Source organism: Narcine bancroftii, unplaced genomic scaffold (genome assembly GCF_036971445.1).
Source record: "Narcine bancroftii isolate sNarBan1 unplaced genomic scaffold, sNarBan1.hap1 Scaffold_168, whole genome shotgun sequence".
NCBI classification, from domain to species: domain Eukaryota; kingdom Metazoa; phylum Chordata; class Chondrichthyes; order Torpediniformes; family Narcinidae; genus Narcine; species Narcine bancroftii.
In genome coordinates this window covers 1,224,122-1,368,300 of record NW_027211903.1, presented here as the reverse complement: position 1 = coordinate 1,368,300, position 144,179 = coordinate 1,224,122, and the positions used below count along the sequence as shown (strand labels likewise).

The window sequence follows — 144,179 nt, the reverse complement described above, 5'->3', positions numbered from 1 at the left end:
GCCTGAGAATACAGCAATGGTACATGGAAATGAATAAATGTATTCCATTGGAAAAATAACATATAATTTAAGAAATAACATCACAGTATTCGAACAAATTTGGGAACCGTACATGGAAAACAACAGAGAGGTCCTACCGCGGACCACCACCCCTTAAAATGACAGAATGAGAAGTAGACAAAATGAACTGACCCAGTGTATAAAAGTAGATGACACAATTTTCTTGTCTATTTCATTGTGTGATGACATTGTTTAATGGGTTTATTGCATTGTATATGTTGAATGTTTAGTGGGTGGGGAGGGGGGTGGGAAGGAGGGAGGGAAGGGAGGGGGGAAAAGGGGAAAAAAATGACACTATATATTCAAGAGGGAAACGTTTGTAGGTATTTTGGTGAATATGACTCAAAGTGTGAAGAAAAAAAACTTTAAAAAAAGAATAAAGGGACCTGTGTTCCCACCACCAGCCACAGAAGGAAGGAAAGAGGAGTAAAAAGGAACAGAACAGAAAACTACAATAATGAAACTTTTCCGCTTACTATTTCAATTTGACTTATAGATATCATAACTTTGCGTGATGAACCTAAAAATTATTTTATCTCTCTATGTACTAACTATGCTAAGAACCAAAATCAAGCAGATTGTTGGGTTTCTGCGAAAATACCACACCATGGCAAGTCAGGAGTCCCCTTAGTAGCAATCCCTCTCTCCCTACACAAATTATTTGATATATAGACCTTGCCCAGCAACAGTGATCCAACCACTGAAGATAAATACAAAGGGTAGTCGATACGACCAAAACCAACAAAGTCACCAACTCCTCAGTCTGGAGAGTTGCTTCCTTTTGAGAAACCAACTAGGAGTTTACAATTTCATGAAGAATTGGACCGTCACATGACTGTGAATCCCGCACCCGGTAAATGGCACATATTGGGTGTGTGGACGTAAAATTTATTCATGGTTACCCGGGGAAAAGGAATGTTGGAATCAGACAAAAGGATTTATATTGACCTGTACACCTAAAGGTTGGAGTGGATGTTGTTACCTGGCTTACTTAATTCCCCATGTCCGTGAACTTAACCAGCTACCTGTACTAGGCTTGTCCCATGGGAAAAGCAAAAGGGTGACTGAAGGAGATCGTCTCATGTGGAGGTTTTTCCCAACATATGGAGCTGCACAAAGTGCGGTTGAGATTCAAGAATAGCAGCCACCCTAGATGAACTAGTAAATAATACGAACCTGGTACTTGGGGAAGTCCAATCCCAAGTCCGGGCAATAAATACAGAAATGGCCACCATGCAACTTACAGTCCTCCAAAAATGCATGGTCCTTGATTTTATTTTGACAGAGAAAGGGAGGACTTGTCCTTTAATTGGTTCTGAATGTTACACATACATCCCGGATGAATCAGCTAATATCTCGGATTTGGAGGTCCATATTAAAAAGTGTAGAGAGAAGATCCAGGAGACTAGAGATAAATATGAAAAAGGAGGTGATTGGACATGGGGAGATTTGAAATTCGGAGGTTGGCGGCCATAGTTAATGAACTTTGCTATATCTGGTTGAATGATTCTAGTGGGCTTATAGATAGGATCAGCCATCCTACGATGTTTTATCACGAGATCCATTTGCTCAGTTATTGGAGCGAAGCAGGTGGTATTAAAAAATCCCATGGCAGATGAACAACGACAAATTCAACTCGTACAATTTGAGGAAACAAAAGGTGAACAATAATGCAGTTTAATCAGAAATACATGATAACGAGAAAAAAGGAGGAATTGTGAAAAACAGTTGAATGTGATTAAACTCGCACCATTCTGTGAAAAATGATGGAATGCAAAGTATGTAGATAAGAGCTTGAGAGTAGACAGTACTAGCCAGTGGGCCCCTTCTTATCTCAAGCCCCAAGGATGCAAGGAACTGGTTCAGGTTGGTACAGTGACCAAAGGTAGTCTATAGCTCGTACTGCGATTGCCTCATAGAGACATGAACAGGCAATGTATGAAGAGGGAAGAACTGAGTGATACCTGGATTGATGGAAGGGAGAAGGAGAATGTTGTAATGTATTGGGATTCTGATTGGAAGAAGGTAAATGAAGGTGGGGTGATGTTGAGCGCGGGACTGTAGAAAAGAGTGATGATTCTGAACTTCCGGTATGTCCACAGACCAGGGACACCCGACTCCACAGACTCGAAATAAAGATGAACCTGTTCTTCAAAACTTTGTCTCCAGAGTAAGGATTGTGAACACTTTATATTTCATGGTGGGGAATGGATGGTGAACAGTGGAATACTGTGGGAAACAGTGTGGAAAAGTGGGGCACAGTTGGAAAACAGATGAGCTTCTGCTGGTCAACAATGAGGAACCATGGGGTACGTTGGGGAACAGTGCAGAACATTGTTCCCCACTGTTCTCCTTTCCTCATTGATCCCCCCCCACGCTCCCCACTATTCCCCTCCGATCCCCATTGTTCTACAGTGTTACCCACGGTTTCACACTGGTCTCCAGCTGTCCCCCCGGTTCCATTCTGTTCCCTACTTTTCCCCACTGTTCTGCATTATTCCCACTGTTCCGCACTTTTGCCCTCTGTTCCCCATTTAACCCACTGTTCCCCATCAACTGTTCCGCACTGTTGCCCATTTTCCCAATGTTCTCCACTGTTCCCCATCTGTTCCCCATATATACCTCTGTTCCCCAGTGGTTCACACCTGTTCCTGACTATTCCCCACAGTTCCCCACTTTTCCCCTCTGTTCTCCACTCTGCCTCTCTGTTCCCCAGCTGTTTCTCAACAGGGGGAAGAATGAGGAGCAGTGGGAAACAGAGGGGCATAGTGGGGCACAGTGGAGAACAGGTGTCGAACAGTGGAGAACAAGCGAGTAACAGTGGACAAATGTTGGTAACAGATGGGGAACAGCTGGGAACAGAAGGGAAAAGTCGGGATTAGTGGAGAATAGTTGGGGAACAGTGGGATAAATGTGGAATGGGGACAGCTGGAGAACAGTGGGGAGCAGGGTGGAACAGATGCAGAATAGTGGGGAAAAATAGGGAACAGTGTGGAGCAGGGGGTTCAAATGGAGAACTGGGGAACTGTGGGGAACAGTGGGAAGCAGATTAGGAAATGATGGGGAACACTATGGACCCATGGGGAACAATGGGGAACAATGTCAACACTATGGAACAGTGGGGAACAGTGAAGAACTATGGGGAAGAGGGGAAGAATGAGGAACAGAGAGGCACAGTGGGGAGCAGTGTAGAACTGGGGGGGGGGAAGATTGGGGAAAATGGGCAACAGGGCAGAAACAGAAACATAGAAGATCGGAGCAGGAGTAGGTCATTAGGCCCTTCGAGCCATCTCCGCCATTCAATGAGATCATGGCTGATTTTAAAGTTCAGTACCCCGTCACTGCCTTCTCTCCGTAACCCCGAATTCCCTTATACTGAAGAAAAATATCCAATTCCTCTTAAATATATTCAATGAACCTGCCTCTACTGCCCTCTGTGGCAATGAATTCCATAGATTCACCACCCTCTGGGTAAAGAAATTCCTCCTCATCTCGGTTCTAAATGGTTTGCCTATTATCCTCGAACCATGGCCCCGGGTTCTGGACTCCCCCACCATTGGAAATATCCCTTCCCATCCATTCTGTCCAGTCCTGCCAGAATTTTATATGTCTCTATGAGATCCCCTCTCAATCTTCTAAACTCCAGAGAGTACAATCCCAAATTGTGCAATCTTTCCTCAGAAGTTATTCCTGTCATTCCAGGTATCAGCCTGGTGAATCGCCTTTGCACTCCCTCCATTGCAAAAACATCCTTCCTTAGATAAGGCGACCAAACCTGCACACAATACTCAAGGAGTGGTCTCACCAGGGATCTGTACAACTGCAGTAAGGTATCCTTATTCCTATACTCAAATCCTCTTGATATGAAGGCCAACATACCATTTGCCTTTTTAACTGCCTGCTGTACCTGCATGCTAGCCTTCAGTGACTGGTGCACAAGAACCCCTAGGTCTCTCTGCACTTCCCCATCTCCCAATCTATTGCCATTCAAAAGTAATCTGCCCTCTGGTTTGTATTACCAAAGTGGATAACCTCACATTTATCCACATTGTAGTACATTTGCCATGTATCTACCCAGTCCCCCAATTTATCCAAATCACACTGGAGCTTCCTGACCCCCTCTTCCGTGCACTCAACCACTCCTAGCTTAGTGTCGTCTGCAAATTTGGAGATATTACATCCAATCCTCTCATCCAGATCATTAATGTAAATTGTGAACAGCTGGGGTCCCAGTACAGATCCCTGTGGCACCCCACTGGTCACCGCCTGCCACTCAGAAAATGTGCCGTTTATCCCAACTCTCTGTCTTCTATCTGCCAGCCAGTTCTCAATCCACATCAATACTTTGCCCCCAATCCCATGAGCCTTGATTTTGCATGCCAGTCATTTATGTGGAACCTTATCAAGGCCTTTTGGAAATCCAGGTACACCACATCCACTGGCTCTCCTCCATCTATTTTACCTGTCACCATCTCAAAGAATTCCAATAGATTTGTCAAGCACGATTTACCTTTTGTAAATCCATGTTGACTCTGTCCGATTCCTTCTCTGCTAGTCATATGCTCCGCTATTACATCCTTAATAATGGATTCCATCATTTTGCCCACTATTGATGTAAGGCTCACTGGCCTATAATTCCCCACTTTTTCTCTACCCCACTTTATAAATAGTGGGGTAACATTAGCTACCCTCCAATCCATGATCTTGAGTCTATCGAGTTCTGGAAAATAATTTTAAAGCATCTACTATCTGAACGTCCACTTCTTTAAGTACCCTAGAATGTAGATTATCAGGCCCTTGGGATTTATTGGCCTTCAATCCCTTCAATTTTCCCAAGACCATGTCCTTCGAAATACTGATTTATTTCAGCTCCTCCCTTGTATGTTTCCTAACATCCTTCAGAGGTTATTGTATCCTCTCTTGTTAAAGCAGAACTAAAGTAAGAATTTAATTGGTTTGCCATTTCCTTATTCCCCATTATATATACCCCTGATTCTGACTGCAAGGGACCTACTCTGGATTTCACCAATCTTTTCCTCTTGACATATCTATAAAAGCTTTTGCAGTTGGTTTTTATGTTTGCCGCAAGCTTACTTTCATAATTTATTTTTGCCCTCTTGATTAATCCCTTTCTCCTCCTTTGCTGCATCTTGAACTGTTCCCAGTCTTCGGATTTGGTACTTTTTTTGGCCAATTGATATGTTCTCCCTTTGGACCTAATGCTGTCTCTAATTTCCCTTGTTATCAACGGTTGAGTCACCTTTCTTGGTTTACTTTTATGTCAAATTGGTATAAATGATTTCTGCAATTCTTCCATTAGATCTTTGAATGCTTTCCAATGTCTATCCACCGTCAACCCCCCCCACCCCACCCCATAAACCACCCAATCAATCTTACTCAACTCCCGTCTCATACCATCATAATTTACTTTATTTAAATTCAGGACTTGAGTCTCGGTGATAATTTCTTCACTCTCCATGTCGAGTGAGAATTCGATCATGGTGTGATCGCTCCTACCCAAAGGGCCGCGTACAACAAGATTGCAGATTAGCCCCTTTTCATTGCATAATACCCAGTCTAAAATGGCCTGCTCCCGAGTTGGTTCCTCGACATATTGGTCTAGATAACCATCCCGTAAACATTCAAGGAAATCTTCCTCCTCAGTATTTTTACTAATTTGACTAGTCCAATCGATATGTAAAGTCTCCCATGATGACAGTTGTTCCCTTATTGCACGTTTCTCTAATTTCCCTTATTATGCCTTCCCTCACCTCTACATTATTATTTGGAGGCCTATGTACCACACCCACTAACATTTTCCGCCCCTTGCTATTCCTCAGTTCTACCCATATAGATTCCGTATCTTCCGAGTTAATATCCTTCATGTCAATTGAGTCGGTTCCTTCTCTCACCATCAAAGCTACCCCATCCCCTTTTCTTTCTTGTCTACCCCTCCTAAATATTGTATACCCCGGGATGTTAAGTTCCCAGGCTTTCCCACCTTGCAGCCATGCTTTGTAATCCCAATCAAATCGTATTTGTTTGTCTCAATTTCCACAGCTAATTCATCTTCCTTGTTCCTAATGCTTCTTGCATTAACATATAAAGCCTTCAGATTTGCTTTTTTCACCCTCCTTGCTCTTTCTGATTTTTACTTTCACTGCCTAACCCAACTTTTCCTATTTTATCTTTCCTGTCCTTTGCTTATCATACAGGTTCCCTTCCCAGTGCCAAATTAGTTTAAACCGCATCCGACGGCTGCACCAAACCTAGCTGCCAATATAGTGACACCTTTTGGGTTTAGGTGTAACCCATCCTTTTTGTAAAAGTAAAGCCTTCCCCAAAAGAGACCCCAATGGTCCAAGAAGCCAAAACCCTGTTTTTTACACCACCCCCTCAGCCACACATTAATTTCTTAACCTTCCATTTTTGTCCTCACTTGCACTTGGCAGAACAGATGCAGAACAGTGGGGAAATGTAGGGAAGAGTGTGGAACAGGGGGGACAGCTGGGGAACAGAGTGGACCCATGGGGAACAGTGGGTAATTCTAGGGAGCAGTGGGGAACAGATGGTGAACAGTGGAGAACTGTGAGAAACAATGTGGAAAAATGGGGCATAGATTGGAAACAGAGGAGCATCTGATGGGCAACAATGGGGAACCATGGGGTACAGTTGGTAACAGTTTGGATCTGTGGGGAACAGTGAGGAAGAGATGTGGAACAGTAGGGAAAAGTGGGAGAAATGGAGAACAATAGGGAACAGAGGGTAACAGTGGGGAACAGTTCAGGAACAGCTGGAGAAAAGTGGGGAACAGTGAAGAACTGTGGGGAACAGAGGGGAACACAGGGTAACAGGGGAGAGCAATGGGGAACAAAAGGCAAACATTGGAGAAAGTGTGGAACATTGGTTAAAAGTGTGTGACAGGTGGGGAACAGTGAGGAACAGAGGGGAACTGTTGGGGAACAATGGTGTATTGAGGGCAACAGTGGGAAAAAATTATGAATGGATGGAAGAGATGGGGAAAAGTGGGGATCACTGAGGAACAGTGGAGAACAGAGGTGAATAGTAGGGAGCAGTGGTGAACAGATAGCGAACTGTGGAGAATGGGGGAACAGTAGGGAACAGATTGGGAAATGAGTGGAACAGTGGGCAGCCATGGGGAAAAGTGGGGAACTCGTGGGAAACAGTGGGGAACCGTTGGAGACAGCTTTAACGTGATGTATGGCGCACTGAGACAGAAACTGTGACACCGGATTCAGATCAATGAGAAGGTTTATCAGTGATGAATGATAAACTGTGTCAGATACTGTGAAAACCAGGTTCACAGTGGGGAGAAGATTTATCAGTGATACAAAATAAACTCTGGCATATACTGTTATGCCGGGTTCACAGTGGGTAGAAGGTTTAACGGTGATGTATGGTAGATTGAGACGGATACTGTGAAACTGGGTTTACATTAGTGAGATGGTTTAACGTTGAGGTTCAATGAACTGTGACAGGTACTGTAACACCAGTTTCACAGTGCGGAGGAGGTTTAAAGGTGTCACGAGATACATTGTTGCAGATACAGTGACACAGAGTTAACAGTGGGGAGAAATTCTCATGGTGATTTTCGGGAGACTTAGGGAGATATTATTTCACCAGGTTCACAGTATGAAGAAGGTTTAACAGTGATGTATGTTTGACTGAGGTAGATACTGTGACACCATTTTCATAGCGGGGAGAAGGCTTAATGCTGATATTTGGTAGACTGAGGCTTATACTGTGACACCGGGTACACAGTGGAGAAAAGATTTCATGGTGTTTTACGGCAGTCTGAGGTAGATACTGTTACACCAGATTCATAGTGGGGAGGTTCATCAGTGACGCATGATAAACTGTCAGATACTGTGACACCAGGTTCACAGTGGGAAGGAGGTTTAATGGTTTTATATGATACACTGTTGCAGATACAGTGATACCGGTTTTACAGTAGTGAGAAGGTTTAACAGTGACGTACGATAAACTGTACCAGGTTCTGTGACACCAGGTGCACAGTGGGGATAAGGTTTAACATTGATTTAATGTAGACTGAGACCGATACTGTGACACCGGGTTCACAGCAGTGAGAAAGGTAATGTACGATAAACTGTGTCGGATAATGTGAAACCAGGTTCACAATGGGGTGAAGGTTTATCAGTGCTGTAAAATAAACTGTGGAAGATACTGTGACCCCAGATTCACAGTGGGGAGAAGCTTTAACGGTGATGTATGGCTCACTGAGACAGAAACTGTGACCCCGGATTCAGATCAATGAGAAGGTTTATCAGTGATGAATGATAAACTGTCTTAGATACTGTGAAAACCTGGTTCACAGTGGGAAGAAGGTTTATCACTGATACAAAATAAACTCTGGCATACACTGTTGTACCGGGTTCACAGTGGGTAGAAGGTTTAACAGTGATGTACAGTGACGGAGCCGAATACTGTGAAACTGGGTTCACATTAGTGAGATGGTTTAACGTTGAGGTTCGACGAACTGTGGTAGGTACTGTGACACCGGGTTCACAGCAGTGAGAAAGCTAATGTACGATAAACTGTGTCAGATACTGTGAAACCGGGTTCACAATGGGGTGAAGGTTTATCAGTGCTGTCCAATAAACTGTGGAAGATACTGTGACCCCAGATTCACAGTGGGGAGAAGCTTTAACGGTGATGTATGGCGCACTGAGACAGAAACTGTGACCCCGGATTCAGATCAATGAGAAGGTTTATCAGTGATGAACGATAAACTGTGTCAGATACTGTGAAAACCAGGTTCACAGTGGGGAGAAGGTTTATCACTGATACAAAATAAACTCTGGCATACACTGTTATACCGGGTTCACAGTGGGTAGAAGGTTTAACAGTGATGTATGGTAGATTGAGACGGATACTGTGAAACTGGGTTTACATTAGTGAGATGGTTTAACATTGAGGTTCGACGAACTGTGGTAGGTACTGTGACACCATGTTCACAGTGTGGACGAGGTTTAAACGTGAAATGCGATACATTGTTGCAGATACCGTGACACAGATTTAACAGTGGGGAGACATTTTAATTGTGATGTTCGGTAGACTGAGGCATATACTGAGACTCTGGGTACACAGTGAGTAGAAGGTTCAACGGTGATTTAGGGGAGTCTGAAACAGATACCGTGACACCGGGTTTACAATGGGAAAAAGAATATAGGGTGATGAAAAATAAGCTGTGGCAGATAAACTGACACCAGGTTCACAGTGGTGAGTGGTTTAATGGTGATGACAGAAGACAGAGGCAGATACTGTGACACCGGATTCACAATGAGGAGAAGGTTTTTCAGTGATGTACAATCAAGTATGGAAGAGACTGTGACCCCAGGGTCACGGTTGGAAGAAGATTTAACAATGGTATATGGTAGACTGAGGCAGATACTGTGACACTGGGTACACAGGGGGTTGAGGATAAACAATGATGTACGGTAAACTGTGGCAGATAAAGTGACACTGGTTTCACTGTTGGGAGAATGTTTAATGGTGGGATACAATAGACAGAGGCAGATACTCTGACACCAGCTTCACAGTGGGGAGATTGTTCAACGGAGATGTACGATAGACTGAGATAGATACTAAGACAATGGATTCACATTAGGAAAAAGGTTTAACAATAATGTACGATAACCTGTGTCAGATACTGTGACAGCAGGTTCACACTGGGGAGAATGTTTAACGTGGTATATGGTAGACTTTGGCAGATTTTGTGACACTGAGGTCACAGTAGTGAGAAGGTATTTTATCGGTGATGTACGCTAGACTAGGGCAGTACTGTGACACCAGGTTTACAGGGGGAAAAGCTTAAACGATGATGAATGGTAGACTGAGTCTAATACTATGACACAACGTTCACAGCATGAAAAGGTTTAACCATAATGTACAAGAAACTGTGTCAGGTACTGTGACATCAGGTTCACAGTCTGAAGAAGGCTTACTGGTGATGAATGTTAATTTGAGATAGATACCGTGACACTAGGTCCACAGTGAGGAGAAGCTTAAACGATGATAAATGGTAGACTGAGTTTGATACTGTGACACAAGATTCACAGGATGAAAAGGTTAAACAGTAATGTATGATAAAGTGTCAGATACTGTGACACCAGGTTCACAGTCTGAAGAAGGTTTAGTGGTAATGTATGGTCATTTGAGATAGATACTGTGACACTAGGTCCACATTGGGGATAAGGTTTAACGGTGATGTATGGCGAACTGAGGCAGATACTGTGACACCGTGTTCATAGTGGCGAGAATGTTTAATGGGTGTACGATAAACTGTGGCAGATGCTGTAACACCAGGCTCACAGTGGGTAGAAGGTTTACTGGTGATGTAAGTTAGACTTTGGCAGATACTGTGACACCAAGTTCACAGTAGTGGAAAGCTTTAACAGTGATGTACTATAAACTGTGGAAGATACATTGACACCAGTTTCACAGTGGGTAGATTGTTTAACGGTGGTGTACGGTAGAGTGAGATCGATACTAAGACAATGGGTTCACATCAGTGAAAACGTTTAACAATAATGTGCAAAAAACTATATTAGATACTGTGACACCTGGTTCACAATGGGAAGAATGTTTAAAGGTGATGTACGGTAGATTGAGGCAGATACTGTGACACCAGTTTCACAGGGGAGAAGGTTTAACAAGGATGTATGGTACAATGAGACATATTCTGTGACACTGAGTTCACAGTGGTGAGAAAGTGTAACAGTAATGTAAACTATAAAACAGTAATAAACGTTGTCAGATACTGTGACACCAGCTTCACAGTGGGGAGATTTAGCGGTGATGTATGGTGCACTGAGACAGAAACTGTGACACCGGGTTCAGAGCAATGAGGAGGTTTAACAGTGATGTACGATTAACTGTGTCAGATACTGTGACACCAGATTCACAGTGGGAAGAAGGTTTAGTGGTGATGTGCATTAGAGTGAGGCAGATACTGTGACACCAGGCTCTTTGTATTGTTCATTTCTCTTATTTATAACATCTAATTTATATGCTCCATTTTTTTGTGGCAACTTCAAAACATTCCATAAACTTCTATTCTAATCAGATTTTGTTCATTTAAATAGGTCTCTTAAGTATGCCGCACAAAATTAAATTCTTTACTTGGATTTGGTTCAATGGCACTTCAGTCTGCTTCATTATTTTGTTAGACCCTCGCTTTGTGCTTTCTGCTTTGCCCAGCAGATTCACCAAATGGGCATCCAACTCTGTCTTCTCAGCTTGACCCAACATCTCCTCTGTAATCTTAAGCAAACCAAGGAGACCAAAGTTAAAATTTTCACATTTGCATTTTCAAAAACAAAAATGGCGCTGTGACTTGCAGTTTCACATCATCATCCCTCTTGCTAAACTTGCAAGCAACTGCACCTCATCCTACAGCTGGAAAATTGCAATAGAACTGGTTTGTTAAAGCAAAGATTCCTCCCAGTCACCCCATTAAAGGCCTCCAAGTTAACAACAGGTTGCAACCCGTCAGTTCAATACAAAGATCTGTATCAGGAAGATTAACGGGCTTTAATAAAAAATCATTTCCACTATTGAAAGAAAACTCATCAGGGAACACCAGGCTCTTGTTGAACAATTCCTGTTGTTTTTCTCAAAATGGTTTGAATCTTGATTTCAAGCAGAGTCATTTGGTGAGATTGTTGGTCCAGAACAAACCCTGCCCACACACACCCTTAAATACCTGCAAAGTCCTGGCTCAGCTCTTCTCCACGCTAAAGCTATCAGAGCTTTCTGAAGAGATAACGGACTTCAGATGCTGGTACATTGAGTCAAAAACACCCTAATACTTCCCTGAAAAACACACCTCTCTCTGAAAACCAACATAAACCTTCCTGAATGGTAAACATTTACCTTTCGAGCATCATAGCCTGGTGAACTTTATATATGTTAAATTCTGGGCACAGTGTAAGAATGGCCTGCAACCAGTGAATTTGGAGGAATGAGACTGTGAACCAAAGAACTTTTCTGAACTTACACACACATTACACACATGTGCACTTAGAATTAGAAGGGGGTTAAGTTAGATAAAGTAAGTTCAAGTAGTAAAATAGTGATAAGTTAAAGTGTAATTCCATGTTCATGTTTAAAGATAATTAAAATCAACTTTTGTTTAAGTAACCATTTTTCTGGTGAATATCTATTGCTGCTGGGTTTTGAGATCCGCTGGTCTTGTCACACTGCACCAAGCTTCTGAACAACCCTAATTTTTTTAGGTTATGATAATAGTCCATTAAACGGTCCTGGCATCTTTTGAAAGTTCTTAATTTACTCTTCAATATTTTTTTTGTAAATATCATTTAACTGTTGTGTATGTGTCGTTGGAGAATTCCTTTCCATTCAATCAGAATTAGAGTTTTGGATGCCTTATTTGAGAAAAGATGTGCTCGTGTTGGGGAAGGTTCAGAGATGATTTACTTGAATATCAGGAATGAAAGGGTTAGTGTATGAGGAACAATTGTTGACTCTTCGACTGTACTAGTTGGAGTACAGAAGGATAAGGGAGACCTAAGAGGCATTTCAAATGCTGGAAGATATGGCAAAGATGCTTCCCATGGTAGGTGATTCTACGACAAGAGAGCATAATTTCAGGATAAAAAGGTGATAAAACAGATGTGTAAAAATTGATTTTGTCAATGGGTTGTGAATCTGTGAAACTGAGGTCATTGGGTGTATTTAAGGCAGAGATTGACAGGTATTTGATTAATCAAGTGTTATGGGGAGAAAGTTGGGCAGTGGGGCTGAGTGGAAGAATGGTGGAACAGACTCGATGGGCCTACTTCTGCTCCTATATCTTGTGATCTAAATCCTGTGGAAGACCTAGACAACCCTCCTCTTGTATTCTATTCGTAGAAAACAGTCTGCATAGTGGTTTTATGTCATGTGAACACATTTCCGATTGAATCCCATGTTACAAGTGACCCAATGCAAATTCTGCATTGACAGGACTACAGCTTCCTCATTTTAAAAATTGTTATCGAGCAGCTCAAATGAGATTTCCTGCTTCCTTTTTTGAAAGGGAAACATTGCCATCAAATAAAATAGGAGAGAGAAAAGCAGAAGATGTGATGTACAAGTGGGATTTGATATTAATGGTTGGTGATAAAGATACACTATTTTGAAACATTTGATTAATATCTGGAATAAAATAAATGATTAAATTGGTGTAAGTGAATGTTCATCACCGAGAATGGCTTTGATTCAAAATCATCGTATCTTTTTCAAAAGATCATCAATTTCTGGATAGCTGGTTTCGTAAGGGGATTATAAATGTGAAAGATTGTTATGAAAGGGGTCAATTAATGTCATCAGAGCAACTGAGAAATAAATATCATATAACTCATAGCAATCTTTTTTGCTATTTCCAACTAAGAACATATTTGAAGGATATGTTCGGACCAACCATGTTGTACTGAAATAAAAATTCCTCCTAGAGGAAATGTTAAAAAATTTACTTCGATGATGGCCTCTTCATTAAAAGTAGGAACTTTTAAATGAGGAGTTCTTAAGTCGAGACAAAGGTGGGAAATGGATCTGAATATTGTAATTGATTGGCAAATATGGGTAGATCCATATAAGGATCTCAATGTAAATTAGTTCAGTTTAATTCTTTTTACATCAGCAATGTAGCAGATGTCAGCAAGGATTTTATCTGAAGCTGCACTTGGATTCAGGTGACTCAGGCAGTTGGATATGAAAAACTCTACAGGAAGATAATTTGGCCACAGAGATCACGTGATCAAAGGGAGTTGTATTAATTCACTTCAACTCAGCATTTTGGATCTATTGACCAGAGTTCCACACCGCAGCAGTGATGAAGGAATTCACAACTAGTTTTTTTTCTTCTACAGTTACTTCTTACACCAGAGAAATTGAATAGAATAAAATCAGAATTATCAGATCAATGTTTTAGGTGTGGTGAAGATGTAGCAACTTCCTTGCATTCAACCTAGCTTTGTCCTTATGCAAGATCTTTTTGGGGAGAATTACAATTTTTTTGGAACAAGTTTTAGGAGTTGTTTTTCTGCAAAATCCAACCTTACCCTTATTAGGAAATATTGAAGGAACAAGGCCCAAATTAAAACTATTAAAGTATCAATTGAAATTTGTTAAATTAATGTTAGCGGTGATGAGGAAATGTATTGCACTTACTCGGAAATCAGATATTTTTAGGGATGCCAAGATGACATGCAAAATTTCAAAGTTTTATGCCTTTGGAAAAAATTACATTAGTTTGAGAAATATTTACTCTATGTTTTTTGCAAATTTGGCACCTGAATATTCAAATATTAGGCTTCAATTTATAATAACGTCCTTTCCATCCTTCTAGACATACGAGATTCTCCTCAAAGTTGTAAATTTTTTTATTTAGATGTGTTGGTTTTCGTCGCCACCGCGAACTCTGGGGAAGCGGAAAACTAACACAGGGCACCAGAAAACAGGAAGACCACACACCATCAACATCTGAGAAGCAGAGGATTGAATCCACAGGTCAGTGACTATGGAAGCAGGCCAGTGAGGGGTTCTGCTGCTGAACGACCCACATAGGTGATAGGCTATTTAAATTTGAGGAGAGGAACCCAAGCAGGCTGTGGGCATCTGGAGAAAGCAGTCAAGGAACTCACACCAGGCTGTGGATTGCTAGAGACTGGTTCAAAACTGGCTAAAAGAGTATCAGGTATCAGACTTGTGATATGAGTAGGTGGTAATTGGTTCCTAATTGTGTCAGAGGTTCAAAACAGGAGGTCACATTGCCAATGACTTGGATTGGTCTGTGAGCATTGAAAGAGAATCCACAGACCCTCAGTGACTTGGCCCAGAGTTCGGGATGGTGGGTGGAGAGCATGACTGTCTTTTTCTTCTTTCTCTGACAGGCTCCTTCAGCAGCAGAATCCCTCACTGGTCTGCTTCCATGGTCACTGACCTGTGGATTGAATCCTCTGCTTCTCAGATGTTGATGGTGTGTGGTCTTCCTGTTTTCTGGTGCCCTGTGTTAGTTCTCCGCTTCCCCAGAGTTCGCGGTGGCGATGAAAACCAACACATCTAAATAAAAAAATTTACAACTTTGAGGAGAATCTCGTATGTCTAGAAGGATGGAAAGGGCATTATTATAAATTGAAGCCTAATATTTGAATATTCAGGTGCCAAATTTGCATTTCAGGCAATTTCTGCCAATGGCAAATCTATCTGCCTCACAGCAGGAAAAAAATAATTTTGTCTGATATGACATTTTTTAATTACCTGACAGTAAATTGTCTCCTGAAATAGAGAGAGACGTTCAAGTTTCAAACTATTACAAACTCAACTCGCCAGAGCTACCTGGATTATATCTCTCCCCCCTTTTTCTTTGCAAGGACACCATTGATTTTATCACAACTCCTATGCTCCATCTGACCTGTGACAGATTATATATTTAAATATTGTATATTGACATGTTTTTGAAAGAGATGGATTGTAGGAGTTGTGTAGGTCACAAACACAAACACTTCACAAAACAGCTCATACTTAAAATGCAAGTTTTAATGGTTCTTGAGATACTGAGAACAATGGCGTGTTTGCTTTATGAAAAGCTGAAGAATTTGTGTAGTCAGGAAAGACTGCTGGTCAAACCGAGAGACCATCTGTTGATTATCTGTGTTCTTAAAATTGAAATTGAAACTGAGTCAATAGAGTGCTGAGAGATGGCAGCGGTTCGAATAAGCAAGTTCTTGATTCAAGTTCCTGCACAGACAGTCTGGAGTCTGTTGACTCACGATTCATCCTTTTGAAGAGACATAGTGGACTTCAAAGGCAGAAATGGTGGCACGTGTCATGTGATGAGACATTTTGGAGAAACATTACAAACGAAAGGCAGAAGTTGTCCATCCTGTAGGGAAGAGAGGGTTGGAGATACAGTTGTCAGAGAAGGTACAGTTACATAGTCTTCTCCTTTGACCAGGAGTAACAAGTGGATTTTAAGGAGGAAGACCACTTCTAACTGTCTCTTTGAGATCAAGAGGGCAGCTTCGTTGTGTCCATGGAAATGGCCACTTTTGATGAATAAAGTAAAAGTAATCTTGTATTTGCAACATTACCATTTTCAAATGGTGACTGAGTTCAGCCCTTGACTGGGTTTATGAAATCATTGAAGAAGAAAATAGCCACTCCACTGTCTCTTTGAAAAGAGAACAGATTCATCATGTGGAACAGATTCGGAAACCTCCCTGCAAGAGAGGAAAATAAATCCTCGCAGAGTAAGCTTCAGAGCAATGTTTCTTCAACCAAGAAATTCAGACGAGTTTGAAAGAGGACTGATGACGATGTTTCCAAATACTTCAGTTGCTTTTGAGCCACAATTTAAGAAATCGACGGGTGTCAAACGACTCAAATCCAGATACAAACCTTCACAAAGCTCAAGTCAACCAGGAGATACAAACTCCTGACTGCAATGTTGCTGTGCACATTTGCTACATTATTGAAGTCTCACATTGCTTACAACAGATATTCAAAGTTAAGCAATAACCGAAATAACAGAATATTACAGGACGGTACAAGCCCTTTGGCCCAAAATGTTGTGCTGATCTAGATATTTCTAACAAAAAAAATAATACCCTGTAGCGGCTACTGCGGTAGATGTTACTAAATAAAGGCAAACACACACAAAGGTAGTCAACTCAAGACTGGTTTATTGAAGACATACACAGATCTTTTATTCCTGCCTGTTAATGAGCTCGTTAGTGAATACCTTCTGGTCCACAGGACCAACAGGTTAAAGTTACGAGCCATTAGTGCCCCGCACCTTTAGGCAGGGGCTTCAACTGATCCACTTGCTGTACTTTGGCACCCAGCTCTGTTAGCCCGCGATGTGTCAATTAAGTCTATGAATTGACAGTGGCGGTTCACAATACCGCGCTGTGCACTCGCTATATCACACCCCCCAAAATCGTCACTATAACTTAAGATGCCAGATACGCTTGATTTAGGCAGACGTCCATGTCGCCTGGGTTGATGGCACTGAACTGGTGAAGTAGGGTCCGTATGGCGGGTTTAAGTCTGTCCACGCTCAATAGCTGCGGATGCCCTCCGATGTCCAATGTATATACCACTCCATATCTCTTAATCAAACAAAATGGTCCTTCATGTGGTTTTAGTAACAGTGCCCCTGGAACCTGTCTTCATACAAATACAAATTCAGTGTTTAGTAGTGATTGGGGCACTTGTTGCCGAGGTTTGCCATGCCAGTTGGTGGAGGATGGTTTGCTGTTAGCAATACCCTTACGGAGTTGCTGAAGGAATTCCATGTCTGAATTGCTTCTGAAGTGAATATCTCCTCGAACTGTAAGGGCCAGACAAAACAACAATTCTGCAGATGATGTAGACAGATTTTCTTTTGGAGCTGTTCATACTCCTAATAGAACCCAAGGTAGTTCATCGACCCAGTTGGGGCCAGTGCTTCAGGCCTTCAGTGAAGATTTAAGTTGATGATGGAAACGTTCCACCAGGCCATTGGACTGCGGATGGTACGCAGTAGTGTGGTGCAACTGTGTACCACAAAAATGAGCCAAGGAAGCCCATAATGCCAAAGTGAACTGTGCTCCACGGTTATGTATGTCGGCACTCCAAATCTAGCAATCCAATTTAAGATGAATGCTCTCGCATATGCCTCAGTATTACTGACTGGTAATGGAATGGCCTCTGGCCAGCGTGTGAAGTGGTCAACTACCATGAGAATATACCTCATGACCTGTGATACTGGTAATGGTCCAACCAGATCCACGTGCACATGCACTAATCTTCTGCGTGTTGTCGGGAATGACTGCAGGGGTGCCTTGGTGTGGTGCGGAATTTTCACAGATTGGCAGGATATACACGTTCGGGCCCATTGAGTGACGTCTTTTTTCAGCCCATGTCACATGTACTTGTTTGACATTACTTTGACTGAAGTCCAGATGGATGAGTGTGATAGATTGTAAATGTCATGTTATGGTGCCACCTGTTGAATGTCGAGTCCAGTGATAGCTATACTGTGTGCCTGTATATCCGAATCCGCAGATTGTGCTGCAGCCAGTTCAGTAATGTTGACTCCACCTTGAATATGGCACACACTTGATCTAGAGAGCAATTCTGCGACCAGATTGTCCCTTCCTGAAATATGACGTAAGTCCGTAGTAAACTCCGAAATGTAGGACAAATGTAGTTGTTGTCTTGCCAACCAAAGATCTGTGAATTTGCTCAAGGCGAAAATGAGCGGTTTATGGTCTGTGAATATGGTGAAATGTTGACCTTACAAGATATAACGAAAGTGCCTTATAGACAGATAAAGTGCTAATAGCTCTCGATCAAAGGCGCTGTATTTCATTTCCGCTGCTCTTAGATGACGACTCAAGATGGCAAGGGGCTGATAATGGCCATTGACGTATGTTCCAGAACTGCACACAGCTGTTCCTGAGGCATAAAAGCAGTTTCAGGATTTGGATGCGCAAGCATTGCTGCTTTGGCTAATACCTCTTTGGCGGATATAAATGCAGCCTCTGCTTCTGAGGTCTAGGTAATGTTTTTGTTTGGAGCAGAGATGATGCCAAACAGGGGTTGCAGGATGTCAGCAATCCCGGGAATAAATCTGTGATAAAAAAATTATCATTCCCAAAAACTTCTCCAGCCCTTTGACAGTGATAGGTCTGGAGATTTTATGGATGTCGTCTACCTTGCCTGATAACGGAGATATGCCATCTGCCTTAATTTGATGCCCTAAGAATTCTATGGTTCACCTGCCAAATTGACACTTCTCAAGGTTAATTGTCAGTCCAAAGTCTTGGAGCCATTGGAAAAGGCAGTGCAAATGGAGGTGGTGACCTTGCTCATTTTGACTGCTACAAGGAAGTTGTCCAAATAAATAAACGCAAAGTCTAAATCTCTGCCTACAGCGTCCATAAGCAACTGAAAAGTTTGCGCAGCATTCATACCAAATGGCATTCTGAGGAATTCATAAAGACCAAACGGCATAATAATTGCTGTCTTGGTAATATCATTCTCATGAATCGGTATCTGATGATATACCTTAACCAAATCAATCTTTGAAAGTATGCGGCAATGATTGCAGATGAGCGGCGAAATGCTGTATGTGTGGAATTGGGTATCTGTCAGGTGTTGTGACATCATTAAGCCTACAGTAGTCGCTGCAGTGTCTCCATCCGCCTGTCTCCTTGGCTACCATATGCAAAGGTGAGGCCCAAGGGCTCATTGAGCATCGGATGATACCCAATTCTTCCATTGCTTTAAATTCTGTCGCAATTTATCAGGCACCAGACACCAAGCCCTGGCATGGGCCAGTGGATCTGATGTGTCTATGTAATGAAACCCACTATGGACTATTCTTGAAGCATTGGAGTTCAGATGAGAATATGGGGAAATTCAGTGAGTAGAGCAATACATGCGTCGTTGTGTAACGTATGTACTCCGAGCTGTGAAACTCTCCCCTTGATGCACGCCAGTGGATATGTCTGAAAGATGGTGACGTAAACGAATTTTCTACGTTTTATGTCTACCAATAAGTTGTGGGAACATAAAAAATCCCCACCCAAAATAGGTTGAGCGACAGAAGCGAGGACACAATTCCAATGGAACGTGGTTCCACCTATTCCGACTCATCTAGTGCCAAAACTTGGAATGGCAGTTTCATTCGCCGCTCTCAGGGTCAAGTGCTGTTTTTTGAGTCCTTTCAAAATACGTCGGCAAACTAAGTTCAGCACCTGTGTCTACAAGAAATTTGTGCTTACCCGCATCATCCTGAAGATACAATAGGCCTGTATATATGCCAGCTTACGGCTCTCTCGTTTCCTGACTTCTTTTTGGAGTAGGTACATGGCTGGATGCACTTATGGGCATAGTTTCCCCAGCGGCGATGTTAAAAATACCATTCTCGATGTACATCAGCATGTTCCTCTTTCTTGGTTTGGACTGCAGATACTGGAGTTTGGTAGGATGCGGGAGATGTTTCTGCAACAGAAACAGGATGTATTGGGGCAGACTCTTGTGTAGGAGTACGATAGAGCCTGTCAGCCTCTTGAGCCACATCATGAAGATGGCGAAAATCCATGTTACCAATGTGTATCGCCATGTGAGCGGGACGTTTTGACAGAAATAAGGCTTCAAAAAGCAGACAATGGGAAGGACCATCTGACAATGCCAAATTCTCATTCATAAGGTCTGATGGATTCTTGTCAGTTTGGCCTCCCATGTTCAAATCCACATTCATCAAGTAAGTTCCAATGTGTCAAGAAGAAACTGCCGGAACCTGGTGCCCTGGTTTTCTACTGGAGGATGAGCAATAAACTTGCTTACTCACAATGCAGTGGCCACGCCCAATGTAATCACGACATGCCAAAATTTTGTGTCTCCCGCCGTTTTAAACCAAAAATGAAACTGGGTTTCAGCTTGAAGAAACCAAATATGTGGCTGATGTGTCCAGAAAGGAGGCAAATGAAGCCCAACTGCATTAACTGTCATGGCAGCGGCAGTTGTTGCTGTGTTGAAATGTCCTCCTTTTCCATAATGATTCAAATTTGTTAAATCTTAACTTCGGGATCACCAATCTATAGCGGCAAACACACACAAAGGAATAAGAGGAATGGAACTCTGTGGTAGCTTAAAGAAAGAAGTTACCATCTGGAAAACCCTGACGGGGCAAGTTTCATCAGCGAGACATTGAGGTGACTAATGGTGGTACCTCAGTTGTGGAAATCCTGGAACAACAAATCACTCTCTGCAAACCCTACAAGAACCTTCCTGAGCGGTAAACATTTACCTTTCAAGCACCAAAACCTGGTGAAATGTATACATGTTCCATTCTGTGCACAGCCGAAGAATTGCCTGTATCCAGAGAACTTGGAAGAAGGAGAAGTGAGATTGAACTGTGAACCAAAGAACTTTTCATGAAATTTAAAAACATTACAAATATGTGCGCTTAGAATTTGAAGGGGGTTAATTTGGGTTAGTTAAGTATAGAGTTAAGTTAAAGTTTCATTCTATTTCCATGTTTAAAGTTGATTAAAAATAACTTCTGTTTTAAAAACCACCTGTCTTGGTGAATGTCTATTGCTGCTGGGTTTTGGGGTCCTTTGGGCTCGAAACAATATTTGCTTAGATAATCACATTGGGCCTGTTCAAAGCAGGAAATGGCTTCTACCAGCAGGAGTTTCTATTTGAGAAAAAATATTGATAGGTGGCTGGCCACATATGTTTCCTAAAAATTAATACCTTCTCTCTCCCTAAACCACATTCAGCCCTGTGACATCATTCTCCATTGCATTACTGGGACCACCAAGGACCTGACCCATTTCCCATTTCTCCTTGCAATGCCAATATGGCAGCTGCCAATAAGAACAGACAAATCACATTTTAATTCAGCAAGCAAGATGAAAATCATCTGGACATCCTGCTTAAAAAGAAGGGGAAACAAACCTTTCTAAGTTTGTCACTTCATCTTTATTTCAATTCCCATGGGGCATTAGCAAAAAAGTATCCCATCCATTTCGTCACCAAATTATGAGTAGAATCATGATTGCTGTTCATGAAAACCCATAACCTTCAATGTTACACAGATAATCTAGGAAGAATTCTGTAACAAATGTAAATGAAATACTGAAAGAATTCCCCCGTTATAAACACTGAGATTGTAGCACGCCAAGCAATGGGGTGAGCAAAAAAAAGCGAAATCGCAGCAACACACAGACAGTCCAAGATGGCACGGACTCCACTTCATTGCCAAGAAGAAACCCGCGCCAAGCACCATGTGCGGACTGAGGAGCCCTTCACTCCGCGCAGCGGCCAGCCGGCTGGAGAGTGACATCACGATGCAATTACGTCATTGCTGGATGTCAAGGAGTACGTCACCAGAAGTGGGCGGGCCAGGGAGCACACATGGGGAATTTAAACCAGTAAAGTCAGTCTTTGTTTTACACTATCTTTTGTGGACGTCTCTTTATTTGGTAGCGCTGCCGCCGCGAATGCTACTACGCGATAACTTCTTACTTGCTGCAACCAAACAGGTCTGCAAGATACACCAACCTAAATAGAAAACACAACCAGAAATCCCAGAGATCATACATTCAAAAGGATTGGTGAAATCTTTACTCTGTATTGTTAACACCAAAGTCCCTTGGTCTCAGCCCCTCAATGTGACTAAGGCATTCGAACAAGTAACTGAGAAACATTACATTTTAAACACGTCAGGATCAGAAGGGTTGGAGCATTATTGTTCAAGTGACACAACTTTTAAAAAATCATCTAACTTTATGAAGAATGTGATTCTACAACAGGAAAAACGGATGGAATCAGACACATTCTATGAGCATTTGGAAGCAAAGAAAATGGAATGGTTTTCCGTCCCTTGCGAAGCGACCCAATGACCCGACATGCCCTCCCCGACTTGCGACCGTAATGGAGCCCAAAGGATCAGACAGATCCCACAATGGTCGCAAGTCGGAGTTTTTCCCCCGTGTGAGGAGCCCTGAAGTCTAAGCGCCTATTTTTAAAATCAAATGATTTGACAAACGAGAACAGAGACACAGGGCACGTAAGACCCAAAATGTGCGAATTAACTTTGTGACTCAGTGTCCATCGGCTGGGGGCAGCCATCTTAATTTCCGTGCGCATGCGCGACTACTCAAATGGCGCTTGCGCAACAGGTTCACTTTGTGCCGTCAGTTCGCACATGCGCGAACCGAACGCCAAGTCGCGAACCCACCGCGCATGCTCCAATCAAACACGTGCAAACCTCCTTCTTGCCCCTCCCCCTCCCGCTGCCAGTTACCCCGCGGCTTCCGGCCTCGCCCTGTTGGCGCCACCAGGCCTTGCACCGACGCCTCGGCTCCACCAAATACCCCGCTGGTACCGGCCGATCCCAGATGTGGCCCAGCGGGCTGCGGGTCGCCCGCTTTCCTGGACCGCGCGGCTGAGGAAGGTCCCGGCGCTGCCGCCAACTTCTTCCCGTTCGACGCGACGGACCCCGAGCAGACGACGCCGAAACCAAAGTCCCGCCTCCTCACAGCAAGAGCCAATCAGCCCGCGAACCCGCCCATCAATCTAACCCGACTTCAGCTTCCAATCCAATAGCAGTCTCACCGAATCAGCCCATTGGCTCGCGCAACTGAAGCAACCAATCAGCGAGCGAGGGAACACACAGCCGCACCCAATCAGCATCGCAGGACAGAAAAGAGAGGCAGTCGAAGGAGCAGAAGACCCTTCGGCCCATCCACTTTCTAATACCCCAACTATCAAATCATTGGGAAACACAGGATCACTTTGTGCTGGCTCCTGGATTCCTCTGATCTCAAGAAATACATTGTACCCCAACTACAAGGGAGACCATTTATTATCAATCACTCCTACATATTTATAACTGCTTCCAATTTAATGGAGGACACAAGTGGTTGTGTCAGCCAGCTGGACCGCCTCGGGGAACCTCATGGAGCAGGCAATCATGGTGAGAAGATAACGCCCCGTGGGAGGCCAGTAATGACCCTACAATGTCAATGTAGACGTGGCTGAACCTACGTGGTGCTGAGTTGAATGTCTGGGGGTGATGCCTTCACGTATGTATGAGTTGAATGTCTGGGGGTGATGCCTTCACGTATGTCTGCATTTTGGTCATTTGGCAGAGTGTTCAGGACTTGGCCCAGTGACAACCTGTTTCCGGAGGCTCTGCAAGACGAAACTACTGACAGCCATTTTGACAGGACTGATCGCTGGGTGCATTAGGTTTTGCATCTCATCAAAAAACTGTCATCTCCATGCTGCCGGCATGATGAGGCGGGGTTTGCCATTGAAATGTCGCAGAGGAACGTCTATTTATCAGGTTCGATGGTAACATCCTCCAGCCTGAGCCTTGAAACTGCTGTCCTGCATGCAAGGATCTCAGGGTCTTCCTGCCATCACATTCCTAGGGTGAAATAGTCTATTTCCTGGGACAGGGCCTGGACAGACTTGATTGAAAGGTGAGGCAGTTAATCACCCACGATGTGTTGCATATCTGTAGTGAACTCAGACTCATATGAGAGGAGTAGCTGCTGCCTGGCCGACCATGGGTCCAACACTTTATGGAAGGCAAAAGTTAATGGCTTTTGGTCCATGAAGACTCTGAATTGTCTACCTTCCAAAAAATACCTGAAGTGCCTGACTGCCAGGAACAGCACATATTGCTCTCAACCAAAGGTGGTGTAGTTGAGTTTGGGTGGCCAGAGGTGTCTGCTAAAGAAGGCCAGGGGCTGCCATTGCCCATCGATGAATTGTTCCAGTGTGCCTCGTACTGTTGTGCTGGAAGCATCTACTGTGAGAATTTGGGTGTTTCTGGCCTGGCGTGTACCTGAAGTGTGGCGTTGGCCAGTGCGTCCTTGGCCTTCTGGAACCCCTCCAAATCCTCATTGTCCCAGGTAATGTCTTTACCTTTCTCCACAAGATGCGGGCCACTACCGGTATGAATCGGTGATAAAAATTAATCGTAGCGGTGAATTCCTACAGCCCCCTTCACTGTGGAGGGAGGTTTGTAGAAGCACTGAACGGCCTCTACCTTTTTAAGGAGGGGTTTAGTTATGTGCCTGTTGATTTGACGCCGAACGTTTCCAGCCTGAACTGGCACTAAGCAAGGTTTATAGTTAGTCCAAATTCCTGCAGACGGGCGCACAGTCACCTTAGATGGTCTATGTTTAGCTTCATTGCCACCACTTTGACATCTTGTGGTTACTGCCTCCCTCTGCTGTTGGAGAATATCCTCCTTGGTCTCAGCCCCTCAATGTGACTAAGAACCCCTTAAAAGCCCCTAATGTTTTGGCCTTCATCACCACTCCTGGCAAGGCATTCCTGGCACCCACAACTCTGGGTAGATACCCCTGATATCTCCCCTAAACCTTCCTCCCTTTGCTTTGGGCAGATGTCATCGTGTTTGCTACTCCCATCTGGATTTCAGGCAGACCAAAGGGCATCTTTCACTGAGTTTCTGGTCTTCCAGCAGCTCTGGATTTCTGTCTCTGGATGCTCTGCTCAGGGAACCACCCCTATGTATCCCATTGAGTCCTAGAGTCACTGTGTCAGCAAATCTCTGCTGACCACTGCCTGATGGCCTTGTGGTCAAAATTGTTTGTCGATGAAACCATTCCCAGGAAGGAGATGTGGCAAAGTCCTGCTGACTGGGACATTGTGTGTCACCAGGGCCAGACAAATCTTTTGCAAAACCTGAGCCAGGTAGAACCTCAGCACATAGCTGCTTTTGGTGCCCTTGCTCTTTGGTTCCACGCACAGCCACACACAATCATGGCCATGCTGGTTACACCCTTGCACCCATTGATTGATGACGAACATGGTCCTTTTCCAGATTCTACCCATTTTGGACCCCCACATGAATGGGAAGACTGTTTTCGGAATTGCCAGGGTGAAGGTGTGGGGATGGGCCACACCTATCCCACATGCAGCAGTACTGAGAGTTCCTTGCATCTTGCACCTTGCACCTGGTTATCAGGTTTTCGCCGATTGATAAGAGTTGGGCATCTCTGTGGTTCTCGCTGTCTCCTGGATCTGGGGGTCTCTGTACTGCTCCTTGTCTCCTGGAGCTGGGGGTCTCCAAAGTGCTCACCATCTCCTTGAGTTGGTGTATTTTTCTCCACCAGCCCCACATGACAACCAAGACCCCTGGATGGAGGGCAGAGGCACAGAGAGATCAGAGAGAACACGGGTAGTTTCAACAGGTTGGGGTCCATCCAGGTGCCTGATAACGGGAGGAAACAAAGGGGGAAGGAGTATGCAGGTCATTCGATAGCAGAACATTGCGAGAGAGTGGATTCCTTGGACTCTTGAGGAGAGAAGGTGCTGGTTGATCCATCGGTTTAGGTGGGGAAGGGTATAGACATGGCAGCTGACTGGAATTGTCAGCGGGGTACTGAGACCTGGTGAAGGAGGGGAAGGAGGATGCAGTTGTGTTCTGACAAGAGAGTGCTGAGGGAGAGGCAACATGGGTGGAACCTCAAGACAAGGGTCCCCTGATTGTTTGCAGGAATGGGATCTGTAAAGAGACTCATAGATATCCAGCACAGAGCATCTTTGACCCCCTGCCATCAGGAAGGAGATGTGGAGGAATAAAAGCAGAGCAGCCAGGCAGGGAAATAGCTTCTTCTCACAAGCCGTGAGATTGACAAGGCAACATGAGCTGGATGGGAGCAAAGAATGAAAAAGGGGAGAGGAATATGGACTGATTACAACAGCCTGGCCAGCAGGAGAGAGGGGCCGAAGGGCTTGTTTGTATGTTGTCTATCTGGACCAGCCTTTTGCGTTCAAGCTTTAAAAAGCCAACCCATTTTTTAATTTAATAACAATGGTACAGAATGAATCAAGAGACAAGACATCTGTCTTCAAGGTCTCCTGACAGTCTGCAACTAGCAAAATACAACTGCATCTCTGGGCCTCATGGTGGAATTTAGATTATGTCTTCTGATTCGCATGTATACATTCTTGCATAATCTGGTCGAATTCTTCCATTACAGTTCCATAGAATGAACTTGTGATTTATAACCACTCTCTAACCTTGTCATGTGAGTGAGTCCAACATTCTGAACTTGTTATATCAGTGAGTTCGACATTGAAAATGTTATGAGAGTGATTTCCACAGTATAATCTTGTTTTCTTAGTGAATCCCACATTGTTAACATTATGTTAGTGAGCCCCACAGTGTAAACTTGTAATGTGAGTTATTTTCGCAGTGTGACCTGGTGATGTGAGTGTGTCCCACAGTTTGACATTGTTGTGTCAGTGAGTTCGATATTGAAAATGTAATGTTAGTGAGTTCCAGAGTGTAACCTGGTTATTACACTAACCTTGCTATGTGAGTCAGTTTAAAGTGTTATATTGTTATGGAAGTGAATTCCTCAGTGTCATCCTTGTTTAGTTAATGAGTCTCAGAGTGTAACATTGGTATGTGAGTGAGTTTCACAGTATGACCTTGTTATGTGAGGGATTCCTACAGGATAAACTTGTTATGTGAATGAATTCCACAATATAACCATGTTATGTGTTAGTCAAAAAATGTAAACTTGTTATGTCAATGAGTCCCACAGTGTAATCTTGTTATGTGAATAATTTTCACTGTGTGACCAGTATATGTGAGTATTTCAAAGTGTGACATTGTTATGGAAGTGAATTCCACAGTGTCAACCTGTCAAGTTAGTGAGTCTCAGAATGTAAAATTGCTATGTTATTGAGTTTGACAGTGTGGCCTTGGTATGTGAGTGAGTCCCACAGTTTGGCCTTGTTATGTCAACGGATTCGACGTTGAAAATGTAATGTGAGTGGTTTTCACAGTGTGACCTTGTGATATGAATGATTTTTGCAGTGTCGACTTGTTATGTAAGTGAGTTCCACATTCCAGCCATGTTATGTTAATGAGTCCCACAGTGTTTGTTAAGTAAATGTGTACCACAGTGTGAGATTGTTATGTTGGTGACTTCTACAGTGTGACCTTGTTATGTTGGTGACTTCTACAGTGTGACCTTATTAGTTCCACAGTGTGATATTGCTGTGCTAGTGAGTTCCACATTGTAAACTTATTATGTGATAAATTCCCATATTTTAACATTGAAGGAGTTTCCACAATGTAACTATGTCATTTGAATGAGTTCCACAGAATGAACAGGTGATGTGATTTTTTACCCGCCGTCTAACCTTGTTATGTGAGTGAGTCCCACATTCTGAACTGATTGGATTTCGACATTGAAAATGTTTTGTTAGTGAGTTCCACAGTGTAAAATTGTTATGTGAGTGAATTTCAAAGTGTGACCTGGTGATGTCAGTGCATTTCAAAGTGTGACATTGTTATGTAAGTTAATTCCACAGTGTCAACCTATCAAATTAGTGAGTCTCAAAGTGTAAAATTGGTATGTTATTGAGTTCGACAGTGTGACCTTGTTATGTAAGGTATTCCCACAGTGTAAACTTGTTATGTGAGCGATTTCCTCAGTTGGACCTTGTTCTGTTAAGCGAGTTTGATGTTGAAAATTTTATGTGTAATTTTCACAGTGTGACCTGGTGATATGAATGATTTTCACAGTGTAACCTTGTTATGTGAGTGAGTTCCACATTCCAGTCAGTGAGTCCCACAGTGTAACCTTGTGAAGTAAATGTGTAGCTTAGTGTGAGATGGTTCTGTTCGTGACTTCCACAGTGTGACCTTTTTATGTGAGTCGATTCTGTAGTGAGATATTGCTGTGCGAGTGAGGTAAATTTATTATGTGAGATATTCCTTCAGTTTAACTTCATTTTTTTTTTTCACACTATGAACCAACCAAAATACACACAAACATTTCCCTCTTAAATATACACAGTGTAATTTTTCCCATTTTCCCCCCTCCCTTCCCTCCTTCCTTCCCACCCCCCTCCAAACCCAATAAACATTCAACATATACAATAAACCCATTGAACAATGTCATCACCAATGAAAATAAACAAGAAAATTTTGTCATCTTCTTCTATTTCCATCATTTTAGGGGGTGGAGGTCCGCAGTAGGTCCTCTCTGTTGTGTTCCATGTACCATGAGATATGTTCCATGCACCATGAGTCGCGGATCAGCCTGCGGCAGGGAGGGGGAATGGGCAACGGTCCTGGCGAGGTCAGGCCCCCCCCCCGAGTTTCTGCCGGACCCCCTTTGACCTGCTGAGTTTCTCCCGGACCTCCCTTGACCTGCTGAGTTTCTCCCGGATCCCCCTTTGACCTACTGAGTTTCTCCCGGACCTCCCTTGACCTGCTGAGCTTCTCCCAGACCTCCCTTGACCTGCTGAGTTTCTCCCAGACCCCCCTTGACCTGCTGAGTTTCTCCCAGACCCCCTCCCCTTGACCTTCTGAGTTTCTCTTGGACCCCTCCCCCTTGACCTGCTGAGTTTCTCTTGGACCCCACTTTGACCTGCTGAATTTCTCCCGGATCCCCCTTTGACTGCTGAGTTTCTCCCGGACACCCCTTGACCTGCTAAGTTTCTCCCGGACCTCCCTTGACCTACTGAGTTTCACCCGGACACCCTTGACCTGCTGAGTTTCTCCCGGACCACCTTTCCTTTCCGTGCCGGTGTCCCAGGACCTTTCCAGGGCAGTCTCTGTACTCAGGACCGTGCTGGGATCCCGGTCAGCGGTAGAGGAGCAGGTGAGCGCGGCTAATCCCGATCCAGCCCACGCCACTCCTGAGATTGGCGGGGGGGTTCCACCCTACCTGCCCGACCAGCCTCGCTCTCCACGTGTACTCCTGGCACCCGCCGCTGGTCCGGTGGGAAGGCGCACGGCGGCCGGCGCCCCCATCGCCCGGCGGGGAGCCCCACTCTTCCCTCCGGTGTCCCGACTCCATCTGCAGCTCCAAGAAACGCTGTGCCACTGGGTATCCGGATGCTGGGAAGCGGCCTTGGCTTCCCCTGACACCGGCCAGGCCGCGCTGCGGTGGGGTGGTGGGCGGGGGGACATGACAGCGTGTTTATAAAACCACCCACCATTACTTTTCAAGAACCAGGATTTTTCTCTCTCTCTCTCACCCTGGGACACAGCGGTTACTGTGCATTCGCTATACTGGCGCGGCGGCCAGCTGGCCACCTCTAATACATTTTTGATATGATCTTGCAGGCCAAATATTATTATATCTTGGCCCGCGGGCCAGAGTTTGACATGTGTGCTTTAGTGGATAGAAGTAGTCATGACCACAGGAAGCTCATGTTTAGATCCACAGAGCACAGGTATTTAGCAAAATGTATTTGGTCTTGGTGATATCAAGGTCAACTGAGTCTACCAAATGTAGGAGGTCAGGTTGGATGGGGTGCATGTGAAACTCTGCCTCAACTGGAAGGTCTGATTGTGACCTTGGATGTAAGTGAGTGGAGATGAATGGAAGTTTGGAAATTTCTGCGGTTCCAATGGGGAGTGTGTCAGGTAGTGGTGAGTGGAGAGGGAAGTGCCATTGAGGGAGTCACAGAAAGACGTGCCCATGTGAAAAGAGGATATTAGTGGAGTGGGTTAGATGTAGCAGTTTAGAGGATGGTGCTGAAGTTGGAAGTGTCCAAGGATAATGTGTCAGATGTGGCAGATGATGGGTGGTAACTGAGAAACCTGAGAGATTCTGTCCTTGTTCTGCTGGAGGGGAGGTGGAGTAAGGGCAGAAAGAGAATTGGAGATATGGGTGCAGACTTTATCAATTACAGTATGGGGGAATCTGCATTTGTTGAAGACATTTTGGCTGTTCTGGAGTAGAAAACCTCCTTGGGACTTTTACAGGCCCAGAGGATCCCAAAACTAAGCAGCAATAGAAAATCACCAAGACAAAGGATACTTAAACAAACATCATTTTTAATTTTCTTTAAACAAAAACAGGATCAAACATCACTATTAATGTAACAGCCTAACAGCAGGTGTATTTAAAGTGTATAAAGATCTTTGACACTCCTACAAGTTCACCGGTGTCTATCACCAAGCTCTGGTGCTTAAAAGTAAATGGTTGCCCCTCAGGAAGTCTCTTGTTGGTTTCAGAGAGGGATTTCTTGCTCATTGGACACACAAAAACTGATTCCCTCTGATCAGCCACTTTGGTATCTTGCCAAAGAAACTTGCCCCATCAGGGTTTTCCAAATGATAACCTCTTCTGCAGATCACCATTGAGTTCCTTTTATTTCCCTTATATCAGGTGAAACACAATTTCTAGCCAGCCATTTCCTCTTGAATGGACAACAAGGTTTTTCAACAGGCTGAACTGAGAACTCACAACCCGTTTTCAAAATGGGGTTTCAACAAGATGCCAGCTTGCCATCTCTCTCTCTCTCTCTGTCTCTCTCTCTCTCTCTCTCTCAAGCCTATTTGGTCTCTCCCCTCTGATTGCAAGACCACATGGCCTTCTTAGAACAGCAAACTGGAACCAGCCAGATTACTGCACCGCACACAAACTTCTGAGTCCATTCATCTGTTGCTTTAAAAACAATAATTTCAAAAAACATCTGCTTTTGAAATTCTTTAGCAAAGCAGTCTCCTTGTTTTGTCTTTGCAAAAGCTCTTGGCATCTGAATGACTCACTATCAGCAAAGCTCTTGCATTTTAAATAAGAGCTGTTTTGTGAAGTGTTTGTGTTTGTTTGTGGCCTACACGACTCCTACAATCCATCTCTTTCAAAAACATATCAAAATACAATGTAAAATATAGAGTCTGTCACAGGACAGATCGAGCAGAGGAGTTGTGATAAAATCAGTGGCGTCCTTGCAAAAATAAAGTGGGAAGAGATAAAATCCAGGTAGGTCTGGTGAGTGGAGTTTGTAATAGTTTGAAACTTGAACCTCTCTCTCTATTTCAGGAGACAATTTACTGTCAGGTCATGAAAAAGTGTCATATCACACAAAATTGCTTTTTTCCTGCTGTGAGGCAGACAGATTCGCCATTGTAAGAAATTGCCTGAAATGCCTCTTGCACTCAGAGAAAGAAGCAAAAGAGAGTCGTGCTCTTCCCCCACCCACCCCCACCACCCTGGACCCTGGGCCAAGTCACTGAGGGTCTGTGGATTCTCTTTCAATGCTCACAGACCAATCCAAGTTATTGGCAATGCGAGCTCCAGTTTTGAACTTCTGACACAATTAGGAACTCTTTCGCACCCACTCGTATCCCAGGGCTGAAACCTGACACTCTTTTAGCCAGTTCAACCAATCTCTTGCAATCAACGGCCTGGTGTGAGTTCCTTGACTGCTTTCCCCAGAACCCCACAGCCTGCGTGTGTTACTCTCCTCAAGTCACGAACAGCTTGCCACCTATGTGGGTCCTTCAGCTGCAGAACGCCTCGCTGGTCTGCTTCCATGGTCACCGACCTGTGGATTGAATCCTCTGCTTCTCAGATGTTGGTGGGGTGTGGTCTTTTTTTCTGGTGCCCTGTGCCAGTCCTCCGCTTTCCCAGAGTTTGCGGTGGCGAGGAAATCTAACACATCTAAATAAAAATTTTACAACTTAGAGGAGAATCTCACATGACTAGAGGGATGGAAAAGACCTTATTACAAATTGAAGCCTAATATTTGAATATTCAGGTGACAAATTTGCAAAAGCATAGAGTATACATTTCTGAAGCTATATGTAATTTTTTTATAAAGGAACAGAACTTTGAATTTTTGAATGTCATCTTGGCATCCCTAAAAATATATCTGATCTCCAAGTAAGTGCAATACGTCTCCTCATCACTACTAATATTAATTTAACAAATTTCAATTGATATATGAATAGTTTTAATTTGGGCCTTGTTCCTTCAATATTTCCTAATGAATAGAAAGTTGGATTTTTGCGGAAAAACAACTCCTGTAATTTGTTCTGTAATCTGTAATTCTCCTCAAAAAGATCTTGCATTAGGACAAAGCTAAGTTGAATGCAAGAAAGTTGCTACACCTTTACCACACCTAAAACATTGGTCTGATAATTCTGATTTTATTCTATTCATTTTCTCTTGTGTAAGAAGTAGCTGTAGAAGAAAAACTAGTTGTGAATTCCTTCCTCACTGCTGCAGTGTGGAACTCTGGTCAATAGTTCCAGACTTCTGAGTTGAAGTGAATGAATAAACTCCCCTGGATCACATGATCTCTATTGCCAAATCAGCTTCCTGTAGAGCTTTTCAAATCCAACTGCCTGAGTCACCTGACTCCAGGTGCTGCTTTCAGATAAAATCCTTGCTGACATCTGATATATGACTGATGTATAAAGAATTATACTGAACTAATTTATATCTTACATTGAGATCCTTATATGGATCTGCCCATATTAGCCAATCATATACAATATTCAGATCCATTTCCCACCTTTGTCTTGACTCATGAACTCCTCATTTAAAAGTTCCTAATTGTAATAAACAGGACATCATAGAAGTAATTTTTTTAACAATTCCTCAAGAAGGAATTTCTATTTCAGTACAACATGGTTGGTCCTAACTTATCCTTCAAATATGCTCTTTGTTGGAAATAGAAAAAAAGATTGCTATGAGTTATACAATATTTATTTCTCAGTTGCTCAAATGACATTAATTGACCCCTTTCATAACAATCTTCCACATTTCTAATCCCCTTACGAAACCATCTATCCAGAAATTGATGATCCTTTGAAAAAGATACGATGATTTTGAATCAAAGCTATTCTGAGTGATGTACATCCATTTACACCAATTTCATCATTTATTTTATTCCATATATTAATTAAATGTTTCAACAATGGTGTATCTTTATCACCAACCATTAATTTCGATTCCCACTTGTATATAAATTCTTCTGCTTTTCACTCTCCTATTTTATTTGATTCTATTTTAACCCTTTCAAAAAAGAACCAAGAAATATCATTTGAGCTGCTCGATACTAATTTTTACAATGAGGTAGCTGTAGTCCTGTCAATGTAGAATTTGCATTGAGAGAAACGCAGCAGTCTTTAGCGATCTTATTGAATTGGCTAAAATGGCATAACATGAGAGCAAACATTCCGGAGGAGTGTGGGCCACTTGTAACATGGGATTCAATTGGAAATGGGTTCACATAACATAAAACCATGATGCAGAAGAGGTTGTCTTTGTCTTCCGCAGGATATAGATCGCAAGATATAGGAGCAGAAGTAGGCCCATTTAGTCTGTTCCACCATTCTTCCACTCAGCCCCACTGCCCAGCTTTCTCCCCTTAACCCTTGATTACTTGATTAATCAAATACCTGTCAATTTCTGCCTTAAATAAACCCAATGACCTCAGTTCCACAGATTCACAACCCACTGACAAAATTTGTTTTAAATCAACACCCTTTTATCCTGAAATTATGCTCTCTTGTTCTAGAATCCCCTACCATGGGAAACATCGTTGCCATATGTACTCTGCCCAGGCCATCCAGCATTTGAAATGCCTCTGAGGTCCCCCTTATCCTTCTGTACTCCAACCAGTACAGTCAAAGAGTAGACAAATGTTCCTCATACACTAACCCTTTCATTCCTGATATCATTCCAGTAAATCATCTCTGAACCTTCCCCAACAGGAGCACATCTTTTCTCAAATACGGCACTCAAAACTCTAAATCTGATTGAATGGAAAGGTAATTTTCCAACGACACATAAACAACAGTTAAATGATATTATGTCTGTTGAAATTTACAAAAAATTATTAAAGAGTCAAATAATAACTTTGCTTGAAGCAAGCAGTTCTATTGCAATTTTCCAGCTGTAGGATGAGGTGCAGTTGCTTGCAAGTTTAGCAAGTGGGGTTATGATGTGAAACTGCAAGTCACAGTGCCATTTTTGTTTTTGAAAATGCAAATATGAAAATTTTAACTTTGGTCTCCTTGGTTTGCTTAAGTTTACAGAGGAGACGTTGGGTCAAGCTGAGAAGAGAGAGTTGGATGCCCATTTGGTGAAGCTGAACAGGCAAAAAAGAAAACACAAAACGAGGGACTGAAAAAATAATGAAGCAAACTGAAGAGCTGTTGCAACCAAACCCAAGTACAGAATTTAATTTTGTGAGGCGTACTTTAGAGACCAAATGATTTGGGCTTTTAATGGTGACCTATTTAAATGAACAAAATCTGATTGGAATTGAAGTTTATGGAATGTTTAGAAGTTGCCACAAAAAGAAATGAGCATATAAATTAGATATTGTAATTAAGATAAATGAACAATACAATGAGCATGGTGTCACAGTATCTTCCTCACTCTACCATACATTACCGTTAAAAGTACTCCCCAATATGAACCGATGTCAAAGTATATACCAGAATTTATCGTACATCACTGTTAAACCTTCTCCCCATTGTGAATCTGGTGCCACAGTATCTGCCTCAGTCTTCCGTACATCACCATTAAACCTCTCCCCAATGTGAACCTGGTGTCACTTTATCTCCCACAGTTTATTTTACATCACCATTAAAACTTCTTCTTACTGTGAACCATGTGTCACAGTATCTCCCACAGCTTATCGTACATCACTGATAAACCTTCTCCCCATTGTGAACCCGGTGTCACAATATCTTCCTCAGTCTTCCATACATCAGCATTAAACCTCTACCCACTGTGAATCTAGTGTCACTTTATCTGCCAAAGTTCATTTTTTTAATCACCATTAAACCATATTCCCACAGTAAACCTGGTTTCACAGTGTCTGCCGCAGTTTATTGTATATCATTTTTAAACCATCTCATTACTGAAAATGCGGAGTAACAGATTCTGACTCAGTCTACCGTACATCAATGTTAAACCTTATACCCACTGTGCACCTAGTGTCACAGTATCTGACACAGTTTATAGTATATCACTGTTAAACCTTCTCACTACTGTAAACTCGGTGTCACAGTATCTGCCAAAGTCTAATGTACATGACCAATAAATTTTCTCCCCACTGTGAAACTGGTGTCACAGTTTCTGACACAGTTTATCGGACATTACTGTTCAACGTTCTCACTGCTGTGAACCCAGTGTCACAATAAGTGTCTCACTCTCCCGTACATCATCGTTGCACCTTCTCCAACTGTGAACATGGTGTCACTGTATCTGCCTCAGTCTTCCGTACATGACCATTAAATTTTCTCCCAACTGTGAACCTGGTGTCACTGTATCTGCCTCAGCCCTACCTTACATCACTGTTAAACCTTCTACCTACTGTACACCTGGTGTCACATTATCTACCTCAACACCATACATCACCGGTAAACCTTCTCCCCACTGTACACCTGGTGTCACATTATCTACCTCAACATACCATACATCACCGTTAAACCTTCTCCCCACTGTACTCCTGGTGTCACATTATCTACCTCAACATACCATACATCACCGTTAAACCTTCTCCCCACTGTACTCCTGGTGTCACATTATCTACCTCAACATACCATACATCACCGTTAAACCTTCTCCCCACTGTACACCTGGTGTCACATTATCTACCTCAACATACCATAGATCACCATTAAACATTCTCCCCACTGTACTCCTGGTGTCACATTATCTACCTCAACATACCATACATCACCGTTAAACCTTATTCCCATGTGAACCTGGTGTTACAGTATCTGACACATTTCATAGTATATCACTGTTAAACCTTCCCACGAATGTGAATCCTATTATAAAATAATGCTCCCCTTCTAAATCTCACAGTATTCTAATCCCCACCTAATTAAAAGATTCCAAAAAAAAGAGAAAAATCAATCCCCAAACGAGCTACTCAAAAGTAGTAGCTCCTTAAAAATTTGGGTGTGGTAAAGTCCACAAGAGGCAGGTGACTAAAGGACTCAGTGTCACCCACTCCCCCAGTCAGACTTTCACAAAGTATTGAAACAAAAACATTCAACCCAGTGATTCCAGTCCCAATGATTGTTCCGGATCTTCAATATCGAGAAGACTTTGCGTCAATTCAACTTTTTTCCCATTCTTTCCATATTTTCCAATAGATCATTTTTAAACCTTCTCACTACTGTAAACCCGGAGTCACAGAATCTGCCTTATTCTACTGTACATCTCTGTTAAACCTTCTCAGTACTGTGAACACGGTGTCACACTATCTACCAAAGTCTACCGTATATCACTGTTAAATATTCTCCCCATTGTGAACCTGGTGTCACAGAATCTGATACAGTTTATTGTACATTACTGTTAAACCCGCCGGATAAGCTCCAGATAGCGAAAGAGTAGTTCTCGCATCTGCAGGAACTGGGGATCATTCGACGCTCCGACAGTCCTTGGGCTTCACTGCTCCACCTGGTCATGAAAGCCTCCTGTGGCTGGCATCTCTGTAGAGATTATCAATGGCTTAATGACATGACAGTACCTGACCGTTACCCCATCCCTCACATTCAGGACTTTACAGCCAATCTGCATGACGCGAGGGTATTCATCAAGGTCGACCTGGTGCGCGTGTATCATCAAATCCCATTGCACCCAAGGACATCCCCAAAACGACCATCATCACCCCCTTCAGCTTGTTCAAATTCTATGCATCCCATTTGGGCTCAAGAAAACTGCCCAGAGCTTCCAGCACCTCATGGATATGGTGCGCAGGGATTTTAATTTTGTGTTCATTTATCTGGATGACATTCTTGTCGCCAGCGGAGACTGGGCACAACACAAGTCTCACCTGCACACCCTCTTCTCCCAACTGCCAAATTCGGCCTAATGATCAACCCAGCCAAATGCCAGTTCGGAAAAGAGTCCATGCAGTTCCCGGGCCATACCATCACGACCGAAAGAGCTACACCAGCTGCTATGGTCACTGTAATCAGAGAGTTTCCACGCCCAAACAACCTCAAGGAGCTACAAGAGTTTGCAGGTATGGTCAACTTCTATAACCGATTCATTCCAGCCGCTGCACACATCATGCAGCCACTCTTCGCCCTTATCGCGGCCAAGAACAAGATACGCCTGGACTCCAGAGGCCACGAAAGTTGCCCTCGTGAAGGCTACCCTACTCGTCCCCCCACACACCGACCTTCCTATGTTGCTCTCCGTCGATGCCTCTGCCACCTCCGTTGGTGCCATCCTGCAGCAGCAGGTTAATGGACAGTGAAAACCACTGGAATTCTTTAGCCAACTTCATCGTCCGCCAGAACACGTATAGTGCTTTCAACCATGAGTTGCTGGGCATGTACCTTGCTGTGCCTCATTTGCACTATTTCTTGGAGAGGAGGCCTTTCACCATTTATACCCACCCCAAACCCCTCACTCAGGCTCTCGCTATGGCTAGAGATCCCTGGTCGGCCTGCCAACAGCATCACCTGTCCTTTGTGTTGGAGTTCACCATCAACATTTGGCACAAGGCGGAGAAAGACAATGTGGTCGCTGACACGCTGCCTAGACTATGACCAGCTTGCCCCGGATCAGTAGTCCGATGATGAGATGCAAGCCTTCAGGACGGCCATCACGGGCCAGCAGTTCCAGGTCCTCCCGATTCTTCTCGGTGATTATACTATCCTGTGCGATGTCTTCATGAGCACCCCATGACCAGTGGTTCCCCAGCAGTGGTGCAGGCATGTCTTCCACCATATCCACGACCTTTCCCACCGTTCTATCAGGTCCAAGGTTCATATGGTGGCAGAATGCTTCATTTGGCACGGGCTTCGAAAGCAGATTGCAGACTGGGCCAGAACCTGCATCCATTGCCAGCTTTCCAAGGTACACAGGAACACCAGAGTGCCCGTGCAGGATTTTGAACACGTCTGAGAATGGTTCAGCCACATACATGTGGACATTGTCAGCCCTTTACCCGTTTCCCGAAGTAACCGTTAACTTTTCACGGTGGTAGACTGCACCACTCATTGGCCTGAGGTTATCGAGAAGCCTCCACAGACTCCTGCTCCCGAGCACTTTTGACCGATTGTATTGCCTGGTTCGGCATGCTGACCCACCTCACCAGCAAACGTGGCACGCAGTTCACCTCTTCACTCTGGGCACAGCTCACCAACAGACTGGGACTGGTCGAGCGATTGCATTGCCACCTGAAGTCGGCACTTATGGCCCGCCTCACCGGCCCCAACTGGGTGCATGACCTGCCTTGGGTACTCCTGGGCATCTACTCGACACCCAAAAAGGTCTGCAGGCGTTATCGGCTGAGCTGGTCTATGGTGCACCACTAGCCCTGCCTGGTGAGTTTATCAATGCACCTCACAACTTGCAACAGGCACCGCATGGTTTACTTCCCATCTCCGGGCCCAGTTGGAGTCATTCACACCCCCACCACCGCCCAGACATGGCACACGCGCCTCTTACCAGCCCAGTGAGCTGTATTCCGCAGAGTATGTTTTTATCAGATGAGACCCTTCACAGCACCCCTTCAAAGACTGTATGAAGGGCTGTACAGAGTCATCCAGCATTCAGGATCCACCTTCACACCAGACATTAATGTAAGAGGGAACTGTTTACTGTGGACAGATTAAAGCCAGCACACCTCAACCCCAATGAGCCAGCGGTCGCGGCTCAACCCAAGAAGCGAGGCTGCCTGACAAAAAAGGCCATTGGCACCGGTTCTGGGGGGGGCTGTGTGGCGCATGCCATTAGGCATGTGATCCAGCCCTTCATGTCATGCATGCGGTGGGGCAGCCGTCCAAAATGGCACCGTCGCGGGTTTCTCCCCTACCTCGGCACCAGGCTCAGAAGCCCGTGAACTGCGGCCCACGTGACTCCCCGGTACCCTTCTCAGCCAAGTCTGGGCTGGGAGCATAAGACCAGCCATGCAAACCTGAATAAAGGAATTTTTGCTCACTGAACTCAACCTGTCTGGTTGTAGCTGCCGCTACAGTAGTATCTTAGTTTCTTTTCCTTTCTTTTCTTTTTTATATATTATCAACATATATTTGTAAGCTCTGTAACATTGTGATTTGATTTTTAATTGTTATAACTTTCATATATATGTTGATTTAAATAAAATATTCAATGAAAGAAAATTCTTCAAGAATTGTGCAGAAGAAAATTTGGATGGGATGAAACTATCTCAGAATCCATCGCACAAGATTGGAGAAATTGGATTGAGTGTCTTCAAATACTTGGACGTTTGAAGTCAACAGACTTTGGATTGGCCACGTTTGCTGTTACACCATTTTGCTGATGTAGTGAAGGTGATTTTGATCCTGTCAGTTACTGAGTCCTGTGAAAACCAAGTGCGAGTACATGGTGGATTTGTAATGGGAAAAGCCAGAGTTACTCCATTAAAGTCAGTCACCAGACCTTGAATGGAATTGACTGCTACTACGGTGAGCAAAATGGACACTATGTTAAGAAGAGAATTACAGATGGAGTTAGCAGATTCTGAGTTTTGGCCTGATAGTACGTCAGTGCTTAAATATATTAATAATGAAATCATGAGGGTTCATATCTTTGTGACTTACAGAGAGAATGAAAACCTGGACAACAACAAATGTCAGATTTACCACAGGCCAGAGTTTCACCTGATTAATTCCCTTTTACATACGTGGAAGTTGATTATTTTGGTCCTTTTATATCACAAGATCTTCCCATGATCTTCCAGTTTAGAGTGTAGTGTTACCAATGAAATTGCTGGGTCTGTCAAACATATCAGGACATCATCTGCAAATAGATTAATCTCATCTTCTTCCTGGTTTATTTACCCACGATCCTTTAATGTCTGGATCTCAGTGAATATCTTCCACCAACGGTTCTCGAATCAAAATGAAGGGAGCTGGAGATAATGGGCATCCCTGCCCACTACACCTGGTTCATGGGAATGCTGAGGACATTTGTCCATTAGGTACAACCCTAACTTTGGGCTTATAATATAATACCCTGATCTAATTTATAAAATTGGACTATTGTCTGATTATTTTAAACCCTTTTCTGTTTATTTAATGAATACATAAAAGCCCTTCAGGTCTGTAATATTTCAATATTATCTATCTATTATAAAAGCCCTCTCTGCTCAGCAAGTTTCTGCCATTAAATACTGGGCCAAAATAACAAATTAAATCTTGCTTTGGATCCTGTTTTTATCAGTTCATTTGATCCAAGATAGACCTTTGCTCCAACTATGAACTTTATGGCCTGTGTGAAGAGGGGATAACAGAGCCAGTTCCTTGTTACTAGTTGTAATTCCCCAACTTCTGCTGGGAATGTAATAAATGGAAAGAGTATAGCATTTGGATCAGGCTTGCTTTAGATAATTTTGGAAAAATCAGTGAATCGCCCTTCATGGGCCATGACGGAATTACAGTTTTCCAAAAAAGTTCTACAATATTACCATTTTCCAAATTTGACACATAATCCATGATTGAAAAACTGATTGAGAATTTTGGCCAATTTAGGAACTGTTTTGGGCTAAATGGTTTTTCATTGGGCAACCCTATGATAGATAACCATCTTTTACCACCATCCTTGTTGGATGTAGATTTCAAGGATGTTATAGAATAGGTATTCAAAGTTTCAATGACCCCTTTATTTCAGTTAATTTTGCCACGTTCAAACAATTATCAACTAAATTTTGAACTTAGTAATCACTCTTTTTTGACATTGAAAAATTAGACATTTTCTTCAATCTAAGATTTTGGATTTTCCGTGAATTTCTAAGACTAATATTCTTCATCTATTTTTTTAAATTTACGGCTTTATGTTCATGGTGGATTAATAGCATGTATTTATAATAATGTATTGGGTTTAAAATCCAAGATTAAGAGCAGTTGTGAATGAGATTTAAATATAAAATTTCCAGAAGTAGCTTGGTATTCTATTCTCAATTGTATTAATGACTCTTCACTATATGCTAGGCATTGATTTTTACAATTTAAGGTGGTACAGGAATACATATGTCCAAACTGAAACTATCTCGCTTGTATGCAGATGTTGATTCACTATGTGAGAAATTTAAAATTTTCCAAGTCTCTTTAATTCCTCTGTTTTGGGAATGCCCAAACTTAGAGAAATTCAGGAAAGGCATTTTTCAAAATTTATCAATGGTTCTTAAGATCAATTTTGAACTCGTCCGTTAAATTGCTCTGTTTGGTTTTTCTCGTGATCCAGATAAACCATCGTCGGCAGCTCAGAAAAAATTTTGAGCTTTTGCTACGTTAATAGCCAGATGAGCAATGTTATTGAAATGGAAAGATGATTCTTCCCCGACTCATACACTGTGATTACATGATGTAATGTCCTTTTAAGTTTAGAGACAATCATATCTTATATTAAAGATAGAAAGTTCCAATTGATGAAATAATGGGGCACATTCCTAGAATTTTTCTACAATTGGAGGAACTAAATGTGTGGTTTGGCCATTCATCGCCTGTTCTCTGGGGGCTACCAGTGGTTCTACACTATTCTTCTTTTCTTCATTACATAAGATAACTTTGATTAGAGGGAGAGGTTGGATTAGACCTAATTTTTAGGTTTTTTTCGTTTTAGCAGTTAATTTTTTTTCTTTTTTCCTTCTATTTAATTTATTTCAGTTAATGGGTTTGACGGTGTTCTATAGATTATTTCTGATCAATTGTTTTTGAGGTTAATGAAACAGTTTGCCATTGTGTTCAAGATGGTTAAAGGAGAGAAAGAGTAAACACTCTTTATTCTGAATAAGATGGCATCTAAAGGATGACATGGTTGGTGTGGAAATTAGCACAACACCTTTACAGCACCAATGGTTGGGACCGGACCTGGGTTCGGGTCCTGCACTGTCTATAAAGAGTTTGAAAGTCTTCCCTGTATCTGCGTGGGTTTTCCTCAGGGGCTCTGGTTTCCTCCATCCATTCAAAATGTGCAGGGGGTGTAGGTCAATGGGGTGTAAATTGGGCAGCATGGCTTCAGGGCATGAGATGTTCTGCTACCATGCTGTATGTCTAAGTTAAAATTAACCGAATATGCAATATAAACGTAACTCATTTTATGGCATCGCGCGCTCATGTGCCTTCTCATAACATTTACTGGGTGATCTCTAAAATTTCTTGATTGATCAAGAACAGTCTCTACTCCTTTCTGAAACCTCTCATGCCTGGGTTCATCCCGATATCCATGTGTGTGTCCTCTCACCAAATTGTTTAAGAATCAGTGACCATAACTAAATCTTTCAGGTTCACATCCTTCCTCCCAGTTTTGTAGTGGAGTCTAATTCTTTGAATGATATTGCCATTACATGTACAATATAGATGTTGTATTTAAAATATAAAACAATCCACATCAATCATCAAGCTGCCATTTACACCTACCTGAGGGATGTGAGAGGACATCAGTACCCAGAGGAAACCCATGGAGTCAAAATTGTAAGGTTTGGAGTAGAGTGGATGAAAAACCAGAAGGCAATTGATGTGTTATGTTGTCTTCTGTTCAATGGATGAGCCTGGCTCGACATTTATCTCGATGCAGTTTTTTTGGAAGTTTATTTAAGAATTTTACAGAACCAAGAAAAAATACAACGTTTAATCTAAAACTACCCTCTACTACCTCCCACCTCCCTCCTCCCCCTTCTAATCTATCCCAGCCCCTATAACCCTCACCCCTACGAAGCTTATATTAAAAAACTCAATAGCATCGTCTCATAACAGACTGTTACGGTGTGACATCCATTTACATCTTGCAACACGTATAAGGCTTTTACTTAACATCTCAACCCATACATTCCAAATACCAACTTCACATCGTTATAAAAAAAGAATAATTATTTTGCAAATTATACGTTATTTTCTCTTAAGTAAATACATGATTGAATTTCATTGTGTCATCTATAAATACTCAATTCGACATCATTTTTCCAAGTTGCAGCTATACATTTTCTAGCCACTGCTAATTCTAAACGAATATATGCAATTTGAGGTTTCTCCAAGCGTAAATTTGCCATAATTGTATTCATGTATCCCAGTAATCATACCCATGGATCCACATATAAATCTATTTGAAAAGAACTCGCAAAAATTTAATCACTTTTTACCAAAAGGGCTTCAACTTTAAACATTCCCACGCTGAGTATAAAAAAAGTACCTGTCTGATCACCAAATCAAAAACACAAATCTGACCCACTAAATCCATATTTTGTCAGTTTTTCAGGAGTTCAATATAACTGATGCAGAAAGTTATAACTAACTAAACTATATCGTACATTAATTAATTTCATAACACTAACCAAACACATGTAAGACCACTCATCCACAGAAATAGGAACACATAAATCCTTCTCCCATTTATCCTTTATTTTAAATATATCTACCTTTTTCATCTTTTCTTGTAATAACATATCATTTCGGAAACAAATCCCTTCTTTCCCCTTATCAACAATTAATCTCTCAAATTTCATTTGACCAGGTTATACTAAAATTTCTACCAAAGCATTCTAATAATAAATCTTGTACTTGATAGTAAGCAAATAAAGTATTTTGTGATATTCCAAATTTCTCTCTGTCTATTAAACCAAAACAGTCCTCCAATAATATCACTTCTTTTGATTCCCAATCTTTCAAATAAGAATTATTCATAGAAAATGAAATTGTCTGATTCTGATATAATGGTGTCTTAGCTGAAATCTTACCTTTCGATCCTATAAACTGATTCCATTTATACCATTCTCCTATCAAATGTTTCAATACTGTCAGTTGATACTACTGCAAAAGCAGAGGATTCCATTTATATATAAAATAATGTATTGTTCTTTCTTGTATTTGATCCATCTCCACATTCACCCACATCGGAGGTTGGTCAATATCAAACAGTCTATTCATAAACTTTAATTGTGCTACTTGATAATAATTTTGAAAATGTGGAATTGATGACCTCCCAAAACATACCTCCATGTCAACTTTTGCATAGAGACTCTAGACAACTTACCTTTCCATAGAAAGAAACAATCTGCTTTATTTAATTCCTGAAAGAACTTTCCCGGTATAACACTCAAAATAGATTGAAACAAATACTGAATGCGTGGATATATACTCATTTTAATACAATTTACCCGTGTTAACAGTGACTCCTTCCATCTATTTAAATCAAACTTAATCTTATTTAATAATGGTACATAATTTAAGCTGTATAAATTTTGATACTCTTTATCCATTATTATGCCCAAATAATTTTATTTGACCATTTAAACTTCATAAGTTGTTTACAATCTGAATAATCTCCATCTGATATTAGTAATATCTCACTTTACTTTATAGCCTGACATTACCCCGTATCTTTTCAACAAATTTTGTAATGGTTCGAAAGAATTCTTAGGTTGAGACAAATATATCAACACATCATCTGCAAACAGATTAATTTTATACTCTTGCCCACCAATTGTAATTCCCTTAATATTCATTTCTTGCCTAATTGCTTGGTTCTATAACTAATGCAAATAAGGCTAGTGACAGCGGACGACCCTGTCTAGTGGATCTAAACAAATTGAATGCCTGCAAAATCTGTCCATTTGTCATCACCCGAGCAGGAGTATTAGTATATAATGCCTTAACCCAACTGGTAAAGAGTGGTCCAAATTTATATTTTTCTAACACCTTAAATAAAAATTCCACTCCACACTGTGGAAAGCCGTTTCCACGTCTAGCGCTAATATCATTGTCTGGTTGAGTTGTCTTGAAGCATTAATTATTGTAATTAATTTAGTAATATTATCAGCTGAATACCTGTCCTTGATAAATCCTGCTTGATCCACATGTACTAATTGCGGTAAAAGGTTAGCCAATCTGTTTGCTAAAACCTTTGCTACAATTTTGTAATCTACATTCAATATTATTATTTATTAATATTAGTCTGTATGACACAACTTTTAATGGATCTCTGTCTTTCTTTGGGATGAGTGTTATTAATGCCCTTGAAAACGATTCTGGAAATAAACCTGTATCAGTGGCGAGCTTCAGTACATCAGAATATTCCGGAAATAACAAATCATAAAAATTTCTCTAAAATTCCAATGTAAATCCATCTTCTCCAGGGGATTTTCCACTTGTCATAGATTGTAACGCCTCCTTAAGTTCCAAATCAGTAAATGAACCATCCAAAGTCTTAATATCCTCTTCCTCTAATAAAGGTAAATTTAAATTCGACAAAAAACAATCAATCTGCTCCATATCCGAATTCCCTTCAGATAAAGTCCCGATAAAATGTACAAAATTCATCATTAATATCCTGTGGTTTATGTTATCTCTGAATTTCTCCTAACTGCATTCTAGGCACTTGTTCAGTTTCCAATTGCTAAGTTAAAACCGTATGTGCTCTCTCCCTCAACTCATAGTAGAGCTGTTTCCATCATTGAATTATTTTTTCACAATTGTATTATAACAAAGCTTCAATTTGGACAACTGTATTTTATTATCCTCAGTTGAATTTTTCTGAAATGTCTTCTCTAATGTTGCAATTTCTTTCTCTAAGTCCTGAATTTCTGCTATATATTGTTTCTTCACTTTTGCTGTGTAAGTAATAGTTTGACCTCGTAAATATCTTTTTTAAAGTATCCCATAACATAAACTTACTTTGAACTGATCCCTTATTCGTTTCTAAAAAAACCTAATCTGATCTCTTACAAGCGTAATAATTTCAGGTTTTTTTTAACAACATTTCATTAAATCACCAACAATAACAAGTTTCCACCATCTCTGCGATACTACGTGAAATTAACAATAATGAGTGATCTGACAGAATCCTACTCTTATACTCAGCCTGTCTGATTCGACCCTGCAAATGGGCTGATACCAAAAAAAACTATTCTTGAAACCGAATCATGACGTGCAGAATAAAAGGAAAATTCCTTTTCAGTCGGATTCCTCCATTCCCATATTTCCACTAAATTTAAATCCCCCATCAACTCAGTTATTCTTTTCGCCATTTTGTTTTTTTTTCACAATTTTTCGAGATTTAATCAACAACGGATCCAAACAACAATTAAAATCTCCTCCAACCATAATATTCTCATTGATTGATTCAAATATAAAAATGCATCAGGAACAGAGTGAACATCATCTTCATTCAGTCCGTACAAATTCATCCAAGTCCAAGCCTCTGAAAATAGTTTCCAATTAACCTTCAAAATCCTCTCTACATGAGCAGAAAAAGATTCTAAAAAGGCACCTTTTTATGTATCTCCCGATAGTTTTTACCTGGCCCACCAGGAGTCACTGTTTTCACTTTTGTACATGGTTTTTCATTGTTTGAGAAGATTTTATAATTTGCAATGTTTTCCCGGGAATTTTAACAGCTCTTGGCTAATATTGTGAACTCCGAGTTGCGCACATATTGAAATATGAAAATAAAGTATCTATTTTGAGGAAAGAAGGAAAGGACACTGTTGGTGACACATCTCAGAGAGCAAAGGTGCAGGAAGGGGGAACATTGCAGAGTGCGTCGAAAGAACCAAACACTTGTTGATCCAAACCAAGACTTTTATTAACTAAAAGACTGGAGCATATCATACGTGGGTCGACCAGTCCAGAATGACCTGGTCTGGCTAGGAGAAATCCTTTAAGACCTGCCAGTAGGTGTGGCTACACTCTCAGCCAATCACAGTCATCCTACACTACACTCTGGACAGATACACATTGGTGTTAGAATCTGTACTATCAGGGGGACCGACCAGAAGGCAATTGCTGTGTTATGTGGCTTTCTGCAGGTGTGCAGAAATGCTGGGAAACAATTCTGGGGGCCATCTCTTTTTCTTCACCCGTTACAGAGCAGCAGGTAGCTGGGAGAAAACAGCAAGGCTGCAGAGAGACAGATAGATTAGGAGAATGGAAAAAGAAGAGGCCAGTGAATTCCAAAGTAGGAAAATGTCTGGTCATGAACTTTGGGAGAAGGAATAAAAGGGCAGATTATTATTGCATAGGGTGAACATTCAAAATTCTGGGGGAGATGGACCTTGGCATCGCCGTGCAGGATGCCCCATAGGTTAACTTCCATGTTGGTGGTCAATCAGCTGATTGGAATGTTGGTATTCATATCGCAAATAATAGGATATAAGAGCAGGGATGTGATGTTGAGGCTTAAGAAGACACTGGCAAGGCAGCACCTGCAGTAGCGGAGAGAGTTTTGGGCTCCTTATTGAAGAAAGGATGTGCTGGCATTGCAGAAGATTCACAAGAATGATTCCTGGAATGAAGGGATTAATATATGAGGAAGGTTTGATGGATCTTGGACTATACTCCTTGGTGTTCAGAAGAATGATGAGTGGTAGGGGTCCTAAGAAGCACTTCGAATGTTGAGAAGCCTGGATACAGTAGATGTGGTAAAATTATCTCCCATGTTAGAGGAGTCAAGGACGAGAGAGCACAACTTCAGGGTTGAAGGATTCCCACTAAAAACAGAGGTGCAGAGGGATTTCTTGACACACAGACTGCAGAACCTCTTGAATTTTTTAAATGGTGGCTGCAGTGACCAAATGATTGGGTGCATTTAATGCACTTCAACTCTGTCTGCTGCAACAGGGTGGATCTCCCAGTGGCCACCCATTTCAATGCTTACATGGCTGACCGTGGACTCAAGCACATTTAGATTCTGATGAAAACAATTCATTAAATCAGTAAAAGTTCAACCACAGCAACTGCTGGAATATAAGTTATACAAAACTGCTGGAAAAAGCAGGTCAGGAAGCCAAGAACTGGAGAAGTAAGAAAACAAGTGTATTTGAATTGACAGGTTGGAGAAAACACAGAATAGGTGTTGGGAAATTTGCAAAGAAAGTCCTGGCCAAATAATGTAAGAAGCAGCCAAGTGGAACCACAAGATGCCCCTGTTATGCAATTTTCCCAGGTGGCACATTTTTGTGGCCTTGTCTTGAGATGTGCATCTATATGTGGTGCTTAAAAACCCACCGTTAAGCTGGAGGAGCTCAGCCCGGATTTTCAGTGTCCATAGGAGATCAAGATATATTCCCAACATTTCAGTCCTGAGCCCTTCTTCAAGGAATGAGCCAGATACAGGAACTCTTAGAAAAGGCACTTTCAGGTGGCCAAATGCCCCACTTGTAAAGCCGCATATAATGGCAATATGGGCTGCCAGAAGGCCACCTGAATGCGCAGGATGCGCCTGCCAAATGAACTTGGTAACCCTCCTCCGAGAGGTATAATCGGCACAACACAGAAATGCTGTGGTGCCGGGTGGAGGTGTTTGTTGTGTTTACCATTTTTGTTTTTGTTCTGCGGTGTTCAAGTGTGGAGTGTATTTGCAATGTGATTTGTCCGTTCCATGGTTTACATCTAGTTTAAACATAATGTGAAATGTTTACATTGCTATATCGAACTCAGATATTTATGAAGCAATAAGATTTCTCAAAAAATGTTTTTTATTACATTTTTGACAAGCACACAAGTCTCATTTATATGCAACCATTACTTCACGAGAACACATAACATGCCAGGCAGTAGGCTCATGTTGTCGCATTGGGTGGGGAGGGTGGAGGGGGGAACAAGTTGTGGAAATTAGGAGCTAGGTGGCAGGGTCATACCCTTACAGGATGGACAAAATGGCAGAATGGATGGCCTGGTGCCCATGGGCCTGCTGATTGCGACAATCTGTGCTAATGGGTGCAGGACCATCTGCTTCAACCAACGTCCACTCTGACAGAAAGTCTTCCTTGTTAATCTCACATATATTGTGCAGGACACAGCGAGCAAACACAACACCTGGGACTAAGGTGGTAGAGATATCCAGACGGTTGGACAGGCACCACCGGCAGCCATTTAGACGGCAATATGCATGTTCCACCACTATCCTTGCAGAATTAAGGGCCTTGTTAAATCTTTGCTGATCCAGATCCAGTCCTTGGTGCTGTGTGAACCCCTTCATCAGCCAATTTCGTAGTGGATATGCCAGATGACCCACAAGATGCGCTGGAACCTCCACTCCATTAACATCCTTGGACACCTGCAGGCACAACAATGGAGAATGTTGTTAATTCATACACATGACCGTTGACACAATAAGCATACATAAGATTGACACATGGAGCTTTGTAGGGTGAACACTCACGTCAGGTGGGAAGTGGTATCCGCCCTGGTCCTCTTCCTTTCTATACAGAGGAGAGTTGGCAAGCACTCGGGCATCATGGGTACTGCCCGGCCAACAAACACATCTGAGAAGCTGTAACGTGAATGGAAAGCACAGTGAAGTGATAGACATTGAGATGTGATGTGATAAAGACCAATAAAGGCTTAGCTCACCAGAATCTGTGGTCGACCACCGCTTGCAGAACCATTGAATGCCAGCCTTTGCGATTGTAGTAGGCTGCAGCATGCAAGCTGGGGGCAATAATGGGAATATGTGATCCATCAATGGCACCGGCACACATTGGGTATCCCCTTTGCACCAAGCTGTCATTGGTCTCCTGGAGACATGTTCCAATGGGCAGGGACATGAGACGTTTACCTCTGGGCAGAAACAATGTCAAGCTGGCACTGAAAGGTGTTGTTAAGGTTACTGAACGCTTACTATACCTTTTGACAATTCACATCTGATAGGTAACAGACTCCATCAGCTGTGTTTGGGCAGGAAACCAATTTATGAATGGGCTGCCTTTTGGCAGCTCATTGACTCGATCGGTAGTCAGTTAGCGCTACTGCATTAAAAATATCAAGGAAGACATCATGGATTTTGGAGATTGGGACCCTGTTGGGAAGAATTGATCATTGATCCCTGTCTGGAAGATTTGCTGGCCTAAAGACTTATATTTTCTCTCCCAGTCTGTTCTCTGGAAGCCTGTGAATGAGTAAAACCTATACTGGTTGTATTTTCATCGAGATTCATAGCTATCCTATAAACAAAAACTTCTCCATGTCCGCCACAAGAGCGGGGATCTCCCAGTGGCCACCTGCTTCAATTCCCCATCCCATTCTCTTGCTGACAGCCTGTTCATGGTCTTGTCGTGGCTGCTAAAGGTGGTGCTACTGAAATGAAGCACCTCCACACAGTATGAAGTGAACCAGTAACTGCCTTTATGTGAATCTCTCGTGCTGCTTTTAGGGGACGACCTCATTCCTCTCTGGGGTGCACTGGTCTAGGGGAGTGATGTCAGTGCGTTGCGTAGTCATTGCCTGCCCAGTGACGTGCAACCAGGATGTGGCAACATCTCTCAGGCAATATGTGTCGCCAAACGCATGTTTCTCGTGAGAAGGGAAGGGGGGCCTATGCCATCTTGTACCAACTGACTGGGACAGCGATTCAGCCCGCCTGACCACATGGTCGCTCGGCCTGCTATGAAAAACCTCATCCCTATCACATCCAATTAACACCTTTTGTTGGGCTGGATTTGTCCCCTAACCAGAATTCTGAGCCTTTCTGAGATTTCCTGCTTCTGGGTTATTCTGTTTATTCCTTGAAGAAGGGCTCAGGCCTGAATGCTGGAAAGAATAGCTGAGTTCCCTCAGCATGTCGGTGTGTTTGTAATTATAATCACAGCGTCTGCAGACTTCTGTGTTTCACTCATCTTTATTTGTAATACAAAGAACTGATGTTGGCAGTGGTGGTGGGGAGAGAGTGGGGGGTGGGGAACCATCTGATGGCATCCTCATTAGTACCTGGACCTACCACTTTGTGTCAGCCTATCCCAACAACTGGGAGCTACAACCCTGCGACAGTTCCCATAGAATTAGAGGACTAACAGTAGATCTGTGTGGAAAGAACAACCTTAGCTGCTTCTTGCCCTTTCGTGTAAGACTTTATTCGTAATAAATGATCGACCACAAAAAACCCTGTTCCAAGTCTCTTTCAGCCCTTAGTATCATGTCCATACATTCCCATCATTGAACATTTTACATGCGCTCTCTGTTTGCACTCGGATGGTGAGTGGGAGCAGTTCCTTTGGTGCTTCAACCTTCTCCCGACCCCTGCACAGAAGCTGTTCTTCATCCTGCTGATGCTGGTTCTGATCCTCCTTTCTCTTCCTTGATGGGAGCAGCTGAGAGATGCTGTGGGCAGGGTCAAAGGGCTTCTCCAGGATTTGGCATGGCCTCTTCAGACAAGGATCCTGCTAGATCACACTGATGGGGAAGAGGGAGACTCCAGTGATCCTCTCTGTTGCTCTGAGGGTCCTGTGGATTGACTCCAATCCATTTCTCTGCAAGGACCCTCTCATCCAGTTTAGTTTGTACTTGTGTGGTGTTTCAAGGTCCCTCGGCCTGACGGAGATTGCCGATTCTATCGCATCTGCTGATTCCAAACGACCTTAGTTCCTCCGTCCTGTCGGGTCAGTCCGATTTAATGTTTCTCATCTTTTGTTTGATTTTTTAAGATTGTGTAGTGGATGTGTGTGGGGTATAAGTGCATGGGTGCTTGTGGGTGGGTATATGTGTGAGCGTGTGTAAGAAGGGGTGTGAGGGAAAGTGTGTGTGTGTGTGTGTGTGTGTGTGTGTGTGTGTGTGAGGGAGTGGGAGTGTCTGTTGGCATTTGGGTGTGTGTGGTAGTGTGTGTGTGCGTGCATGTATGTGGGGGTTTTATTTACAGTGAAAAAGTATATACAGAATATTTACAATATATACAGAAGAGTGAACAAATATATACAAATATATCAACGATCAAATATATACAGAACATATGTACAAAGCACAACATCGACGTCAAATGAAAAGAACTCGACAAAATTATCTCACTTATCGAACACGTCCCTGATATAAAAGCACATCTACCAATTTGCCCCGAAATAGTTGGGGTTGTGTGTGGGATTTGGGATGTGTGTGTGGAGTTGTGTGGAATTGGGTGTGTGTTTGTGGACTGCATGTTCAGGTATTGGGGTGTTGGATGGAACGTGTGAGTGGATGTGTGTGGTGTGTGTGGGTGAGATTGTGCGGTGGATGTGTGTGGGTTATATGTGCATGGTTGCTTGTGGGTGGGAATGTGTGTGGGCGTGTGTAAGAAGGGGTGTGGGGGAGGGTGTGTGTGTGAGGGTGTGTGTGCAGATATGTGGGGCTTTAGTTTACAGTGAAAAAGTATATACAGAATATATACAATATATACAGAATATATACAGAACAGTGAACAAATATATACAAATATATCAACGATCAAATATATACAGAACATTTGCACAAAGCACAACATCGACGTCAAATGGAAGGAACTCGACAAAATTAACTCACTTATGGAACACGTCCCTGATAGAAAAGCACATCTTCCAATTTGCCCCAAAATCATTGGGATGTGTGTCTGGAGTTTTGTGGGATTGGGGTGTGTGTTTGGGGTCTGCATGTGGGGTTATGGAGGGAATGGGTGAGGGGTTGTGTGTGGGGTGTGTGGGTAGGATTGTGTGGTGGATATGTGTGGAGTGTATGTGCTTGGGTCCTTTTGGGTAGGTATGTGTGTGGGCGTGTGTAAGAAGGGGTGTGAGGGAGGTTGTGTGTATGTATGTGTGCGTGTGGGAGGGTGTGGGAGTGGGTATGTGTGCGTGTGTGCATTTCCTTCTTTCCATTTTCCATAAGTGAACAAATATATGCAGACATTTGTACAAAGCACAACATCGACGTCAAATGGAAGGAACTCGACAAAATTATCTCACTGATAGAACATGTCGCTGATATAAAAGAACATCTTCCAATTTGCCCCGAAATAATTGGGGGGACCTATCCTGAACGATTTTCAGAACCTTTCATTCTAAATCCCGACTTCCAGACCCATATTATATTCGTCTAGGAACAAAGTCTACTTTAAATACAAGAATCTGGTTCAGAGACGGGATTAAGGGGAGAGGGAGAAAAGAGATTCTATTGGAGTGTGGATGTGTGTGTGTGTGGGGTCACTGTGGGAGTTGTCTGAGTGTGTGGATTGAGTGTGTGGCAAGTGGATGTGAGAGGTTTGTGTGGGGTGAGTGTTTGGTAAGTGTGGGGATGTGGGGTGTGTGTGTAAGTGGGAGTGTGTGTGGGAAGTGTGTGTAAGTATGTGGGTGTGTGGGGTGTGTGTGGGAATTGTGTGTGGTCTGTGTGTTGTGTGGAGTCAGTGTGGAAGGTGTCTGAGTGTGTGGGAAGTGTGTTTGTGGGTGTGTGTGAGAGGTGTGTGTGGGGTGTGTGTAAGTGGGAGTGTGTGGGTTGTATGTGAGGATTAGTGTAGGGGGCTGTGTGGGGGTGTCTGAGTGTGTGGATGGGGGGTGAGAGTGTGTGGGATGGGTGGATGGGGGTGTGGAGGGGTGTGTGTTGTGGGGTATGTGTGTGGGAGTGTGTATGAGGGGTATGTGTGTGGGTTATGTGTGGTGTGTGTTTGTGAGGGATGTGTGTTTGTGGAGGGTGGATGTGTAGGGAGTGGGGTATGTGGGGGGTGGGTGTGTGTATAGTGTGTTAGTGTGGGGTGTGTGTGTGTGAGTGATGGGTGAGAGAGGGGTGTGTGTGGGAAATGTGTGTAGATGAGTGTTTGTGAAGATAAGTGTAGGGGCTGTGTGGGGGTGTCTGAGTGTGTGGGTGGGGGGTGAGAGTGTGTATGAGATGGGTGGGTGGGTGTTGTGGAGGGGTGTGTGTTGTGGGGTATGTGTGTGGCAGTGTGTGTGGGTTATGTGTGGTGTGTGTTTGTGAGGGATGTGTGATTGTGGGGAGTGGGTGTGTGGGGAGTGGGGTGTGTGGGGGTGGGTGTGTGTATGGTGTGTTAATGTGGTGTGTGTGTGAGGGATGGGTGTGTGTGGGAAGTGTGTGTAGATGTGTGTTTGTGAGAATATGTGTAGGGGGCAGTGTGGGGGTGTCTGAGTGTGTGGATGTGTGGGTGGGGGGTGAGAGTGTGTGGGATGGGTGGAGAGATGATGTGGAGGGGTGTGTGTTGTGGGGCATGTGTGAGGGTGTGTGTATGAGGGGTGTGGGTGTGGGTTATGTGTGGTGTGTGTGAGGGGTGTGTGTGTGGTTGTGAGGGGTGTGAGTTTGTGGGGGATGGGTGTATGGGGAGTGTGTGAGGGGTGTGGGTTTGGGGTGTGTGTGGGGGTGTGTATGTGTGAGTGGGTGTGTGTGGCAGGGTGAGTGTGTGTGTCAGTGTCTGTGTGGGGCACCAACGTATATAGGTCATGGCAAGCATTGCATGCGCCCCCACCCCGCTTGTCAGCGCTACTTCCATCCCCATACTTGTCAATGACGACGTCATCTTGCACCCCTTGACACATCAGCGATGGCACCAACCTCCCTCCCTCCATCAGCGATGGCACCAACCTCCCTCCCTCCATCAGCGATGGCACCAACCACCCTCCCTCCATCAGCGATGGGACCACCCCACTCCTTCTATCAGCGATGGCACCAACCTCCCTCCCTCCATCAGCGATGGCACCAACCTCCCTCCCTCCATCAGCGATGGCACCACCCCCCCTCCTTCCATCAGCGATGGCACCAAGCTCCCTCCCTCCATCAGCGATGGCACCACCCCCCTCCCTCCATCAGCGATGGCACCAACCTCCCTCCCTCCATCAGCGATGGCACCAACCCCCCTCCCTCCATCAGCGATGGCACCAATCCACCTCCTTCCATCAGCGACGGCACCAACCCCCCTCCCTCCATCAGCGAAGGCATCACCCCCCTCCCTCCATCAGCGACAGCACCAACCCCCCTCCCTCCATCAGCGAAAGCACCACCCCCCCTCCCTCCATCAGCGACGGCACCACCCCCTCCCTCCATCAGCGATGGCACCAATGCCCTCACCCACACCTCCCCATGGGTCAGCGACTGCACCAATGCCCTCACTTCCACCATGGGCGCTATTTTGGGGTTTGTGTGTGTGGGGAATTTGGGTAAGTCTCTGATGTTTGGGGAGGTGTGTATGGTGTGTATGTGTGGTGGGTTAGTGTGTGTGGTGGGTTAGTGTGTGGGGTGGATTTGAGTGTGGGGGTTGTTTGTGTTTGTGTGGTGTTTTTGTGTGTGAGTTTGTGTGTGTTAGGGGTTTTGTGCTTGTGTGGTGTTTATGAGTGGGGTTTGTGTGTGTGTGGGATTTGAATATAGAGAGTGTGTGTGTGGGTATGGGATGTGTGGCTTGTGTGGGGTTTGCATATGGAGGGTTGGTGTGTGTGTGTGTGTGTGTGTGTGTGTGTGTGTGTGTGATATACGTGGAGGGAATGTGTGTGTGTCTGTGTGTGAGCGCATGAGTGTGGGGGAAATATGTGTGGGGTGGTGTGGGTGGGTGGATTTGCGGGTTTGTGTGTGAGGGGGTTGTATGAGGGAGTGTGTGTGTGGGCGTATTTATGGGGTGTGTGTGTGTAGGGGTATGTAGTTCGGGATGTGTGTGTAGGGCAATGTGAGTGGGAGTGCATGTGTGAGGGACTTGTGTGGGAAGGTGTTTGTGCAGGGTCGCATTAGTGCGTGTGCATGGTGGGATTTGTCTGGCAATGTTTGTGTCAAGGGTGTGAAGGGTGTGTGTGCGGAGAAATAAGTGTGGCAGTGCATGCGAGGGAGGGAGTGTGTAGGGGGCATGATTGGGAATGGGTTTGTGCGTGGGTTGTGTGTGCAGGGGTGTGAATGCGGTGGTGAATATGGAGGGGCGTCCATGTGCTGGGTGTGTATGTGGGGTATGTGTTTGGGGATGGGTGGAGGTCTATGAATGGGTGTGTGTGTGGTTTGTGTTGGGTGTGTGTGGGACGGGTATGTTATTGTTTTTGTGGGGAAGTCTGTAGGGTTATGATTGTGTGGGGTGTGTATGTGGGGAGTGAGTGGGGGATGTCCATTGGGGCCATGTTTTTTGGAGCAGATGTGTAGGGTTGTATTGTGTGAGTGTGCGTGTATGTGTGTGTGTAGCTGGGTGTTGATTTTGTGTTGGTTGTGTGTGGGAGGTGGTCAAGTGTGAATGTGTGTGTGTTTGGGTGTGTGTGTGAGAGGTATATGGGGTGTGGGTGGGTGTGTGTGGGGGGGACTGTGTGTGTGAAAGGATGTGTGTACGGGTATGTGTGTGGGAGGTTTATCTGTGTAGGGGTTGTATTGTGTGAGTGTGCGTGTATGTGTGTGTGTAGCTTGGTGTTGATTTTGTGTTGGTTGTGTGTGGGAGGTGGTCAAGTGTGAAGGTGTGTGTGTGTTTGGGGTTGTGTGTGAGAGGTATATGGGGTGTGGGTGGGTGTGTGTGGGGGGGACTGAGTGTGAGAGGATGTGTGTACGGGTATGTGTGTGGGAGGTTTATCTGTCCAGGGGTTGTATCGGGTGAGTGTGAGTGTGCGTTTATGTGTGGGATGTGTGGCTGGGAGTTGATTTTGTGAGTTGTGTGTGGGAGGTGGTCATGTGTGAAGGTGTGTGTGAGGGGTGTATGTGGGCGGTGTTTCTGGGTTGTGCGTCGGGGTATACGTGTAGGTGTGGTGTGTGGGAAGGGGACTGTGGGTGCATTGGGTGTTTGTGGAGTGAGGGTGTGGAAGGTGTGTATGAGTGTCGAAGGGTGTTTGTGTATATCTGTCAGAGGTTGTGTGTGGGGGAGTATGTGTATGGGGGATATGTGTGTGTGTGTGCGCAGAGTGTATGTGTGGGAGTTTGTGAGCGTGAGGTTGTGTTCCTGGGATGTGTATGTGTGTGTGGGGTGTGCATGTGGGAGGTGTGTGATTGTGGGGGGTGTGAGTCGGGGCTTGTATGTGTGGAATGTGTGTCTGGGGATGCGTGTTGGGGGTTGTGTGTAGGGTGTGTGTGTGGGAGGTGTGTGATTGTTGGGGTATGTGTCTGGGGTATGTGTCTCGAGTGTGTTGCAGTTTTTTCAGGGGGGGAGTCTAGTGTTTTTTATTGTTGGTTGAGGGTTTTTGTTTAAGTTAATTGTGAAAGATTGGGTGCCATTGTGTAAGTTGTAATAAGTAATTTAAGTTTTACAATTGTTAATGTTAAGGGTTTAAATCACCCAATAAAAAGGCAATGTGTGATAGATTATATTAAGAAGCTAAAAGTAGGGATCGTGGCAAGATAGCGTAGAGTCTAGACATGTAATCTCGACCTCTCTGGCCAGATTTTTAAATACCTGTTTTTTAACCTTTGTTTTCAAGTTTAAACTTTTTAAATTTTAGTTTAAAGTATCAAGCAATTATTATGGCCACTAATGGTAAAAAGATTAAACCTCAAGTTCATAAGAATATCCATTTTCGAAGTGCTGAGGATCTGGGGACTAGACGACCTGAAACAGCCCCTGGCTCAATTTCTTCATTGCCTAGACCCCAAAGATTTCCTGTGCGGGCTGAAAAAAAATCTATTGCTACCAAATGAAGGATGGCGCTGGAATTACCCATTCCCCGGAAGAAGGTGCGTGTTCCCAAGAAGTAGAAAGCCTTTTGATTTCAATGGAGGGAGCACACAGGAAAATGTCTCCATTATTGGAAATGCATCAGGTCGACGTCGATTCAATCCAGTTAAAGAAGTTTTGTGGCATAAAGGTTATAAGTCTACTTTTCGTTACCCTGCAGTGTTGAAGGTGTTTTACGGAGTCTATCAATTTTGGTTTTTTGAAACTGATTGTGAAGCAATGATTTTTGCTGACTCATGGCCAGATATAAGAGGACAAAGACATAGTCCAGCATTATCTCCTAAAGAAAACTTTGGTAGCTCTGGAAAAGGAAGAAATGGCAAAAATGGGAAAAAAACAGGAATGGAAAGAGTCCAACTTCTGAAATGGGATTTTCAAGATTGGAGTCTTTTGGGTTAAAAGAATTTTCTTATTCTATTTTTTCTTTTGTTCTTATAATATTTTGATGTTACTGACTGTTTGGCTGGGCAAGGAGAGATTTGGACTTTCTTTACTAGTCATCAGCCACTGGTGGGTGACCCACACCCAATTTTTGTTTAGGGGATTACTACCTTTTGGTAGTTTTTTTTTGGGGGGGGGGGTTTCTTTTTTTTTCCTTTTTCTTTATTTTTAAATTTTTTTTATTTTTAATTTTTTTTTAGTTTTTAATTTGTGATTTTTTTATTGGAGGGCCTATATACATTAATTTGAGTTTTTATAGAAAGATATTATTGGTATTTAGTAATAATAGTAGATATGTCAAAGTTGAGGTTTGCTACTTTTAATGTTCGAGGATTAAATAGTTAGGTTAAACGTAAGCGGGTCTTGGCATATATTAAGAAAATGAAAATTGATATTGCTTTTTTACAAGAAACACATTTGAATGTGAAGGAAAGCGTGAAATTAAAAAGGAACTGGGTTGGGCATGTATATTCTTCTTCATTTAATTCTAAGGCTAAAGATGTAGCTATTTTGAAACGTAAAAATGTATCTTTTGAATTACAATCAAAGGAGAAAAAGGCAGAAAAAATAAAAATTTAAAGAAGCTAAAAGTAGATATTGTCTTTTTGCAAAGGACTCATTTGACAGAAAAAGAACATTTGAAGTTGAAGAGAGATTGGTCAGGACATGTAATTTTTTCTTCATTAAACTCTAAAACTAGAGGCGTGGTGATATTAGTTAATAAAAATAAACTTTTTGCTGTGGATTTTTTTTTGATAATGTTGGAAGAGTACTGATTGTTAATTGGAAGATTTTTTTCTGAAAGTTGGACTTTAATGTATGTTTATGCACCAAATGAAGATGATCAGACATTTATTTCAGGGACATTTTTAAATTCGAATCAGGCATATGGGAATGTGTTAGTCGGAATAGATTTTAACTGTTGTTTGGATCCCTTGTTGGACAAATCTCCAAAAATTGTTGAAAGAACTAAAATGGCAAAAAGACTGTTTAAGATGATGGAGGATTTAAATTTAGTGGAAATTTGGAGGAAATTAAATCCAACTGAGAAAGATTATTCACTTTATTCAGCTCGGCATAATTCTTTCTCTAGAATAAATGTATTTTTGATTTCTGTGCATTTACAAGTAGATTTAATTTTGCAGAATATAAAAGTAGGTTATTCTCATATCCTTCATTAAATGTTTAGGGACTGAATTAACTGAGACAGCTTATCGATGGAGGTTTAATGAAAAGTTATTGAAGAGACCAGATTTCATTTAGTAGATGAGAGATCAAATTATTTTTTAATACAAATGAAAGAAAATTCAGTTCAAAGTAAATTTATTTTGTGGGATGCTTTAAAAGCAAATTTGAGGGGACAAATTATTAGCGATACAACTAAGAGAGAAAAAAACTATTTATTCGTAAGTTTAAATTTGGAAAAGGAAATCGAAGGCTTGGAGAAAAAAATTTAAAAAAATTATACAGAGGATAAATTTATCTAAAGTGAAATTACGTTATAATTTACAAACGTATAAATATGAGAAAATGATTTTGCAGTCTAAACAATGTTATTATCAATTGGGAGAAAGAGTGCATATGGTTTGGCATGGCAACATAAAACTGAGCAAGTATCAAGGACAATTAATGCTATTAGGAAGAATGGAGAAATTACATAAATGAATACTGATGAATTTTTAAAATTTAATGAAAATTTATATATGTCAGAGGGTTATCAAAAAATGGATCAAATTGATTTATTTTTATCTAGTTTAAATTTGCCAGTGTTGAATGAATTTGAGGTAAAGAATTTAGATATTTTATTTACTGAATTAGAATTGAGAGAAGCTTTGCAATCGATGCCTGATGGGAAATCTCCTGGAGAGGATGGATTTAAGGTGGTGTTTTATAAAAAATTTAATGATTTATTATTTCCATTATATAAAGATGTTTTGAAACAAGCAACTAAAATGGATGTATTTCCAGAATCTTTCTCAAAAGCATTGATTACAGTTATACCTAAAAAAAGAAAGAAACTCTTTAAAAAGTGTCACCTTACAGACCGATATCATTATTAAATGTTGATTATAGATTGGTGTCAAAAGTTTCAGATAATAGGTTAGTGAATTATTTGCCAAATTTTTTTACGTAACAATCAGGTAGGGTTTGTCAAAGACAATATAGTTAAATTGTCATCAGATAATATAGTTAAATTGATTTCATTAATTAATGCTAAAAACAACAAGATAATCAACCAACGGATATATCTTTGGATGCTGAGAAGGCATTTGATCGAGTTGAGTGGAAGTTTTTGTTTAAAGTATTGGAAAAGTTTAATTTTGTTCCATTTTTTAGGGGTTGGGTTAGGGCTTTATATGCAGAACTTACGACAAGGGTAATAACGAATGGTGAGATTTCAAAATCTTTTAATTTATCTTGTTCTACAAGACAGGGTTTTCCTCTTTCACCTGCTTTACTTGCTTTGGTGACAGAACCTTTACCTCAGGCTGTTTGACATGATTTTGGTGTTAGAGGACTTAAAGTGAGAGAAAATGAAAATAAAATTAGCTTATTTACACATGATGTTTTTGTATATTTAACTAATCCAAAAACTTCACTAAAATTATCACAGGACTTGTTGAATAAGTATGGTAAATTATCGGGATATGAGATTAATTGGGAAAAGAGTGAGGTTTTACCAATAGCAGAAGAAGATTTTATGGATTGTAGACAAATTACTAAATTTAGATGGTCAAATAAAATTAAATATTTAGGAATAGTTGTAAATAAAAATGATCATGAATTATTTATTTTGCATTATGTACCTTTATTAAATAAGGTTAAAATTGATTTAGATAAGTGGAAAGATTTACCACTGACCTTAATAGGAAGAGTGAATTGCATAAAGATGAACATTTATGCTCGAGTACAATACTTTTTTCAATCTATTCCTTGCATAGTTGGGTTATTCTTATGGAAAGGTAAATTATCGAGGGTTTCTTTCCAAAAATGGACTTGGCATTATAAATTGGGTGGTTTGCAATTACATTGTTTTTATAATTATTATGAGGTGGCACCGATGAAGTTTATTAATTGGTTATTTGATAATCAACAATCTCCTAGGTGGGCAAAGATAAAGATGGCTCAGATTTTGGAAAATAATATTAATCATTTCATTTATAAATGGAATCCTTTATTGTTACAAGAATTTAAATTATCCGTTTTTCGACATATAATGAATATTTGGTAAAATCGCAATTTAATTCTTGATTCTATCGGAATAGTTTCGATAAGATCACCATTATATCAGAATAAATTAATTCCCTTTTCATGATAGAATCCTTACTTAAAAGATTGGGAAATTAAAGGATTAGTGAATGTAATAGATTGTTTTGAAGCAGGGAGGTTTTGTTCATTTAAAAGGTTGCAGGAAAGATATGGTATTGCATCAAATTCTTTGTTTATTACCAACTTTGAGATTATTTAAAGAAGAATTATGGGAAGGAAATAAATTTACCAGGTCAAAAGAAATTTGAATTATTAATTGCAGATAAAGGTGAAAAATGCTTTATTTCTGATATGTATAGGTTGTTGCAGGAGAAAATGGAAAAAGACAAATGGGAAAGAATTAAATATTATTTTGACATGGGAGGAATGGTCAAAACTGTGTGTTGACGGTGTTACCAAGTTAATTAATGTGAGGTATACTATGGTCAATTAGAATTTTTTGCATCAATTATATTCAACCCCTGAGAAATTGAAGAGATATGGATTCAGTTTAACAGATTTCTGTTTTAGATGTAGAGAGCAGAAAGTTACTTTTGTACATTCAGTTTGGTCGTGAAAGAAAATTAAGCATTTTTGGGAGGAAATTATAAAATTTTTGAGGGATTTGTTTCAAAGGGATATTTAATGGATCCAAAAATATGTTTGTTGGGTTATGTTAATGTTCCATTTGTTGATTCAAAATGCCTAAACCATATTTGGCTTTGTTAAGATTTGGGTTAGCAGTAGCGAGAAAATATATAGCTGTCACATGGAAGAATATAAACTTGCAAAGATGGCATAACGGATTGCACTCTTGTCTATATTTAGAAAAATTAACATATAATGTAAGTAATTATTCTTTTTTATTTATATGTGGTGTTTATATTTGAAACACATGGCTATAGAAATTAAATCAATGTTGTAATGTTGGCAGACCAATCAGGGAATATTTGATACATTTCTCTAAGGTTTTGGGGGAGGAGAGGTTGTTTTTTTTTTCTTTATTTTGGTTATTTTTTTCTTTTTTTGGTTTTTATTGTATTAGTAAGGGGGAGGGGATGTAGTTTACAGTTATTTTATGTGTATTTGATTTTCTTTATGTAATTTGAGAATATTAAATAAAATCTTTCAAAGAATCAAGTATGTATGTGTGTGTGTGTGGGGCGTGTGCATCAGGGTTTGTGTGTGTGGGGGTGTGGTAGGAACTGCCACTGATCCCCGAGTCCTCCCCACTGCCGCCGCTGATCCCCGACCCCTCCCCACTGCTGCCTGACACATCGATTCCTCCAGACGCTCGAGATTCCAGCCGGCTTCTCTGAGCAGGGTGTCACGGTTGATGTAGTGGTTAGGGCAATGCCTTTACATGGCCAGTGGTCAGGACTGGACCTCAGTTTGAATTCTGCGCTGTCTGTCAGAAAGTTCTCCTCCTCGTTGCTATCAAGTGGCTTCTGTGTTCAATCTTGCCTTTGAAAGTTCTTCTGCATTCAGGACAGGTTGTTCCAGATGGCAGATCAGGCTTGGGTTGGTACGGCCTCTCCTCTCATCTTCTTCTATTTCTGCACATCTGCTGGCTTCAAAGGTTGCTGTTCCCTCTCAGATGATGGTTTGCCAGACCTTTCTGTCCATGGTTCATCCACCCTTTGACAGGTCTTGTTTTTCATCCTGCAGGGTGTCTAGCCACCCTCCTCACCAGGCAAGCCTGATGGGGGAGCCGGTTTAGTCGCCGACCACTCGACCATGCGACAGGTAGTACTGGGTTACATGGTACCAGTAGCACTCAGGCGAGTGACCTGACACAGATCCTTGTTTACTCTTCACTTCATGCAAAAAGGCTCCCAAGTACTCATGTTGACCATGACTGTGGCCAATATGCCTTTGTTGAAGAGCCTCAGGATACGTACTTCCATTTCAGTTCATCTAATACTAGAAGGGGTGTCCTATAGTTGTTTCCTTGATGCAGAGTTAAAGGCTTTGGTGTGGGTGATGAATGACGTGTACAAAGGTTGGATCTGTTCACTACATTTTTTTGGAGTTGTCGAATTTTTAGGTGTTGGCAGAAATCTCCTTGAACTTTGTTGAGATCCTCCAGGACTGGATGTAGAAATACCTGAACATGTTGATTGTGTTTCCAAGTGTGGCTGCCTTATTGACAGTTGGTCCTGCTACCAGCTCGACTTCCAGCACAAGTTGTTGTCCTCCCTTCTGCGCTTCACGAATCTACAAGCAATGGAAACAAAAGTCATTCAAGGGAAGAGATGAACAGAGTTGAGGAAGATCACGCGAACACGACCAATGGTCTTCAGCTCAAAATCATCTTCACTTTTTCGTAAAGATTCAGAGACAATAGAAACCCATTAATCCCCTATCCCTCTATCCCTCCCCCTTCGTCGACAACTCTTCCTCCCTCTCCCTCCCTCTCCTTCCCCTCTAACTCTCACTCTCTACGAATATCCCTCCCCATCCTCAAAAACTCTCCTTTCCTCTCCCTCTCCTTTTCCCCTCACCCTCTCCCTCTATCACTCCCCTTTCCTCAACAACTCTCCCTCCCTCTACTTTCCTCTCCCTCTCCCCCTCACCCTCTCCCAAAATCCCTCCCCTCAAAAAATTTCCCTCCCTTTCCTCCTCTTTCCCCTCTCCCTCTCCTTCCCCTCTCCCTCTCCTCCTGCCCTCACTCTCTCCCTATATCCCTCCCATTCCTCAAAAACTCTCCTCTCCTTTCCTCTCCCTCTCCTCCTCTTCCCCTCACCCTCTCCCAAAATCCCTATCCCTTCCTCAACAACTCTCCCTCCCTCTCCCTTTCCCCCTCCTTCCCCTCCCTCTCCTTCCCCTCCTCACCCTCACCCCATTACTCCCCCTTCCTCGAAAACTCTCCCTCACTCTCCTTTCCTCTCCCTCTCCTTTCCCTCTCCTCCTCTTCCCCTCACCCTCAGCCTATATCGCTCCCCCTTCCTCACCAACTCTCCCTCTCTCCTTTCCTCTCCCTCTCCATCTCTTATCGCTCTCCTTCTCCTCTTACCCTCACACTCTTCCCTATATCCTTCCCCATTCCTCGACAAGTTTCCCTCCCTCTCCATCTCCTTCCTCTCTCCCTCTCTTTCTTCTCACCCTCCCACTATCCCTCCCCTTCCTCGACAACTCTCCCTCCCTCTCCCATTCCTTCCACTTTCCATCTTCTTCTCCTCCCCCACTCTCTCCCTATATCCCTCCCCCTTCCTCGATAACTCTCCCTCCCTCCCTCTCCTTCCCTTCCCCTCACAATCTCCCTATAACCCTCTGCCTTCCTTGACAACTATCCCTCATCCTCTTTCCCTTCTCCTTCTCCTTCCCCTCACCCTCTCCCTATATTCCTTACCCTTCCTCGACAACTCTCCCTCCCTCTTCTTTCCTCTTCCTCTCTTTCCCCTATCCATCGACTTCTCCTCTTCCACTTCCCCTATCCCTTCCCTTCTTTGACAACTCTCCCTGCCTCTCCCTCTCCTCTTCCCCTCTAACCCACCCCCTTCTTCGACAAGTCTACCTCCCACTCCATTCTTCTCTCTCTCCTTCCCCTCTCTTATGCCCCTCACCCTCTCCCTATATTCCTCCCCCTTCCTTTACAACTCTTCCTCCCTATCCTTTTCTCTCCCTCTCCTTCTCCACTTCCTCTCCTTCTCCTCAAACTCTCCCTGTATCCTTCCCCCCTTCCTCGACATTTCTTCCTCTCTCCTTCCCCTTTCCCTCTCCTCCTCTTCCACTCACCCTCTCTCCCTCTATCCCACCGCCTTCCTTGACAACTCTCCCTCCCTCTCCTTCCCCACTCTCTCTCTTTTTCCTCTTCCCTTCACCCTCTCACTATATCCCTCCCCCTTCCTCGACAACACTCCCTCCCTCTCTTTTCCTCTCCCTCTCCTTCCCCTCTCCCTCCTCTTCCCCTCTCCCTCCCCTGAGTGAGGTGCTGGATTTGGGAGGGGGGGAGGTCAAATGCAAGGGAAAGTCTACAATATATCCTTTCTAGCATTGATGGAGAGAAGGATTTTGAGCTGAACGCTCTCTGCACCCTGAAAGAGACAACATGGTGGAGAGGATGGTAAAAAAACATCCAGCCTGCTGGACTTCATGATATGGGGCACTGAGTGTAAAAGTTGGTGAGTCAAGTTACAGCTGTATAAAATTTTGGTTCGCCGCATTTGGAATATTATGTAGTGTTCTGGTCCCTGAATTCACGGAAGGATGTCGAAGATCTTGTAGACCTCTATCACGTCTCCTCTAATCCTTCTACACTCCAGCTCTGCGAACCTTGCCTCATGAGAATTGTTTCCCAATCCAGGCAGCATCCTGGTAAATCTCCTCTGTCCCCTCTCCTTCCTATAATGAGGTGACCAGAACTGAACATAATATTCTAAGTGAGTCATACCAAAGATTTATAGATTTGCAACATGACAACTCTACTCCTGAATTCAAACCACCTATGAAGGAATCTCAGCACACCATAATTCTTCTTCACTCTCCTATCAAACTGTGCGGCAACCTTGAGAAATGTGTAGATTTGCAACCCAAGGTTCCTCTGTTCATCCACACTCTTAAGTAACTGACCATTAACTCTGGACTCAGCCTTCTGGTTTGTCCTTCCAAAATGCATCAACTCTCAGTTATCTGGATTGAAATCCATCCACCACTTTTCTGCCAAACTCTGCATCCCACCTTCATCATTTTGTAACCTTTAACAGCCTTCATCTCCATCCACAACTCCTCCAAACCAACCTCCGTGACATCCGCAAACTTACTGACCTATCCATCCGCCTCTTCATCCAGGTGACATGAAAATCACAAAGAGCAGGGGTCGCAGAACAGATCCCTGCGGCACCAACCTCCAGGCAGAATACTTTCATTCCACTACGACACTCTGCTTTCTTCCGACATGACAGCTTTTATTTCATGCAGGTAATTTTTCGCTCATCCCATGACTCAGGACTTTCCGAAGGAGTCTCCTGTGACCGACCTTCTCAGACGCCTTGCTAAAATCCTCGTAGACCTCATCTATCACCGTACCCTCATTAATTTCTTTTGTAACCTCCTCCAAAGACTTAGTTAGATTTGTGAGGCCCAAGCTTGCCTTCACAAAGACATGCTGACTATCCTTGAGTAGAGTGTATTTCTCCAGATCTTCATAGATCCCATCCTTAAGAATCCCTTCCATTAGTTTACTCACCAATAATGTAAGATTAACCCTAATTCCCAAGATTCTCCCTATTACCTTTTTTAAACAAGGGGACTCCATTTACCATTCTCCAATCCACCCGAGTCGCGCTGCCGTCTATCTCCCTCCTTGCCCACGTGAGTGGTGCTGCTGTCTCACCCCCCCCCCACACATCTGGGTCACGCTGCTGCCTCTCCAACCCACCCCCCCACCCCTTCACCAAGGGTCGATATCGACCACTTTGGAGACCCCTAATATGTTATTTAAAGTAACTTAATGTCACTTTATTCGATTCAGCAAAGAGTGGGGCAGGGAGGCAAGGTTAGGGGGGCTTTACTAAAGCTCAGCCTGGAGTGGTAGTTAATCCGCCACAGTTGACATGGCGTTGCAGTCGTGCTCCAATCTTCAAATATGCCTGGATGCAGCAGGCATGGATAATTGCCGATGATTTGCCACAACCCATTTTTTATACACTTGTGGATGCATGAAACTATGCACCAGCTTTGATCTTTTTCAAACTTCGAACATGCGAGGCAGAAGCTTTAATAGTAAGAACCCATTTACTTGTTTAAGATGGTGAAGAGAAGCAACATCCACGTCATTCTGTGCATTTCTAAATGGCACATTGGGGAAGTAGTGAAATCAAATTGCATGAGTGGATGCAATTGCTTTGGATGAGACCTTAAACCACATCCTATATGGTTTTTAAAGAACATACAAGATTCTATCGTACAATAAATTCTGTTCTTTACCCGGCCTCGGGCCTAGTCGGTTCGAGCAGTGAGTCGGAGGAGGCGGAGACCAGAGTTTGGGCAGTGTTCGGAGGTGGAGCGAGTTGAGAGTGACAGGTTTAATTGGTCAAGGCCGATAAAAGGAGGGAAACGCAAAGGAGAGGCCAGCGAGGAGTGGCCCAGTGAGAAGTGGCCTGGTGAAAGAGTGGGGTTTCAAGGCTTTGGCTCGAGAGGGTTCAGCGAGTAGAGGCTGAGGTCGAGTGTATCTAGATTAAGGTAAGACTATATTTTTTTTGTTATTTTCTCTTTCTAAGGTGAGGGGGAAGAGAGAAGGGTTGAGTGTGAGAGCAGTTTGCTCTTTTCAGTGTCAGATGTGAAAGGTCCTGGAGTCTTCGACCTCCTGGACATCCACGATTGCACCAGGTGTACTGAGCTGCAGCACCTCAGGGACCGTGTTAGGGAATTGGAGCTGCAGCTCAATGATCTCGACCTGGTCAGTGAGAGTGAGGTCATCATAGATAGGAGCTATAGCCAGGTGGTCTCAACAGGGCCACAGGAGGAGGATCAGTGGGTTCCAGTTAGGAGAGGGGAAAGGGAAGAGACAGATACAGGAGGGGGCACCTGTGACTGAAGCACTCAACAAATGGAACACCTCCTTGAGGAGCATTCAGGCTGGGGAAGGAATCAGTGGCTGTATCTCTGGCACAAGGTCAACCTCTGTTGCCCAAAAGGGTAGGGAAAGGAAGAGGAGGGTAATAGTTATAGGGGATTCGATGGTCAGGATGACAAATTGTGGATTCTGTGGATACGATTAAGGAAACAGATTGGTGCCAGGGTCTGGGATGTAACTTCCTGTGTCATTTCAGAACAAGTTGGACAGCTGCATGGATGTGAGGGGATTGGAGGGTTATGGACAGGGAGTGGGTAAGTGGGGCTAGAGGAGCCCACTTAAATCGGTGTGGACTCGAGGGGCCGAGATGTCCTGTATCTGGACTGTAATTGTCTCAGCCAAGATTTATCTTGCAATCAACATCATCTGGTCATTCCTGCATTGCTATTAGGGACCAGTTATGTGTGCAAAATAGCAATGTTTCTCAACTAGGTCAACGACCCTGCTTCATCAATCCAGAAATAAAACATTTCCAAAATCGCAGTGGTGAGAAGTGCCAGGTAAAAGTAAACCTTCAAGATCTTCCACTTGGACATTTGTCCGTTCCAACGTCCTCTTCTGCTCTGATGTTTCCTGACGCAAACGCTGGAATCTCTGTTCGATGGTAGCTAAAATGAACACAAGGTTCTGTTACACATACATTTAAAAATGTCTTCAAAGATTTACCATGTTTCCGGTGTTTTCTTCCCAAGAAACACATTTTTTTGTTTTGGAGAGAGAACTGTGGGTTTAGTAATATTTAAAGCAATGCAGAACAGAAGATGACGAGAGAAAAGGTGAGCAAGGAATGAAAAAAGTTTGGAGGGAATCAACGTGAAATAGCAGACAAGTGAAATGAAGAACAGTGAAAAGGAAGGGACATTTGCAAAAGAAAATGGAGAGAGAAAGAGAGGGACAGTTGTGCAACTCTGTTGAAAACATGTTGACTTCAAGGCCTTTTACTCATCGAGAGGAGCAGGTGAAGTGGGGGGGAGCTGGGGCCAGGGAGGAGCAGGAACAACAAAGAATACCCTGCTGAATAGAGAAGACTCTGAGAGCAGCTGCAACCGTTCTCACCAGAACTGTATCCCGCCCTTCAGGTGCTCAGATGCATGGATCTTCAGTGCCCTCCCAGCACAGCATGAGAAATCCCCTCTCATTGGGGGGTCTTTGAGACATCACAGCCCTAAACACTTCCTTGGCTGCATGTTTGCCAGATGTTCACACTTGGTAAATGGCCGCTGCTTAACCTTCTACCATTTCTACATACCCTCTATTTCTATTAATAACTGATCAACAAGACAAACGGAAAATATAGAATTTCTGAGGTTTAGGAAAGGAAACAAAAATGTATAAAAATAAATGAGCTGATAGAGCATCTGGAAAAAAGAAAAGCAACATTAACATTTCGATGGAGCTCGTGACTTCACTGCCTTGCTGGCATATTTTAACATTTGTTTCCTATTTCCAGTCTTGTTTCTATGATTGGAAGATATCTGGTTTCCAATCATTCAATCTTCTCTTTAATTAATGAGCCACGGACAAGTATGCATGACTGGAGCCTGGCTGCTTTATTAAATAATCGCAGAGCATCACTTTCAACGAATTCACTGCAAGAATTCCCATTTGCCGCCATTTTCATTTCCAACGCTCCAAATATGGTTCTCAATTCAGTACCTTTAATGCAACAATTTTATAAGACCCAACACTTCTAAGATGCACCACTCGAGCAGAAATTTCATTCAATAAACACACATTTTGCAATACTATTGCGATTCTGGCCTACGAGTCTGAATCACTGACCACAATTCAGTGGAGAAAGTTCGATTGAACTTTCTTAAATACTGCATTTTATTCAAACATTGAAGTGTGCACAGTTCTTTAGTAAATGGTCATTTTCAGAGCTGTTTATGAAATGATAGCCTATTTATGACGTGCTAGGTAAAGATGATTCAACATTTGAAATCCAATCAATTGCAAGAAATATTTTAGAATGGTTCAAAGAGGTTGGTGGGTCCCCACTGGTAATTTGCACAATTTGAAAATGTCTAATTTACCAGCTGGAAGCATCACTTGTATTTGTTGGAATTAGAGAACCACCTTTTGATCTAAACATCAAATGTTGAAATGGTACCTGTGGTCTTTCGAAGCTGGACTATATTTGGAACAACGTCATTGCTCAAATTCAGCAGGCACATTGCTGCCTCCTGTAACTTTTCGACACCATCTTCATGTTCAGAAATTTCTCCCTGAAGAACCTGTGATTTCAAAATGACACAATGACTCATTCACAATAAAATTAATATTTATTTCTGTATATCTTAGATTTGCCGATGCCTTGGTTAATTTCGATATTGTCTTTGGGTCAAGGAGATAAACAGCCTGTGAAGACGATTCTATAAATTATCATAAATACCAACAACTCTCTGGCCTGCTTTGGGGTGAGGAGGCGAACATTTTCAAGGACCCAATAACCACAGGATATTGGAATTTTCTCAAACAACCAGATCAAACTTTCTATTGATCATTACTCATTACTCATTAATGCTTCGAGGTATTTAATACGCCTGATGTTTGAGCATTTTCTGATGCTGTTGAGCTCATCATCTTTATCTTGTCTACATCTCTTGACCGGCCCTGAAGTCCCCTTGCAAACCATCAAGGTCACAAGAAAATATTTAAAAATGTTCTGATGCTTAGATTTACATCAGCATTGATAAAATAATGCTGAAGAACTCATTTGGCTTTTCACACTAATGGACATAGATTTGGCTGCAGAGGGTTATTCTGCATTATCGTTTTTCTGCCTGTCTACTTTTACTCCAGATGACCCCTCTCCCCAATCCATCATCCTTCAAAGGTAAATATGTGTTCTCCCTCAGCAATCCGACCCGTTTGCAACTCCTATTCTCTCGAGCACTTAATGGCCCACAGCTTTTCTCCATGACCATCAATCCCAGGCCATTATTGCAATAAATGGTCCGATTTTTCTCTGACTGCAAGACCAGAAATGCCCTCCACCTCAATAAAGCAAAACTTTCTGATTTGTCTTTCTGATGCAAATTCCAATTCCTCAAACATCAACTCCAGTCAACATGATGCCATTAGTTTCGTTAATGATAGAGAAGGATAGGTCTGGGACTCGGGTTGAGATTTTAAATTGGAGAAAGGCCAATTTGAGGAAATTAGAAAGGAATGAGAAGGTGTTGACCTGGAAAAGTATGTGCGGGGTGAGTGGAAGACCTACAAAGGTGAAATTTGGAGAGTACAGACTTTGCATGTTCCTGTCAAGATTAGCAGGCTTAGGAATCTGGTTTGGAAGAAGAGAGGTGTGCAGCAGGTATAGACATCACAGAGCAAATGAGGTGCTTGAAGAGTATAGAAAATGCAAGAAAAAACCTCAAGAAAGAAACCAGGAAGGCTATGTGGATGATAATGGGGTAAATTGGATGAGTAAGCTTGCAGGTGTTGTGGACACTAAAGAAGGTTTTCAAAGCTTGAAGAGGGATCAGGACCAGCTGGAAACATGGGCTGACAAATGGAATTTAATGCAGATGAGTGTGAGGTGTTGCATTTTGGAAGGACAAGCCAAGAAAGGACATACATGGTAACCAGTCGGGCAGTGAGGAGTACGATAGAACAGAGGGATCTGGGAATACAGACACCTCATTCTCTGAAAATGGTGTCACATGTGGATAGGGTTGCAAAGAGAACTTTTGGCACATTGACCTTGATCAATCAAAGGATAAAGTCTAATTTTCATTGGTGAGACCCAATTTGGATTATTGTGTGCAGTTTGGATCACCTAACTGCAGGAAGGATGGCAATTGTGCAGAGATTGACTTGGATGTGGCCTGGACGTCAGGAGCAGAGTTGTAGGAAAAGGTTAAACAGGTTATGATTTTATTCCCTGGAGTGTAGAATGAGGGAAGAATTGAGAGAGAGATTTAAAATGATGTGGAGGACAGAGTAAATATAGGTAGGCTTGTTCCACTGAGAGCAAGTGAAATACAAACCAGAGGACATGGGGTAAGGGTGAAGGGGATAAATTTAGGGGGAACATGAGGGAGAACGTCTTCACACAGAGTGAAGAGGTGGGAGAGTGGAACAAGCTGTCCGTTGAAGTGGTGACTGTGGGCTCAATTTTTAATTTGAAAAGAATTTGGACTGGTACATGGATGGGAGAGGTATGGAGGGCTATGGACTAGGTGCGTCAGAGGGCCTCGGCAGAAAAAGGGTTCGGAACAGACAAGAAGGGCCAAAGGGGCCTGTTTCTGTTCTGTAATATTGTAAGGTTCTATGGTTCGAATACTTCTTTGGAATAAATCAATCTCTGCCACTTTGCAAACAAATCTTACCTCCAAATGTGCTCCAAATCACCACTTTCCTCCCACCCCCCTTCACCTGTTCCTGAAACCCCCATCTATGGAGTTATCGTCTCTGCACCTGATGATCCCATTAATGATTTGCTGAGATTTTTTGCTCTGCTGTTATAATCTTGGAGGTCGTCCAAAATTCTGCCACCATTTTCTTAGGCCCCCATTAAACATGGATAAGGTCTGAGGAAACCCATACTGAAAATAGACACACAATGAGAGCAGAACTGTTTGGCTTCTTTGTTACAGTTTCCAATCTCGCCCCCACCATCTGGAAGCAAATTGGCTGTTGGATCTTCATCAGGCTCCCATTAAAACCTGATCAAGTTGGAATGAATGGAGCTCAACTTCCTATTTCAGGTGCCAAACTTACAACCTCCCATGTGGCCTTAACCACTGTTATTGGATGTGCACATTATCATTATTTCAAAGCATTCATCATTCTACTCGTAAATTAGAATAAGCAACATTACACAGTGATTTATGAAATAACAACTTTAATTTACCATGATATTTTCAAGTTCTTGCTGCAAGATTTCTGGATTAGGGATGGCCTCCAGCTGAACCATTCGTCTTTCTCTTTCTACTCTCTCTAGCCACAAACGCAGCTCATCTGCCTTCTCTTGCCATTGTTCAAATACCTTGGTGCTAAGACGGATTCCAAGTCCAATGCACTATAGAGTGAAAGAAATGAATGAGTATGTGGATTTTTAAAATGTACGATTTTGTGATGCGATCAAATATCGAGTGTCCAATCGATCCAAAATGGGTCAAGCGATACATTACTGGTCCATTACTTATGCCAACTATCATTTTTTTGTTCCCTGCATCAAGTTTTTTGAGGGTCACAGACAAAAAGGCAATGTTCACTCCTCACCAAAGGTGAAATGCCTGTTACCCTGCCGTACTGTTCCATTTTCTTGTTATGTCAATAAATCTTTTAATTGATATTTTGAGTTTGCTTTCAAAATAAACTGATGGTCAGGAATATATCAGAAGCATTGAAAACCTTCACAAATTTAGTGTGTCAGTGAAGATTAGACAGAAATTCTTTTGGGGCTGGGCTTGTTCCAGCCGAACACTTTGCATTTCTGTTATGCCATTCAAGCCTAACCCTTGGGTTTAGGACATACTGAGCCAGCGAGGTGACCTTTGTGGATTGGACACATTACACCGTGTTCAGTGACAAATGCACGTGGGAGGCCAGTCTGGAAAATCTTCACCAATTATGATCTGTTCGACATTTGATTTTATTAAAAGGAAATGAGTTCATGACTTATTTTCTGCAGTGGTCTCTGTCCAACTCGAGTGAGTTTGGCCACCAAGAGAGCTCCACAATACTGGAAAGATTTGATCATTGTTCCTGTTCTTCATGGGTATTATTAATCACAGCCGCAAACCTTTTCCAGAGCCACTCTTATAAGACTAAAACTTACACAAGTTGCTCAGTCTATCAAAATGCTCTCATGTTACTGATCTAAAGTAAAATTGGAGTTTAAATGCTATTAGTCAAAAAAAAGGAGATATGTCATACTTCTGATCGAAGTGCATTGAAGCGAGCATCGGCGCTTTCAACCGTCTCCTCCACACGTTGGCTTATGGCATCAGGATCAATTGGGATCTTGTAGCTTTCAATTGCATTCCTGATTTCAAAGAGAAAGGCAGCATCGAAGAGACTTTTCCAAGATCGTCTGAGGTATCTTAGATCCCCTTTGAGAAACTGAAGATCATTGAAGAGGAATTTCTGCTTCTTAAGTTTGAATGTCAATGACGTGGAGTCAAATTCCTCAGCTTTTATTTTTTGTAGTTCCTTTTCTGAATGAATCATTAATGTTTCAAATTCATCATGATCTGTTTAAAGGAATATAATGGTGAAATAATCAAAATGATCAAATAATACCAGATTATATAGACTTTGACACATTGACAGGATCCTGTAATAATTACAAGTTGGGGTTATTCCAAACCACATGTAGCTTTCAGTTGTCTTACTTAGAATTCTTTTTAACTCTCAGTAAATAGTATTTTATAGTAATCTGGAAAATAAATGAATACTTTCCCTCACCTTTTCGGAACTTCTGCAGTTCTAGATGCAGATCCTCAATCACGTTTAATTGAGAATCTGCACTTGATAAAGCGGATTCGTACTCCTCCATCAAGACATTCAAGTTCTCCTGCAGTGCAACTTCCTCGTCTCGCAAAGGGTCCTGGACATTTTGTTCCAGGAAAGTCTGAGCTGCCTCTATGGCCAAAACCAACTCTTGCTCTTTCTGGGACAACTTTTGGCGATGTTCCTAGAAAAGAAACAATCCTAGGTTCATTTTTATTGCTCCAAGTTGTCTTGGGGGGGGTAAGGTTTCTATTTATTGCATTTGCAATTGAAATAAAATATTCAGGTTTCCCAATTTATTAAAAATCAGGGTACCAAAACACCCTTAAATACACACAGGAAACGTACTTCAAGTCCAGAAATCTAAATGGTTTTATGCTTTCGGAGGTTTAATCAACTACCTTGATCTACAATTCTTTGCTTGTGTCAAAGGATGAATCCTGCTGAGATGGAGTAGAATATATTCCATAGTTAATTTGACTGACAAGAAAATAAATCCTCTCCTTCAGTATTTGTACACAGTCCCTTCCCTGTCAAACAGACTTACTTTTATTTAAACTTAAGCACATTAAACTTTTGTCATTTGAATGATCTCATCCTTAACTTTCAATTCAGGGATTTAATATTCTTTCATGATGTAAAAGAGAACACGTGAAATCTAACGAGAGGTGACTGTGATCCAGTCAGGAGAATGTGAACTAGTTTGTAACTGTGTAAGAATGCACCCTTCTCACTGAAGTAACTGTGGGGTGGATGTCTATGTATATGAGTGTGTCAACATTTTTAAGAGATGGTGGATCTTCTTGTCTTTTTTCTTCACTGGTATCACTGTTTCCTTCACGCCAGACTTGCACATTTTCGCCCAGTGGTTTGCTGTGCCGTAGGCTCCACATTCAGAACCGTATGCGGGGCAATCATTTTGGTCACGGAGGGGTGTTGTCCGCTGCCCTTCCTACAGGTCCTGGGGGTGGCACTTTTCTGATTGTATTTTTTATAGCATCAACCCTTCCTTCTCTTTGCTGTGGGTGGGTCTGCATTGATAGGGATTTCATTTGCGTCCTCGTGGCTTTGAAGACTCTGGCTGTGTCAGAGTCTTTGGCCAATTTCAAGCTATCCTTCCCTAGAAGAGACTTTTGCACTTCAGGATGGGCATATTAGTGGATCAGCTAATCTTTCCTCTATATCCTTCCATCTGCATTTTGCAGCATTAATTTTTGGTGTAGTAAGGACGTTAGTAACAGTCTCATCAGTCTCTTACACAAAACCTTGAAATTCATTGCATTCAAGTCTAGGATTAGAGCTGAGTTCAAGGTGAGAAACAACCTTTGCAAATATCTGCTCTGGATCATTTTTCTCCACCCCGTAAGCTCTCAGCTATTAAATAAGTCACGGCCTGGCTCCCCTGTCCAGACATGTATAGAACTAACCTTCTCCTCGCTGTTGCATTTTTAAAATAGCTTTTCACTGCTAAATTGTACATCTGCTGAAACGTTTTCAACGATTCAACCATGTCTTCAGCCTCCCGTCCATCACTGGGTGAACTGCTGTTGCACCAGCCATTCATTTCCAGGTGTACTTTTTCTCTTCTTCCCCTTCAGATTTCAGTCACTTCCAATCCATTTTATAGTTTTATTCTTGTTCTCTCAGACCGACCACTGCCAACATGTTCTGTCTCCGTGTTACCTGGGAGGATTCTTAAATAACTTAAAGATGCAAGATTCAAATAACAGAAGGGAGTTTACTTACTGATGCCTTCCACCATCTCAGGAAACTGTTCACACTCATACTCATGTATAGGTGCCCCCCAGTAGTGCACGACGGTTACCACAGTGAGAAGGGTGTATTCCTAGGAAGTTACAAAAGAGTTCACATGATCCTGACGAGATAACACACCCGTCTCACTGTCGTAAATGTCGTGCACCAATGTGGGGTGCATGTCTATGTGAGTATGAACATTTCCTGGCATGGTGGAAGGCATCAATAAGTAAAATCTCTTCTGCTATTTGAATCTTGCATCTCTAAGAAGATGCAAGATTCAAATAGCAGAAGAGATTTTACTTCTGCTATTTAAGAAGCCTCCCACACAGAGACATAACGGTGACTTTATTGTATTTATCTTTACCATTTGGTTCAACATCCTTTGGACTTGACAAGACTTTATTCAAGTCGCCTTATTCCAAAACAAACCAGGCTGTCAAGCACACACAGGGCAATAATTTGCATACATGTTAAGCAATGCTTTACGAAAAGAAGATAACATCAATTGGTAAATGTTTAAAGATCTTTGCTCTTTTTTAACGATGAAAATCTGACTTGAGCACTGCATATTAAGGAATGACAAACATGAAAATCTATCCCCATTTGAGTGAAAACATTCTGGGTAATTATCATTTTCACATTAGTGCTTCAAGATGCAGGTGTCCCTGCCAGGGCCCAAACTGAACGAACGGCAATATCTTTCCCAGTTAGAAGGGAGAGGAGTGTGGAGGGGAATCAGCAGGTAGTAATGTTCCTACGGACCTAATGCACGTCCCTTTCCATGTCAGAAGGCTCCTCTTTGGACATATTCTTGGAGTCGAGTAGATGTCGTTCACTCCGTTGATAGAATACAGGACTACCTCAGTGGAGAGAATGAATGGAGGGCTAATCAAGCCAACTGCTTTGCTATGCTGTTGAGGTCCTTGGGCCCTTTGGGAATTGTGCTCATCCAGTCAAGTGCGGAGCAAAGGTTCGCCACCTACTGCTTGACAGGTAGCCTCTGATCTGTTTTAGTTATCACAGTACTCAAAGTGGCTGGTCCATGTTAGGACCACAGTGAGAAGGAGACCTGGAGTCATGTGACAAAACCCAATTGAAGTACCATTATGCAGGTTATTGGTGAACAATGCCACTTTATGTCACAGTGTGTGCGACACACTTTCCATCGGGCAGCTGATTAAATAAAGTATGGCTTTGTCCTGCTTTTGGTAGATGGACCAGATACCTGAAGAATTTGCCACTTTGTCAGAAGGATGTCAGTGGATCAACTGTGACAGGAGGTGAAAAAAAAATCTAGACTGAACTTCTCCAGTACTTCGAATGTGATGGAGTCTGGTCCTATTTGTCTGCTGCACTTGGTGTTCCTAAGTAAATCAAATAGGGTGAAAGTGATTTCTGTGATGGTGTCGGAAGAACCTGATGGAACATGCTAGAAAGTGTCTTAACCCCAACATTGTTATTCAGAAGCTGAGGCCTACCACCACTGAGAATGAGGAGACCCTTGGTCCCTCTTTTCCTGTTTACTGTTCATGACCCAGCCGGAAGGACGACAGAGCTCAGATTTCATCAGCGGTTAATTCTGTCTTTGGAATGTTATTTTTTTTTCTGCATTGCCTGCCCACTGTCCAGTGTTGTAAGATTATCAGTCTGGCACCTCATGTGCATCTGCATTCCCTATTAAACCATGGTGATGACTTGTCTTGGTTGTAATGGGAGAACTAACGATGGTAAGTAACACTTTCCTGCTGCAAATGTTAAAGGCCCATCGTACCTTTTGGCCACTGTGATTCCAGCTGTCAATTTATTCTGAATCTATCCCATTTAGCACAATGGTGCTACCACACATCAGAATTGAGGGAGCCCCTGGAGAAACATGGGATGAATCTTTCTGCTCCTGCTGTCACCAACAGTTGCCTCAACAACAGGAAAATTGTGGTAGTGAGGGGGTGTAGCCTTACTCACTCTCTTTTCCAAACCAATCCCTAGATCTGCACAAGGATCTGGCCTGGTTGAGTGGACGAACAGTGACGTTGCTACGCCAGAATTCATTCCGGTGGTGTATGCTTCCTCAACCCTTTTTGGTTGTGAATAGCTTGCATGGCCCATTCAATGGGTTATAAAGAGTTAATCACATGAGTGGGTGCTGGAGTTATCAAAATAGGGGAGGAGGTTCTTCCCTTTACAACATCAAGATCCACATTATCTGAGAATACAGCATTACTGAGGTGTAGAGTTTTTGTTAAGAAGCTGCCATGGTGAGATTGTTAGTGAAGGGCCTCTGTGACCATCGTCAATCACTGCCCCTTCACTAGTGAGTTAATCATATTCCCGTCATCTCTCATCACTTGCGTGACTGGGCCAGAGCAAAGAACAGAAAGTAGGACTGAGTTAGAAAGAGGATCTGCTAGATCTTTGAATAGGATTGGGAGAAGATCGTCAAAATTCAATTCAACATTATTTGGAAATTGTGTTAGTCATTATTTAAGTGAAATTTATTTAGTCGCCTTTCATCAAATCTGTACTGATCAGAGGTTCTGATGAAAAGTCCAATCCAAAATATTTTTACAATTGTTCGAATATACACTTATCCAAAACACCTGGAAGTGTTCATACCTTCAGGCCTTGCTGGTGGTCATTCAGTCTTTCGCCCATCTCAGCAAATGACCCCATCGCATCGTCCTCTTCCTCCATCTGGAAACCATCACCTAATGCGTAGAATTCGTCTTCGGTGATATGAACTCCATAGTGACCCTCGACTGCCAACCATTTCAGAAGATCACCTACTGTCTTCTGATGTTTTTGTAGGTGATCTTCTGTTGTTTCCTACAAATTGCAAAATCCTGTTAGTTTGAAGACGTGTTGTACTTTCCTGGCAGCAATTCCATATTCCCTCATCTATTTGCAAACCCTTGGGATTGAGGAGGATGTGAAACCACTTGAGTGGAAGATGCCTGTTTATAAACAGGGGCCATTCCACACCATTTCATCGGAATATGCACATGGGCAACACGTGGTCTTGCCCAGTCTTGGATCAATACGAAAAGGATGGAAAATACTAAAGACCAGCCTCCTATACACACACACGGGCATCGACGGAATTCCGCTTCATCATTTCCCTGCTCATGTCTCCCTAACACTGCCTTCATTTCTCGGGCCCCTTCGTCTAATCCCTCCCCTTTCATTTCAAAGGCCTTCTCTGCGTCTAAAGCAACTGCTACTGTTGGCGCTTTACTCCCTTCTACTGCATGAATTAAGTTAATAAATTTACAAATATTGTCTGTTGTGCGTCTTTTTTTAATAAATCCAGTTTGGTCTAGATTTACCATTTTAGGTACATAATCTGCTAATCTGTTTGCTAATAGTTTAGCTATTATCTTATAATCTGTGTTAAGTAATGATATTGGTCGATATGATGCTGGTGCGAGTGGATCTTTCCCTTGCTTTGGTATTACTGTAATTATTGCTGTTTTACATGAATCTGGTAAGCTTTGTGTTTTGTCAATCTGGTTGATTACTTCCAGGAGGGGAGGAATTAATAAATCTTTAAATGTTTTATAGAATTCTATTGGGAATTCATCCTCTCCTGGTGTTTTATTATTTGGTAGTTTTTTTTTTATTATCTCTTGTATTTCTACTATTTCAAATGGTTCTGTTAATTTATTTTATTCCTCTATTTGTGATTTTGGTAGTTCAATTTTAGTTAAAAATTCATCTATTTTGCCTTCTTTCCCTTCGTTTTTAGTTTGGTATAATTGTTCATAGAATTCTCTAAAGTTTTCATTGATCTCCGTTGGATTATATGTGATTTGTTTGTCTTTTTTCCTTGATGCCAATACAATTTTCTTAGCTTGTTCTGTCTTAAGCTGCTATGCTAGGATTTTGTGCGTTTTTTCCCTTAGTTCATAATATTTCTGTTTTGTCTTCATTATGTTCTTCTCCACCTTATATGTTTGTAGTGTTTCATATTTTATTTTTTGATCTGCCAATTCTCTTCTTTTAGTTGTATCTTCCTTCATTGCTAATTCTTTTTCTATATTTACTATTTCCCTTTCCAACTGCTCTGTTTCCTGATTATAGTCCTTCTTCATCTTGGCTACATAACTTATTATTTGCCCTCTAATGAATGCTTTCATTGCATCCCATAGTATAAACTTATCTTTCACTGATTCCGTATTTATTTCAAAGTACATTTTAATTTGTCTTTCAATGAATTCTCTAAAATCCTGCCTTTTAAGTAGCATGGAGTTTAATTTCCATCTATACATTCTTGGAGGGATGTCCTCTAACTCTGTTGTCAATATCAAGGGTGAATGGTCCGATAATATTCTAGCTTTATATTCTGTTTTTCTTACTCTATCTTGCTTACGAGCTGATAACAGAAATAGGTTTATTCTTGAGTATGTTTTATGTCTACCCGAATAATATGAATATTCCTTTTCCTTTGGGTGTTGTTTCCTCCATATATCCAAAAGTTGCATTTCTTGCATCGATTTAATTATAAATTTGGTTACTTTGTTCTTTCTGTTAATTTTTTTCCCAGTTTTATCCATATTTGAATCCAAATTAAGGTTGAAATCCCCTCCTATTAATATGTTCCCTTGCGTATCTGCTATCTTCAAAAAAATATCTTGCATAAACTTTTGATCTTCTTCGTTAGGTGAATATACATTGAGTAGATACCAAAACTCCAAATATATCTGACATTTTATCATTACATATCTCCCTGCTGGATCTATTATTTCCTCTTCTATTTTAATTGGTACATTTTTACTGATTAATATAGCTACTCCTCTTGCTTTTGAATTATACGACGCTGCTGTTACATGTCCTACCCAATCTCTCTTTAATTTCTTGTGCTCCAATTCAGTTAAATGTGTTTCTTGCACAAATGTTATATCAATTTTTTCTTTTTTCAGTAAATTTAGCAGTTTCTTCCTTTTGATTTGGTTATGTATTCCGTTAATATTTAAAGTCATATAGTTCAACGTAGCCATTTCAAACTTTGTTTATCTTCCCTTTCCGTTTCTCCATCATCACCTTTCCTTCTTATCCATTTCTGTTTTCTTGTTTTGAACACTTTATAAGACAACATTTCTAAAACATCAAACATTTTCCTTATTCTCCTACTTAAAACTTCTTTAACCCCATTCTCCCCTCCCCCTCCTGCGTTGCCCTTTATCCCTTGTTGGGCAAACACATCTCCCCTCTCCATTTGGATTTGCGAATTCACTCGCAAATGTCAACTGATTTTGCAGTGACCGTAACTCATCCCCACCCAGCCCCCCCCGGAAAAGATTTCAATTTTCATATGTAACAAAGGTCACTCTTTTAATTCCCTCCTTATTCCCACTATTCCCTTTCATTCCCTTATTAATTCTTATCTATACTCTATATATTTTCCTCTAAATACGTATACATTCATGTATACACACACATACATACACATCTACATATATATATATATATATATATATATATAAAATATATACATACATATACCCATATACACACATACATATAGTTCGTGGTCATTTTTACTCTCATTACATGTCTTCATCTCTCTGCTTGTTTTGTAGTTGTTCTGCAAATTTTCGTGCTTCCTCTGGATCCGAGAATAGTCTGTTTTGTTGCCCTGGAATAACTATTTTAAGTACCGCTGGGTACTTTAACATAAATTTATATCCTTTTTTCCATTAGATCGTTTTTGCTGTATTGAACTCCTTCCTCTTCTTCAGGAGATCAAAACTTATGTCTGGATAGAAAAAAAAATTTTGACCTTTGTATTCCAGTGGCTTTTTGTCTTCTCTTATTTTCTTCATTGCTTTCTCCAATATATTTTCTCTTGTATATCTTAAAAATTTTACTAAAATGGATCTTGGTTTTTGCTGCGGTTGTGGTTTCGGGGCTAATGTTCTATGTGCCCTCTCTATTTCAATTTCTTCCTGTAATTCTGGTCTTCCTAGGACCCTGGGGATCCAATCTTTTATAAATTCTCTCATATTCTTGCCTTCTTCATCTTCCTTAAGGCCCACTATCTTTATATTATTTCTTCTAATGTAGTTTTCCATTATATCTGTCTTCTGAGCTTACAGCTCGTGTGCCTCTTTAACTTTTTTATTAGATTCTTCTAATTTCTCTTTTGTCCTCTACTTCCATTTCTACGATTATTTCTCGTTCTTCCACATTCTCCACTCTTTTTCCTATCTCTGATATGACCATTTCTATTTTATTCATTTTTTTCTTCTGCATTCTTAATTCTTCTTTTTATCTCATTAAATTCTTGTAATTGCCATTCTTTCACTGATTCCATATATTCTTTGAAAAAAGATACATCCATTGTCTTGCCTTTCTCTTCTTCTTCCACTTCTTTCTGTTCTTCTTCTTCTTCTTCCTCTGGATTGACCATCTGTTGTTTCCTTCTTTTCTTTTTACCTTCTTCTTTCTTGTTGTCATTATTGTCTCTGTTCTGCACCAGCTGCTGTGCTGCAGGTGTCTCTCTCAGCTGTGGAGATCGACTCCGCAGCTGTTTCCCCCTCCCGTCAGTGTGTTTTTTTTCTTGCGCGGTTGCGCACTTTTACTCGGCTCTGCGAGCCATTTTTGTAGTCCCGAGCCCGGGACTTCCACTGACCTGAGGGAGCGGGCTTCTCTCTCCGCGGCGGACCTCCTCGGACAGGTAAGGCCTTCACCTTCTTCTTCCGACGTTCTTTCTTCTTCTCTTCTTCCCGTTGTTTTCGACTTTTCTCTCTTCGCTGCCATTTTCTTCTCACCTTTATTTTTACTTTGTTTTAAATTTTAATCTTGTACCTTTGTGTTTTGTGTGTTTTTTTTAAACTTTTCCAGAGAGGGCTGGAATTCCCTGACCGGCCACTACTCCATCACGTGACTCCCCCAACTGGATCATCTTCAGCTGTCATCATTTTCTTAGTCACAGACCTAGTTACCGCACATGCAGGATATATCTCACCATCCACTCTAACCACATCCTTACTAGGCCAATTTGTCAATCTTAAAACTGACCCAACTTTATTCTCTGACAAATCATTCCCCAGCAAAAACGAGACACCTTGCATGGGTAACTCCTACTACAACAGTTCCTTTGACTAATTCTGAATTTAGCACAACCTTGTGAAGCAATATTGACCCTACCTCATCTCGAACACCTTTAATCAAAGTTGTCTCCTCTGTGTCTGTCCTTTGATCCACAGTTAAAACGGTTTCTAACAACAATGACTGAGCAGCCTCAGTATCTCTAAGAATGTTAACTGGAACCTGTGGTTCTCCCTCCTTTATTGAGACAAAGCCCTCTGACACAAAAGGCTTGAAAACATCCATGACCTACTGATCAGGTTATGCACCTCTGCTCTCCTTAAATTCCACTGTTTCTGTATACATGGTTCTGGTTAAACCTGTTTTTACCTTTTCTGTTTCAAGACTAGACAGTCACACGACCAGCTTTCTTACACAAATGGCATATAAATACAGAAGTTCTGTCCTTTCCTACCTTTCCTTCATCTTTTTACTGAACATTTTCTCCAGACTTTATTTCAGCCCTACTATCCTGCTCCATCCTAACCTTATGAACAGGTTTATTAATCTGGTCCACATGAGCTCTCTGAAAATGCCTATTATTCTGGAATGTCCTTTTGTGAGTCTTCCTCAACAAATTTTCCTTCACATGTAATATTTCACTATTATAATCCTCTACGTTTGTGCTTTTCTCATCCAATGTTTAACTTCAACAATTTTCAATGCCTCAGAAATAGCCATCAGTTCCTATTTTCTCACCTTCTGCAGTTCTGCAGGTGATGGTTGTAACAAAAATGTATCAACATCCATTGCTGCAGTTTTTCCAGACACAAGCTTTCTGTTAGCTTGTAAAAATAGCCTGCAAAAACATCCCAATCAACTAATAAATCATGAAACTGCAATGTTCAAATCCTAAAGGATGAGCCCCCATAAAATGTTACGGAGTCCAGATGACCCCAAAAACCAGTAGCAATAGATATGCACGACAACACAGGGTTATTTAAACAAAAGTAGTTTAGAATTTTATTTGAACATGAAAACAGAATTGAACTTTAACTTATTACTTAACCTACCTAACCCACTTAATCCGCCCTCAAATACTAAGTGCAGGTGAGTGTAATGTGTATTGAAGATTAGAAAAGTTCTTTGGATCACCGTCCTGGTTGCAGGCAATTCTTGCAACAGTGCTCATACATTAGCATTAACAAAGTTCACCAAGCTTTGGTGTTTAACAGACAAATGGTTACCACTCAGAAGGGCTCTTGCTGGTTTTCAGAGAGAGAGATTCCATTTCCAGAGCATCTGCAACTGATTTCTTCTTAATTAGTCTTTCTGACAGAACTTGCCCCCTTCAGGGTTCTCCGGATGATCCTTTTTCTTTCAGGTCATCTTTCAGACCACCAGTCTTCTCCTTTGACCAGGCAGCCTTCCAAAGTTTGGCAGCTTGTCCCTCTGGAACAGATTTCTCTGACTCCTTCTCTCTCACTCCCTCCCTCTCTGAGAGCAAAGCTGTTCTAACTCTGCCTGCTAACGCCACATGCTCTCCTAGGCAAGCTGTATGTGGATACTTTGTTGCTCCTTTGCAAAAAGCAGGATGCAATAATCCTGCTAAAATTCTGGGTTTTCAAATGTGTGTGTGTGGAAGCTGCTTGAGTAATTCATTCCAAGCTACCTCTAAAACTCTTGTCACACTGCACATTCAGAGATCTGAGAAGAACCCTTGGCCGATCCAACTTTGCTTGAAAGTAAACAACAATCACTAGCGATCTGTGGTCGTCTCAGCCTTCCTTAAGATAGGTTGCAGACACCACCTTATCAATTAGTGCATTGGATCAGGTAGTGCCGGAAATACACAGAGAAGCCGCTGTGTGGAGATTTCACAGAAATACAGTTTAGAAGCAGGAAAGGATCAGATGTTATTGAACAACAATGAAAGAAACTATTAGCATGTGGTCTACAAAGTAACCTTCTTTTTGTATACTTTATTTAAAATCAAATTCAAAATCCACAATAAAATACATCATATTAACATACAAAAATTTCCCCCATATATACCCCCCTCCCACCCCCTCTCTTAGCTCCCTCCCATCCTCTACAACCTCAAACTAAAGAAACAAACCATCATAGTCGGGTTTGATGTCACCAATCAACCATGACATATTTAGACCCATACATTTCACAGAGGGACCCGCACATTAACAAAAATGGTAGACGGATGGCGTAAATTGTAAGTTATCTTTTCCAATGGAATACATGCTTGCAATTCCATGTCCCATCTCTGAATACTTAATTCAATTTCATCTTTCCAGGTTATAGCTTTACATTTTCTCGCTACTGCCTATTCCAACTGAATAAATGCAATTTGAAATGTATCCAATTTCATTTCCAAACTCCATTTTACTTCATATGTCCCAATAAAAATTCCATAATTCCATTCAGAAAGGGTTACACCTGATCACCTAACCATACTGAATGTAAAAAAGACCCTATCTATTCCCCACATTGAAAACACATATCCAAAGAGATAAATCTATACCTCTTCAACTTCTCAGGTGTTAAGTAAAGTTGATGAATAAAATTATAATGAACGAATCTTTATCTTACGTTTACTGGCTTAGTCACACTGTCCTCACATAATGTCATCCAATCATCCTGAGAAATTAAAACCGACAGATCCTTCTTCCTTTTACTTCTCACTTTATAAATATCCGACTTAGGCATCTTATTTTGTAATAAAGCATACATTTGTGTAATCAATCCCCTTTCCCCTCCTTCAATAATTGAACATTCAAATCTCTTCCTTCGAGGTAATCTCAAACTGTGTCCAAAATTATCTAGTAACAAAGTTGGTAACTAAGCATGGACCTGATCCATATTTTTCATTCTATCATTGATATGAAACAAAATTTCCAGCTTCATAACAATCTTCGGCCAAGATAATACCTTTCTTTTCCCAAATATTCAGGAATACGTGATTTATTTTTATACAAAGCTTATTTTAATACAAAGGGTTTTAGCCGAAATTTTGCCCTCAGCACCAATAGCAACATTGGTCCGATACCATATTTCCATGAAATGTTTTAACACCGGTAAAGGATAATTTTGGAAAAGTTGAGCATTCCATTTATAAATAAACTGTTGCATTCTTTGTTCATGAAGCTGAGCCATTTGGATTTTAGCCCAACGTAAAGATTGTTGTGATCCAACCATTCTATTAATAAACTTGAATTGTGCCGCTTCATAATAATCCTGAAAATGTGGTAATTATAAAACTCCAAGTCAATTTTTGTATAGATACTCTTGCCAATTTACCTTTTCATAATAAAGATCTTCCCAGCACATGGAAATCCTTAAAACCTTTTAGGAATCCCACATGTAATTGATTGACAAAAATACTGAATACGGGGGAAAACATTCATTTTAAAACACTGTCGTGATGGACACAACCAAGAAAGACTCAGCCACCACATTGAAAGCCTTTAATGACGTTTTTATTCAAATTCAGCCCGCGCCCGCTTAAGGGCAGCCTAAGCTCAGTCACCTCGTGCATTGTGATATCAGAATCGCTGCCCCAGGCGTGCGCTGGGCAGGTGACTTGAGGCAGGGAGAAAACCTTGACAGCGCCATCTTCCCATGGCTGCTCCGCCATGTGGCGTTATACACCATGGGAGACTGCGCCGCCACATCGCCCTATTAAAGTTATCAGTAAATCTTTCCACCTATTTAAATCTAATTTAATTTTATGCTATAATAGTCTATAATTCAACTCATATAAATGATTATAATTATCATCTACATTTATCCCAAAATACTTAATTTTATCCAACCGCTTAAATGTAACAATATCTGCAGTTTGCAAAATCCATTCTTGTCAAAGGCATCATTTCACTCTTATCCCAATTAACCTTATATCCTGATAATGCACCACACTGTTCCAACCTTGCATGTAACCTTCCTAACGACTGCGTAGGATTTGTTAAATATATCAAAGCATCATCGGCAAATAAATTCATTTTATACTCTTCCTCATTTGCCTTAATATCTTTAACATCACCATCTTGTCTAATCATTCGCGCTAACGGTTCAATAACCAAAGCAAATAAAGCCGGTGACAAAGGACACCCTGTCAAGTTGATCTAGATAATATAAAGGAAGAAGATACTTGTCCATTTGTCACCACTCTAGCCAATGGATTTTTATATAAGGCCTTCACCCAACCAATAAAGAGTGGCCCAAATTTAAATTTTTCCAATACCTTAAACAAAAATCCCCATTTTACTCTGTCTGCAAGGTAACCTTGATTAGAGAGAGGCATTAGATTAGATGTATTTTTTAGATTTAATTTTTCGAGTTGTTTTCTTTTTCTTTTTATTCTTTTGTTTTGTACAATTTATTTCAATAAATGGGTTCACCATATAGATTATTTCTTATTACATTACAACTCCGATTATCTGAAAGGGCTGTGACCAACCGGCTGCTGCCGAGAGGCCGCTCTCCTGGACGACGGCAGGACAAGGGATTCTTCCAACCACTTGCTGGGAGTGAGTGGTGTGCAGTTTGATGGGAGAGTTGGAGAGAAAAGTCAATAGGGGAAGGTAAAGAAGGAATAGAAAAAGAGAGGGGAGGGAGTTACCTGAAACGAGAACAATCGATGTTCTAATTTCACGTGCAATAATTTTTTTTTCAACCTGAGAGGTTAGTTTGTCTCTGAAAAATATTTCAGATAAATGCAGATTCCTGATTTGTTTTGGATATCTTCATTTATTTGAATTTTTGTAAACTTTTGGATAAATGAGGATTTCAGCGAATCTGATTTTGGATGATTGGAGTTGGAGTGTAATTGTTTTGGAGGTTAACAAGTCATCCTGAATGTAGTTTCATTAACTTTGTTTTCTTCGCGTGTCCTTACTCGTAATGGAATGAATTGTCACGTGGTTTTCAGATTTCTGTATGTATGCTTATATGTTAAACTCAATAAAAACATTTTACCAAGAACAAGCATGTGGTCTTGCTGGTAAAAGTCACAGTTAAAACTTAATGACTATTTTCAAATCCACTGCAAAGCATTATCTTCATCATGTGAACCATGGCAGTGAACAGAACAAAAGTATCTGGAAAAAGCAAGGCAAAACACCTTTCAGGATTGGCCCAATGAACATTGGTTCAAGGGTTGCTGAAGGCATTGCAACTGAACACATGGCACAGGGTCAATCCCCAGAGACATTCAGATTTCACACCTATACACTCAAGGCTGAGGTTTCTGACTTGAATTTGATGAAAGGCAAACCACAGATTCTTGGTGCATCTTTACGAAGAACACTCTTGTTTTGATTTCAGCCACAAAACCAGGACTCCAGTCTTTCATCAGTCTTTCTTCCAGGGCAGAAACCAAAGGAAAGGGCACATTCTTCTGGGGGTCCTTGGTTAATATTTACTCTTAAATCACCATGGCAGAAACACAGAACAGAACACTGCAGCATAGTACAGGCCCTTCAGCCCTTGATGTTGTGCCAACCCATATATTCCTTCCTAAAAAAAGCACTAAACTCTCCCTACTCCAAAACAATAAAGAGAATTTAATTCCTGCCTTTGACAGCCAATTGTTCCCAGAAGAAATATTAAAAATAATTATACTTCAAATGTAACAACAGAAAATGTTGGAAATAGTCAGCAGGTTGGTCACCTCCTGACTTGCTGGGAGTTTCCAGCCTTTTCTGTTCTTATTGAAATATCCAGTAATTCCAGTTTTATCATTTACACTTTAAAGCTTGGGGATCCTTTGTGCTGTGAAAGGAAAGAGAATGTTTTTCATTTTAATTTACAAAAATAAGACTATCTGGACCCATTTATTAAGTAGGAATGTATAAATTCCAAGTAGGATTCACTTGTTGATGACCTTGTTTAAGTTTCAGAATAAATGAAGCACCCAATCTGTAGATGCTTTGGAAAAAGATAAGACAAAGCATAACTGATTTACCAACACTGAATTGGAGATAATTAGCTGTGAAACACCAAGCTCTCCTTATAGGATGAGTGTCTGATGTTTACGTGAGTAATGAACCTTGTGCACACAGTACAACTTATGTTCATTTCGACATTGCCTCAAGAAGGTTTCACACGTGACCGAGAGTACCTGCTGCGTGTTTTCTTCCCTGCGGTCGACATTGAAGTCTGACGATTCCTCCGCAGCAACTCGGGAATGAAACCACCTGCCTCTGATCTTCTTGCAGCAGTTGCACGTCATTCTTTTCCGAGGAGTGAGGGATCTCCTACTCTGCTCCTCTTCCCCAGCCACTCGTGCCACTCGTAGACAGCCCAAGGCATTGCCCATTCTCCTACAAGTCACACGCGAGGTGTTTCCAGTGACGTGTGATGTAGTAATTCAAATACGTCACCACCGTGAGCCTCACTTGGCCAAAAAGCCCTGGTATTCGTCAAAGACTGTGCCACGCGCTCGCACCACGTTCAACCCTCACAATGGACACGACTGCAGTCTCAGCAACTGGGTTTGCTGGCTGTGTGATGTCATCAATGGGTTTATTGTTACACAATAATACAGAAAGACAAGTGAAACCATGGCAATCTCCCAATATTTACTCTCTCGCTATGATGTCACAATGAGACCCCAACCCCCCCACATTCTCGGAATGAATGTACTCAAGGGGCAGTTTATATTTGAGGGTCTCCCGCCAACCATTGTTGTCGGGGCAGCCAGGTGGACTCCTCTTGTCATTGCCCCTCCCTCCCAGGTAGTCTGCACCCACCTGGATCGGGTGCCAGGGGGCTATAAGGAGATCGGGGAAGTGATTGATACCCTCCTCTATGAGGGGGTGTGATAAGACAGCCCAATCTGGCCTGTCTTTAAGAAAAATGGCACGTGGTGTATGATACTGTAAATTGGACAAATTCACTCCCCACCCCCCCACCCCCACCCCCCCCCCCCCACTCACTCTTGCTGCGGTCGTTTTCGATGTGGTTAAATTGGTGGAGGATATCACGGGCAGGGGCGACAAACCCTGGTATGCCGTGGTCAACATCGACAATGTGTTCTTCTCTAACCCATTAAGCCCCAACTCCCAGGACAATAGTGGATCCCTACACAGGTGTTCTGTGGGCACTGCCCTTCAGGCAGGCTGACCAGGACAGCAGCATTCAGGGGCTGAAATACCTCTCTTCCATTTATGGAACACCAGAGGATTGAACTGGCTTCTTGCTGGGAAGATCACATTCGGAGAGTACAGTTTTGGGTTGGACGTGAAGATGAATGGAAGATAGTAAATTCTGTGACAAAGCGCCGTTACGACACATTCACATCCTTCACCGTGCTGGAGAAAAGGTCAAGATACCATAAACCAAAAGTTAACATCGCATAGTGATTCCCAAAGTGGGTGCTTCCTCCCCTCTATGGGCATTTAAGAGACCCTTAGACTGGCACCTAGATTAGCGAATAATAGAGGGTCACAAGGCAGGAAGACTTTAGTATTTTAGTTTGGAAGGAATATATGGGTCTGCACAACATTAAGGGCATAAGGGCCTCTACTGTGCTGTAGTGTTCTATGTTCTAATGACATCATTCTTTTCACCTTCAAAGAATAGGCACCTGACCTGTCTTGCCCTTCTTTATAAATGTTCTGCATTTATATAAGTGGAGAATATACTGTGGTGATATGCTATTACTCCTCTAGGTCACCAGGACCACCACCTGACAACCTCATATATAAAGCCGACCAATCCTAGGCTCCTCCATTCTGACCTGGGCTTGCACAGAGGCAAGAACTTGCTTTATATACTTGTCTATTAAAACTAGCATTTAACTTGGACTCTGTCTAATGTGGTTGATGTTAGTCACAATTTAATAGACTAATATATATATATATATATATATATATATATATATATCTATACAGCTCCGCCTGTTAGTTAATTCAACGGAACCGGGATTGGCCGTGCAACCACCTGGGTTTCTGACTTACAATTAAGGATCGCGACAAGCACGGGCAGAAGGCGTACGACAAGTCGCCCTCCTGATCATGATCTACTACCAGGATCTCCTGGATGGGTTGCTAACTCTGAGACACCCCTAGCCAACCCCAATTTCCCACAGGGTGCACACGCTTGCCCAGGACAGAGTGTCCGCATGGCGAAGGGATCAGTTGGTAGGTGTCCACTCACAATCTGACCATGACATTAACCTTCCATTTGTTTTCAGGCAGCAGAGGAACACAATCTAATGTATAATAGGGACAAGTGTGTCTTTAGCACTAGGTAACTGGCCATCCTGGGATATGTGGTACAGAACGGGGAAAATCAGCCCAGACCCTGTCCGCATGCACCTGCTCCCAGACCTCCCAGTCCCACACTAACAGAAAACCTTAAAGAGATGTTTGGGACATTTTGCATATTATGCACAGTGGGTCCCCAACTATGAGGTCAGGGCTTGCCCACTGATAAAAGCCTCCGGTTCCCAACCTGCCCAGCAGCTGTCAAAGCCTTCACAGATATTAAGGACCTGACTGCAAAAGCAATCCTGCCATCCATAGATGAGACGATCCCATTCCAAGAGGAGACCGATGTATCAGATGTAGCGCTAGCTCCTACACTGAACCAGGAGGGGCGACCGGTAGCCTTTTTCTCATGGACCCTACAGTGGTCAGAGGTGAGAGACTCAGCAGTGGAAAAGGAGGCTCAAGCCATTGTGGAAGCAGTAAGGCACTGGAGAGATTATCTGGCATGGAATCCTTGTCAGGACCAATGATCTATGGCTTTTACGTTCGCCAACCAGAACAGGAGAAGATAAAAAAACAATAAAATCTTGTGCTGGAGGATAGAATTGACTACATATAATTACGACATTCTTTACCATCCAGGGAGGCTCAATGAGCCCTCAGATACACTGTCCAGGGACAACTGTGAGGCCCTCAACCACATGTCCCAACTGCAGAGCTTGCACAATGAGCTGGGCCACCCGGGAGTCACTAGACTGTTTCACTTCATAAGGACCCAAAATCTCCCATTCTCGGGAGAGGAAGTAAGGACAGTAAACAAGGGCTGTCCCATCTGTGCGGAATGCAAACTACAATTGTACTGGCCGGATAAAGCTACACTTATGAAAGCTACTAGATCTTTTGAGCACCTCAGCCTTGTCTTTAAAGGCCCGCACCCTTCCTACGACAGGAATGTCTATTTCCTTAATGCCATAGACGAATACTCCCACTGATCTTTTGGAATCCCATGTCCCCACGTATCGGCAGCCACAGTAGTAAAGTGCCTGCAATCCATTTTCAGCATGTGTGAGTACTCCAGCTATGTACACAAAGAGGGATTCCGCTTTATGAATGCCGAAGTCGACCCAGTACCTACAGGACAGAGGTTTTGCCACCAACTGCACCGCAAGCTACAGTTCCAGGGGAAATGGGCAAGTAGAAAGGGAAAATGCCTCTCTCTGGAAAACCATCCTGTTGATCTGAAAGGCAAAAGACCTACTCGTGACAAGATGGCAAGATGTGTTACCAGAGGCTTTACATTCTATACGCTCGTTATTGTGTACCACCACTAACACAACACCACATGACCATATGTTTTCCTTTACGAGGAAAGCCGCGACAGGCACAGTGCTGCCTAGATGGTTGATGACACTGGGACCAGCACTCCTCTGGAAGCACTGCCCAGCCCCACAAAATGGACCCACGGGTGGACCCAGTGGAGTTGAGCCAGGTCGAATCCCCACTATGCATTTGTCACATTCAGGGACGGACGGGAAGACTCGGTGGCCACCAGGGACTTCGCACCGGTTGCAATCGTGGACAATGTGGGAGACTCACAGTCCCCTATGGATCAGCATGAAGGCAACAGACACTAGGACAGCCAACCATCACATCACCCCAAAGGGCCCCGCCAAACAATACACTCCCAACAACCAGTACTCGTACAGAAAACCATACACCCCCTCCCACCCTGCAACCGACAGGAATCCCTACACCCCCTCAGCATACTCCCACCTTGCAACCGACAGGAAGCCCTACATCCCCTCAGCATACTCCCACCCTGCAACCGATGGGAAGCCCTACACCCCCTCAGCATACATCCACCCTGCAACTGACGGGAAGCCCTACACCCCCTCGGCATACTCCCACCCTGCAACTGACATGAAGCCCTACACCCCCTCAGCATACTCCCACCCTGCAACCGACGGGAAGCCCTACACCCCCTCAGCATACTCCCGCCCTGCAACCGACGGAAAGCCCTACACCCTGTCTTGGGTAAACTTATACCTCTCATTTTGTTCGTTTTAGATTGGTCACAGTGTTTGAGCTACCGAAAGAAAATAGACACACACACACCGAGAGCAGTTCAGTTTATACAAGGCTTTATTACTAAATTTAAATCTGAATTCACACTACAATATGCAAGCCCTTCCCAATTATACATCAACACCTGGACTGGTCCCAACTGCTGAAGCAAGGCAACGACTGCACATTTGTAGAAGGTTGTCGGGGCGCTGGTAGCAGCTTCTCCACCTCCCTTGACCGGGACGTTAGCTGGATTCTTGAAGTTCTTCTTCTTGCTGAGAGATGTTGCCACCTCTTGGAGAGTCTCAAACTTCAGCAGTGGGACCATGGCTTATATTACCCCAAAAGTTGTTTACTTCAGATCTTATCTCTTTGAATAAATGATTTAATTATCTTCAAGGTCTCCTGACAGTCTGCGACCAACAAAAGACAACTGCATCTCTGGGCCTCATGAGGGAAGTGGGATAATGTCTACTGATTCATATGCATCCCTGGGCCCCATAGTGTAAATTTAGATAATGTCTACTAATTCATATGCAACAAGCAGGTTCTCAGCCTTGCAGGAGCAAAGGCTGCAAAAGTAAGAAACATGGTTTAAATCTTCCATTACACACCCCCTCATCATGCTCCCACCCTGCAACCGATGGGAACACCCCCTCAGCATACTCCCACCCTGCAACTGATGGGAAGCCCTACACCCCCTCAGCATACTCCCACCCTGCAACTGACGGGAAGCCCTACACCCCCTCAGCATACTCCCACCCTGCAACCAATGGGAAGCCCTACACCCTCTGAGCATACTCCCACCCTGCAACTGACGGGAAGCCCTACACCCAATCATCATATTCCCACCCTGCAACCGATGGGAAGCCCTACACCCCCTCAGCATACTCTGGGGAGCAGGGCACCAGAAATGGAGAGAACATCCCTGTTAAGAAGGTGAAGCTTGGGATATGATTCCACCGGCCAGTGACCATAACAGTGGATCAGAAATGGGTTCAGCGGCTAAAGGAGCCACACAGGCTGCACATGAGTTATGTTCATGGGAACCGCTCAGGCTGCGGGCTGCTGGAGACTGGCTCATGGGAATCCCCGTAGGAAATGGGATACGAGAGGGTGCTGAGGGCAAAAAGGGCTTCTGAAGGGTCTCGGATGCTGAAGGCTTCCTGATCATGTCGGAGGTTTGGATCTGGAGCTTGTGTTACACAACACCAATCGTTGTGGACCCTGACATCATCAACAACACACTGCCGCAACTACCTGTCCTAGCGGAGCTAGATGCTGAATTTACCATCACCAATGTCATAAAAGCAGTCCATTGCATGAAAAATAACAAATCACCTGGAATCAATGGTATCTCTTCTGAGATCTTGAAGATTGGTGGCGAAGCACTTACCTCCGAGCTCACAATACTATTCAAAACATGTTGGCTCCACCGTTACATCCCCAAAGATCTGCGGGACGCAAATATTGTGACCCTTTCCAAGAACAAAGGTGACCACCAAGACTGCAGTAACTACCATGGCATCTCACTGCTCAGCCTTGTAGACAACATACTCTGTTGTGCAATCCCATTCAACCCCCCCCCCCCCCCCCACCCCCACGTCTGCCAACCATCGCCAACAGAATACTGCCTGAAAGCCAATGTGGCTTTCGGCCATCTCCATCAACTATCGATTTGGCCTTCGACTTCCAACAACTGCAAGAGAGATGCATTAAACAACGCAAACCTCTCTAAATGTGCTTCATCGACCTGACCAAGGCCTTTGACTCACATCTATTCCATGTCTTAAAACATCTTGGCTGCCCTGACACACTACTGTCCATCATTGTCCAGTTTCACAACATCATAGAGGCCACTGCCCAATTCGATGGCTTGAGATCAGAAGAGTTCCCAATCCAATGCAGCATAAAACAGGGTTGCGTACTCGCTCCAGTTCTGTTTGGCATTTTCATCTCTGCTCTTCTGCGCCATGCCTTTCCAGAAGCTTCAGGCACAGCGCTGCACACAAGGAGCTCCAGAAAACTTTTTAATCTGTCACGGCTCCGGGCCAGGACATAAATCAGAAGAATTATGATTTGAGAACTGCTCTATGCAGATGATGCTGCCTTCATGGTTCACTCCCAGCCAGAGCTGCAAGTATTGTGTGATGCATTTGCATCTGCCTGCACTGAATTTGGTCGGAAAATGAGCCTGGGCAAGACGGGCATCTTTAGCCAACAAACCCACGACACTCCATCAGTTACGATCAATGGGTCAGTGCTCGCCAACATAGACAAATTCTGCTACTGAGGCTTCACTGTGACAACAACGAACTCACTTGATGCAGAACTGGACACAAGCCTGGGAAAAGCATCCACTGTCTCCGTGCCCATGTGTGGGAAAACTGCCACCTCTCCACCAAGTTGAAAATCCGAGTCTACGAGGCCTGCGTGCTGAGTATGCTTCTCTACAGCCTTGAAACCTGGGTCACATACATAAAGCATGAACACTGCCTAACGCATTCCATTTCTGCTGCCTCAGATCCATCCTAGGCTACTCATGGCACGACAGAGTCACAAACGTCCAAGTCCTGGAGAAGACTGGAGGTACGGACCTCTACTCAATCATTCGCGCTCACTGCCTGCTAGCCACATTGTCTGCATGCAGGATGGCCGATTGCCCAAAGATGTCCTCTACGGTGGGCTACCAGATGCTCCCCGCAATGTTGGCCGCCCACGTTTTCACTACAAAGACGTAATCAAGTGCAATCTCCAGTCATTCCATGTCAACCATATTGACTGGGGGGACCTCACCGAAAAAATCGCACTGCATGGCGTTCTGCGATTCGCAGTGGAACATCACAATGTGCCAACGACTACAAAAAGTTCCGTGAGGGCAGAAGAGCGACAAGACACCGTGTTCATGTTCACTTGCGAAGGGATGGGCCACGATGTTGTCAATGAATTAAACAGGAGACTGTGCAGCCGCAGAGGCTGAGGGAGCATAGGAGGAGAATTCACAGACCGTGGCTCTGAACAGAGGTTGTTTTGATTTCCTTTCTACTCCAATAGCTCAGTGCTTAGAGCACTGGCCTTGTCAACCATTCCTTGCTGGGGCCTCATTTCTGCAAGGGGAGCTGGACAAAGTGGTGACTCTCCGTCTGCCTAAAATAAAAGGAGTCTTGAACCTTGAACCTCAGTCAGAAGTGAGGAGCTGTTTGGAAAGGCTGGGTGCTGAAGCCTATCAGCTCCTCTCTGAGCGGTGAAATGGATCGGTTCCAATTTGCAATCGTAGCAGTAGGTCTATGGTGGATGCCATCTCACTGGCACTACACAAAGCCCTGGAACTCCTGGACAGCAAAGATGCATACTTCAGGATGCTTTTTATCGACAACAGTTTGCCATTTAACACCATCATTCCCTCAAAATTGATCATCAAACTCCAAGACCTTGGGACTCAACACCCCACTGTGTAATTGGATGCTGAATTTCCCTCTCCTCCTGTCCACAATCAGTGAGGATCAGTAAGAACATCTCCTCTACAATCTCCACCAGTACCAGAGGGCTGTGTTCTTAGTCCCTGCTTTCTCTCTATAAACTTATGACTGCGTGACTCAGTACAACAAAGCCAATGCAACTGATGCTACCATGGTAGTGGATTGTATATAATGGGGCGATGAGACAGCATACAGAAGGGAGAATGAAAACTTGGCTGAATGGTGCATGAACAACCAACTCCCACTCAATGCCACCAAAACCAAGGAGCTGATTGTGGACGTCAGGAAGGGAAATCCAGAGTTGTATGGTTCAGTGATCATCAGGGGATTAGTGGTGAAGAGGGTGAGCAAATTTCAGATCTTGAAAGTCATTATCTTGGACCCAACACACAAATGGCATTGTGAAAAAAAGACGTCGACACCTGTACTTCCTCAGGGATTTGCGGAGCTTTGGTACGACATCGGAAACCCTGGCAAGTTTCTACGGAGGTGTGGTAGAAAGTGTGCTGATCGGCTCCATCCCAGTTGGGTATAGGCACATCAATACCCTTGACTGAAAAGCCCTCTGAAAGGAAGTGGACACAGCCCAAGACATCACAGGCAAAACCCTCCTCACCAACGAAAACATCTGGAACTCTGCCATCGGAAGGCAGCATCAATCTTCAAGAATCCACACCACGCAGCACACACTCAGGAAAGAGATATCGGTGCCACAAGACCCGCACCATAAGGTTCAGGAACAGCTGCTACCATCAGACTCCTCAACAACAAACTCAGTTCAGGGACTTATGTAAGGAGGGTACTTTTACACTTTATTGATGTTTTTCTCTCTGTATCGTACAGTCGGTTTGTTTAAATTTCTTTATTTGTTTACATCTCAGTGTTGAGTCAGCTTTATATGGCATTGCCAAGAAGGGTTAATTCTGCATGGCCCACAGCAAAAACAATTTCAGGGATGGATGTGACGTCATGTATGAACTCTGACAAAAAATCTGAAATCCGAAATTGGAAATGTCAGATGTTTTACACGTCTGGACATGGCAAAAGAAACCTTTTCAATGCACTGTTGCCAAAAGTGACTTTAGTTAGGGAATATTCTGGGATTTGGAGCTTTCATAATGTGACAAAGACAAGGCCATTTCCTAACCCCTGTTGATCTAACTAATGTGAATTAAACATCTGCGATCCTAGCTCCATGAAACAAGCCTTTGATAAGTTGGGTCACTCTTATGGTGCCATGTTCTCCCAGAGTAAATCATCTCTGATACCAAACTTTTTTTCCCCTCCCAGAGCAGTTTAATGATTTTGGGAGATGTAATGGTGTCAAATAAACATTCCATCATCTGGAATCCAATGAAGTGGTTCAACCACATCGGAAACGACCACAGCAAGAGTGAGTTGGGGAGGGGAGTGAATTTGTCCAATTTGCAATAACATTCACCACGTGTCATTTTTCTTACAGACAGGCCAGAATGGGGTGTTTTTGGGGGGCACGGCGGGTCTTATCACAGTCCCTCATAGAGGAGGGTATCAATCACTTCCCCGATCTCCTCATAGCCCCCGGCACCCGATCCAGGTGGGTGCAGACTACCTGGGAGGGAGGGGCAATGACAAGAGGAGTCCACCTGGCTGCCGCGACAACAATGGTTGGCGGGAGACCCTCAAATATAAACTGCCCCTTGAGTACATTCATTCCGAGAATGTGGGGGGTTGGGGTCTCATTGTGACATCATAGCGAGAGAGTAAATATTGGGAGATTGCCATGGTTTCACTTGTCTTTCTGTATTATTGTGTAACAATGAACCCATTGATGACATCACACAGCCAGCAAACCCAGTTGCTGAGACTGCAGTCGTGTTCATTGTGAGGGTTGAACGTGGTGCGAGCGCGTGGCACAGTCTTTGCCGAATACCAGGGCTTTTTGGCCAAGTGAGGCTCACGGTGGTGACGTATTTGAATTACTACATCACACGTCACTGGAAACACCTCGCGTGTGACTTGCAGGAGAATGGGCAATGCCTTGTGCTGTCTACGAGTGGCACGAGTGGCTGGGGAAGAGGAGCAGAGTAGGAGATCCCTCACTCCTCGGAAAAGAATGACGTGCAACTGCTGCAAGAAGATCAGAGGCAGGTGGTTTCATTCCCGAGTTGCTGCGGAGGAATCGTCAGACTTCAATGTCGACCGCAGGGAAGAAAACACGCAGCAGGTACTCTCGGTCACGTGTGAAACCTTCTATGAGGCAATGTCGAAATGAACATAAGTTGTACTGTGTGCACAAGGTTCATTACTCACGTAAACATCAGACACTCATCCTATAAGGAGAGTTTGGTGTTTCGCAGCTAATTACCTCCAATTCAGTGTTGGTAAATCAGTTATGCTTTGTCTTATCTTTTTCCAAAGCATCTACAGATTGGGTGCTTCATTTATTCTGAAACTTAAACAAGGTCTTCTACAAGTGAATCCTACTTGGAATTTATACATTCCTACTTAATAAATGGGTCCAGATAGTCTTATTTTTGTAAATTAAAATGAAAAACATTCTCTTTCCTTTCACAGCACAAAGGATCCCCAAGCTTTAAAGTGTAAATGATAAAACTGGAATTACTGGATATTTCAATAAGAACAGAAAAGGCTGGAAACTCCCAGCAAGTCAGGAGGTGACCAACCTGCTGACTATTTCCAACATTTTCTGTTGTTACATTTGAAGTATAATTATTTTTAATATTTCTTCTGGGAACAATTGGCTGTCAAAGGCAGGAATTAAATACTCTTTATTGTTTTGGAGTAGGGAGAGTTTAGTGCTTTTTTTAGGAAGGAATATATGGGTTGGCACAACATCAAGGGCTGAAGGGCCTGTACTATGCTGCAGTGTTCTATGTTCTGTGTTTCTGCCATGGTGATTTAAGAGTAAATATTAACCAAGGACCCCCAGAAGAATGTGCCCTTTCCTTTGGTTTCTGCCCTGGAAGAAAGACTGATGAAAGACTGGAGTCCTGGTTTTGTGGCTGAAATCAAAACAAGAGTGTTCTTCGTAAAGATGCACCAAGAATCTGTGGTTTGCCTTTCATCAAATTCAAGTCAGAAACCTCAGCCTTGAGTGTATAGGTGTGAAATCTGAATGTCTCTGGGGATTGACCCTGTGCCATGTGTTCAGTTGCAATGCCTTGGGCCAATCCTGAAAGGTGTTTTGCCTTGCTTTTTCCAGATACTTTTGCCATGGTTCACATGACGCAGTGGATTTGAAAATAGTCATTAAGTTTTAACTGTGATTTTTACCTTCAAGACCACATGCTTGTTCTTGGTAAAATGTTTTTATTGAGTTGGAAGGTTGGAACAGTGTGGTGCATTATCAGGATATAAGGTTAATTGGGATAAGAGTGAAATGATGCTTTTGACAAGAATGGATTATGCAAACTGCAGAGATATTGTTACATTTAAGTGGTTGGATAAAATTAAGTATTTCGGGATAAATGTAGATGATAATTATAATCATTTATATGAGTTGAATTATAGACCATTATTACATTAAATTAAATAAGATTTAAATAGGTGGAAAGATTTACCGATAACTTTAATAGGGCGCTGTGTTGGCACAGTCTCTCATGGTGTATAACGCCACATGGCGGAGCAGCCATGGGAAGATGGCGCTGTCAAGGTTTTCTCCCTGCCTCAATTCACCTGCCCAGCGCACGCCTGTGGCAGCGATTCTGATATCACAATGCACGAGGTGATTGAGCTTAGGCTGCCCTTAAGAGGGCGCGGGCTGAATTTGAATAAAAACATCATTAATGGCTTTCAATGTGGTGGCTGAGTCTTTCTTGGTTGTGTCCAGCACGACAGTGTTTTAAAATGAATTTTTTCCCCCGTATTCAGTATTTTTGTCAATCAATTACATGTGGGATTCCTAAAAGGTTTTAAGGATTTCGATGTGCTGGGAAGATCTTTATTATGAAAAGGTAAATAGGCAATAGTATCTATACAAAAATTGACTTGGAGTTTTATAATTACCACATTTTCAGGATTATTATGAAGCGGCACAATTCAAGTTTATTAATAGAATGGTTGGATCACAACAATCTTTACGTTGGGCTAAAATCCAAATGGCTCAGCTTCATGAACAAAGAATGCAACAGTTTATTTATAAATGGAATGCTCAACTTTTCCAAAATTATCCTTTACCGGAGTTAAAACATTTCATGGAAATATGGTATCGGACCAACGTTGCTATTGGTGCTGAGGGCAAAATTTCGGCTAAAACCCTTTGTATTAAAATAAGCTTTGTATTAAAATAAATCACGTATTCCTGAATATTTGGGAAAAGAGAGGTATTATCTTGGTCGAAGATTGTTATGAAGCTGGAAATTTTGTTTCATATCAGTGATAGAATGAAAAAATGGATCAGGTCCATGCTTAGTAACTTTGTTACTAGATAATTCTGGACACAGTTTGAGATTACCTAGAAGGATGAGATTTGAATGTTTAATTATTGAAGGAGGGGAAATGGGATTGATTACACAAATGTATGCTTTATTACAAAATAAGATGCCTAAGTCGGATATTTATAAAGTGAGAAGTAAAAGGAAGGAGGATCTGTCGGTTTTAATTTCTCAGGATGATTGGATGACATTATGTGAGGACAGTGTGACTAAGCCAGTAAACGTTATATAAAGATTCGTTCATTATAATTTTATTCATCAACTTTACTTAACACCTGAGAAGTTGAAGAGGTATAGATTTATCTCTTTGGATATGTGTTTTCAATGTGGAGAATAGATAGGGTCTTTTTTACATTCAGTATGGTTATGTGATCAGGTGAAACCCTTTCTGAATGGAATTATGGAACTTTTGCAGGGGTTGTTTAAATTTAAGCTTTCATTAGAGCCGTTAGTATTTTTATTGGGACATATGAAGTAAAATGGAGTTTGGAAATGAAATTGGATACATTTCAAATTGCATTTATTCAGTTGGAATAGGCAGTAGCGAGAAAATGTAAAGCTATAACCTGGAAAGATGAAATTGAATTAAGTATTCAGAGATGGCACATGGACTTGCAATCATGTATTCCATTGGAAAAGATAACTTACAATTTACGCCATACGTCTACCATTTTTGTTAATGTGCGGGTCCCTCTGTGAAGTGTATGGGTCTAAATATGTCATGGTTGATTGGTGACATCAAACCCGACTATGATGGTTTGTTTCTTTAGTTTGAGGTTGTAGAGGATGGGAGGGAGCTAAGAGAGGGGGTGGGAGGGGGGTATATATGGGGGAAATTTTTGTATGTTAATATGATGTATTTTATTGTGGATTTTGAATTTGATTTTAAATAAAGTATACAAAAAGAAGGTTACTTTGTAGACCACATGCTAATAGTTCCTTTCATTGTTGTTCAATAACATCTGATCCTTTCCTGCTTCTAAACTGTATTTCTGTGAAATCTCCACACAGCGGCTTCTCTGTGTATTTCCGGCACTACCTGATCCAATGCACTAATTGATAAGGTGGTGTCTGCAACCTATCTTAAGGAAGGCTGAGACGACCACAGATCGGTAGTGATTGTTGTTTTCTTTCAAGCAAAGTTGGCTCGGCCAAGGGTTCTTCTCAGATCTCTGAATGTGCAGTGTGACAAGAGTTTTAGAGGTAGCTTGGAATGAATTACTCGAGCAGCTTCCACACACACACATTTGAAAACCCAGAATTTTAGCAGGATTATTGCATCCTGCTTTTTGCAAAGGAGCAACAAAGTATCCACATACAGCTTGCCTAGGAGAGCATGTGGCGTTAGCAGGCAGAGTTAGAACAGCTTTGCTCTCAGAGAGGGAGGGAGTGAGAGAGAAGGAGTCAGAGAAATCTGTTCCAGAGGGACAAGCTGCCAAACTTTGGAAGGCTGCCTGGTCAAAGGAGAAAGATGACCTGAAAGAAAAAGGATCATCCGGAGAACCCTGAAGGGGACAAGTTTTGTCAGAAAGACTAACTAAGAAGAAATCAGTTGCAGATGCTCTGGAAATGGAATCTCTCTCTCTGAAAACCAGCAAGAGCCCTTCTGAGTGGTAACCATTTGTCTGTTAAACACCAAAGCTTGGTGAACTTTGTTAATGCTAATGTATGAGCACTGTTGCAAGAATTGCCTGCAACCAGCGAGATTGGACTGTGATCCAAAGAACTTTTCTAATCTTCAATACACATTACACTCACCTGCACTTAGTATTTGAGGGCGGATTAAGTGGGTTAGGTAGGTTAAGTAATAAGTTAAAGTTCAATTCTGTTTTCATGTTCAAATAAAATTCTAAACTACTTTTGTTTAAATAACCCTGTGTTGTCGTGCATATCTATTGCTACTGGTTTTTGGGGTCATCTGGACTCCGTAACATTTTATGGGGGCTCATCCTTTAGGATTTGAACATTGTAGTTTCATGATTTATTAGTTGATTGGGTTGTTTTTGCAGGCTATTTTTACAAGCTAACAGAAAGCTTGTGTCTGGAAAAACTGCAGCAATGGATGTTGATACATTTTTGTTACAACCATCACCTGCAGAACTGCAGAAGGTGAGAAAGTAGGAACTGATGGCTATTTCTGAGGCATTGAAAATTGTTGAAATTAAACATTGGATGAGAAAAGTACAAACGTAGAGGATTATAATAGTGAAATATTACATGTGAAGGAAAATTTGTTGAGGAAGACTCACAAAAGGACATTCCAGAATAATAGGCATTTTCAGAGAGCTCATGTGGACCAGATTAATAAACCTGTTCATAAGGTTAGGATGGAGCAGGATAGTAGGGCTGAAATAAAGTCTGGAGAAAATGTTCAGAAAAAAGATGAAGGAAAGGTAGGAAAGGACAGAACTTCTGTATTTATATGCAATTTGTGTAAGAAAGCAGGTCATGTGACTGTGAATTGTCTAGTCTTGAAGCAGAAAAGGTAAAAACAGGTTTAACCAGAACCATGTATACAGAAACAGTGGAATTTAAGGAGAGCAGAGGTGCATAACCTGATCAGTAGGTCATGGATGTTTTCAATCCTTTTGTGTCAGAGGGCTTTGTCTTAATAAAGGAGGGAGAACCACAGGTTCCAGTTAACATTCTTAGAGATACTGAGGCTGCTCAGTCATTGTTGTTAGAAACCGTTTTAACTGTGGATCAAAGGACAGACACAGAGGAGACAACTTTGATTAAAGGTGTTGGAGATGAGGTAGGGTCAATATTGCTTCACAAGGTTGTGCTAAATTCAGAATTAGTCAAAGGAACTGTTGTAGTAGGAGTTACCCATGCAAGGTGTCTCGTTTTTGCTGGGGAATGATTTGTCAGAGAATAAAGTTGGGTCAGTTTTAAGATTGACAAATTGGCCTAGTAAGGATGTGGTTAGAGAGGATGGTGAGATATATCCTGCATGTGCGGTAACTAGGTCTGTGACTAAGAAAATGATGACAGCTGAAGATGATCCAGATGGGGGGAGTCACGTGATGGAGTAGTGGCCGGTCAGGGAATTCCAGCCCTCTCCGGAAAAGTTAAAAAACGCACAAAACACAAAGTTACAAGATTAAAATTTAAAACAAAGTAAAAATAAAGGTGAGAAGAAAATGGCAGCGAAGAGAGAAAAGTCGAAAACAACGGGAAGAAGAGAAGAAGAAAGAACGTCGGAAGAAGAAGGTGAAGGCCTTACCTGTCTGAGGAGGCCCGCCGCGGAGAGAGAAGCCCGCTCCCTCAGGTCAGTGGAAGTCCCGGGCTCGGGACTACAAAAATGGCTCGCAGAGCCGAGTAAAAGTGCGCAACCGCGCAAGAAAAAAAACACACTGACGGGAGGGGGAAACAGCTGCGGAGTCGATCTCCACAGCTGAGAGAGACACCTGCAGCACAGCAGCTGGTGCAGAACAGAGACAATAACGACAACAAGAAAGAAGAAGGTAAAAAGAAAAGAAGGAAACAACAGATGGTCAATCCAGAGGAAGAAGAAGAAGAAGAACAGAAAGAAGTGGAAGAAGAAGAGAAAGGCAAGACAATGGATGTATCTTTTTTCAAAGAATATATGGAATCAGTGAAAGAATGGCAATTACAAGAATTTAATGAGATAAAAAGAAGAATTAAGAATGCAGAAGAAAAAATGAATAAAATAGAAATGGTCATATCAGAGATAGGAAAAAGAGTGGAGAATGTGGAAGAACGAGAAATAATCGTAGAAATGGAAGTAGAGGACAAAAGAGAAATTAGAAGAATCTAATAAAAAAGTTAAAGAGGCACATGAGCTGTAAGCTCAGAAGACAGATATAATGGAACACTACATTAGAAGAAATAATATAAAGATTGTGGGCCTTAAGGAAGATGAAGAAGGCAAGAATATGAGAGAATTTATAAAAGATTGGATCCCCAGGGTCCTAGGAAGACCAGAATTACAGGAAGAAATTGAAATAGAGAGGGCACATAGAACATTAGCCCCGAAACCACAACCGCAGCAAAAACCAAGATCCATTTTAGTAAAATTTTTAAGATATACAAGAGAAAATATTTTGGAGAAAGCAATGAAGAAAATAAGAGAAGACAAAAAGCCACTGGAATACAAAGGTCAAAAATTTTTTTTCTATCCAGACATAAGTTTTGATCTCCTGAAGAAGAGGAAGGAGTTCAATACAGCAAAAACGATCTTATGGAAAAAAGGATATAAATTTATGTTAAAGTACCCAGCGGTACTTAAAATAGTTATTCCAGGGCAACAAAACAGACTATTCTCGGATCCAGAGGAAGCACAAAAATTTGCAGAACAACTACAAAACAAGCAGAGAGATGAAGACATGTAATGAGAGTAAAAATGACCACGAACTATATGTATGTGTGTATATGGGTATATGTATGTATATATTATATATATAAAAAAATATATATATATATATATATATATATATATGTAGATGTGTATGTATGTGTGTGTATACATGAATGTATACGTATTTAGAGGAAAATATATAGAGTATAGATAAGAATTAATAAGGGAATGAAAGGGAATAGAAGGAATAAGGAGGGAATTAAAAGAGTGACCTTTGTTACATATGAAAATTGAAATCTTTTCCGTGGGGGGCTGGGTGGGGATGAGTTACGGTCACTGCAAAATCAGTTGACATTTGCGAGTGAATTCGCAAATCCAAATGGAGAGGGGAGATGTGTTTGCCCAACAAGAGATAAAGGGCAACTCAGGAGGGGGAGGGGAGAATGGGGTTAAAGAAGTTTTAAATAGGAGAATAAGGAAAATGTTTGATGTTTTAGAAATGTTGTCTTATAAAGTGTTCAAAACAAGAAAACAGAAATGGATAAGAAGGAAAGGTGATGATGGAGAAACAGAAAGGGAAGATAAACAAAGTTTGAAATGGCTACGTTGAACTATATGACTTTAAATATTAACGGAATACATAACCAAATCAAAAGGAAGAAACTGCTAAATTTACTGAAAAAAGAAAAAATTGATATAACATTTGTGCAAGAAACACATTTAACTGAATTGGAGCACACGAAATTAAAGAGAGATTGGGTAGGACATGTAACAGCAGCGTCGTATAATTCAAAAGCAAGAGGAGTAGCTATATTAATCAGTAAAAATGTACCAATTAAAATAGAAGAGGAAATAATAGATCCAGCAGGGAGATATGTAATGATAAAATGTCAGATATATTTGGAGTTTTGGTATCTACTCAATGTATATTCACCTAACGAAGAAGATCAAAAGTTTATGCAAGATATTTTTTTGAAGATAGCAGATACGCAAGGGAATATATTAATAGGAGGGGATTTCAACCTTAATTTGGATTCAAATATGGATAAAACTGGGAAAAAAATTAACAGAAAGAACAAAGTAACTAAATTTATAGTTAAATCGATGCAAGAAATGCAACTTTTGGATATATGGAGGAAACAACACCCAAAGGAAAAGGAATATTCATATTATTCGGGTAGACATAAAACATACTCAAGAATAGACCTATTTCTGTTATCAGCTCGTATGCAAGATAGAGTAAGAAAAACAGAATATAAAGCTAGAATATTATCGGACCATTCACCTTTGATATTGACAACAGAGTTAGAGGACATCCCTCCAAGAATGTATAGATGGAAATTAAACTCCATGCTACTTAAAAGGCAGGATTTTAGAGAATTCATTGAAAGACAAATTAAAATGTACTTTGAAATAAATACGGAATCAGTGAAAGATAAGTTTATACTATGGGATGCAATGAAAGCATTCATTAGAGGGCAAATAATAAGTTATGTAACCAAGATGAAGAAGGACTATAATCAGGAAACAGAGCAGTTGGAAAGGGAAATAGTAAATATAGAAAAAGAATTAGCAATGAAGGAAGATACAACTAAAAGAAGAGAATTGGCAGATCAAAAAATAAAATATGAAACACTACAAACATATAAGGTGGAGAAGAACATAATGAAGACAAAACAGAAATATTATGAACTAAGGGAAAAAACGCACAAAATCCTAGCATAGCAGCTTAAGACAGAACAAGCTAAGAAAATTGTATTGGCATCAAGGAAAAAAGACAAACAAATCACATATAATCCAACGGAGATCAATGAAAACTTTAGAGAATTCTATGAACAATTATACCAAACTAAAAACGAAGGGAAAGAAGGCAAAATAGATGAATTTTTAACTAAAATTGAACTACCAAAATCACAAATAGAGGAATAAAATAAATTAACAGAACCATTTGAAATAGTAGAAATACAAGAGATAATAAAAAAAAACTACCAAATAATAAAACACCAGGAGAGGATGAATTCCCAATAGAATTCTATAAAACATTTAAAGATTTATTAATTCCTCCCCTCCTGGAAGTAATCAACCAGATTGACAAAACACAAAGCTTACCAGATTCATGTAAAACAGCAATAATTACAGTAATACCAAAGCAAGGGAAAGATCCACTCGCACCAGCATCATATAGACCAATATCATTACTTAACACAGATTATAAGATAATAGCTAAACTATTAGCAAACAGATTAGCAGATTATGTACCTAAAATGGTAAATCTAGACCAAACTGGATTTATTAAAAAAAGACGCACAACAGACAATATTTGTAAATTTATTAACTTAATTCATGCAGTAGAAGGGAGTAAAGCGCCAACAGTAGCAGTTGCTTTAGACGCAGAGAAGGCCTTTGAAATGAAAGGGGAGGGATTAGACGAAGGGGCCCGAGAAATGAAGGCAGTGTTAGGGAGACATGAGCAGGGAAATGATGAAGCGGAATTCCGTCGATGCCCGTGTGTGTGTATAGGAGGCTGGTCTTTAGTATTTTCCATCCTTTTCGTATTGATCCAAGACTGGGCAAGACCACGTGTTGCCCATGTGCATATTCCGATGAAATGGTGTGGAATGGCCCCTGTTTATAAACAGGCATCTTCCACTCAAGTGGTTTCACATCCTCCTCAATCCCAAGGGTTTGCAAATAGATGAGGGAATATGGAATTGCTGCCAGGAAAGTACAACACGTCTTCAAACTAACAGGATTTTGCAATTTGTAGGAAACAACAGAAGATCACCTACAAAAACATCAGAAGACAGTAGGTGATCTTCTGAAATGGTTGGCAGTCGAGGGTCACTATGGAGTTCATATCACCGAAGACGAATTCTACGCATTAGGTGATGGTTTCCAGATGGAGGAAGAGGACGATGCGATGGGGTCATTTGCTGAGATGGGCGAAAGACTGAATGACCACCAGCAAGGCCTGAAGGTATGAACACTTCCAGGTGTTTTGGATAAGTGTATATTCGAACAATTGTAAAAATATTTTGGATTGGACTTTTCATCAGAACCTCTGATCAGTACAGATTTGATGAAAGGCGACTAAATAAATTTCACTTAAATAATGACTAACACAATTTCTAAATAATGTTGAATTGAATTTTGACGATCTTCTCCCAATCCTATTCAAAGATCTAGCAGATCCTCTTTCTAACTCAGTCCTACTTTCTGTTCTTTGCTCTGGCCCAGTCACGCAAGTGATGAGAGATGACGGGAATATGATTAACTCACTAGTGAAGGGGCAGTGATTGACGATGGTCACAGAGGCCCTTCACTAACAATCTCACCATGGCAGCTTCTTAACAAAAACTCTTCACCTCAGTAATGCTGTATTCTCAGATAATGTGGATCTTGATGTTGTAAAGGGAAGAACCTCCTCCCCTATTTTGATAACTCCAGCACCCACTCATGTGATTAACTCTTTATAACCCATTGAATGGGCCATGCAAGCTATTCACAACCAAAAAGGGTTGAGGAAGCATACACCACCGGAATGAATTCTGGCGTAGCAACGTCACTGTTCGTCCACTCAACCAGGCCAGATCCTTGTGCAGATCTAGGGATTGGTTTGGAAAAGAGAGTGAGTAAGGCTACACCCCCTCACTACCACAATTTTCCTGTTGTTGAGGCAACTGTTGGTGACAGCAGGAGCAGAAAGATTCATCCCATGTTTCTCCAGGGGCTCCCTCAATTCTGATGTGTGGTAGCACCATTGTGCTAAATGGGATAGATTCAGAATAAATTGACAGCTGGAATCACAGTGGCCAAAAGGTACGATGGGCCTTTAACATTTGCAGCAGGAAAGTGTTACTTACCATCGTTAGTTCTCCCATTACAACCAAGACAAGTCATCACCATGGTTTAATAGGGAATGCAGATGCACATGAGGTGCCAGACTGATAATCTTACAACACTGGACAGTGGGCAGGCAATGCAGAAAAAAAAATAACATTCCAAAGACAGAATTAACCGCTGATGAAATCTGAGCTCTGTCGTCCTTCCGGCTGGGTCATGAACAGTAAACAGGAAAAGAGGGACCAAGGGTCTCCTCATTCTCAGTGGTGGTAGGCCTCAGCTTCTGAATAACAATGTTGGGGTTAAGACACTTTCTAGCATGTTCCATCAGGTTCTTCCGACACCATCACAGAAATCACTTTCACCCTATTTGATTTACTTAGGAACACCAAGTGCAGCAGACAAATAGGACCAGACTCCATCACATTCGAAGTACTGGAGAAGTTCAGTCTAGATTTTTTTTTCACCTCCTGTCACAGTTGATCCACTGACATCCTTCTGACAAAGTGGCAAATTCTTCAGGTATCTGGTCCATCTACCAAAAGCAGGACAAAGCCATACTTTATTTAATCAGCTGCCCGATGGAAAGTGTGTCGCACACACTGTGACATAAAGTGGCATTGTTCACCAATAACCTGCATAATGGTACTTCAATTGGGTTTTGTCACATGACTCCAGGTCTCCTTCTCACTGTGGTCCTAACATGGACCAGCCACTTTGAGTACTGTGATAACTAAAACAGATCAGAGGCTACCTGTCAAGCAGTAGGTGGCGAACCTTTGCTCCGCACTTGACTGGATCAGCACAATTCCCAAAGGGCCCAAGGACCTCAACAGCATAGCAAAGCAGTTGGCTTGATTAGCCCTCCATTCATTCTCTCCACTGAGGTAGTCCTGTATTCTATCAACGGAGTGAACGACATCTACTCGACTCCAAGAATATGTCCAAAGAGGAGCCTTCTGACATGGAAAGGGACGTGCATTAGGTCCGTAGGAACATTACTACCTGCTGATTCCCCTCCACACTCCTCTCCCTTCTAACTGGGAAAGATATTGCCGTTCGTTCAGTTTGGGCCCTGGCAGGGACACCTGCATCTTGAAGCACTAATGTGAAAATGATAATTACCCAGAATGTTTTCACTCAAATGGGGATAGATTTTCATGTTTGTCATTCCTTAATATGCAGTGCTCAAGTCAGATTTTCATCGTTAAAAAAGAGCAAAGATCTTTAAACATTTACCAATTGATGTTATCTTCTTTTCGTAAAGCATTGCTTAACATGTATGCAAATTATTGCCCTGTGTGTGCTTGACAGCCTGGTTTGTTTTGGAATAAGGCGACTTGAATAAAGTCTTGTCAAGTCCAAAGGATGTTGAACCAAATGGTAAAGATAAATACAATAAAGTCACCGTTATGTCTCTGTGTGGGAGGCTTCTTAAATAGCAGAAGTAAAATCTCTTCTGCTATTTGAATCTTGCATCTTCTTAGAGATGCAAGATTCAAATAGCAGAAGAGATTTTACTTATTGATGCCTTCCACCATGCCAGGAAATGTTCATACTCACATAGACATGCACCCCACATTGGTGCACGACATTTACGACAGTGAGACGGGTGTGTTATCTCGTCAGGATCATGTGAACTCTTTTGTAACTTCCTAGGAATACACCCTTCTCACTGTGGTAACCGTCGTGCACTACTGGGGGGCACCTATACATGAGTATGAGTGTGAACAGTTTCCTGAGATGGTGGAAGGCATCAGTAAGTAAACTCCCTTCTGTTATTTGAATCTTGCATCTTTAAGTTATTTAAGAATCCTCCCAGGTAACACGGAGACAGAACATGTTGGCAGTGGTCGGTCTGAGAGAACAAGAATAAAACTATAAAATGGATTGGAAGTGACTGAAATCTGAAGGGGAAGAAGAGAAAAAGTACACCTGGAAATGAATGGCTGGTGCAACAGCAGTTCACCCAGTGATGGACGGGAGGCTGAAGACATGGTTGAATCGTTGAAAACGTTTCAGCAGATGTACAATTTAGCAGTGAAAAGCTATTTTAAAAATGCAACAGCGAGGAGAAGGTTAGTTCTATACATGTCTGGACAGGGGAGCCAGGCCGTGACTTATTTAATAGCTGAGAGCTTACGGGGTGGAGAAAAATGATCCAGAGCAGATATTTGCAAAGGTTGTTTCTCACCTTGAACTCAGCTCTAATCCTAGACTTGAATGCAATGAATTTCAAGGTTTTGTGTAAGAGACTGATGAGACTGTTACTAACGTCCTTACTACACCAAAAATTAATGCTGCAAAATGCAGATGGAAGGATATAGAGGAAAGATTAGCTGATCCACTAATATGCCCATCCTGAAGTGCAAAAGTCTCTTCTAGGGAAGGATAGCTTGAAATTGGCCAAAGACTCTGACACAGCCAGAGTCTTCAAAGCCACGAGGACGCAAATGAAATCCCTATCAATGCAGACCCACCCACAGCAAAGAGAAGGAAGGGTTGATGCTATAAAAAATACAATCAGAAAAGTGCCACCCCCAGGACCTGTAGGAAGGGCAGCGGACAACACCCCTCCGTGACCAAAATGATTGCCCCGCATACGGTTCTGAATGTGGAGCCTACGGCACAGCAAACCACTGGGCGAAAATGTGCAAGTCTGGCGTGAAGGAAACAGTGATACCAGTGAAGAAAAAAGACAAGAAGATCCACCATCTCTTAAAAATGTTGACACACTCATATACATAGACATCCACCCCACAGTTACTTCAGTGAGAAGGGTGCATTCTTACACAGTTACAAACTAGTTCACATTCTCCTGACTGGATCACAGTCACCTCTCGTTAGATTTCACGTGTTCTCTTTTACATCATGAAAGAATATTAAATCCCTGAATTGAAAGTTAAGGATGAGATCATTCAAATGACAAAAGTTTAATGTGCTTAAGTTTAAATAAAAGTAAGTCTGTTTGACAGGGAAGGGACTGTGTACAAATACTGAAGGAGAGGATTTATTTTCTTGTCAGTCAAATTAACTATGGAATATATTCTACTCCATCTCAGCAGGATTCATCCTTTGACACAAGCAAAGAATTGTAGATCAAGGTAGTTGATTAAACCTCCGAAAGCATAAAACCATTTAGATTTCTGGACTTGAAGTACGTTTCCTGTGTGTATTTAAGGGTGTTTTGGTACCCTGATTTTTAATAAATTGGGAAACCTGAATATTTTATTTCAATTGCAAATGCAATAAATAGAAACCTTACCTCCCCCAAGACAACTTGGAGCAATAAAAATGAACCTAGGATTGTTTCTTTTCTAGGAACATCGCCAAAAGTTGTCCCAGAAAGAGCAAGAGTTGGTTTTGGCCATAGAGGCAGCTCAGACTTTCCTGGAACAAAATGTCCAGGACCCTTTGCGAGACGAGGAAGTTGCACTGCAGGAGAACTTGAATGTCTTGATGGAGGAGTACGAATCCGCTTTATCAAGTGCAGATTCTCAATTAAACGTGATTGAGGATCTGCATCTAGAACTGCAGAAGTTCCGAAAAGGTGAGGGAAAGTATTCATTTATTTTCCAGATTACTATAAAATACTATTTACTGAGAGTTAAAAAGAATTCTAAGTAAGACAACTGAAAGCTACATGTGGTTTGGAATAACCCCAACTTGTAATTATTACAGGATCCTGTCAATGTGTCAAAGTCTATATAATCTGGTATTATTTGATCATTTTGATTATTTCACCATTATATTCCTTTAAACAGATCATGATGAATTTGAAACATTAATGATTCATTCAGAAAAGGAACTACAAAAAATAAAAGCTGAGGAATTTGACTCCACGTCATTGACATTCAAACTTAAGAAGCAGAAATTCCTCTTCAATGATCTTCAGTTTCTCAAAGGGGATCTAAGATACCTCAGACGATCTTGGAAAAGTCTCTTCGATGCTGCCTTTCTCTTTGAAATCAGGAATGCAATTGAAAGCTACAAGATCCCAATTGATCCTGATGCCATAAGCCAACGTGTGGAGGAGACGGTTGAAAGCGCCGATGCTCGCTTCAACGCACTTCGATCAGAAGTATGACATATCTCCTTTTTTTTGACTAATAGCATTTAAACTCCAATTTTACTTTAGATCAGTAACATGAGAGCATTTTGATAGACTGAGCAACTTGTGTAAGTTTTAGTCTTATAAGAGTGGCTCTGGAAAAGGTTTGCGGCTGTGATTAATAATACCCATGAAGAACAGGAACAATGATCAAATCTTTCCAGTATTGTGGAGCTCTCTTGGTGGCCAAACTCACTCGAGTTGGACAGAGACCACTGCAGAAAATAAGTCATGAACTCATTTCCTTTTAATAAAATCAAATGTCGAACAGATCATAATTGGTGAAGATTTTCCAGACTGGCCTCCCACGTGCATTTGTCACTGAACACGGTGTAATGTGTCCAATCCACAAAGGTCACCTCGCTGGCTCAGTATGTCCTAAACCCAAGGGTTAGGCTTGAATGGCATAACAGAAATGCAAAGTGTTCGGCTGGAACAAGCCCAGCCCCAAAAGAATTTCTGTCTAATCTTCACTGACACACTAAATTTGTGAAGGTTTTCAATGCTTCTGATATATTCCTGACCATCAGTTTATTTTGAAAGCAAACTCAAAATATCAATTAAAAGATTTATTGACATAACAAGAAAATGGAACAGTACGGCAGGGTAACAGGCATTTCACCTTTGGTGAGGAGTGAACATTGCCTTTTTGTCTGTGACCCTCAAAAAACTTGATGCAGGGAACAAAAAAATGATAGTTGGCATAAGTAATGGACCAGTAATGTATCGCTTGACCCATTTTGGATCGATTGGACACTCGATATTTGATCGCATCACAAAATCGTACATTTTAAAAATCCACATACTCATTCATTTCTTTCACTCTATAGTGCATTGGACTTGGAATCCGTCTTAGCACCAAGGTATTTGAACAATGGCAAGAGAAGGCAGATGAGCTGCGTTTGTGGCTAGAGAGAGTAGAAAGAGAAAGACGAATGGTTCAGCTGGAGGCCATCCCTAATCCAGAAATCTTGCAGCAAGAACTTGAAAATATCATGGTAAATTAAAGTTGTTATTTCATAAATCACTGTGTAATGTTGCTTATTCTAATTTACGAGTAGAATGATGAATGCTTTGAAATAATGATAATGTGCACATCCAATAACAGTGGTTAAGGCCACATGGGAGGTTGTAAGTTTGGCACCTGAAATAGGAAGTTGAGCTCCATTCATTCCAACTTGATCAGGTTTTAATGGGAGCCTGATGAAGATCCAACAGCCAATTTGCTTCCAGATGGTGGGGGCGAGATTGGAAACTGTAACAAAGAAGCCAAACAGTTCTGCTCTCATTGTGTGTCTATTTTCAGTATGGGTTTCCTCAGACCTTATCCATGTTTAATGGGGGCCTAAGAAAATGGTGGCAGAATTTTGGACGACCTCCAAGATTATAACAGCAGAGCAAAAAATCTCAGCAAATCATTAATGGGATCATCAGGTGCAGAGACGATAACTCCATAGATGGGGGTTTCAGGAACAGGTGAAGGGGGGTGGGAGGAAAGTGGTGATTTGGAGCACATTTGGAGGTAAGATTTGTTTGCAAAGTGGCAGAGATTGATTTATTCCAAAGAAGTATTCGAACCATAGAACCTTACAATATTACAGAACAGAAACAGGCCCCTTTGGCCCTTCTTGTCTGTTCCGAACCCTTTTTCTGCCGAGGCCCTCTGACGCACCTAGTCCATAGCCCTCCATACCTCTCCCATCCATGTACCAGTCCAAATTCTTTTCAAATTAAAAATTGAGCCCACAGTCACCACTTCAACGGACAGCTTGTTCCACTCTCCCACCTCTTCACTCTGTGTGAAGACGTTCTCCCTCATGTTCCCCCTAAATTTATCCCCTTCACCCTTACCCCATGTCCTCTGGTTTGTATTTCACTTGCTCTCAGTGGAACAAGCCTACCTATATTTACTCTGTCCTCCACATCATTTTAAATCTCTCTCTCAATTCTTCCCTCATTCTACACTCCAGGGAATAAAATCATAACCTGTTTAACCTTTTCCTACAACTCTGCTCCTGACGTCCAGGCCACATCCAAGTCAATCTCTGCACAATTGCCATCCTTCCTGCAGTTAGGTGATCCAAACTGCACACAATAATCCAAATTGTGTCTCACCAATGAAAATTATACTTTATCCTTTGATTGATCAAGGTCAATGTGCCAAAAGTTCTCTTTGCAACCCTATCCACATGTGACACCATTTTCAGAGAATGAGGTGTCTGTATTCCCAGATCCGTCTGTTCTATCATACTCCTCACTGCCCGACTGGTTACCATGTATGTCCTTTCTTGGCTTGTCCTTCCAAAATGCAACACCTCACACTCATCTGCATTAAATTCCATTTGTCAGCCCATGTTTCCAGCTGGTCCTGATCCCTCTTCAAGGTTTGAAAACCTTCTTTAGTGTCCACAACACCTGCAAGCTTACTCATCCAATTTACCCCATTATCATCCACATAGCCTTCCTGGTTTCTTTCTTGAGGTTTTTTCTTGCATTTTCTATACTCTTCAAGCACCTCATTTGCTCTGTGATGTCTATACCTGCTGCACACCTCTCTTCTTCCAAACCAGATTCCTAAGCCTGCTAATCTTGACAGGAACATGCAAAGTCTGTACTCTCCAAATTTCACCTTTGTAGGTCTTCCACTCACCCCGCACATACTTTTCCAGGTCAACGCCTTCTCATTCCTTTCTAATTTCCTCAAATTGGCCTTTCTCCAATTTAAAATCTCAACCCGAGTCCCAGACCTATCCTTTTCTATCATTAACAAAACTAATGGCATCATGTTGACTGGAGTTGATGTTTGAGGAATTGGAATTTGCATCAGAAAGACAAATCAGAAAGTTTTGCTTTATTGAGGTGGAGGGCATTTCTGGTCTTGCAGTCAGAGAAAAATCGGACCATTTATTGCAATAATGGCCTGGGATTGATGGTCATGGAGAAAAGCTGTGGGCCATTAAGTGCTCGAGAGAATAGGAGTTGCAAACGGGTCAGATTGCTGAGGGAGAACACATATTTACCTTTGAAGGATGATGGATTGGGGAGAGGGGTCATCTGGAGTAAAAGTAGACAGGCAGAAAAACGATAATGCAGAATAACCCTCTGCAGCCAAATCTATGTCCATTAGTGGTGAAAAGCCAAATGAGTTCTTCAGCATTATTTTATCAATGCTGATGTAAATCTAAGCATCAGAACATTTTTAAATATTTTCTTGTGACCTTGATGGTTTGCAAGGGGACTTCAGGGCCGGTCAAGAGATGTAGACAAGATAAAGATGATGAGCTCAACAGCATCAGAAAATGCTCAAACATCAGGCGTATTAAATACCTCGAAGCATTAATGAGTAATGAGTAATGATCAATAGAAAGTTTGATCTGGTTGTTTGAGAAAATTCCAATATCCTGTGGTTATTGGGTCCTTGAAAATGTTCGCCTCCTCACCCCAAAGCAGGCCAGAGAGTTGTTGGTATTTATGATAATTTATAGAATCGCCTTCACAGGCTGTTTATCTCCTTGACCCAAAGACAATATCGAAATTAACCAAGGCATCGGCAAATCTAAGATATACAGAAATAAATATTAATTTTATTGTGAATGAGTCATTGTGTCATTTTGAAATCACAGGTTCTTCAGGGAGAAATTTCTGAACATGAAGATGGTGTCGAAAAGTTACAGGAGGCAGCAAAGTGCCTGCTGAATTTGAGCAATGACGTTGTTCCAAATATAGTCCAGCTTCGAAAGACCACAGGTACCATTTCAACATTTGATGTTTAGATCAAAAGGTGGTTCTCTAATTCCAACAAATACAAGTGATGCTTCCAGCTGGTAAATTAGACATTTTCAAATTGTGCAAATTACCAGTGGGGACCCACCAACCTCTTTGAACCATTCTAAAATATTTCTTGCAATTGATTGGATTTCAAATGTTGAATCATCTTTACCTAGCACGTCATAAATAGGCTATCATTTCATAAACAGCTCTGAAAATGACCATTTACTAAAGAACTGTGCACACTTCAATGTTTGAATAAAATGCAGTATTTAAGAAAGTTCAATCGAACTTTCTCCACTGAATTGTGGTCAGTGATTCAGACTCGTAGGCCAGAATCGCAATAGTATTGCAAAATGTGTGTTTATTGAATGAAATTTCTGCTCGAGTGGTGCATCTTAGAAGTGTTGGGTCTTATAAAATTGTTGCATTAAAGGTACTGAATTGAGAACCATATTTGGAGCGTTGGAAATGAAAATGGCGGCAAATGGGAATTCTTGCAGTGAATTCGTTGAAAGTGATGCTCTGCGATTATTTAATAAAGCAGCCAGGCTCCAGTCATGCATACTTGTCCGTGGCTCATCAATTAAAGAGAAGATTGAATGATTGGAAACCAGACAACTTCCAATCATAGAAACAAGACTGGAAATAGGAAACATATGTTAAAATATGCCAGCAAGGCGGTGAAGTCACGAGCTCCATCGAAATGTTAATGTTGCTTTTCTTTTTTCCAGATGCTCTATCAGCTCATTTATTTTTATACATTTTTGTTTCCTTTCCTAAACCTCAGAAATTCTATATTTTCCATTTGTCTTGTTGATCAGTTATTAATAGAAATAGAGGGTATGTAGAAATGGTAGAAGGTTAAGCAGCGGCCATTTACCAAGTGTGAACATCTGGCAAACATGCAGCCAAGGAAGTGTTTAGGGCTGTGATGTCTCAAAGACCCCCCAATGAGAGGGGATTTCTCATGCTGTGCTGGGAGGGCACTGAAGATCCATGCATCTGAGCACCTGAAGGGCGGGATACAGTTCTGGTGAGAACGGTTGCAGCTGCTCTCAGAGTCTTCTCTATTCAGCAGGGTATTCTTTGTTGTTCCTGCTCCTCCCCGGCCCCAGCTCCCCCCCACTTCACCTGCTCCTCTCGATGAGTAAAAGGCCTTGAAGTCAACATGTTTTCAACAGAGTTGCACAACTGTCCCTCTCTTTCTCTCTCCATTTTCTTTTGCAAATGTCCCTTCCTTTTCACTGTTCTTCATTTCACTTGTCTGCTATTTCACGTTGATTCCCTCCAAACTTTTTTCATTCCTTGCTCACCTTTTCTCTCGTCATCTTCTGTTCTGCATTGCTTTAAATATTACTAAACCCACAGTTCTCTCTCCAAACCAAAAAAATGTGTTTGTTGGGAAGAAAACACCGGAAACATGGTAAATCTTTGAAGACATTTTTAAATGTATGTGTAACAGAACCTTGTGTTCATTTTAGCTACCATCGAACAGAGATTCCAGCGTTTGCGTCAGGAAACATCAGAGCAGAAGAGGACGTTGGAACGGACAAATGTCCAAGTGGAAGATCTTGAAGGTTTACTTTTACCTGGCACTTCTCACCACTGCGATTTTGGAAATGTTTTATTTCTGGATTGATGAAGCAGGATCGTTGACCTAGTTGAGAAACATTGCTATTTTGCACACATAACTGGTCCCTAATAGCAATGCAGGATTGACCAGATGATGTTGATTGCAAGATAAATCTTGGCTGAGACAATTACAGTCCAGATACAGGACATCTCGGCCCCTCGAGTCCACACCGATTTAAGTGGGCTACTCTAGCCCCACTTACCCACTCCCTGTCCATAACCCTCCAATCCCCTCACATCCAGGCAGCTATCCAACTTGTTCTGAAATGACACAGGAAGTTACATCCCAGACCCTGGCACCAATCTGTTTCCTTAATCGTATCCACAGAATCCACAATTTGTCATCCTGACCATCGAATCCCCTATAACTATTACCCTCCTCTTCCTTTCCCTACCCTTTTGGGCAACAGAGGTTGACCTTGTGCCAGAGATACAGCCACTGATTCCTTCCCCAGCCTGAATGCTCCTCAAGGAGGTGTACCATTTGTTGAGTGCTTCAGTCACAGGTGCCCCCTCCTGTATCTGTCTCTTCCCTTTCCCCTCTCCTAACTGGAACCCACTGATCCTCCTCCTGTGGCCCTGTTGAGACCACCTGGCTATAGCTCCTATCTATGATGGCCTCACTCTCACTGACCAGGTCGAGGTCATTGAGCTGCAGCTCCAATTCCCTAACACGGTCCCTGAGATGCTGCAGCTCAGTACACCTAGTGCAATCGTGGATGTCCAGGAGGTCGAAGACTCCAGGACCTTTCACATCTGACACTGAAAAGAGCAAACTGCTCTCACACTCAACCCTTCTCTCTTCCCCCTCACCTTAGAAAGAGAAAATAACAAAAAAAATATAGTCTTACCTTAATCTAGATACACTCGACCTCAGCCTCTACTCGCTGAACCCTCTCGAGCCAAAGCCTCGAAACCCCACTCTTTCACCAGGCCACTACTCACTGGGCCACTCCTCGCTGGCCTCTCCTTTGCGTTTCCCTCCTTTTATCGGCCTTGACCAATTAAACCTGTCACTCTCAACTCGCTCCACCTCCGAACACTGCCCAAACTCTGGTCTCCGCCTCCTCCGACTCACTGCTCGAACCGACTAGGCCCGAGGCCGGGTAAAGAACAGAATTTATTGTACGATAGAATCTTGTATGTTCTTTAAAAACCATATAGGATGTGGTTTAAGGTCTCATCCAAAGCAATTGCATCCACTCATGCAATTTGATTTCACTACTTCCCCAATGTGCCATTTAGAAATGTACAGAATGACGTGGATGTTGCTTCTCTTCACCATCTGAAACAAGTAAATGGGTTCTTACTATTAAAGCTTCTGCCTCGCATGTTCGAAGTTTGAAAAAGATCAAAGCTGGTGCATAGTTTCATGCATCCACAAGTGTATAAAAAATGGGTTGTGGCAAATCATCGGCAATTATCCATGCCTGCTGCATCCAGGCATATTTGAAGATTGGAGCACGACTGCAACGCCATGTCAACTGTGGCGGATTAACTACCACTCCAGGCTGAGCTTTAGTAAAGCCCCCCTAACCTTGCCTCCCTGCCCCACTCTTTGCTGAATCGAATAAAAGGACATTAAGTTACTTTAAATAACATATTAGGGGTCTCCAAAGTGGTCGATATCGACCCTTGGTGAAGGGGTGGGGGGGTGGGTTGGAGAGGCAGCAGCGTGACCCAGATGTGTGGGGGGGGGGTGAGACAGCAGCACCACTCACGTGGGCAAGGAGGGAGATAGACGGCAGCGCGACTCGGGTGGATTGGAGAATGGTAAATAGAGTCCCCTTGTTTAAAAAAGGTAATAGGGAGAATCTTGGGAATTAGGGTTAGTCTTACATTATTGGTGAGTAAACTAATGGAAGGGATTCTTAAGGATGGGATCTATGAAGATCTGGAGAAATACACTCTACTCAAGGATAGTCAGCATGTCTTTGTGAAGGCAAGCTTGGGCCTCACAAATCTAACTCAGTCTTTGGAGGAGGTTACAAAAGAAATTAATGAGGGTACGGTGATAGATGAGGTCTACGAGGATTTTAGCAAGGCGTCTGAGAAGGTCGGTCACAGGAGACTCCTTCGGAAAGTCCTGAGTCATGGGATGAGCGAAAAATTACCTGCATGAAATAAAAGCTGTCATGTCGGAAGAAAGCAGAGTGTCGTAGTGGAATGAAAGTATTCTGCCTGGAGGTTGGTGCCGCAGGGATCTGTTCTGCGACCCGTGCTCTTTGTGATTTTCATGTCACCTGGATGAAGAGGCGGATGGATAGGTCAGTAAGTTTGCGGATGTCACGGAGGTTGGTTTGGAGGAGTTGTGGATGGAGATGAAGGCTGTTAAAGGTTACAAAATGATGAAGGTGGGATGCAGAGTTAGGCAGAAAAGTGGTGGATGGATTTCAATCCAGATAACTGAGAGTTGATGCATTTTGGAAGGACAAACCAGAAGGCTGAGTCCAGAGTTAATGGTCAGTTACTTAAGAGTGTGGATGAACAGAGGAACCTTGGGTTGCAAATCTACACATTTCTCAAGGTTGCCGCAGTTTGATAGGAGAGTGAAGAGGGATTATGGTGTGCTGAGATTCCTTCATAGGTGGTTTGAATTCAGGAGTAGAGTTGTCATGTTGCAAATCTATAAATCTTTGGTATGACTCACTTAGAATATTATGTTCAGTTCTGGTCACCTCATTATAGGAAGGAGAGGGGACAGAGGAGATTTACCAGGATGCTGCCTGGATTGGGAAACAATTCTCATGAGGCAAGGTTCACAGAGCTGGAGTGTAGAAGGATTAGAGGAGACTTGATAGAGGTCTACAAGATCTTCGACATCCTCCCGTGAATTCAGGGACCAGAACACTACGTAATATTCCAAATGCGGCGAACCAAAATTTTATACAGCTGTAACTTGACTCACCAACTTTTACACTCAGTTCCCCAAATCATGAAGTCCAGCAGGCTGGATGTTTTTTTACCATCCTCTCCACCATGTTGTCTCTTTCAGGGTGCAGAGAGCGTTCAGCTCAAAATCCTTCTCTCCATCAATGCTAGAAAGGATATATTGTAGACTTTCCCTTGCATTTGACCTCCCCCCCTCCCAAATCCAGCACCTCACTCAGGGGAGGGAGAGGGGAAGAGGAGGGAGAGGGGAAGGAGAGGGAGAGGAAGAGAGAGGGAGGGAGTGTTGTCGAGGAAGGGGGAGGGATATAGTGAGAGGGTGAAGGGAAGAGGAAAAAGAGAGAGAGTGGGGAAGGAGAGGGAGGGAGAGTTGTCAAGGAAGGCGGTGGGATAGAGGGAGAGAGGGTGAGTGGAAGAGGAGGAGAGGGAAAGGGGAAGGAGAGAGGAAGAAATGTCGAGGAAGGGGGGAAGGATACAGGGAGAGTTTGAGGAGAAGGAGAGGAAGTGGAGAAGGAGAGGGAGAGAAAAGGATAGGGAGGAAGAGTTGTAAAGGAAGGGGGAGGAATATAGGGAGAGGGTGAGGGGCATAAGAGAGGGGAAGGAGAGAGAGAAGAATGGAGTGGGAGGTAGACTTGTCGAAGAAGGGGGTGGGTTAGAGGGGAAGAGGAGAGGGAGAGGCAGGGAGAGTTGTCAAAGAAGGGAAGGGATAGGGGAAGTGGAAGAGGAGAAGTCGATGGATAGGGGAAAGAGAGGAAGAGGAAAGAAGAGGGAGGGAGAGTTGTCGAGGAAGGGTAAGGAATATAGGGAGAGGGTGAGGGGAAGGAGAAGGAGAAGGGAAAGAGGATGAGGGATAGTTGTCAAGGAAGGCAGAGGGTTATAGGGAGATTGTGAGGGGAAGGGAAAGAGAGGGAGGGAGGGAGAGTTATCGAGGAAGGGGGAGGGATATAGGGAGAGAGTGGGGGAGGAGAAGAAGATGGAAAGTGGAAGGAATGGGAGAGGGAGGGAGAGTTGTCGAGGAAGGGGAGGGATAGTGGGAGGGTGAGAAGAAAGAGGGAGAGAGGAAGGAGATGGAGAGGGAGGGAAACTTGTCGAGGAATGGGGAAGGATATAGGGAAGAGTGTGAGGGTAAGAGGAGAAGGAGAGCGATAAGAGATGGAGAGGGAGAGGAAAGGAGAGAGGGAGAGTTGGTGAGGAAGGGGGAGCGATATAGGCTGAGGGTGAGGGGAAGAGGAGGAGAGGGAAAGGAGAGGGAGAGGAAAGGAGAGGAGAGTTTTTGAGGAATGGGAGGGATATAGGGAGAGAGTGAGGGCAGGAGGAGAGGGAGAGGGGAAGGAGAGGGAGAGGGGAAAGAGGAGGAAAGGGAGGGAAATTTTTTGAGGGGAGGGATTTTGGGAGAGGGTGAGGGGGAGAGGGAGAGGAAAGTAGAGGGAGGGAGAGTTGTTGAGGAAAGGGGAGTGATAGAGGGAGAGGGTGAGGGGAAAAGGAGAGGGAGAGGAAAGGAGAGTTTTTGAGGATGGGGAGGGATATTCGTAGAGAGTGAGAGTTAGAGGGGAAGGAGAGGGAGGGAGAGGGAGGAAGAGTTGTCGACGAAGGGGGAGGGATAGAGGGATAGGGGATTAATGGGTTTCTATTGTCTCTGAATCTTTACGAAAAAGTGAAGATGATTTTGAGCTGAAGACCATTGGTCGTCTTCGCGTGATCTTCCTCAACTCTGTTCATCTCTTCCCTTGAATGACTTTTGTTTCCACTGCTTGTAGATTCGTGAAGCGCAGAAGGGAGGACAACAACTTGTGCTGGAAGTCGAGCTGGTAGCAGGACCAACTGTCAATAAGGCAGCCACACTTGGAAACACAATCAACATGTTCAGGTATTTCTACATCCAGTCCTGGAGGATCTCAACAAAGTTCAAGGAGATTTCTGCCAACACCTAAAAATTCGACAACTCCAAAAAAATGTAGTGAACAGATCCAACCTTTGTACACGTCATTCATCACCCACACCAAAGCCTTTAACTCTGCATCAAGGAAACAACTATAGGACACCCCTTCTAGTATTAGATGAACTGAAATGGAAGTACGGATCCTGAGGCTCTTCAACAAAGGCATATTGGCCACAGTCATGGTCAACATGAGTACTTGGGAGCCTTTTTGCATGAAGTGAAGAGTAAACAAGGATCTGTGTCAGGTCACTCGCCTGAGTGCTACTGGTACCATGTAACCCAGTACTACCTGTCGCATGGTCGAGTGGTCGGCGACTAAACCGGCTCCCCCATCAGGCTTGCCTGGTGAGGAGGGTGGCTAGACACCCTGCAGGATGAAAAACAAGACCTGTCAAAGGGTGGATGAACCATGGACAGAAAGGTCTGGCAAACCATCATCTGAGAGGGAACAGCAACCTTTGAAGCCAGCAGATGTGCAGAAATAGAAGAAGATGAGAGGAGAGGCCGTACCAACCCAAGCCTGATCTGCCATCTGGAACAACCTGTCCTGAATGCAGAAGAACTTTCAAAGGCAAGATTGAACACAGAAGCCACTTGATAGCAACGAGGAGGAGAACTTTCTGACAGACAGCGCAGAATTCAAACTGAGGTCCAGTCCTGACCACTGGCCATGTAAAGGCATTGCCCTAACCACTACATCAACCGTGACACCCTGCTCAGAGAAGCCGGCTGGAATCTCGAGCGTCTGGAGGAATCGATGTGTCAGGCAGCAGTGGGGAGGGGTCGGGGATCAGCGGCGGCAGTGGGGAGGACTCGGGGATCAGCGGCAGTTCCTACCACACCCCCACACACACAAACCCTGACGCACACGCCCCACACACACACACACATACACACTCGATTCTTTGAAAGATTTTATTTAATATTCTCAAATTACATAAAGAAAATCAAATACACATAAAATAACTGTAAACTACATCCCCTCCCCCTTACTAATACAATAAAAACCAAAAAAAGAAAAAAATAACCAAAATAAAGAAAAAAAAAACAACCTCTCCTCCCCCAAAACCTTAGAGAAATGTATCAAATATTCCCTGATTGGTCTGCCAACATTACAACATTGATTTAATTTCTATAGCCATGTGTTTCAAATATAAACACCACATATAAATAAAAAAGAATAATTACTTACATTATATGTTAATTTTTCTAAATATAGACAAGAGTGCAATCCGTTATGCCATCTTTGCAAGTTTATATTCTTCCATGTGACAGCTATATATTTTCTCGCTACTGCTAACCCAAATCTTAACAAAGCCAAATATGGTTTAGGCATTTTGAATCAACAAATGGAACATTAACATAACCCAACAAACATATTTTTGGATCCATTAAATATCCCTTTGAAACAAATCCCTCAAAAATTTTATAATTTCCTCCCAAAAATGCTTAATTTTCTTTCACGACCAAACTGAATGTACAAAAGTAACTTTCTGCTCTCTACATCTAAAACAGAAATCTGTTAAACTGAATCCATATCTCTTCAATTTCTCAGGGGTTGAATATAATTGATGCAAAAAATTCTAATTGACCATAGTATACCTCACATTAATTAACTTGGTAACACCGTCAACACACAGTTTTGACCATTCCTCCCATGTCAAAATAATATTTAATTCTTTCCCATTTGTCTTTTTCCATTTTCTCCTGCAACAACCTATACATATCAGAAATAAAGCATTTTTCACCTTTATCTGCAATTAATAATTCAAATTTCTTTTGACCTGGTAAATTTATTTCCTTCCCATAATTCTTCTTTAAATAATCTCAAAGTTGGTAATAAACAAAGAATTTGATGCAATACCATATCTTTCCTGCAACCTTTTAAATGAACAAAACCTCCCTGCTTCAAAACAATCTATTACATTCACTAATCCTTTAATTTCCCAATCTTTTAAGTAAGGATTCTATCATGAAAAGGGAATTAATTTATTCTGATATAATGGTGATCTTATCGAAACTATTCCGATAGAATCAAGAATTAAATTGCGATTTTACCAAATATTCATTATATGTCGAAAAACGGATAATTTAAATTCTTGTAACAATAAAGGATTCCATTTATAAATGAAATGATTAATATTATTTTCCAAAATCTGAGCCATCTTTATCTTTGCCCACCTAGGAGATTGTTGATTATCAAATAACCAATTAATAAACTTCATCGGTGCCACCTCATAATAATTATAAAAACAATGTAATTGCAAACCACCCAATTTATAATGCCAAGTCCATTTTTGGAAAGAAACCCTCAATAATTTACCTTTCCATAAGAATAACCCAACTATGCAAGGAATAGATTGAAAAAAGTATTGTACTCGAGCATAAATGTTCATCTTTATGCAATTCACTCTTCCTATTAAGGTCAGTGGTAAATCTTTCCACTTATCTAAATCAATTTTAACCTTATTTAATAAAGGTACATAATGCAAAATAAATAATTCATGATCATTTTTATTTACAACTATTCCTAAATATTTAATTTTATTTGACCATCTAAATTTAGTAATTTGTCTACAATCCATAAAATCTTCTTCTGCTATTGGTAAAACCTCACTCTTTTCCCAATTAATCTCATATCCCGATAATTTACCATACTTATTCAACAAGTCCTGTGATAATTTTAGTGAAGTTTTTGGATTAGTTAAATATACAAAAACATCATGTGTAAATAAGCTAATTTTATTTTCATTTTCTCTCACTTTAAGTCCTCTAACACCAAAATCATGTCAAACAGCCTAAGGTAAAGGTTCTGTCACCAAAGCAAGTAAAGCAGGTGAAAGAGGAAAACCCTGTCTTGTAGAACAAGATAAATTAAAAGATTTTGAAATCTCACCATTCGTTATTACCCTTGTCGTAAGTTCTGCATATAAAGCCCTAACACAACCCCTAAAAAATGGAACAAAATTAAATTTTTCCAATACTTTAAACAAAAACTTCCACTCAACTCGATCAAATGCCTTCTCAGCATCCAAAGATATATCCGTTGGTTGATTATCTTGTTGTTTTTAGCATTAATTAATGAAATCAATTTAACTATATTATCTGATGACAATTTAACTACATTGTCTTTGACAAACCCTACCAGATTGTTACGTAAAAAAATTTGGCAAATAATTCACTAACCTATTATCTGAAACTTTTGACACCAATCTATAATCAACATTTAATAATGATATCGGTCTGTAAGGTGACACTTTTAAAGAGTTCCTTTCTTTTTTTAGGTATAACTGTAATCAATGCTTTTGAGAAAGATTCTGGAAATACATCCATTTTAGTTGCTTGTTTCAAAACATCTTTATATAATGGAAATAATAAATCATTAAATTTTTTATAAAACACCACCTTAAATCCATCCTCTCCAGGAGATTTCCCATCAGGCATCGATTGCAAAGCTTCTCTCAATTCTAATTCAGTAAATAAAATATCTAAATTCTTTACCTCAAATTCATTCAACACTGGCAAATTTAAACTAGATAAAAAAAAATCAATTTGATCCATTTTTTGATAACCCTCTGACATATATAAATTTTCATTAAATTTTAAAAATTCATCAGTATTCATTTATGTAATTTCTCCATTCTTCCTAATAGCATTAATTGTCCTTGATACTTGCTCAGTTTTATGTTGCCATGCCAAACCATATGCACTCTTTATCCCAATTGATAATAACATTGTTTAGACTCCAACATCATTTTCTCATATTTATACGTTTGTAAATTATAACGTAATTTCACTTTAGATAAATTTATCCTTTCATCCTCTGTATAATTTTTTTAAATTTTTTTCTCCAAGCCTTCGATTTCCTTTTCCAAATTTAAACTTACGAATAAATAGTTTTTTTCTCTCTTAGTTGTATAGCTAATAATTTGTCCCCTCAAATATGCTTTTAAAGCATCCCACAAAATAAATTTACTTTGAACTGAATTTTCTTTCATTTGTAAATAAAAAATAATTTGATCTCTCATCTACTAAATGAAATCTGGTCTCTTCAATAACTTTTCATTAAACCTCCATCGTTAAGCTGTCTCAGTTAATTCAGTCCCTAAACATTTAATGAAGGATATGAGAATAACCTACTTTTATATTCTGCAAAATTAAATCTACTTGTAAATGCACAGAAATCAAAAATACATTTATTCTAGAGAAAGAATTATGCCGAGCTGAATAAAGTGAATAATCTTTCTCAGTTGGATTTAATTTCCTCCAAATTTCCACTAAATTTAAATCCTCCATCATCTTAAACAGTCTTTTTGCCATTTTAGTTCTTTCAACAATTTTTGGAGATTTGTCCAACAAGGGATCCAAACAACAGTTAAAATCTACTCCGACTAACACATTCCCATATGCCTGATTCGAATTTAAAAATGTCCCTGAAAAAAATGTCTGATCATCTTCATTTGGTGCATAAACATACATTAAAGTCCAACTTTCAGAAAAAAATCTTCCAATTAACAATCAGTACTCTTCCAACATTATCAAAAAAAAATCCACAGCAAAAAGTTTTTTTTTATTAACTAATATCACCACGCCTCTAGTTTTAGAGTTTAATGAAGAAAAAATTACATGTCCTGACCAATCTCTCTTCAACTTCAAATGTTCTTTTTCTGTCAAATGAGTCCTTTGCAAAAATACAATATCTACTTTTAGCTTCTTTAAATTTTTATTTTTTCTGCCTTTTTCTCCTTTGATTGTAATTCAAAAGATACATTTTTACGTATCAAAATAGCTACATCTTTAGCCTTAGAATTAAATGAAGAAGAATATACATGCCCAACCCAGTTCCTTTTTAATTTCACGCTTTCCTTCACATTCAAATGTGTTTCTTGTAAAAAAGCAATATCAATTTTCATTTTCTTAATATATGCCAAGACCCGCTTACGTTTAACCTAACTATTTAATCCTCGAACATTAAAAGTAGCAAACCTCAACTTTGACATATCTACTATTATTACTAAATACCAATAATATCTTTATATAAAAACTCAAATTAATGTATATAGGCCCTCCAATAAAAAAATCACAAATTAAAAACTAAAAAAAAATTAAAAATAAAAAAAAATTAAAAATAAAGAAAAAGGAAAAAAAAAGAAAACCCCCCCCCCAAAAAAAACTACCAAAAGGTAGTAATCCCTGGGTCACCCACCAGTGGCTGATGACTAGTAAAGAAAGTCCAAATCTCTCCTTGCCCAGCCAAACAGTCAGTAACATCAAAATATTATAAGAACAAAAGAAAAAATAGAATAAGAAAATTCTTTTAACCCAAAAGACTCCAATCTTGAAAATCCCATTTCAGAAGTTGGACTCTTTCCATTCCTGTTTTTTTCCCATTTTTGCCATTTCTTCCTTTTCCAGAGCTACCAAAGTTTTCTTTAGGAGATAATGCTGGACTATGTCTTTGTCCTCTTATATCTGGCCATGAGTCAGCAAAAATCATTGCTTCACAATCAGTTTCAAAAAACCAAAATTGATAGACTCCGTAAAACACCTTCAACACTGCAGGGTAACGAAAAGTAGACTTATAACCTTTATGTCACAAAACTTCTTTAACTGGATTGAATCGACGTCGACCTGATGCATTTCCAACAATGGAGACATTTTCCTGTGTGCTCCCTCCATTGAAATCAAAAGGCTTTCTACTTCTTGGGAACACGCACCTTCTTCCGGGGAATGGGTAATTCCAGCGCCATCCTTCATTTGGTAGCAATAGATTTTTTTTCAGCCCGCACAGGAAATCTTTGGGGTCTAGGCAATGAAGAAATTGAGCCAGGGGCTGTTTCAGGTCGTCTAGTCCCCAGATCCTCAGCACTTCGAAAATGTATATTCTTATGAACTTGAGGTTTAATCTTTTTACCATTAGTGGCCATAATAATTGCTTGATACTTTAAACTAAAATTTAAAAAGTTTAAACTTGAAAACAAAGGGTTAAAAAACAGGTATTTAAAAATCTGGCCAGAGAGGTCGAGATTACATGTCTAGACTCTACGCTATCTTGCCACGATCCCTACTTTTAGCTTCTTAATATAATCTATCACACATTGCCTTTTTATTGGGTGATTTAAACCCTTAACATTAACAATTGTAAAACTTAAATTACTTATTACAACTTACACAATGGCACCCAATCTTTCACAATTAACTTAAACAAAAACCCTCAACCAACAATAAAAAACACTAGACCCCCCCCTGAAAAAACTGCAACACACTCGAGACACATACCCCAGACACATACCCCAACAATCACACACCTCCCACACACACACCCTACACACAACCCCCAACACACATCCCCAGACACACATTCCACACATACAAGCCCCGACTCACACCCCCCACAATCACACACCTCCCACATGCACACCCCACACACACATACACATCCCAGGAACACACCCTCACGCTCACAAACTCCCACACATACACTCTGCGCACACACACACACATATCCCCCATACACATACTCCCCCACACACAACCTCTGACAGATATACACAAACACCCTTCGACACTCATACACACCTTCCACACCCTCACTCCACAAACACCCAATGCACCCACAATCCCCTTCCCACACACCACACCTACACATATACCCCGACGCACAACCCAGAAACACCGCCCACATACACCCCTCACACACACTTTCACACATGACCACCTCCCACACACAACTCACAAAATCAACTCCCAGCCACACATCCCACACATAAACGCACACTCACACTCACCCGATACAACCCCTGGACAGATAAACCTCCCACACACATACCCGTACACACATCCTTTCACACACACAGTCCCCCCCACACACACCCACCCACACCCCATATACCTCTCACACACACACCCAAACACACACACCTTCACACTTGACCACCTCCCACACACAACCAACACAAAATCAACACCCACCTACACACACACATACACGCACACTCACACAATACAACCCTACACATCTGCCCCAAAAAACATGGCCCCAATGGACATCCCCCACTCACTCCCCACATACACACCCCACACAATCATAACCCTAGACTTCCCCACAAAAACAATAACATACCCGTCCCACACACACCCAACACAAACCACACACACACCGATTCATAGACCTCCACCCATCCCCCAAACACATACCCCACATACACACCCAGCACATGGACGCCCCTCCATATTCACCACCGCATTCACACCCCTGCACACACAACCCACGCACAAACCCATTCCCAATCATTCCCCCTACACACTCTCTCCCTCGCATGCACTGCCACACTTATTTCTCCACACACACACCCTTCACACCCTTGACACAAACATTGCCAGACAAATCCCACCATGCACACGCACTAATGCGACCCTGCACAAACACCTTCCCACACAAGTCCCTCACACATGCACTCCCACTCACATGGCCCTACACACACATCCCGAACCACATACCCCTACACACACACACAAGCCATAAATACGCCCACACACACACTCCCTCATACAACCCCCTCACACACAAACCCGCAAATCCACCCACCCACACCACCCCACACATATTTCCCCCACACTCATGCGCTCACACACAGACACACACACATTCCCTCCACGTATATCACACACACACACACACACACACACACACACCAACCCTCCATATGCAAACCCCACACAAGCCACACATCCCATACCCACACACACTCTCTATATTCAAATCCCACACACACACAAACCCCACTCATAAACACCACACAAGCACAAAACCCCTAACACACACAAACTCACACACAAAAACACCACACAAACACAAACAACCCCCACACTCAAATCCACCCCACACTCTAACCCACAACACACACTAACCCACCACACATACACACCATACTCACATCCCCAAACATCAGAGACTTACCCAAATTCCCCACACACACAAACCCCAAAATAGCGCCCATGGTGGAAGTGAGGGCATTGGTGCAGTCGCTGACCCATGGGGAGGTGTGGGTGAGGGCATTGGTGCCATCGCTGATGGAGGGAGGGGGTGGTGCCGTCGCTGATGGAGGGAGGGGGGTTGGTGCTGTCGCTGATGGAGGGAGGGGGGTTGGTGCTGTTGCTGATGGAGGGAGGGGGGTGGTGCCTTCGCTGATGGAGGGAGGGGGGTTGGTGCTGTCGCTGATGGAGGGAGGTGGATTGGTGACATCGCTGATGGAGGGAGGGGGGTTGGTGCCATCGCTGATGGAGGGAGGGAGGTTGGTGCCATCGCTGATGGAGGGAGGGGGGTGGTGCCATCGCTGATGGAGGGAGGGAGGTTGGTGCCATCGCTGATGGAAGGAGGGGGGGTGGTGCCATCGCTGATGGAGGGAGGGAGGTTGGTGCCATCGCTGATGGAGGGAGGGAGGTTGGTGCCATCGCTGATGGAAGGAGGGGGGTGGTGCCATCGCTGATGGAGGGAGGGAGGTTGGTGCCATCGCTGATGGAGGGAGGGAGGTTGGTGCCATCGCTGATGTGTCAAGGGGTGCAAGATGACGTCATCATTGACAAGTATGGGGATGGAAGTAGCGCTGACAAGCAGGGTGGGGGCGCATGCAATGCTTGCCATGTCCTATATACGTTGGTGCCCCACACAGACACTGACACACACACTCACCCTGCCACACACACCCACTCACACATACACACCCCCACACACACCCCAAACCCACACCCCTCACACACTCCCCATACACCCATCCCCCACAAACTCACACCCCTCACAACCACACACACACCCCTCACACACACCACACATAACCCACACCCACACCCCTCATACACACACCCTCACACATGCCCCACAACACACACCCCTCCACACGATCTCTCCACCCATCCCACACGCTCACACCCCCCCACCCACACATCCACACACTCAGACACCCCCACACTGCCCCCTACACATATTCTCACAAACACACATCTACACACACTTCCCACACACACCCATCCCTCACACACACACCACATTAACACACCATACACACACCCACCCCCACACACCCCACTCCCCACACACCCACTCCCCACAAACACACATCCCTCACAAACACACACCACACATAACCCACACACACTGCCACACACATACCCCACAACACACACCCCTCCACAACACCCACCCACCCATCTCACACACACTCTCACCCCCCACCCACACACTCAGACACCCCCACACAGCCCCTACACTTATCTTCACAAACACTCATCTACACACATTTCCCACACACACCCCTCTCGCACCCATCACTCACACACACACACCCCACACAAACACACTATACACACACCCACCCCCCACATACCCCACTCCCTACACATCCACCCTCCACAAACACACATCCCTCACAAACACACACCACACATAACCCACACCCACACCCCTCATACACACACCCTCACACATGCCCCACAACACACACCCCTCCACACCATCTCTCCACCCATCCCACACACTCTCACCCCCCACCCACACATCCACACACTCAGACACCCCCACACTGCCCCCTACACATATTCTCACAAACACACATCTACACACACTTCCCACACACACCCATCCCTCACACACACACACCACATTAACACACCTTACACACACCCACCCCCACACACCGCACTCCCTACACATCCACTCCCCCCAACTCCCACAGTGACCCCACACACACACACATCCACACTCCAATAGAATCTCTTTTCTCCCTCTCCCCTTAATCCCGTCTCTGAACCAGATTCTTGTATTTAAAGTAGACTTTGTTCCTAGACGAATATAATATGGGTCTGGAAGTCGGGATTTAGAATGAAAGGTTCTGAAAATCGTTCAGGATAGGTCCCCCCAATTATTTCGGGGCAAATTGGAAGATGTTCTTTTATATCAGCGACATGTTCTATCAGTGAGATAATTTTGTCGAGTTCCTTCCATTTGACGTCGATGTTGTGCTTTGTACAAATGTCTGCATATATTTGTTCACTTATGGAAAATGGAAAGAAGGAAATGCACACACGCACACATACCCACTCCCACACCCTCCCACATGCACACATACATACACACAACCTCCCTCACACCCCTTCTTACACACGCCCACACACATACCTACCCAAAAGGACCCAAGCACATACACTCCACACATATCCACCACACAATCCTACCCACACACCCCACACACAACCCCTCACCCATTCCCTCCATAACCCCACATGCAGACCCCAAACACACACCCCAATCCCACAAAACTCCAGACACACATCCCAATGATTTTGGGGCAAATTGGAAGATGTGCTTTTCTATCAGGGACGTGTTCCATAAGTGAGTTAATTTTGTCGAGTTCCTTCCATTTGACGTCGATGTTGTGCTTTGTGCAAATGTTCTGTATATATTTGATCGTTGATATATTTGTATATATTTGTTCACTGTTCTGTATATATTCTGTATATATTGTATATATTCTGTATATACTTTTTCACTGTAAACAAAAGCCCCACATATCTGCACACACACCCTCACACACACACCCTCCCCCACACCCCTTCTTACACACGCCCACACACATTCCCACCCACAAGCAACCATGCACATATAACCCACACACATCCACCGCACAATCTCACCCACACACACCACACACATCCACTCACACGTTCCATCCAACACCCCAATACCCGAACATGCAGTCCACAAACACACACCCAATTCCACACAACTCCACACACACATCCCAAATCCCACACACAACCCCAACTATTTCGGGGCAAATTGGTAGATGTGCTTTTATATCAGGGACGTGTTCGATAAGTGAGATAATTTTGTCGAGTTCTTTTCATTTGACGTCGATGTTGTGCTTTGTACATATGTTCTGTATATATTTGATCGTTGATATATTTGTATATATTTGTTCACTCTTCTGTATATATTCTGTATATATTGTAAATATTCTGTATATACTTTTTCACTGTAAATAAAACCCCCACATACATGCACGCACACACACACTACCACACACACCCAAATGCCAACAGACACTCCCACTCCCTCACACACACACACACACACACACACACACACACACACACACACTTTCCCTCACACCCCTTCTTACACACGCTCACACATATACCCACCCACAAGCACCCATGCACTTATACCCCACACACATCCACTACACAATCTTAAAAAATCAAACAAAAGATGAGAAACATTAAATCGGACTGACCCGACAGGACGGAGGAACTAAGGTCGTTTGGAATCAGCAGATGCGATAGAATCGGCAATCTCCGTCAGGCCGAGGGACCTTGAAACACCACACAAGTACAAACTAAACTGGATGAGAGGGTCCTTGCAGAGAAATGGATTGGAGTCAATCCACAGGACCCTCAGAGCAACAGAGAGGATCACTGGAGTCTCCCTCTTCCCCATCAGTGTGATCTAGCAGGATCCTTGTCTGAAGAGGCCATGCCAAATCCTGGAGAAGCCCTTTGACCCTGCCCACAGCATCTCTCAGCTGCTCCCATCAAGGAAGAGAAAGGAGGGTCAGAACCAGCATCAGCAGGATGAAGAACAGCTTCTGTGCAGGGGTCGGGAGAAGGTTGAAGCACCAAAGGAACTGCTCCCACTCACCATCCGAGTGCAAACAGAGAGCGCATGTAAAATGTTCAATGATGGGAATGTATGGACATGATACTAAGGGCTGAAAGAGACTTGGAACAGGGTTTTTTGTGGTCGATCATTTATTACGAATAAAGTCTTACACGAAAGGGCAAGAAGCAGCTAAGGTTGTTCTTTCCACACAGATCTACTGTTAGTCCTCTAATTCTATGGGAACTGTCGCAGGGTTGTAGCTCCCAGTTGTTGGGATAGGCTGACACAAAGTGGTAGGTCCAGGTACTAATGAGGATGCCATCAGATGGTTCCCCACCCCCCACTCTCTCCCCACCACCACTGCCAACATCAGTTCTTTGTATTACAAATAAAGATGAGTGAAACACAGAAGTCTGCAGACGCTGTGATTATAATTACAAACACACTGACATGCTGAAGGAACTCAGCTATTCTTTCCAGCATTCAAGCCTGAGCCCTTCTTCAAGGAATAAACAGAATAACCCAGAAGCAGGAAATCTCAGAAAGGCTCAGAATTCTGGTTAGGGGACAAATCCAGCCCAACAAAAGGTGTTAATTGGATGTGATAGGGATGAGGTTTTTCATAGCAGGCCGAGCGACCATGTGGTCAGGCGGGCCGAATCGCTGTCCCAGTCAGTTGGTACAAGATGGCATAGGCCCCCCTTCCCTTCTCATGAGAAGCATGCATTTGGTGACACATGTTGCCTGGGAGATGTCGCCACATCCTGGTTGCAGCAACTCCGCAACGCACTGACATCACTCCCCTAGACCAGCGCACCCCAGAGAGGAATGAGGTCGTCCCCTAAAAGCAGCACGAGAGGTTCATATAAAGGCAGTTACTGGTTCACTTCATGCTGTGTGGAGGTGCTTCATTTCAGTAGCACCACCTTTTGCAGTCACGACAAGACCATGAACAGGCTGTCAGCAAGAGAATGGGATGGGGAATTGAAGCAGGTGGCCACTGGGAGATCCCCGCTCTTGTGGCGGACATGGAGAAGTTTGTATTTATAGGATAGCTATAAATTCCGATGAAAATACAACCAGTATAGGTTTTACTCACTCACAGGCTTCCAGAGTGGGTGAGAAAATACAAGTCTTTAGGCCAGCAAATCTTCCAGACAGGGTTCAATGATCAATTCTTCCCAACAGGGTCCCAACCTCCAAAAGGCAGCCCATTCATATATTGGTTTCCCGCCCAAACACAGCTGATTGAGTCTATTACCTATCAGATGTGAATTGTCAAAAGCTACAGTAAGCGTTCAGTAACCTTAACAACACCTTCCAGTGCCAGCTTGAAATTGTTTCTGCTCAGAGGTTTCGCCCACCATTGTTCACAGACGAAGGTGAATGATGCTTGTCAGTGACACATGGGTCTCTCTGGAGGTTGAACTGATCCCAGGGCACTGAGTTCTGGAGAAATGACCACACCAAATTTGATGTTGCTGAATGGAGGAAACACTTTCGTATGTCGCATGGCACCTTTCACTTCGTGCTGGAACTCTAAGAACCTCACCTGAAGCCGCATAGACCAGGCGCAGCAACCATGGAGCCGGGATTTCGATTAGCTGTGGCTCTGCGCTGGTATGCCACCCCTTGTGAGTATCGATCCATCAGTCCCATCTTTGGAATAGGCATCAGCACCGTGTGCATGGTGGTGCAGGTGGTGACGGCCGCCTTGACGAAGTTCCTCGGTAAACGTCTCATGTCCCTGCCCATTGGAACACGTCTCCAGGAGACCAATGACAGCTTGGTGCAAAGGGGATACCCAATGTGTGCCGGTGCCATTGATGGATCACATATTCCCATTATTGCCCCCAGCTTGCATGCTGCAGCCTACTACAATCGCAAAGGCTGGCATTCAATGGTTCTGCAAGCAGTGGTCGACCACAGATTCTGGTGAGCTAAGCCTTTATTGGTCTTTATCACATCACATCTCAATGTCTATCACTTCACTGTGCTTTCCATTCACGTTACAGCTTCTCAGATGTGTTTGTTGGCCGGGCAGTACCCATGATGCCCGAGTGCTTACCAACTCTCCTCTGTATAGAAAGGAAGAGGACCAGGGCGGATACCACTTCCCACCTGACGTGAGTGTTCACCCTACAAAGCTTCATGTGTCAATCTTATGTATGCTTATTGTGTCAACGGTCATGAGTATGAATTAACAACATTCTCCATTGTTGTGCCTGCAGGTGTCCAAGAATGTTAATGGAGTAAAGGTTCCAGCGCATCTTGTGGGTGATCTGGCATATCCACTACGAAACTGGCTGATGAAGGGGTTCACACAGCACCAAGGACTGGATCTGGATCAGCAAAGATTTAACAAGGCCCTTAATTCTGCAAGGATAGTGGTGGAACATGCATATTGCCGTCTAAATGGCTGCCGGTGGTGCCTGTCCAACCGTCTGGATATCTCTACCACCTTAGTCCCAGGTGTTGTGTTTGCTCGCTGTGTCCTGCACAATATATGTGAGATTAACAAGGAAGACTTTCTGTCAGAGTGGACGTTGGTTGAAGCAGATGGTCCTGCACCCATTAGCACAGATTGTCACAATCAGCAGGCCCATGGGCACCAGGCCATCCATTCTGCCATTTTGTCCATCCTGTAAGGGTATGACCCTGCCACCTAGCTCCTAATTTCCACAACTTGTTCCCCCCTCCACCCTCCCCACCCAATGCGACAACATGAGCCTACTGCCTGGCATGTTATGTGTTCTCGTGAAGTAATGGTTGCATATAAATGAGACTTGTGTGCTTGTCAAAAATGTAATAAAAAACATTTTTTGAGAAATCTTATTGCTTCATAAATATCTGAGTTCGATATAGCAATGTAAACATTTCACATTATGTTTAAACTAGATGTAAACCATGGAACGGACAAATCACATTGCAAATACACTCCACACTTGAACACCGCAGAACAAAAACAAAAATGGTAAACACAACAAACACCTCCACCCGGCACCACAGCATTTCTGTGTTGTGCCGATTATACCTCTCGGAGGAGGGTTACCAAGTTCATTTGGCAGGCGCATCCTGCGCATTCAGGTGGCCTTCCGGCAGCCCATATTGCCATTATATGCGGCTTTACAAGTGGGGCATTTGGCCACCTGAAAGTGCCTTTTCTAAGAGTTCCTGTATCTGGCTCATTCCTTGAAGAAGGGCTCAGGACTGAAATGTTGGGAATATATCTTGATCTCCTATGGACACTGAAAATCCGGGCTGAGCTCCTCCAGCTTAACGGTGGGTTTTTAAGCACCACATATAGATGCACATCTCAAGACAAGGCCACAAAAATGTGCCACCTGGGAAAATTGCATAACAGGGGCATCTTGTGGTTCCACTTGGCTGCTTCTTACATTATTTGGCCAGGACTTTCTTTGCAAATTTCCCAACACCTATTCTGTGTTTTCTCCAGCCTGTCAATTCAAATACACTTGTTTTCTTACTTCTCCAGTTCTTGGTTTCTCTGCTTCCTGACCTGCTTTTTCCAGCAGTTTTGTATAACTTATATTCCAGCAGTTGCTGTGGTTGAACTTTTACTGATTTAATGAATTGTTTTCATCAGAATCTAAATGTGCTTGAGTCCACGGTCAGCCATGTAAGCATTGAAATGGGTGGCCACTGGGAGATCCACCCTGTTGCAGCAGACAGAGTTGAAGTGCATTAAATGCACCCAATGATTTGGTCACTGCAGCCACCAGTTAAAAAATTCAAGAGGTTCTGCAGTCTGTGTGTCAAGAAATCCCTCTGCACCTCTGTTTTTAGTGGGAATCCTTCAACCCTGAAGTTGTGCTCTCTCGTCCTTGACTCCTCTAACATGGGAGATAATTTTACCACATCTACTGTATCCAGGTTTCTCAACATTCGAAGTGCTTCTTAGGACCCCTACCACTCATCATTCTTCTGAACACCAAGGAGTATAGTCCAAGATCCATCAAACCTTCCTCATATATTAATCCTTTCATTCCAGGAATCATTCTTGTGAATCTTCTGCAATGCCAGCACATCCTTTCTTCAATAAGGAGCCCAAAACTCTCTCCGCTACTGCAGGTGCTGCCTCGCCAGTGCCTTCTTAAGCTCTTAAGCCTCAACATCACATCCCTGCTCTTATATCCTATTATTTGCGATATGAATTCCAACATTCCAATCAGCTGATTGACCACCAACATGGAAGTTAACCTATTGGGCATCCTGCACGGCGATGCCAAGGTCCATCTCCCCCAGAATTTTGAATGTTCACCCTATGCAATAATAATCTGCCCTTTTATTCCTTCTCCCAAAGTTCATGACCAGACATTTTCCTACTTTGGAATTCACTGGCCTCTTCTTTTTCCATTCTCCTAATCTATCTGTCTCTCTGCAGCCTTGCTGTTTTCTCCCAGCTACCTGCTGCTCTGTAACGGGTGAAGAAAAAGAGATGACCCCCAGAATTGTTTCCCAGCATTTCTGCACACCTGCAGAAAGCCACATAACACAGCAATTGCCTTCTGGTCGTTCCCCCTGATAGTACAGATTCTAACACCAATGTGTATCTGTCCAGAGTGTAGTGTAGGATGACTGTGATTGGCTGAGAGTGTAGCCACACCTACTGGCAGGTCTTAAAGGATTTCTCCTAGCCAGACCAGGTCATTCTGGACTGGTCGACCCACTTATGATATGCTCCAGTCTTTTAGTTAATAAAAGTCTTGGTTTGGATCAACAAGTGTTTGGTTCTTTCGACGCACTCTGCAATGTTCCCCCTTCCTGCACCTTTGCTCTCTGAGATGTGTCACCAGCAGTGTCCTTTCCTTCTGTTCCTCAAAATAGATACTTTATTTTCATATTTCAATATGTGCGCAACTCGGAGTTCACAATATTAGCCAAGAGCTGTTAAAATTCCCGGGAAAACATTGCAAATTATAAAATCTTCTCAAACAATGAAAAACCATGTACAAAAGTGAAAACAGTGACTCCTGGTGGGCCAGGTAAAAACTATCGGGAGATACATAAAAAGGTGCCTTTTTAGAATCTTTTTCTGCTCATGTAGAGAGGGTTTTGAAGGTTAATTGGAAACTATTTTCAGAGGCTTGGACTTGGATGAATTTGTACGGACTGAATGAAGATGATGTTCACTTTGTTCCTGATGCATTTTTATATTTGAATCAATCAATGAGAATATTATGGTTGGAGGAGATTTTAATTGTTGTTTGGATCTGTTGTTGATTAAATCTCGAAAAATTGTGAAAAAAAAACAAAATGGCGAAAAGAATAACTGAGTTGATGGGGGATTTAAATTTAGTGGAAATATGGGAACAGAGGAATCCGACCGAAAAGGATTTTTCCTTTTATTCTCACGTCATGATTCGGTTTCAAGAATAGTTTTTTTTGGTATCAGCCCATTTGCAGGGTCGAATCAGACAGGCTGAGTATAAGAGTAGGATTCTGTCAGATCACTCATTATTGTTAATTTCACGTAGTATCGCAGAGATGGTGGAAACCTGTTATTGTTGGTGATTTAATGAAATGTTGTTAAAAAAAACCTGAAATTATTACGCTTGTAAGAGATCAGATTAGGTTTTTTTAGAAACGAATAAGGGATCAGTTCAAAGTAATTTTATGTTATGGGATACTTTAAAAAAGATATTTACGAGGTCAAACTATTACTTACACAGCAAAAGTGAAGAAACAATATATAGCAGAAATTCAGGACTTAGAGAAAGAAATTGCAACATTAGAGAAGACATTTCAGAAAAATTCAACTGAGGATAATAAAATACAGTTGTCCAAATTGAAGCTTTGTTATAATACAATTGTGAAAAAATAATTCAATGATGGAAACAGCTCTACTATGAGTTGAGGGACAGAGCACATACGGTTTTAACTTAGCAATTGGAAACTGAACAAGTGCCTAGAATGCAGTTAGGAGAAATTCAGAGATAACATAAACCACAGGATATTAATGATGAATTTTGTACATTTCATCGGGACTTTATCTGAAGGGAATTCGGATATGGAGCAGATTGATTGTTTTTTGTCGAATTTAAATTTACCTTTATTAGAGGAAGAGGATATTAAGACTTTGGATGGTTCATTTACTGATTTGGAACTTAAGGAGGCGTTACAATCTATGCCAAGTGGAAAATCACCTGGAGAAGATGGATTTACATTGGAATTTTAGAGAAATTTTTATGATTTGTTATTTCTGGAATATTCTGATGTACTGAAGCTCGCCACTGATACAGGTTTATTTCCAGAATCGTTTTCAAGGGCATTAATAACACTCATCCCAAAGAAAGACAGAGATCCATTAAAAGTTGTGTCATACAGACTAATATTAATAAATAATAATATTGAATGTAGATTACAAAATTGTAGCAAAGGTTTTAGCAAACAGATTGGCTAACCTTTTACCGCAATTAGTACATGTGGATCAAGCAGGATTTATCAAGGACAGGTATTCAGCTGATAATATTACTAAATTAATTACAATAATTAATGCTTCAAGACAACTCAACCAGACAATGATATTAGCGCTAGACGTGGAAACGGCTTTCCACAGTGTGGAGTGGAATTTTTATTTAAGGTGTTAGAAAAATATAAATTTGGACCACTCTTTACCAGTTGGGTTAAGGCATTATATACTAATACTCCTGCTCGGGTGGTGACAAATGGACAGATTTTGCAGGCATTCAATTTGTTTAGATCCACTGGACAGGGTCGTCCGCTGTCACTAGCCTTATTTGCATTAGTTATAGAACCAAGCAATTAGGCAAGAAATGAATATTAAGGGAATTACAATTGGTGGGCAAGAGTATAAAATTAATCTCTTTGCAGATGATGTGTTGATATATTTGTCTCAACCTAAGAATTCTTTCGAACCATTAGAAAATTTGTTGAAAAGATACGGGGTAATGTCAGGCTATAAAGTAAAGTGAGATATTACTAATATCAGATGGAGATTATTCAGATTGTAAACAACTTATGAAGTTTAAATGGTCAAATAAAATTATTTGGGCATAATAATGGATAAAGAGTATCAAAATTTATACAGCTTAAATTATGTACCATTATTAAATAAGATTAAGTTTGATTTAAATAGATGGAAGGAGTCACTGTTAACACGGGTAAATTGTATTAAAATGAGTATATATCCACGCATTCAGTATTTGTTTCAATCTATTCTGAGTGTTATACTGGGAAAGTTCTTTCAGGAATTAAATAAAGCAGATTGTTTCTTTCTATTGAAAGGTAAGTTGTCTAGAGTCTCTATGCAAAAGTTGACATGGAGGTATGTTTTGGGAGGTCATCAATTCCACATTTTCAAAATTATTATCAAATAGCACAATTAAAGTTTATGAATAGATTGTTTGATATTGACCAACCTCCGATGTGGGTGAATGTGGAGATGGATCAAATACAAGAAAGAACAATACATTATTTTATATATAAATGGAATCCTCTGCTTTTGCAGTAGTATCAACTGACAGTATTGAAACATTTGATAGGAGTATGGTATAAATGGAATCAGTTTATAGGATCGAAAGGTAAGATTTCAGCTAAGACACCATTATATCAGAATCAGACAATTTCATTTTCTATGAATAATTCTTATTTGAAAGATTGGGAATCAAAAGAAGTGATATGATTGGAGGACTGTTTTGAAGTAGATTCACTTCTTTGGTTTAATAGACAGAGAGAAATTTGGAATATCACAAAATACTTTATTTGCTTACTATCAAGTACAAGATTTATTATTAGAATGCTTTGGTAGAAATTTTAGTATAACCTGGTCAAATGAAATTTGAGAGATTAATTGTTGATAAGGGGAAAAAAGGGATTTGTTTCCGAAATGATGTGTTATTACAAGAAAAGATGAAAAAGGTAGATATATTTAAAATAAAGGATAAATGGGAGAAGGATTTATGTGTTCCTATTTCTGTGGATGAGTGGTCTTACATGTGTTTGGTTAGTGTTATGAAATTAATTAATGTACGATATAGTTTAGTTAGTTATAACTTTCTGCATCAGTTATATTGAACTCCTGAAAAACTGACAAAATATGGATTTAGTGGGTCAGATTTGTGTTTTTGATTTGGTGATCAGACAGGTACTTTTTTTATACTCAGCGTGGGAATGTTTAAAGTTGAATCCCTTTTGGTAAAAAGTGATTACATTTTTGTGAGTTCTTTTCAAATAGATTTATATGTGGATCCATGGGTATGATTACTGGGATACATGAATACAATTATGGCAAATTTACGCTTGGAGAAACCTCAAATTGCATATATTCGTTTAGAATTAGCAGTGGCTAGAAAATGTATAGCTGCAACTTGGAAAAATGATGTCGAATTGAGAATTTATAGATGAACAATGAAATTTAATCATGTATTTACTTAGAGAAAATAACGTATAATTTGCAAAATAATTATTCTTTTTTTATAAAGATGTGAAGTTGGTATTTGGAATGTATGGGTTGAGATGTTAAGTAAAAGCCTTATACGTGTTGCAAGATGTAAATGGATGTCACACCATAACAGTCTGTTATGAGACGATGCTATTGAGTTTTTTAATATAAGCTTCGTAGGGGTGA

The 144,179-nt window shown here is 42.1% G+C and overlaps 4 protein-coding genes across 8 annotated transcripts; 2 read left to right on the top strand and 2 right to left on the bottom strand.

The window, feature by feature from the left end:
- Positions 1–34,474: 34,474 nt before the first annotated feature.
- Positions 34,475–130,554, top strand: LOC138750580 (microtubule-actin cross-linking factor 1-like). Of its 3 annotated transcripts, none has more exons than XM_069912690.1 (8): positions 34,475–34,589; positions 108,495–108,704; positions 112,892–113,120; positions 113,335–113,651; positions 114,512–114,679; positions 117,305–117,428; positions 118,934–119,029; positions 123,731–130,554. In XM_069912690.1, the coding sequence occupies exons 2-8, from the start codon at positions 108,627–108,629 to the stop codon at positions 123,736–123,738; spliced, it is 1,020 nt and encodes a 339-aa protein (XP_069768791.1). In that variant the 5' UTR covers positions 34,475–34,589; positions 108,495–108,626; the 3' UTR covers positions 123,739–130,554. The 3 variants fall into 3 exon arrangements, with proteins under 3 accessions (XP_069768791.1, XP_069768789.1, XP_069768790.1); XM_069912688.1 differs by lacking the exon at positions 34,475–34,589 and adding an exon at positions 98,803–99,176; XM_069912689.1 differs by lacking the exons at positions 34,475–34,589; positions 118,934–119,029 and adding an exon at positions 98,803–99,176.
- On the bottom strand, positions 48,808–54,682 carry LOC138750576 (uncharacterized). 2 transcript variants are annotated; one of them, XR_011349392.1, is made up of 2 exons: positions 49,512–54,682; positions 48,808–49,406 (listed from the first exon to the last, which is right to left on the bottom strand). XR_011349392.1 is itself a non-coding variant. In XM_069912682.1 (2 exons), the coding sequence occupies exons 1-2, from the start codon at positions 49,857–49,859 to the stop codon at positions 48,990–48,992; spliced, it is 765 nt and encodes a 254-aa protein (XP_069768783.1). In that variant the 5' UTR covers positions 49,860–54,659; the 3' UTR covers positions 48,808–48,989. The 2 variants fall into 2 exon arrangements, 1 of the variants encoding a protein (XP_069768783.1); XM_069912682.1 differs by having other exon boundaries at positions 49,512–54,659.
- LOC138750582 (microtubule-actin cross-linking factor 1-like) lies at positions 62,354–89,672 on the bottom strand. The gene is made up of 8 exons (XM_069912694.1): positions 89,336–89,672; positions 78,790–78,999; positions 74,374–74,602; positions 73,843–74,159; positions 72,815–72,982; positions 70,067–70,190; positions 68,466–68,561; positions 62,354–63,593 (listed from the first exon to the last, which is right to left on the bottom strand). The coding sequence occupies exons 1-8, from the start codon at positions 89,531–89,533 to the stop codon at positions 63,586–63,588; spliced, it is 1,350 nt and encodes a 449-aa protein (XP_069768795.1). The 5' UTR covers positions 89,534–89,672; the 3' UTR covers positions 62,354–63,585.
- Positions 130,555–132,427: 1,873 nt separating the features above from the next.
- On the top strand, positions 132,428–138,398 carry LOC138750577 (uncharacterized). Of its 2 annotated transcripts, none has more exons than XM_069912684.1 (2): positions 132,428–137,694; positions 137,800–138,398. In XM_069912684.1, the coding sequence occupies exons 1-2, from the start codon at positions 137,347–137,349 to the stop codon at positions 138,214–138,216; spliced, it is 765 nt and encodes a 254-aa protein (XP_069768785.1). In that variant the 5' UTR covers positions 132,428–137,346; the 3' UTR covers positions 138,217–138,398. Both variants share the same exon structure in this region; 1 of them encodes a protein (XP_069768785.1).
- Positions 138,399–144,179: the final 5,781 nt, after the last annotated feature.

Bases quoted from the DNA above. Each gene is read 5' to 3' on its own strand.
- LOC138750576 (XM_069912682.1), bottom strand. From the start codon at position 49,859: ATGACAGCTTGGTGCAAAGGGGATACCCAATGTGTGCCGGTGCCATTG. The intron at 49,407-49,511 runs GTGAGTGTTCAC...TTGTGCCTGCAG, and splicing joins GATACCACTTCCCACCTGAC to GTGTCCAAGGATGTTAATGG.
- LOC138750582 (XM_069912694.1), bottom strand. From the start codon at position 89,533: ATGGGCAATGCCTTGGGCTGTCTACGAGTGGCACGAGTGGCTGGGGAA. The intron at 72,983-73,842 runs GTATGACATATC...TTCACTCTATAG, and splicing joins TCAATGCACTTCGATCAGAA to TGCATTGGACTTGGAATCCG. The intron at 68,562-70,066 runs GTACCATTTCAA...TGTTCATTTTAG, and splicing joins CCAGCTTCGAAAGACCACAG to CTACCATCGAACAGAGATTC.
- LOC138750580 (XM_069912688.1), top strand. From the start codon at position 98,979: ATGGGCAATGCCTTGTGCTGTCTACGAGTGGCACGAGTGGCTGGGGAA. The intron at 113,121-113,334 runs GTGAGGGAAAGT...TCCTTTAAACAG, and splicing joins ACTGCAGAAGTTCCGAAAAG to ATCATGATGAATTTGAAACA. The intron at 117,429-118,933 runs GTACCATTTCAA...TGTTCATTTTAG, and splicing joins CCAGCTTCGAAAGACCACAG to CTACCATCGAACAGAGATTC.
- LOC138750577 (XM_069912684.1), top strand. From the start codon at position 137,347: ATGACAGCTTGGTGCAAAGGGGATACCCAATGTGTGCCGGTGCCATTG. The intron at 137,695-137,799 runs GTGAGTGTTCAC...TTGTGCCTGCAG, and splicing joins GATACCACTTCCCACCTGAC to GTGTCCAAGAATGTTAATGG.